A 115,305-nucleotide genomic window follows, 5' to 3' on the forward strand; every position below is an offset into this window, starting at 1 on the left:
CAGCCCAAAACCGATCATCCATCTCTTGACCATTTGTGTGAAAAAGATTTGCTTGCAACCCTAAAACTAACTATTCTAGATCTATATCATCCTAAAACAAGGCACCTAGGACTAGGCATCTATGTACGGACTGGATAACTCTATACCGAGTTCCTATATTATTCTACCCCGGGTATTTAAACAATCGGTTAAACTAATTAAACGAATATTTATACACAATCTAATCACAACAATATCCGACTAAATCATTCCATCATGCATGGAGTTCAAACAATGAAAGCAAATTTATTTATTCTACTCATAAAATAAGAAATTTAAGGCAACTATGGGCTAGATGACGGGCTAGCCCAAATCCCATCCTACATGCCTCCATCCCATTGGATTCCAACATGCAACATGTTTCATCTCGAGCCGCTAGATGGGCATTCTCCTTCTCACACGCTCTAAATCTATGATTGGTCTTTGGGCCAATGCTTTGACGCCCACAACCCAAATGAATCCTAAACAAGGTCTCAAGTGATCCGAATTGGGGTGGGGGACCAACATGAGAACTATGCTGAAATACCAAAATTTAAAATCCCAATACAAGTCATAGGCTCATTGGTTTTTAAAGCATGATGACAAAATCACGAGAAAACCCTTCATTCTACCCAAAACAATTTTGAAAATCATTTGGAAACCCATAACCTTGATTTGAAATTGAATGAATTGGGGAAGAAGACTTATTTAACCCTAAATTGTAAACTAATGCACTAATAGGCCCAAAAGAATGGGCCCTAACTCTCCTCTCAATCCGATCCTGGTCGAGGGGTCAATGCCCAATTCAAAACAAAAGTCAAGTGGGCCAAAGATCAAATGGGCCAGACACCAAATAAAATCCGCATTCTAACAATCGTCCCGAATAAAACCGAATGGGTAAAGAGAACCCGAACTCCAACCATGTCTCAAATACCTGAATACCCGAAACCCACCTAGAAATTTCTCCAATCCACAGATCCAGGAGTTGCAATGACCCAAACTCGGCTCAAAAGAAATCCAAACGAATATTAGATGGGCAAAGAGTTGAGCCATTGCAACCCCAGAACCCAAATCTTGAAATGGATCACGTCAAAATCCTATACTCTGATTTCATTCCATTTCAATTAAATGATTTAGCAATCATGAAAGCCCAACCCATATTAGAAAACGCATCAACACATTAATGCTGATAAGCAAAACAGAACAAACACACTAGCCTAGGCCCAAAGACCGAGCCAGGCCAATAATCAGATCCAAAATGATCCAACCGTATCAACTCCAATAAAACCCACAAATAAACCACAAGATCAAATTACTTGAGATTAGAAAAAAAGAAAAGACACTGATTCCCCACACATCGGCCTACACAACGAACTACACCTAAGCACAAGAAAAATAATCAATAAACAAGCAAAATAAACAGATGCAAGAGCTGCTGGAAGCGCAGACAACAAAAGGGGATTGGGGTCATGTGAACAAGACAAAAAAAAACACTCTAGGAATCAGAAAAGATAAGGGAAATAAAATAAGAACGAAGGATATACCTGTGGGTCTTCGTGAAGCTCCACGATGCTATCGGCTATGTGCTCGAAGGGGGTAGGGAAGTTATTACAGATTGGGAAGTAAAATGGGGAAGGGGTTATTACAAATGTAACTGAGCAAATAAAAACCAAACAGAAATGGACGATGAAACTCCAAGTGGTGCTAGCAGAGCCGTTTGAATAACAGCAACCCTTCATGACCGCTCGGTACATCTAACTGCATCAAAGAACCTTTCTTCCTGCCAATGGGAAATTGATATCATTGCTCTAATTATTTAATCATAAGATCCATTTCACCAGCTAAAATAAACTCAGCACACAAGAAAGAAACTGAAATTCAACATGTATTTGCAGATATACAAGCACAGATATGCATAAATTCATCCAATAGAGAGTTCCCTTTTGAGTGATAACAAATAGTAGTTTCCATCTTCTCTCAATGTGTCGTGGTCCAAATGGTTAATAGCCAAATGAAGGTGGAACTTACATTCTGCAGTTGCTGCCGCATGAAACCATTCTCATACATCAAGTGGGAGACCTGCTTCAGAAGTCGGTAATTCTCCTCCATCAAAAGCTTGTTCATAGCAGTCAGCTTGCTGTTCACCGTCAGTAGACAGGATGCATCCTTTCTTTGCATTTCACGGCATCTGCCGAACGAATTACAGCAGAAAATTTAGGGGAAGGAATACAACCTCGTTTTTTCCAGAAACTTTAACTACAAAATCTCAATATTCCAGTAAGCATGCACAAAATATGGGATATTTAAATAAGAAAAACAAGAATAAAAATTCCACTTCACTTAACTTCCCATTCTCCAAGTCAAACAACTATAGACCAACTTCACTAAATGAAACCACATTCAAACAAAATAGGAGTCAAAATTTGCCTCTTGGGATATTTAAAATTAGGGTTTTTTCCAAATGGCCCCCCTAAAAATGGCCAAACTAACAGTTGCCCCCCTGAACTTTCACTAATTCCACGTGCACCCCTGCTTTCCAACTTATGCATCACTCTAGTCCTCCCCATTAGTCTGGAACGTTATGTTCTAACGTCTGATATTTTTTAACATGATTAGACCATTCTGCCCTTGATTAGGTCAAATGACAAAAATGCTCTTATCTGGAAAAACAAATCTGCAACTCATCTTTTCCAAATCGTTTAGGGTTTAGGGTTTCAAAGGGGGAAAAATTGCAGGTTTTTACACAATAAACATCTAAATGGTAATTCTATTAAGACTTTTTAGCAATAATGAAAAAAATCAACACCAAATTGAAAGGAAAACATAGTAGAAATGGAGCAAGTACGCAAGAACAAATTAGGAAAACTAAGAAACTCAACTCATATGCAGATTCATATCAGACCCGATTGGCGCAAACTCCCATCAAGTTTGGGTCTCTAAAGATTGAACAAACCCTAGAAATCGCAGGTCAAGGTGAAGGCTAGATGCAGAGATATCAAATGGTAATGAAAACAGAACTCAGGCAAATTCTTGTTCATATCTCAGAATGATTTCTGCTTTAGAGGCCTCTCTGTTGGACATTTTCTAGGAGGCAGTTTGGGTTGAAGGGGTTATATCAAATACTGAGTTCTTTATGTGAATAGTAATGAGGCCATTTGCTTCCCTATGTATCCTTCATGTCTACAGGAATGGAGACCATAATTCACTTCTCATCTTTTTACTTGCTGGTGTTTTGCTTTTGAATTTTGGGAATCTGTTTTAACTTATCTCTTGGTGAGGTTGGTTAGGCAAGCTATTTTCTAGGAAATGCCAGAGTTGATTGTTAAGAAATGTGTCATCAAAGTTCCAAGAGGACTTTGCCTGTATTTCCTTTAGCTATGTCTTCGTCTATTTAGCGGAAAAGGAATTGTAGAGTTTTTGAAAGCCACATGGAATGGTGCACTACTAGGTGTACAAGACGACCATAGGTCTGATTGGAGATTTCTGAGATCCCAACCAGCAGGCCTCAGATTAGGCCCAACTTGCAATCAAGCGATGATCTCTGGTAAGGGAATAGATCCCTAGAATTTCAACTCTGTTAGTTCTCAGGTTGCAGAGATATGTGAACTCAACTCAGCACGGAAACAGGGAGGAAAACCGAGCCACAAGTGACTAAGATCTTGTCTAATCAGTAGCTATGATCAACAGCAGTTTGGGGCTTCGATAAAGGATGAAGGAGAGACTCAATCGACTGAACTCCTTCTACAGACCTTTGTTTGGCCTGAAATTGCAGGTGAAGGGTTGCAGCTCAGAGCTCTATCAACTCCAATCCATCACAGTTTCCATTATCAACTAAATAAGAAGTATTTAATTTCTGAAATCAAACCAGACGAACTTCCAGTTGCCGGTTTCGTCAAAGACTCCAATCTCACTTCGCCGCAGGGGAAGCATTTGGGTATGAGTCTCTAAGGTATGAATCGCCCTAGAGTGATGATTCAATGCCCTATCTAAGAAAGGAAACTCTGCAATTTTTCCCCCTTTTCAAACCCTAAACCCTAAAAGATTTGGAAAAGTTGAGTTAGCAGATTTTTTTTAAAGGTAAGGGCATTTTTGTCATTTGACTTTATCGAGGGCAGAATGGTCTAATCATGTTAAAAAAATGTCAAACTTTAGAACATAACGTCCCAGACTAACAGGGAGGACTAGAGTGATGCATAGATTGGAAAGCAAGGGTGCACGTGGAATTAGTGAAAGTTCAAGGGGACAACTGTAAGTTTGGTCATTTTCAGGGGGGCATTTGGAAAAAACCCTTAAAATTATGGGATATGCAAAATAAGAATATTAAGAAAAAAAATTCCACTTCTCCCTTTTCTTCCCATTCTGAATGATTAAAACCTAACAAATTTCAGAGTTCTTCCTAGTCATGACTTACAAAGCATTAGCAACAAAAAAGGGAAAATTCTTCTCAAATCACACATTTTCAAAAAAAAAACTCCACAAATAAACAATTTAACAAACACAACCCCCCCCCTCCACCCAGTAAAACTATATAAAATATAAACACCAACCTAGAAAATTTTAAATATATTTGCGACAACCATGATCTATATACTTTTTTTTATAAAAAAACAAAAAAGTCACCGAAAATGAAATTATCATTAGGAAAGAAAAAGGGACCAATTAATTAAGATGCGTCTAAATAAGGCTCTTCTTTTAGGTTTCAGCAGAGCAAGACAGCCTACTGCTAAAGCAAGTTGAAAGATTCCCATCCCCTTTCATTTATTCCCATGAAAACCCAAAAGTAGTCTAAAATTTCTTCAAATATACATAAGAAGAAAGTAACCGAATATCATCATTTCCTTCACAAGAAAAATAACGATACATAAACAAGTTCTGACCAAATCTCTTTCTTATCACAGAATCCATCAAATGAATGAGTAAAACAGAAGTAAATCCACACGAAAACATAACTTCAACAAAGTGAAGTTCAGACTCAAATATCCTAACCTTTGAACCAAAAGAACCTGAATGACAGTAAAATCAAAACAAATGATTTTTTTTACTTTTCAGAGTCACCAACATTAAAGAGAACATAAGAGAACCTACAATCCATAAAAGACAAAGGAAGGAAAAAACTTTTTAAAAAAACGTACCACCAAGAACATTTAGATCAAAACAACTTCTTTTTCATCTCTCAAACCCATTCTCCTTTTTCTTTTTCTGAAATCACTCAGAATAATGGACAACAATTCTTATCAAGATTTCTTCTATTAAATAAACCAAAAGTAGCATCCCAATACTTTATAAAATAATAAAAACAAACCCACTCTGCGTTCAAGAGAAATAAAAGACCATAACAAAGCCAGGTAACAACACATTCCAACAAAAACCAAATATTTTCTCGTTCTGTTCCACTCCAACTTCAGAACAAACACTTGTAAATGAATGAAAAAATAAGCCAAGTAGCCCAAACCCACCAGAAGAGCACACATTTTGACACCAAGGAGGAAAAAAAATGAGAAGCACAAAACCCAACTCCTCATTTCACATTTTCTTTCCATCCAAACCAAAAAACATTAAAACAAGATTCAATGAAACGAAGTCAGAGAACAAGTATAACTGCATCTGTCAGACTGTCACTACATTTCTGCGTCTTACCTCCGATTCTAGAACCAAACTTTGATCTGTTAAAGGCTCAATGTTGGAGAGTATAGAACACTCTCTAATCAGTTGTTGCCTTCTCATGGAGCTTGGGTTGGGGCATTCAGAGCAAACCCTCTCCAAAGCCTCAACCTGCTCAGGCATATATCTGACACCTGCTAGAATCCTTCTGTTTAGACTCCTTAATCGAGAGCCCCATATATATATCCAACCCAGAAAAAAACCCAAAAACCAAAGATAAAAGATTTCAAAAAAAAAAAAAGTCCAAACAAACAAAGCAGAGCAATGGAAGATTGAAAGAACTACAAGGGGCAATAACAACTAGAGCCTTGGGCACTCTTTATGACCAGTGAAACGATGCTTACAAATCCTCTCAGGCAGGCTCTCTCCTCCAAGAGAGCCTCCCCTCTCCCACATCCGAAACTCTCCCTAACCCAGAAAAGCTCAGTTGAGAACAAGAAGAATCAGATAGGTAGCGGTCTTATCTTGGACACCCATCTCGAGATAATACCTGACCAGGTGTGAAGTGGAGAGGATAAGTGGAAAAACAGAGATGACCCAAATAAACCAACCCACAAAGACAGAAGAAAAAGAGAGTGGGGAAGAGAGAACAGAGATGGCAAATAAAGACCCAGGTGTGACTAGTGAGTGTTTAGCTTTTTCAAAGTTTTTTCCTCAAAAACCTCTCTCTCTCTCTCTTCCCAGCCATGACTCAAACAATTGTCTCTTAGTACCACCCAGGCTTTCTCAAAGCGTACATGAAGTAACACAAAACAGCACGAAGCATCATTGGCAAAATAGATCCGCACCCCCCCCCCCCACCAAAAAATATATGTAGTGGGGGTATCCTAGAATTGGAAGAATATCATGCTGCACGTTGGCCCATTACCTGGAAGGTTTTGGATTTTGGCATCTAAAGATTCAAAACAAACCACCAAATCCATTACATATCTAATGTAGTCCTAGAATAGGAATTAATCCCACTAGGAACCAAGTAGAACCAAGCTTAGGGTAAGCCTGCTGTTTAGGGCTGATTAGGGGCTGTTTTAGGGCAAAATTAGGGTTTAGGATGGGAATTTGGGAATGGGGTTTATAGGGTTTTAATCTGCAGGTTTAGAGGGTGATTATGATATAAAAATATCTGGATTTGGTTAGGTTTCAAAATTCTGCAGATTTAGGGTTAGGGTTTCGGGTTTTGTAATGAGGAAAAACAACTAAAATTATGGTTTAAAGTAGGATTTAGGGGCAGGGGTTAAGGTCGACTGTTAGAGGGGCTAGGGGGAAGATTCGGTTGCAATATGGAAGGTTTCTGATGGCTGAATGTGTCCCAGCAGAAAATTAGGGTTTTTAGGGTCAATGGAGAAGAGGGATCTTAGGGTTTGGATGGACAGAATGAGCAGCAGCTAGGGTCAAGTGGAGATGGTGATGCGGGGAAGTTATGGTCCAAATCTGATTAGATTCCAATGGAGGAGCAGATCTGAATCAGAGTTTAGAGTCTTCTAGGGTTTATGAAAATAGGACAGAAGAGAAAAGGAATTGATTGGGGAAGGGAAGAAAGGATAAACAGAAAATAATAAATTCAAACTCACTCTCGAATCCTCTAACAGCAGTTTGAATGGTTGAAGGATGAAGCCACCTTCGAAGAAAGATCCTCCCAGCCGTCCCGGCGTAAAGAGTCGCAGGATTCCACCCACCCTTCCACCTTGATAGAACCACAAGGATGCATAAACTCTTGAGAGCAAGGAGCAGCAGCAGTAACCAGCCACGAAATCAGTGTTTTTAATTCAAATCTATTGTGGGGGAGCCTCCCACGATATTCTTATTTATAATAAAAGCCTAAGGCCAAATCCTATTACAACTTAAAGGCCTCTCCTTCACAAAATCGTGGAAGGGAGAGGTTTAAATCTAATTGGACTAATTTAAAACTTAAAATGTCCTAACTACCCCTACTTAACTTAAATTAAAAGACTCTAACTTAAAACAATTAATTTAAAAGAAGATTCCCCATTAGCCAATAGGATATAAGAACCTATTAGCCAATAGGAGCTCTTCACTTAAATTAAACCCATTGGACCCATTGAACCAATTGGATGCAACCAATTTCAACCCGGTTCAATCTAAAAAACATAAAAATAAACTAAGTATGAAAATATAACTCCTAGGCTACGGCTCCCTATTCAAACCCTAAGTTCAGGGTTTCTTCTTCTTCTTCTTCCTTCTTGGAGCTGCATCAATATCTCACCAAATATGCTCTCTAGCCACACTTACTAGAAATGGAGGGCTGACGCCTCCAAGACCACCATCAATATTAGAAATGCAGCAGTAAAGATTGTTATTTTGTGAAGAAACATCCAACCCATTCTGGAGGTCAGTTCACCACACAAGGCTCTTTTTTTTTATAATTTCAAGGCAAGATGGATTTACACAAGGATTTTGTGCACAAATCAAGAAATGGTTTGAATATGAAAAGCTAGCACACTAAGTTAACTCTATGATGTATATCAAAAAGTCTAAAGGAGTTAGATGTGCGCTAAGGAATGGAACAGGATTAGCACACCCATATCTGGGAACAATAATTATTATGAGGTTTTTATCTCATTTTCATAATTAGCAAATACATTGTACAGGGTGGGCAAAACTTATTAGAACAGTATGATATGTGTCATTGCTTCTTCTTCTTTTTGGGGGGGTACAAAATATTTCCCACTATTCATTGTAGGGAATGTTAATATGCCTATTCACATACTTAAAAGTCAAAACACAGAATGTACAAAACTAAATATTCATGACAACTGAAAAAATGGCGGAAACCATAAAATTTCTCCCCTTTAAAAAATATTTTTGCTTGCCCTATACTTCAATTTCTCCAATCCCACCTCCCACGCTCCAGCAAAGCAAGGATACCATGTTTACAAATTAATATAATACCTAGAAAGATGAACCGATATAGAAGGATACAGCCCATATGAAGTAATAGCTGCCTAAGCATCAAGACTTGTCACATTACAAGAGCCTCAAAGGCTACTTTTTTTTTCCCACTAATAAAACAGAAACTACGTCTTTTGCAATGTTTGCAGACGGGTTCTCTGTTAGCAGTCACCATATTCCAAGTAGAAATGATTCAGCATCAAAACTCCAGCCACAAATAGAGAGGTCGTGCAGATAATAAACTAGAACAAATCTTGGTTTTGAATCAAGATCAGGAAGGCAAAGGAGAAACCCTCACCAATCCTGCTCCAACAATCAAAGAAATTTTTCAAGGTGCTCTATTTGTGACCAAACCCTAAAGTCCAATGAAATGTCAAAAAGCATACTTTCAAGGTAATAAATATGCTAGTTAGGTTATCATTTATCAACGATTATGAACGAAACATGATAAAGATAGGGCCTTATTTAGATATTCTCAATGCAACAGAGAAAAATGTGTGTGTGTGTCCAAAGAAAAATCATGTATAATGAGTCCATGTGACTGGACAAGTATAACCTGGATATTATTCATGGCCTACCTACTAATTCCAAACTTAATAGTGTCTTTTTCAATAAGTTCATAATAACGTTGAGGTTCAACGCGATTATCCTGCACCAAGAAAAAACACATGTTAAGGAGAAATTACAATCAAGATGACCTAATTATCCATCTATATCACACAAAGTAATATAAAGGAGACAATGAAATCAACTTACATTAATAAAGGTTCCATAGTGCTTGCAAGGTCCATTAAGTAAGGCCTGGCAATCAGATGCAGATAAGCAATTAGCATCAGGGAATTAAATATCAAAGAAAATGGCAGGTATAAAGTAATAGATTACAGAACTTGCTCACAGAGAATACAAACTCGCTCGTTCTTACCTTACTTGCTTTGTTAATGTTCCATCAGTTTGTTCTTTCTCCACTTGCCTGAAAAAAAGAAAAAGTAAATAAAGTACAGAATAATTCCAGAAACAAGACATAAAATAAGATAGAATAATTCATACCGGAACTGGATGACAGCATGTTGCTTTCTGCAGGAAGGGTGATCTGTTGGGATATCTGCCACTCTCCTTTCTCTACCAAAAAGATAACAGCTTTGGCGGTGCACATATAGGGGTTCTGCCCATTAAAATGTCTTCTTAGTCAAAAACTATGAGGTCACACAGATTAAGGGCAGCACTACAATACGAAGGTACACAACAGAAACAAGATTAAATGTTAGAATTGAGCAGAAATAAATTATCCCAGAATTAAATGAGTCCTCATGGTACAAACTTTGCAATGGAAGACTTGGCCCAAGTTGTGGCAAATAAGCCAACTGAGTTTGATCAAAACACTAAAAATCTTCTTCTCCCCCCCCCCCCAAAGAAAAAAAAATCAACTTCAATGATAAGTTTTATGACTTTCAGCAAAAAAGTTGGACAAGGAAATGAAGAGGTCAAAGCAGAATTAAATGTCATTGAAGAATAGATGGTGATTTCTTGGTTTTCCACTACCCCTTTCAAAGTTAACAGGCAAAATTAGAGGCTTGGAAAGTTTTTGGTGCTTTGGCTAGTGGAAACTTGTACTACCCCCACAATCAGAAATTTTCTTAACTACAATAATATTCAATCATAGTTGTCATGGTGTCGCCATGGGATCATATCGCTGGAGATATCATTGCTCTAATTATATAATCATAAGTTCCATTTCACCAGCTGAAATAAACTCAGGATACAAGAAAGAAACTGACATTCAACATGTATTTGCAGATATACATGCACAGATATGCATAAATTCATTCAATAGATAGCTCCCTTTTGAATGATAACAAATAGTAGTTTCGATCTTATCTCTCAATGTGTCGTGGTCCAAATGCTTCATAGCCAAATGAAGGTGGAACTTACATTCTGCAGTTGCTGCCGCATGAAACCATTCTCATACATCAAGTGGGAGACCTGCTTCTGAAGTCTGTCATTCTCCTCCATCAAAAGCTTGTTCATTGCAGTCAGCTTCCTGTTCGCCGTCTGTACACAGGATGCATCCTTTCTTTGCTTTTCACGGCATCTGCCAAACCAATTACGGCAGAAATATTAGGGGAAGGAATACAACCCCGTTTTTACAGAAACTTTAACCACAAAATCTCAATATTGCAGTAAGCATGCATAAAATATGGGATATTTAAATAAGAAAAATAAGAATAAAAATTCCACTTCTCACTTATCTTCCCATTCTCCAAGTCAAACAACTATAGACCAACTTCACTTATAGAAACCACATTCAAACAAAATAGGAGTCAAAATTTTCCTCTTGGGATATTTAAAATTATGGGATACCCAAAATAAGAATATTAAGAAAAAAAATTCCACTTCTCCCTTTTCTTCCCATTCTGAATGATTAAGACCTAACAAATTTCAGAGTTCTTCCTAGTCATGACTTACAAAGCATTAGCAACAAAAACAAAAAGGAAAATTCTTCTCAAATCACACATTTTCAAAAAAAAAATCTCAACAAATAAACAATTTAACAAACCCCCTCCACCCAGTAAAACTATATAAAATGTAAACACCAACCTAGAAAAAATTTAAATATATTCGCGACAACCATGATCTATATACTTTTTTTCATAAAAATTTTTCATAAAAAAAAAGTGACCGAAAATGAAATTATCATTAGGAAAGAAAAAGGGACCAATTAATTAAGATGCGTCTAAATAAGGCTCTTCTTTTAGGTTTCAGCAGAGCAAGACAGCTTACTGCTAAAGCAAGTTGAAAGATTCCCATTCCCTTTCATTTATTCCCATGAGAACCCAAAAGTAGTCTAAAATTTCTTAAAATATACATAAGAAAGTATAACCGAATATCATCATTTCCTTCACAAGAAAAATAACGATACATAAACAAGTTCTGGCCAAATCTCTTTCTTATCATAGAATCCAACAAATGAATGAGTCAAACAGAAGTAAATCTGCACGAAAACATAACTTCAACAAAGTGAAGTTCAGACTCAAATATCCTAACCTTTGAACCAAAAGAACCTGAATGACAGTAAAATCAAAACAAATGATTTTTTTTTTTTAATGATGATCAGAGAAACAAAAAGATATAATAAAACAAATGATTTTTTTATTATTCAGAGTCACCAACATTAAAGAGAACCTACAATCCATAAAAGGCAAAGGAAGGAAAAAAACTTTTTAAAAAAATGTACCAACAAGAACATTTAGATCAAAACAACTTCTTTTCCATCTCCCCAACCCATTATCCTTTTTCTTTTTCTGAAATCACTCAGAATAAGGGACAACAATTCTTATCAAGATTTCTTCTCTTAAATAAACCAAAAATAGCATCCCAATACTTTATAAAATAATGAAAACAAACCCACTCTACGTTCAAGAGAAATAAAAGACCATAACAAAGCCAGGTAACAACACATTCCAACAAAAACCAAATATTTTCTCGTTCTGTTCCACTCCAACTTCAGAACAAACACCTGTAAAATGAATGAAAAAATAAGCCAAGTAGCCCAAACCCACCAGAAGAGCACACATTTTGACACCAAGGAGGAAAAAAAATGACAAGCACAAAACCCAACTCCCCAGATCGCATTTTCTTTCCATCCAAACAAAAAAAAATAAAAACAAGATTCAATGAAACGAAGGAAGAGAACAAGTTTAACTGCTTTTATCAGACTATCACTGCATTTCTGCATCTTACCTCCGATTCCAGAACCAAACTTTGATCTGTTAAGGCTCAATGTTGGAGAGTATAGGACACTCTCTAATCAGTTGTTGCCTTCTCATGGAGCTTGGGTTGGGGCGTTCAGAGCAAACCCTCTCCAAAGCCTCAACCTGCTCAGGCGTATATCTGACACACTTGCTAGAATCCATCTGTTTAGACTCCTTAATCGAGAGCGCCATATATATATCCAACCCAGAAAAAAACCAAAAAACCAAAGATAAAAGATTTCCAAAAAAAAAAACAAACAAAGCAGAGCAACGGAAGATTGAAAGAACTACAAGGGGCAATAACAACTAGAGCCTTGGGCACTCTCTATGAGCACTGAAACGATGCTTCCAGATCCTCTCAGGCAGGCTCTCTCCTCCAAGAGAGCCTCCTCTCTCCCACATCCGAAACTCTCCCTAACCCAGAAAAGCTCAGTTGAGAACAAGAACAATCAGTTTATCTTGGACACCCATCTCGAGATAATACGTGACCAGGTGTGACTAGTGAGTGTTTAGCTTTTACTGAGTTTTTTCCTGAAAAACCTCTTTCCTCTCTCTTTCTCTCTCCCAAAAAGCAAAAAAGCAGAGTTTCTCTCTCTCTCTCCAGATTTGTTGATGCAAGCTTATGGTGTCATACATGCATGCATGCATGCATGATGTATGAGTGGATTGGCTTATGCACATGCGACACTGGGAAGGTATGTAGATGTAGCCTGTAGGAGCCATGAGGCGGCAATTACTGCTCTGTCCTATGAAAAGCATATTAATTAAACAATAAAAATGCTTTTTTTTTTTCTTTTTAGCGTTTTCGAAGACTGCCACGTGGAATGATAACTTGAATCGATTCGGGCCGTTACCTGATCTCGAAGCTTTTAGGTACTCCCTGCTCTCCTCCCCCTTTCTCTCAAAATACTCAAGTTCTATTTCACTTTTTTCTTTCCTTCTTTTCTTTTTACCTTTTACGGGTTTGATAAATCCAAACAAAGCGATTGAATCAGAATCATCCATAGAAATTAGAATGATGATAGGAATGGAAATCGAATCAAAATGTAAAAACCCAATCCCCTATTCCATTGCAGGTTTGTGCTGTTTGCAAATGCAATTGTCGCATTGTATTCGTTTGCCGTGATGGGAGCTTTGATTTGGGAGATTCTCAAAGGCACCACTTTCTTCCCGGTCACCGTACAGCTCTGGTTTGATTTTGGTCATGACCAGGTTGGTATCCATTATCCAACTGATCATCTCATCCTCCTCACTCCTCTGCAGTCTTATTATATACTCTTCTCCTCCAATTTCAAAATTGAACCTCACTTCTCTTCTTCTTTATTATTTTTAAATTAAATTTATTTTAGTCTATTTAATATGATATTATTATTGATGAGAATGGAGTGGGATTTATTATTGTCTTCTAATGGATTGCAGGTTCTAATGGGGTGGGATTTAGTAAGAGTAAGGTTAGTAGGACCACCAATTTGCTGGCCCTGTTTTATACTTAACTAGGGACAGTTGATTTTTTGAGAAGAAAAATGATAACCCCCACAATATGAACTTCCCCAACCACCAAAAACTGCCTGCTTTCTTCAATTAATGATGTTTTCTAGGTCAACAGCTAATCATCTTTTTGTATGGGTATTTGATCTACATTTTTTCTTTTCAAATATCCCTAAGTGACAAAATTATGTGATTTATGTGATCTGGGACCTAATGACAGTGTTCAATGGACCCTTGAGGGCTCTTACATACCATTAGGAACATATCTGTAAACACCTGATTTTTGTCACCCCCCCTGGCGATGACAATACATGGAGTACCGACAAGCTCTGTCTCAGATACCAAAAAATAATAATAATAAACTAGACAGCCTAGGTCCCGGCCCATGAAACTCTACTGGATCAAGCCCACTGAGGGTTTAATCTGACAAGGGCAAAATGGGCAACAAAAAGAGAGCAATTTTCAAAATCAAAAAAGGGAGGGTTAAAATGGGAAAACTACAAAATAAATATATCTAAACCTAAAAGTGGGGGTAAGATGGTAAAACACCTAAACCCTAAAGTGGAAGGGGGGAGGTTTAAAAGAGAAGAATTTTTTAAATGGGGGGAGCCGTCATCCAGGACAGAGGGAGAGGATTAAAAAAGGCAAAAAACAGAAAAGCAGAAAAAGAGGTGAAAGCCGTCATCCAGGAGTGAGACAGAAAGGATTTGAAAAAAAAAAATAAAAGAAAAGTGAGAGGGGTCTTCGTCATGCTGAGGAGTAAAACCAGAGAGAGTGAGAAATAAAAATAAAAAAAAAGCCGAGAGAGTTAAGGGGGGGGGGGGGAGGAGAGAAAACACAAAGGAAAAAGTAAGAGAGGAAAACGAAAAGGAGGGGAAAGGAAAGGAAGAAAGTGAAAAAAAGAAAGAGAGTGAAAACAGAGAGGGAAGAAGAGTGAAAAACGCAGAGAGGAAAAGAGAGAGAAGACAGAGTGAGAGATTAGAGTGAGGATTGAAGAAAACGAAAATGGAGTCTGGAACTGAGATGGCTTAGCCGAGACCTCCTCTGAGCCGGGGAAGAATGCCCCACTTGTGGCAGCACTGTCTACAATGTTGAGAATGGAGTACAAGTTTGAATGATCATCGGAGATTCCAGCCATAGCTTCTGCCCCACTTTGACGGTGTGATTCTCATCGCCAGCGCTGCTACACGGCCAACGAAGCTCCTATTTTCTGTTTTGATTTTTATTTTGTATTCGTTTCAAATGGTCTGTAATAATCCTTTCCCCACCTTATTTTCCAATTTGTAATAAGTTTTATCTTGATCTCAAGTGCATTGCTGATTGCGTCAGGGAGCTCCAAGAAGACCCTCAGGTATATTTTTCTTCCTCTTTTATTTACCCTATTTTACTCTGATTTTCATATATAATCTGTCCCCATTTCAGTGCTTCGGTTCCTTTGTTTTGTTTGGTCCTGAATCTTGGAAATATCATTATTTGCTGTGTATTACCATGCCCCAATCCCTCTGATTTTGACGCTTTCTGTTAATCTATTTTGAATATTTTCAGATCAATGAAACCATGACTTTAACCCCGTTAGATTGTTTATTTTTTGATGTCTTGCTCACATGACCCCAATCCCCTTTTGTTATCTGCGTTTCCAGCAGCTCTTGCATCCATTTATTTTGTTTGTGTTTGTCAGTTACTTCTCTTGTGCTGAGATATAGTTCATTGTCTAGGCCGATGTGATCTGTGCCTTTTCTTCTTATCTAACCCCTAATAATATGATCCTGTGGTTCAATTTCGGATTTTATTGGAGTTGATATGATTGGATCAGTTTGGATCTGATTATGGGCTTATCTTGGTATTTGGGCTTAGGCTAAGGTGTTTGTTCTGTTTTGCTTGTCAGCATTCATGTGTTGATGGTTTTTCTAATTTGGGTTGGGCTTTCATGATTGCTGAACCATTTAATTAAATGGGATTAAATCAGAGTGTATAGGATTTGGACGTGATCCATTTCAAGATTTGGGTTCAGGGGTTGCAATGACTCAACCCTTTGCCCATCCAATATTCGTTTGGATTTCTTTTGAGCCGAGTTTGGGTCATTGCAACTCCTAGATCTGTGGATTGGAGAAATTTCTAGGTGGGTTTCGGCCCTTTAGGTGCTTGGGTCGCGGTTGGAGTTTGAGTTCCCTTTGCTCATTTGATTTTATTCGGGCATCGGTTATCGGACACAGATTTTATTTGGTGAGTGGCCCATATGGATTTGGGCCCATTTGATTTTTATTTCGGATTGGGCATTGACCCCTCGACTAGGACCGGATTGAGTGGGGAGTTAGGGCCCATTCTTTTGGGGCCATGAGCGCATTTTTAGTTTACAATTTAGGATTAAATAAATATACTCCTCCAAATTCATTCAATTTTGAATCGTGGTTATGGGATTCCAAACAAATTTCAAAAAGGGATTTTGGGTAGAATATAGGGTCTTATGTGATCTCGACATTATGCCGTGAAAACCAATGAGCCTATGACTTGTATCAGGATTTTCAATTCCGGTCTTTCGGCATAGTCCTCATGTTGGTCCCCCACCCCATTTCGGATTACTTGAGACCCTGTTTAGGGATCGTTTGAGTCGTGGGCGTCCAAGTACTGGTCCAATGACCAATCATGGATTTAGAGCGTGAGAAAGAGAGAGAGAGAGAGTCCATCCGGTGGCCATGAAGCACCAAGCATATTGGATCCCTTGGGACATAGTTACATACCCCTTAGGACTGGAGTTGGGCTAGCCCGTTATCTAGCCCATGAATGTTCATGATTCTTTTTCTTCATATGCTTAGTTATTTTGATGCATGTTAATTAATTTGCTTTTCGACAATCCTTCATGTTCCATGCTTCATGTGTAGTGTGATCTTGCATGTTTAGTATAAATCTCTCCATGCCATGCTTAATTAGATTGATCTTTTTAGTATTTTATGGTCAACACTTTAGCCTAGAATAATTTAGATGTAAATCTTTGTACATAGATACCTAGTCTTAGGTGCCCAATTTTAGGATGACTTAGATCTAGAATAACTAGCTTTAGGGATTGCAAGCAAGCTTAGGCGCAACAATGGTCTAGAGAAGGACGATTGGTTCAGACCGGGCGGACTGGGTGCCTAACACCTTCCCAATCCGTAACCTAACACTTGCCCAATGATCTGGGTAGACCACGACCTTTATCCATCGAGTCATTAGTCTTTCCCCAGTGGGAACACTTATGGGTCCTAGACCCTTTCTAGGTGGCGGCTTCCTATTGACCCGTTTACCCTCTTAGAAAGGATCATGGTCCTTGCGTTAGGGTTCACCGGCGAGATCCGGTTCGCATCGAGGAGAACCCAACCCCTGTCGGGGAATTTGGATTTTTCGGAATCCACGGTTCTTACAATATCTTGGTGAAGTTCAGGTAAGTTTCTGTCATTCAAGATTAAAGCGTCCAAATTATACACAACTTCTACACATATTCTTTCTTCAGCTCTTGTTTTGGAATCAGCATTCTCAACAGCCAATCTTAAAACTTACAGAGCACACTGCTGCTGTCAAGGCCATTGATTGGTCACCACACCAGAGCAGCCTTCTTGCATCTGGAGGTGGAACTGTTGATCAGTGTATTCGCTTTTGGAACACCACAAATGGGAAACAGCTGAACAGTGTGTACACAGGCAGCCAGGTTTTATCTGATTTATATATGCAATCATCAATATGTTCTTCCACAACGATTGGATAGACTATTTACTAATTTATTGACTATCACTTGCATGTCTGCAATCTAGCATAGAGTAAGAATGTGAATAAGCTTTTCAGTTGAATCACCTGAGGGAGTTTGGATGTAGCGAATACTGGAGTGCAAGATCCGGCTGGGATGAAGTTGAGTTGGTGATTCAGCGAAGTTAACATGGGTTTGCAATCCGAAGGTGTTGTCGTCTATCATGATTTTAGTGACTTTCGTTCTTCTGTAATCCCATTTGACTGGAAATAGAAGTTCGGGAAGCCCAAATCTACATCAACGACTAGGAGGACGATGGTTTGTTCAGACTTTGATTTTGGTGTCAGGGGCTGCAACAGAGAGTGAGGTTTGGTGCAGGAGGGAGGGAGATGCGGTGACCAGGGAGGAGGATGGGGAGGGTGACGCGGCACCCAGGAACGGAGGGAAGGAGAGGGGCAGACAAAGCCGGCAAGGGAGGGTGGGGTAGGGGCCAAGCTCTGACTGAGATGGTTAATTTACCAGTCTATTTTACCTCCATCCTGGTTGTTGCTCACGACGTTCTGCCTGCAAGTATCGTCCCTGTTAAGGCTGCGAGATCTATTCAATTTCAGTAGATTATTGTAATATCTATTAAAAAAAAAAGTAACTCAGAGAATTCCATTGAATGTCTTTCAGATTACCTAAGCGAAGTAAGCCAAGCTCCAACCAACGGAGTTTTCACCGGAAATGGTTTCACCCGCGAGTCTCAATGATGATCGGAACAGATTCTTAGGTGGTTGGAAATTGGAATAGATGGAGTTGGGAGCTAGAGGGCAAAGCCGTCGTGCTCAGGACGTGGGAGCGCGTGTCTTGGGGAAGGATTAGAATTTTAGGGAATTTACATATATAGACACTCTAAGAGACTGACACCTTCCTTCTACAAGGACAAAATAGTCTGGTTACAAAATCTGTTTGTAACCTTCTTGGTTACAAACAGATGCACCCTCTAGTTATTGTTATACTTTTATTTGAATTAAAGTTTCAGCTTATTGCTTTGCTATTCAATTCAGGGCATGCAGGACAGGGGTTTACACCACATTTCATTACAGTAGCTGCTGGAGAAGTATGTACTCTGTCATTTCCTTAATCTAATAAACTTGGAAATTACGCAGTCAACTAGAAATCATGAGATTTAATCAAGGTTTTATGATCTAGGTTCTAGGCAGAAAAGGTTATGTAGAAAATGTTAACTACTCGTAATTTGTGAAAATACAACAAAATTTAGGATAGGGGTTGTTGGAATAAGTCATGCATTCTGCTGGTAGCAAGAACAGGAATCAAGTTGAATGAGTATGAAAGTTCAGATGCAATATTTTGAGAAGATTGTGAAGTTAGTTTTCATCTTGGGCTATCCATAGCATCTCTAAATTTGTTTTTTGCTTCATAAATTTCTGGAGTAGATATATACAACATGCATGTGTCTCTCATGGTATTAATCCTGTTTGGCATAGGGGATCCACTAAATTCATAACTGAGTTTCTTGGTAGTGTTACTATTCTAACCTCATGAAGTAGAACTGTCTGAAAGGGGTGTTAGATGGACCTCATCCTTTCTTTTTCCTTTTTAGTTCTTTGAGCTGCAGCGACAATTCATTAAAGCATAAACAACGATCACAAGCAATGGGTAATACAACGGTGGTGTTTTCACCTTTTGTTAAACACATTTTCTACATACTAGATGCTTACTACTACTTGGCTCTGCAAATGTTTTGTTTTTTAGTCGGTGATGTTTGTGCCTTGGTACTGGCTGAGGTTAATTGTGTTGTTTCCTCCTTTTCTATTTATAAAATGCTGATTATTCATCATAAAAGAAAAAAAAATATTGATATATTGATTGAAAATACAATATATAAACTAACCTGAGGTGCATTGACATTACTTCTACCTCTCCATGAAATAAGCTTGTGCTCAAGTAACCAGGGTTATATGCAACTCTGTGCGGGACATGCTCTGATCTACTTATACAGCTTTTTAGATTGCCCTCCCCCAAAGCAAGAAATACAACAGAAACATCAAGAAGATAAGATAGATGGAGTTTCTAGATTCATTTTTAGATTCTAAAATAATATGTTCTGCCTATACAAGGTGAACAACTGAGTTTATCAAATGCTATATTAGTCAATGGATGGATTTGAAAGTGTTTCAGTTTTCCTCCCCCGCCTCACCTTTTAGTTTGGTGCCAGGGTGGGTGGTGGGGTTCTACATTTCATTTTTTTATTGTTTGAAGAACCTGATCTTCCCACAGTCCCAACCCCCCCCCCCCCCAATTAAAAAAAGGGTGTTGAAAGAAAAGGAAAAAATGATATAGATTAAGGTAACGGAGTCTGGTTTTTCTTTCCTTTCTTTTCAGAAGTTATAGACTAAAATTCTTGAACTCTATTCAATAGGTGTAGCGGCATGGATACCAGCAAAATAAACAAGTAGGGGTTTTTGTTGGCAAATTAATCTTGCGGGTTAATAGCATTCTTCTTTTCCTGGTTTCACCTTTAGCTCAATTGGCAGACTACATGGGGTGCGGAAATGACTCCATACTTCAAGAGGATGGTGGTTTGAATCCACCAAGTCCATTATTTGTATTTTCATTTTAACCACAATTGTAGTGTCATGGGAATTGGTATTTCATGATGTAGATAACCCACTAGCTTATATAATGGTGGTTTAATTTTGACTGTAGGTTCTTTGTTATTTTATAGTTCTTAGTGCATATTTTTTTTAGGACGACTTTGATATATTTTGGTTGTGATATCCCTATAAACTCTTTTTAATGATCTTTATAAATTATTAATTCGTATTGTACCCTTAGGTCTCTCTCTCTCTCATCATTCATGCCAATCATAAGTACAGAAGACTTGGTTCCTAATTGGGTCAAACATTATTGGACAATATTTGGCTCAAATGTTGTGAAATTGTGGATTGTTAAAATATCTAGAAATAATTAGAGAATCATGTCGTAGTATTAGAACAATAAATATCCCAATCCATAACAGTTCAAAAAGGAAATGGTGAAAGTTTTGATTTTACATTATTGCATAACATTTATGAAAGTCTTAAAATATAAATCTTTTTCTTTCAACCCTTTGCTTCCATTTTTTTTTAAAATATAATTTAGCTAATTTCTCTTCTTGGTTGAATTATCTCGACCCATTTTAAGTATGCAGTTTTCAATGGATACAAAATCTTGATGATCTTTTAAACGCTTTAGTCTCGTGTCAACTCAATTGTCATTTCTGTCTCGCGAAGTCTGCACAATCACTTGCTACAAACTACGAAGCTATCTACCACTGCAACTTCAGTGTGTATTTATTAATATTTATTTCTACCATATTGTTTCTTATTTTTCTGTAGGGTAAATTACTTATCACCCCCTGGTTTTCAATCGAAACTCGGATCACCCCTGGTTTTTGAAAAAACTCGAATCACCCCCTGGTTTAGACCCCAAAATGCCAAATTAGTCCCTGACGTTAGTTTTTTGCTGTTAAGTGATGATGTCACCCAGTTAAATAAATTTAAATCCCTAAACTACCCTTTAGCAGTGTTAATGTACAATTTTACCCTTGCAACCATAAACCCCAAATCCCATCTATCGTCTTCCTCACAGTAGTCGATCCCTCACACCTGCAACTCATTTCAAGCTGAACTTCCCTTCTTCTTCTTCAACATGGAGATGCTTGTCGAAATACACACGGAACCCTTCTGACATTTTACATCTTAAACAAATTCCCTTCATCTTCAGCATTCTTCTTCAACCTTTGTGTACAAATTCCGACAGAGAATCATTTCGGCCAGAAAGGGTGAAGCATCTTCCCTAGCAACTTGTCGATCTCAAGGCTGGAAATATGAAGACCACTAGTAGGGAATACAAACCCCACGAACACTCAATGATACAGAGAGAACTGATATAAACTGCAGCCCAAAAACTGCAAATCTGAAGTAAATAAACCCAGAATTTGGTGATTTTGTAATAAAATAAGATCTGGGGTTCAGATGGACGCCAAACTAGGATCGAGTGGCCTTCAAGAAAGGGGTAATAATCCCTTAAAAACTAAGATAGATCTTCTGGTCAGATCATAAATGATAGAGGATATCAATCTGGGAAAAAAAACCCTTGAAAACAGAGTATTGCAAACCTTGTTTGGAGATTTCTAATAGTACATAATCAGGTGCTCAGACCAGCTTCAAATCTTGATCGAGTAGCCTTACCAAGTAGATGAATAAGTCCTTGAAAGATAGAAAGAGATCTGGCTGGATTGAAATTAATTTAAAAAATCGATGATGCTAGAATACAGTTTCAGAACTTGATAACACTAGGCATAAAACTTAATTCCTGTAGATAAATCTCCATAGAAGGCACAATAGATGTAAGAGCATAGGGTGTAGATGGAAGTTAGGCAACGGTGCTACAACACTCGAGCAAGAACTTCTTAGACTATCAAAATCAGTGTTCATCAAAGCAGCAAGAGCTGCAAAAGGGCCAAACCAAAGAACAAATCAAAACCCATCAAGGTTGTGTACATCTCAAACCCTATAAAGGTAAAGACCACTGCCTCCGAGTTCAGGGCTAAAGTGTAAGAGCTCACCGGCAGAGATTCTTGTAGGCGGCGGTGGCAGCGGGGCAATTCTAGAAGGGTCTTGGTCGACGTTGGCCTTCAAAGGGTTTGGGTACCTAAAATGTATTTTCTACAAACATTGGGTACCTCAATTGTCATTGTTTATCTTATTTTGACTAAGGTTAAAATTGTCTTTTCAGTTTTTGGATTGTTTTAAGTTAACACCGTCAAAAACCGGGGGGTGATCTGAGTTTCGATTGAAAATCAGGGGGTGATCCAGGGTGATCTGTAATTTACCCTTTTCTGTATCATAATGTTTTATGATATCTTACCAAAAAAAAACAAAAGGTTTTATGACATGCATCAATATGTATTGAAAAGAGTAAGTACTTGATACTATTTTGCACATTGAGAAAGTGTCATTATCTTATAACACCAAAAAAATTAGCTCTCCACCACTTAACAAATTTGCACGTGCATATTTACTAGTATATATATATATATGATCATGTGAAAATGCCTTATCTAACCATAGAATAATCTAAGACTTATGTATCAAACTTATAGATATTAGGAGGGATTTTCACTTACTCTTACTCTAGACTAAAAATAAAAGTCTTCTACCCTTGAGATAAAAGGTCTTGAACCCTTCGATACAGGGTCTTCAACAGTCCAAACCGGAACTTGAAGGTTGAGGAGGGAGAGGTAGTCTTCTTCCCTTCTTCCTTTTCTCCTTCTCTTTCTTTCTCTTTTCTTTTCTTCCTTCCTCAAACTCACACCTCTCTTCTCACTATTCAAAATTCGTGGGGAAGTCGCGTGACGCTGCCAATGTTGTCGGTGCATGTCTACAAAAACAAATGCTAAATGTTCAACAAAACCTGAACTTCATTCCAACAGTCAAGTAAACTGCGCGAGAACAACAAACCTGCATGTATATAAGCTCTAAAGTCCCTCCATTTCCAGCAGGGATTGTAGACAAGACATCAAGGCAACGGCAATCATGGAACCAAGATGGACGCGATCTTTGAAGATCTCAGCGACCTGTAGATAGTTGAAACAAATATTTTACAACATATCGATACAACAATACGGTTTGAAAAAATTTGAAGAAAATTACCTTTGTGGGCTCTAAACTCACAAGACCGCAAGCTCGTGCTGCAACTCCACTACAATTGTGGGAAACAATGATTCCTATAGAATCCGGACCAGGCTGCACAAAAAAAAAAAAAAATCAAAACTAAGGGCAAAAAATAAAGATTTTGAACCTTAGGAACAAGGCTAAAACTTAATTAACATTTGAGTTCTGGACCAGACTGTATAAAGTCACTTTTCTTACCTTCATCCCAAGCATCTGGACCAGTCGACAGCAGTTCCAGTAGCCTTGAAAGGAACTCTGCCAGGGTCTCCTCTGCTATAGCGAGAAGACTGGGACGAAAAACAGTCTGTAAGTACCAGTAAATACAAGCGGTCAGGGAACGAGTAGATGAGCAATCGGTTTGGCCGACAAGCGCCGTTTCCACGGCTCTCTCCCAAAACTCATCCATTAAAGAGCAAAACCCTGGATTTCAACAATAACAGAAACCGAGATCGAACAAGGAAATGGAAACAGCACAGAGATCACATAAACCCTATGGTTTCACGTATCCTGTAGCACAGAGAATCGACCTCAATATCTCCAAATCAAAATGAATGAAAGGAACCCTAACCCTACACTCGTTAATATAAGTTATCAATTACTGAAGTAGAAACCATAACCCTAGTTCGCAGGTAGATAACCTTTCTTTTTCTTCTTCTTCTTCTTCTTCTTCTTCTTCTTCACCTCTCGTCTCTGCTGCTCTACTGCGAGAGGAGAAATCGAAACCTAAACGACCGACCTTTGCTTCTTTCTCTCTCCTCTCTCTTCCTTTTCTATTGACGCGAGTTTAACCGTAACCAGCGGGGACTCCAGAGCCACGGTTAGGGTTCGGGGTTCTGAGGGTTAAGCCACTTTCCGTACAGTTCGAGCGAGCATTCGAGAGAGCATAAATATTTTATTCTACACCGTTGGATGTTTTTGACGCGGATTGATGACGTGGTTGGTATTGAACAGCTGAGATTTTAGTTGGTTGTGTTTGTTTCTACAGAGCGGTAAAGGACATGGAGGACAAGAGAGTCATTTCCGATATTCCTATAAATAACAGGATGGTAATGAAAAAAGCTTTTTTTTTTATTTTAGCGTTTTCCGTAGATTGCCACGTGGAATGATAACTTGAGTCGATTCGGGCCGTTACCTGATTTCGAACTCTAATCCATTGACCCATCAACCCATCAACCCATCAACCCATAACCCCAAACCCCAAAACCCTTAACCCATAAACCCATAACACATAACCCCTAACTCCAAAACCCCAAAACCCATAAACCCATTAACTCATTAACCCATAAACCCATAAACCCAGAATTTCCTTTTTTTCTTTGGATCTTTCATTGTTTTTTATTTCTATTTCTGTATCGATTATTTTAGATAAAATAAAGGAAATATTTCACCGACAAATTTGAGATTTCACTAGCGCAAAAAGGTAGGGTTTCGCTGGCAAAACTCAATTTCGCACTGAAAATCATGATTCACTACCGAAAATAAATGTGTTTCACCGACTTCTTATTTTTTGGCCTTTTTTTTTTGTTTTTTTTTTCATGTATAAGAGAATCTAACTTAAGAAAAATTAGTGCTAAGGCTCCGGCCCCCCTACACTCCCGGTAGGGGCTGCCTACCCCATGGCCCGCTCAGCAGCGAGTGGGACCATTGTTTTAGGGCAATAGTGAATAGTACTTCATGAGTTAAACCAAAGTAAGGCTTTCCTAAACAACAATGTCCGAAAAGTACTTTAGAGTGGCAAAATTCAATGTATATATTAAGACATAAAAATCCCATTCGTGTATATGCCTCTACGCACACTCTCATCGGGCTCCACATTAGTGCAAGGGCTACGCAAGTAGACAATTATCTTTTGCCTTATTGTTTGACACAACAGTATTTTTTTTTCTAGGGTTGACCCCAACAAAGTTAATTAAAGCAGTAATTGCAAAAAAAAACTTTGTAAGGGACGGCATATTAAACGATTAAGAAATTAAACAAGAAGTAAAAAATGCTGTCAATATTATGAGAACGGCAAAAAAATAAAAAGAAGATGATACACATTTTATAAAAACACATAACAAAAAAGGGCATACACTCAAAGATTGAAAAATTATTACCTAAATGCTTGCATCCAAAGTTCAAAGCAACTATGACATTTAAGAAAAATACATATTAATATCCAAATTCAAGAACCTATTCCAAACTCCAAAATCCAAGCACCACATATAAAAACATATGTCAACTTTAGTGACACGTTTCAAGTATAGGGATATTCAAAACAGGATACAAGTTCAAACACCAAAAAGAAAAAGATCCCAAACTCCATAAAATCTTCCAACATCACATAATAGCCATAAAAACACATGTCCCAAATTCAAACAGAAAAAAAAAATAAAAAAATCCAAATGTAATAGAAGAATGGGCAGAAGAGTCAAGATTTTATTTCATAACATCTTGATGAATCAAGTCTCCATAAGGGCAAACAACCGCTAGCTCGGTTGGTTGGAGGCATTGCAGATTGAGTGCATGCCCCCCAGGAGGCCAAGGGATCGACTCTCCTGGATTGCATATGGTGCCAAAAAGGCACCTTTCTCTCCCCTCCTCCCTGCCCGCCCCCTTAGTTGTAGATTGTGGGCTTGTCTTAGCCTTCCCCCTTAGCTTGTAGTTGGCCTGTGGGCCCTTAAGTAGGATAGACTAAAAAAAAAAATTGTAGTGAGTTGAGCATAGGGGAAAGTTCCCAGTAACACGAGAGAAGCCCATAATGGACCAGACGACCCGCAGAGACGAGAGAAGTAGCTGACAACGCCTCAAAAATAATCTTCCCTAAGGTGATAGCTGTTTTTTTTTTTTTTGGAAAATTTACGAAACACCCCTTAAAAATGGACCGATACTCCAATCACCCCCTCTTATTTGAAAATGCTCAGATCAGCCCCTCTACAGTAACGGTGTTAGTCTGCTGTTAATTATTGTTGTAAAATGATTATTTTAGCCTTGTACTAAAACTTTAGAATTAAATTTACAATACTACCTTTTCCTTCATCTTCAACCTAAACTACTCCACCGCCTCTGCTTCGCCCTGCATCACCGTCGTCGCCGCCTCTGCTTCGCCCTAACCCTGTGGTCCATTCGTATCACGCCCATGCTCTCCGACAAAGCAACCTCCACACAGGAGATGGAGAGGGAACAATGGCAGGAGCTAGAGGCGGAGAAGCAGCAGGAGTAGGGGTTGAAGGAACGATATTGGACGAAGAAGCCGCTTTAGCTTTAGCTTCTGCGATTTCTTCTTCGATTTCAGCAAGCAACCCAATCAGGGCACCCACAGGCGCCAATTCTCCTTCGCCAACAACAATTGCAGCGAGAATTCCATTGTAGAATGTCTCGGCATCCATGTCGACTTTATCGGATTCAACGACTACGATGCTTTCAAATTTGGAGAGAACATGGTTGTTGACTGAATCGATCCCCCTTGAAATTTTAGGGTTTTATTGGCCTCCTCAGGTATGTACACTTGATACCCTCTTTGAGACTAATCAGAGCATCCCATCGATTGAAGTAAATCACCCATATTGACAGCGGTACCTTGTTTTGGGTTTTTTTTTTTTTCAGATTTGATTTCTGGAATTAATCTGAATTTGAGCATCAAATTCAGTTGGTTTCTTAAGACTTATTCCACCCCTTTGGAAGGTATTTCCTTCGGTCATGGTGAAGCTCAGAGCAGGCATGAAGATCTTTTCGATCTTGGCTTGCACAAATGGGTTCCTTTGATCTGATATGGAATATGATGGAAGACGAGCGTCGTAAAGGCCATAGATGAAGAGTTGAGACAGAGGATGAGGAGACATTGGGGGTTTTAGATTTAAGGGTAAAATAGTAACTCTACACTAGTCAAGGGTAGTTTAGGGATTTAAATATATTTAACAGTGTAAAACTAACAGTAGGGACTAATGTGAGTATAGGGCTCTAATGCAGGGGGTGATCTGAGTATTTTCAAATAAGAGGGAGTGATCTGAATATCAGTCCATTTTCAAGGGGTGTTTCATAAATTTCCCCTTTTTTTTTTGGTAAAGTATTGATTTATTGAAGGGTAGATCGGTTACAATCCAAGGCCTCATGCTGACACATTTGAGAGAGCCAAGGAGTGGAATTAGACCAAGAAGTCCTACACCGAATGGACTGGCCTTTCCTAGCTAGGGTGTCGGCAATGCCGTTCAATTCCCTAGAAATGTGAACAAAGTTGCACTAAACAAGTGGAAGAGACCACCTGGGGAAGGTCTGGAGTATGCAGCCCTACTTGGGGCCCCATTTCTTTCCACCAGAAGGTCTCAATAAGTGAGAGACCACCCTTCTATTTCATGACTCTGGCATAGTTAGACCATCCTTTTTTCTTTCATAGTTCCTATCAAGCCAACAATTTCTTAATTTGGATTCTAAATTAAAATCCTATAAATATTGAATATAATATAAATAGAAAAAATTATAGATTACTATACTATTTATTAAAGCATACGACTCTTCATGGCTTCGTATTGAATCAATTCCATGTCGGTTCCAAATTAGAGGAATGTTATGGTAAAACTTCGTTTGAAACGATGTGGTAGAGCCGTAGAAATCAACGTGTGACTTGAAGGACATGATCAATTGTGGATTCTTATATCCACCATTTTCTAAAGGGAAAATTATGTGTACCCCTTGTACTATGAAAAGAAAACAAATTAATAAACCCGAGGTTTCCAATAACCACCTTGTACACCCCTTCGTTAAAAAAAAAAAAAAAAAAACATAAAAATAACAGCAACTCAACGTTAAGTGCTGATGTGGGATATACTTTGGACATGAAATGACTCTTATACCCTTTCATAACAGCTTCAACAAGCCAATGACCATCGTCTTCCCCAAACCTCACCCATCATCCCTGTTAGGCAAACCAACCCTGTTCCTCCCCCTGGCGAAGAGGCGACCAGCCCTGTTCCTCATCCGGCAGCCAAAACTCTTTTGTAGAGCTTTACATGCAAATGTTTTTACTGCTCATCATGGACAGTCGATCGAGATCGGACGTCCCAACGTTTCAATTCAAAGTACTAAAATTAGGAAACTCTTAGAGGTTTTGGAGAATCTAGATGGAAGTCGTTTAGAAATCGAGTGTTTGTTGTTGCTTGGGCAATCATTTTGAAGGTTTATACGAAGAAGAATGCAAATAGAATAAGGGTTGTTAGATTGATTGTAATGTGGCTCTCTCTATTGGTCATATTATTGTATGCAAGAAAAATAACTTATGGGCTCGGAGATAGGTCCCTACCATTCAAATCAATCCCAAACCATTGCCGAAAATGGCTAATCTTCTCCACCTCCACCTTTTTCCCCACTGTCAACCCCAAGAATTCATAAAGGTCCCAAATATCGCAACCTTTGCCATTCCTTAAGCTTAGCTTTAAAATCCTTGCTCAATCTAATCCCTGGTGGAAACCCATGTTTAAAAGCAAATTTTATTTCTGATGGATCAACCCTGGCATCCTCCTTACAAGATTCAAAAATTTTCCTATTCTCAATTGCGGCTAAAAAAAGAGCTAGTATTTAGGTTTCCAAGCACCAATTTCAAGATATGAGTTTTAGGTTCGTGGGCATAATATAGAGAGAAAATAGTAGGGTTGTGGGAGATTATTGAATCCTCAAAATCATCGGCCTAGCCAAGTTCCCTCCAGACTTTGAAAATTGCTCGGAGTGGTAGAGATTTTTAGATAGACATTGAGAGAAGTCGAACTAATCGGTCAATTACAATGCGCTTTGGAGTATCAATTGCAGTTGCTTCCTGTCAAGAAATCTCAATTGCAGCTGCTTCTTGTCGAGAAATCTCAATTGCAACTTCAGTTAATTTGAAGAATGATTTTGAGTTGAGGGTATCATAGAAGAGTGTGAAATTGTGGTAATATTTACGGATGAATTGAAGTGCTCCACAATTAAGGTGGAATTTTTGAGAAAGCATGTTGAGGAAATCAAGGGGAAGTGTTGGGTTTTTAGGGTGCGCAAGGATGAGATCTTGGACTGAGACTACCTTAAGAAAATTTTTGTAGTTGCCCATGAATTTTTCAAAGGTGGGGGGTCTCTGGCCTGGACGCCACATACTGAGATGAAGTTGTTTTGGAGCGAATGGCTATGAAAGGGCATTTTGGAGGCTTCAAAGCGAGTTTAACCCTTAGTAGGATCTGAGTCGCCATTGATAGACTGAATGGCCAAGAAAAATCCGGTCTTCTCTCTTCTGGAGGAAGAACATGACTGATTTGCTTGACAAGAATGGTGGGTGAGGTTTGAGGAAGACGATGGTCATTGATTTGTTAAGGGTGTCATGAAAAGGTATAACAGTCATTTCACGTCCAAAATATATTCCACGTTATCACTTAATGTTGAGTTGCTAACGGACTCTTATTAATTTTTATGTAACAAAAAAAAAAAGGAGTGAGTGTATGAAGTGGTTATTAGAAACCTCAGGTTTATTAAAATGTTTTAGGCAAAATACAGGGGGTGTACACGTAATTTTCCCTAAGAGATATCCAAACACAAAATAACCACATTTAAGAGCCATTCGATATCTGCGATGCGCATTGAGGTGGCCCACTGATGTTCTAATATCTGCAGGTATTTGACAATTCTGTGGGTTCTGAAGTACTTAGGATCGAGGAGAGTGTTTGTCCGTAGATACAGGGTTGGCGGGGGCGTTCTGCTTAATCGGGGACCGGCGTGATTGTTGAGGGGCTCACTTAGGGTTTCTACCGTCAGGTAATGAAAAATTACATTTGTGATCTTCGGTTTGCAGGGTTTTGAGCATAAGGAGCTTGGATAACTCTGCATGTAACTAATGTGTTTATCAAGGGTTTACACTTATAAGGTTCAAGTTTTTCATTTAATTATTTTTTCTTGCTGATGCAGCTGCTTATCATGTCATCAAATTTGCAGAAGGATCCTCCAACCTCTCCCAGCGATGGTACACAGAATCACTGGATGGATTTTTGGATTCCATTTCCATATTCTTTTCTTGCTCTCGCCTTTTGCACATCATTGTTTTGATTATGAAAATTGATATGTTGAGCAATCAGGTTTATTTTATGGTGGTCTTGTAGTGAAGTGAGTTGGCGGTTTTAGGTAGCGAATCTGGCTTGGCATTTTACATGTTAGAAATTGTCCATCGTTTCATACCCCTCAAAACAGAGTTTGTCGATGGAAGTTCTAATGGTTTATGGCTGACTCATAAGTAGTTCTAATGATTACGTGGCTAACTCATAAGTAGTTCTAATGATTATGTGTTTTGCGTCACTCATTTAGTCGTACTACTATAGTTATCCACTCTGAACTGTTTCTTAGAACAACATATGTAGTTTAAAAATCTCCCACGCCCCATTCTTCTTTTTCTTATAAGTTGTGAAAAATTGATGTTGGGCTATGTTTCTTACCAAAGTTTCCTTTGAGTACTGTTTCTATTGTCTCTTATATCGTTACCGGCTGCTAATTGGACTTGATTGGTAAGCCTATGACTGCATTAATTATAATCATTGCTATCGGAATGGGATATAAATTTTTCTAGTGATTAGTTTAAAACCATTTTAAGATCAATGGTTGATACGAAGTTCTGTAGATTTATCTATTCATGTCTCCTGATGTGTAGTTACTAGCTAGTTAAGAATTTTCTTCAATCACAACTGCAGAAGCAGGTTTTGGCCCTCCGCTGATTCAGTGTGTGCAAGTCCCAGGGAGTAGTGAAACTTTGAGGCCTGTAGCCGATCCCGCGTCCTTTCTTTATAGGGCTGCTGGCCCGCAGCGAAGAACCGCACACCTTTTCTTCGCTATTAGAGCTACAGGCCGCCGGCCTCCGACCCCCAACCACTTCTTCTAATAAAAGACTATAGAATAAACATGCTGGAATAACTCTGACCTTATCCTCAGGACCTGCTTTGCGATGTATGCCGCGAACCCCTGGCAAACGAGGCCCTTATTTTGAAAGGAACCTGTCTAAACACCTGTAAGCAGAGCGGTACACGAGATCAGCAGTTAGTGTCTCGACGGAGAAATGTTCTCTAGCAAGTAGGGAGTCGAGCCTCCCGGGTGTACGAGCTGATCTATGAGCACCCTTGCGTCTCTCTCATATTATAGCTTGGTTACGAAGCAACTCTGAAGCGAGATTCATCTTTTCTTTTTGGGTAAATTACACGTCACCCCCTGGCTTTTGAAAATACCCCCTGGCTTTTGAAAATACTCAAATCATCCCCTGTATTAGACCCCAATATGACAAATTAGTCCCTACCGTTAGTTTTTTGCTGTTAAGTGATGATGTCAGCCAGTTAAATAAATTTAAATCCCTAAACTACCCTTGGCATTCAAACATAGATTTTGAAGGGTAGTTTTGTAAATTTAATTCTAATGTTTTAGTACAAGGGTAAAATAGTCCTTTCACACCAATAACTAACAACAGACTAACACCATTACTATAGAGGGGGACGAATGTGTATTTTCAAAAACCAGGGGGTGATTTGAGTTTCGTTTGAAAACCAGGGGTGACGTGTAATTTACCCGTTCTTTTTTGTGAAGTGCTTTATTACTTTCTGTTTTTGCAATTCCTTGTTAAATACCTCCAATTACAGGTTGATATTGAAAAATAGTTTGTCCATGGTTTATAAGGGAAGTTGGTTCCAGATATACTCCATTTGCTTTAGTTCATATTCTGACGGCATTAGCTACACGTGAAACTAAGGAACGCCCTTTGTGTACTCTCTTGGGGTCTTGACCTTCATAATTTTGGTCTGGTTTTCTAATATAAGTGCTTATGGAGGAGAGAATTTTTGGCAACTTAAAATGAGTCACCAATTGGGTGTGATTTGGTTCCCAAAAGCTCGGTAAGCCAAAAAGAAGAAATGGCCATTTCAAAGTTTCTGGTTTATAGGTTCAACCCAAAAATGGTCTTCTAGGGTTGGATTTGTGTTTCTACATAGGGTTGTTCAGTGAGTGAAAGTAGTTGTCACGAGTTGGGTGGCTTATTAGATACGGTCAATCCAAGTTTGATTTGTTTTTCTTGGGGGGGGGGGGGGGTTGGCCTCTAAATCTGCTGAAGCAGGGATAATTTGAGGATTCTTAATTTTTGAGGGGGACTTGATAGTGATTAGAGTCTTTATGAGGCCTTTCAATGGTGGGTGACTGGCATAGGAATGTTATATCCTAGATGGTTTGGTCTCAATTAGTAGTGCATTTTGGAGTTCTTTAGTGGTTAGAAAGAACTAATACTATTAGGACTTGTTTCACCCAAGGCATGCTGTACTTGTACATTCTTTGTTATAAGAGAGTGATTCTTCTTCATGTCGACTCTATTCTTAAGCGTTATACTGTTCTTCCTGCACCCCATAACAAACACATCTGTCCCAGCACCTCATTGTTGAAACTCTGCCATGCAAGTACCCAAACCTGCTCTTATCAATCCTTGCTCAGTTAGCTAGCCTATCCATGGGGTGACTTGAATCAGCTTGCTATTTCTTCCCACTTCTGACAGAATCAATTCCAGTCCTTCTTCTAATCACTATCCACCATTTTCTAAATCCTAACCCCAATTTTGCCCCGAAAATCCTAATTTTCAGTGCTCCTTGCACTATCCACCATTTTCTAAACCCTATCCAATTGCTTTTCTGGGTTGTTGCTTCATTGATTTCCTCTGTGTGCTATAAGTTGTTGTGAAACCCTAATTTTATATTAACTTAAACTAGTAAGCCTTATCTGAAGTCTGAACTAAATGGGGTTGGCTACATGGATCCTATTTTTCTATTCAACTGTATTCAAATCCATCTATTCCAGAAGACACCACTTCTCCCAAAGTCATTTTAGACCTGCTCCCTACTCTTTTAGCTCCTCCATCCTGGTGCATTCAGAGATCTTCATCGAGGGTTGGTTTGAAGATAACAAGGTGGATTATTAAAGTGGTGAATGCAAGCCCTCTAACATTGTTCAGCTCAAATGACATGTGTCATTTAGCAGGTCTGCTGCAGTTTAGTCATGTTTGCAAATGGTGGTTTCTCTAGATGTGTTATGAGAATCTGTAGACATGAATGCCAACATTACTTATTAGGAGCTTTAATTTTGACGAGTTAAATATTAAAAGTGGAGATCTATGTTGAGTGGGAAAGATTTGGTGAAAGGGTGATGTAGTTCGAGGAAGGTTGAAGAGAAGAAAGCCAGCACCAGCCAGCCTAGGCCTTTGGGCCCAGTTATTGGTCTACTTTTGTGGGCCAGATTGAGGCCCACTACCATGTGTTAGACTGTCCATGTGTGGGGGACTCTTAGTAGCTTTATTTAGTATCTATTTTGATATAGGCATATAGCTTTATTTGATTCCTATTTTGATATAGATTTCTTCTATGTAGTAGTATTTTCTAATATAGGGATTGTTTGTATTTTGTTAAAGGGCTGCAAGTTAGATTCTCTTTTGTATTTAGTTTCTAATATGAGGATTTCAATTTTGTAAGGAGATCTCCTTTCCCACTCAAAGAGGGATCCTTGTTGCTGTTTATCAATTAAAAAGGGGCTTCCTACACACACCCACGATTTGAGTTGAAGAAATTGGCTTGCTGCCTTTGTGTGCTGTGAGAGACCGACCAAGGCCACAGGTGAGAGGCCTTGGTCATATCCCTTCTTCTTCTTCTTGGTTTGTTCTGCAGTGCTCTATATCCAGGTCTGACTTCTTGCCCACGTATGGTATTGTTTAGTTGTTTCTTTTCCTAAATCCTTTCCAGTATTTACTACAATCGGTTGGTAAGAGGTTGTAGCTGTTGGAGAAGTCTTCTTATCAGCTTAAGAGACCTTTTGGTTCTTATTTTCTGACTTGTATGATTATCTGTTGAAGATTGTTATCAATTAAGGAGTCTAAGAGGTTGCAACTTCCTATTTTCGTGGACCACAATTACTGATTCTTCTTGGATCAATCTCTCTATCGAGATTCGAGATAAGTGTCTTGCCTTCCTAATCTCCTACTTTCCTGGACAGAACCAAATAACCAATTACTCTGTTAGATGTCAGACAATGACACTCGGCTGTCTGAATTTATTCATCAAATAATTCCAAGTTAAGCTTCCTATGGATAACCTGGATTCCATTGAATTTTTGGCTTTTGTTTATCTTATCAAAGGGACTACTCAACCAGAAAATTATCATAATCAAAGTTGTGGATTTCACCCAAAATTTTTTTCTCTTTAATCTGGTCTGTCTTTGTGACCTATGATCCTGCCTGTTTGACAGCATCTGAAACCTATAATTATGTTAACTAGATTGCATTTAAGGGTTTATATAGTTTGGGTGTATTTGCTAGGGTTGATGATAACTATTATGTAGTATAATGTATTGACTTTTATTCAGCTAGATGTGCACCGCTTTTGCACATGGGTTCATTCAACCGATGTTCGACCAGCTCTTGATCAAGACCCATAATTTATGAAGCTGATTTGTTCTTGAAGTGTAATATGACTATTTCAATGTGGTGGTCCTTCTCACATTTATAATTTATTTGCACTGATGTGGGTTTCACACATGCAACTAAAAGTGACTTTCAATGGCCGTCAATTCATTTAGAGCTGAGTTTTTTGCTAGACGGGGTTATAACTCCCACAATATTTGAAGGTGTTGAAAGATTTTCTTCTTCTTCTTCTCTGTTGAAACTTATAGTAAACATGTTGTTTTGCGCACTTATTAGTGATAAACATCTTTTGCTTTTTTGCCTATGAAAAAAAGCAAACATATCCATAGAATGAGCATCAGGGATTTAGTAATCGGTATTGGTAGCGATCTTGGCCGATACCGGATCGGCCCGTATCGGTCTGTATTGGACGAATTTACTCCTATTTCTTTCTTTAAAAATCAGTGTTTAAAAAAAAAAAAGTTTTTAACCTTAGTCCATACCGATCCACCGATATAGGATTGTCAAGGAATTGATATCGGTCTCTGTCAATACCGATATGAATTGGCTGATCTGACCGATATGATATCGGTTCCTCAAACCATGATAAGCATAATCCTGATGGAGGGTGTTTGAAATGGGTGAGTTGAACGACAATGAAGGATAAAGCCGTTCAGGAGTGAACTGGAGGGTTGGTGTTCCACATATGTGATATATTAGGGAGCTTATTGAGATGCAACTGTAATAAAGACAACTAACACTGACACCATTGGTGAGAAAGGAGGGTGGTGCAATCCGGGTTGGAAGAACCCTTATTGGATCGCTTATGGGCCCACCCAAATAACACAGTTCAACAATTGAAAGTTGTTGATATAGATCGAAGCATGAAGAAGACAGACAGAATTCCCCCCAAAAAAGTTACCGTTCATATGGATAGTACCACGAGTTACTGTTCACGGGGAAGATATGGACTGCTGGTGTGAAGATTAGGTGCTGGATGCTGGTGGAATATTCTATTAAAAGCTGCTATTAAGTCAGTTTCTATTTTGGCATAGACCTAATTTCTATTTTATTAGTTATTTGTTTCTAAATTAAAGTTTCTATTTTAGTTGCGTAGCTTTTATTTAGAAGTTTCTATTTTAGTTTCATTTCTTGTAATCCAAGTCTCAGCCTTATAAGAGACTTGTTATTTTATTGTTCCTATTTTTATAGTTTCCAATTTTAGGACTTGTCTTAAAACTTTCTAATTTTTGTAACTTGAGGAGCAAGTCATTGCTATGTATTTATTTGTAAGGCTCTTAGAAGCCTAGGAGACGATTTAATGAAGTTGATTATTGTTGCTTTGAGCTAGTTTTCTCTTGTCCATGTGTGTGACATGAAGGGCTTCGGAGGCCTGGCTGAGAGAGCCAAAATCCTAGGCCTGAGAGAGCCGAATCTCCATATCCCTTTTCCCTTCTTCTCTTATTCAATTCCCTACTGTTCCTGCTGTTTTGTGATTGCAATCAAGTGCTGCTAGCTGCTACTACATCTGTGAAGACCTAGAGAGCATCCTAAACAACAACTGAATCTGCTGTTGCTGTCCAGAGGCAAAGAAGACCACTTTCCACACTTGCGGCTGCATCAGTTCCTTGTTCACTGCTGCTGATTTGAAGGTCTTGATCTCAGCAGTCTTCCTCCCAATCAGAGTGATACTTGGAGGACTGCTTCGGGCCCCTAAGAAGCTCACTGGACCTCAGTCTTGAACCTGCTTCTGTTCCTTTGATTGTATCAATCCTGCTGCAATCGATCTCCCGCTGGTTTCCTTGGTTGGAGGTCAACTTTTGCATTAGTTGTGGCAAAATTGTAAATATTCAGATTATGTGAGGGTTATTAAGGAAGGCTAAAAGAATGGACAAAATGGGTAATAAGGTTTAAAGGGTAGGGATCAACTTGTAACAAACAAAATTAAAGGACAAAACAGAGGTAAGAGTAAAAGAGAGGGGTAATTGGAAAGGGAGGGGTTATGGTGACATTTAACAACCTGTCACCGTGGTCTTCTTCTTCCTTTTGTACAGAACAGAAACCATCAGTAACACACTAACACCTCTTGGTTTCGATTGAAGAAACTCAATCAATTGGAACCCAATCAAGCTGGAATTTTCAGGCTCGGTTTGTGACTGAAGACCTGACTGGTTGCAAGCAACATTACAACCAATAATCAATTGCAAAATTAGAGTAAGTTTTCTGAAAGTAATTCCAGCGGAGAGTAGAGAACCAGCTTTGAACTCGACTCTGCAACTCACAACCACGACCGGATTAGGGGCTCAAATTCGGCAGATTCGGCAGGGTGGGTCGCTCTAAGGTAAGTAGATGATTTCAATATTCTGAGAACAAAAGGAACAGGGATTAAGGAGATCAATGGTAACACTTTGGGGAGAGGTGGTGCAACTCATGTTAGAACAGAATAGGGGTTGCAGAAGGAGGAGAAGAATGGAAGAAGAGGGGACTCACAGGGGAGGGAAGAAAGAGAAAATGGGATGCGAGAGAGGTCGAATAATAGAAGAAGGGGGGGGAGAAGATCGTGCACGCGTACAACCGGCCTCGCAGGTTTCAACCAAAGCTCAACTTTTCATTTTTTCAAGTCTGAAATTTCATCTTAATACAAGCTATTTAAAAGAAGAAAACCCAACTAGCAATGGGAACCTATTTAACTAGGAAACAAATTCTAACAAGGAAACTCTGAACAATTGGGAAACTAAATATCCTATGTATCCAAACTTATAAAATTAAAAGATTACATATTTTTTAAAGAAAATAAATTTCTAATTATCCTACTAGATTTAAAACCCAGATTTGGATCCGGTTCTTGGTCTGCATTCCCAAACGGGTTCGGGCTGATCCATGGAAGCGCTCTTGCATCGGAGGAACCTTTGTTTTTTTTTGGGGGTTGGGGTGGGGGTGGGGTTTGGTACAGAATCTGTTGGTTTAAGTTTTAACTGTAATATGGGAGGAAGTCTTTGACTGCCACTTTCATTAACTAGAATTGATTCTTGGAGATGCCCTTTTCATGTTAATGGAAAATTGGAAACCAATATGGTGTTGATTTTGTGTTTTCTATCGCATTATTCATGAATTCTTGGTTTTAACCAGCATTTTCTAGAGATTTTTACTACATAAGTTTTAAGTGCTATTCTTTACACTTCCATTTTTTCTTTTCCAGAAGAAAATTTTGGTTCATCAGAGGGCAAATCTGAAACATCTTCTGTCGAGCCACAGTCAGGACAAAGCAGGGCGGCTTCTGGGCCAGCAGCCGGATTTCCTTCCAATCCTTTTGATTTTTCTGCGATGACTGGCCTCCTTAATGTAATTTCTCCTCGTTGCCTGCTTAGTATTACTTCTTAGACTCGAATGAGTTGGGCAATCTGAATTGTTTTGTATTGGTTACAATAGAGTCATTTTTTATTTCACATTCTTGCATTCTCCTTTTTTTGTTATTGCATCAGTAATATGCTATAGAATAAAAAGCATTGGATATTTACCACCAGCATTAAAGAAATGAATTGATTCAGATAAGCATGCAGAAGAGAAGCTTGCATGGCCCCTTTTCTGTAATACTTGGTCCTTCATATGTGGCTGGCATTTATATGTATAACTTGTTAATTCACCACTTTGGTGACAACAAATATATATTTGTTGTCACCAAAGTGGTGAATTAACAAGTTATTCTTACTTTTTTTTGTCCCTTGTCTTATTCCCAAAAGTAATTTAATGTAGGGGTAAAAAAGGGTTTTCAAAAAATTGAAAGTCATTTCATGCAGCTCCTATTTGAAAACTCTTTTTTACCCCTGCATTAAATAACTTTTTGGAATAAGACAGGGCAAAAACAGTAAGGTTACAATCTTGTTGTAACCAACCTTGGTTATATATATTTTAATCTCTTTCTAGTTTTACAAGTTATATCAGTAGCTGTTACTTCGGTTACTTCTTTAGTGACAGGAAGCTGCTCAGAGAGCAGTCAAACAATAATACATATAGTAGATCTGCATCTTCTTCTAGTATTAGCATGTATGCCGTTGTTGAAAAATTATGTTTTTTCGAAGTTGCACCAGATTTTTTGGGGAGTGGTGGGTGATCACATGGGGTGATCTTAATGCTGTAAAGGGTGATTTTAGCAATCTCCACTGATCATGTAGAAATTAGATGGAAGCAGAAATAGAATTACATTGATTAAGCCTGGGGAATCAAAGAACTGAATCCAATGGTAGAAGGAAAGCAAATCGCATTAGTAGAATTGAAGTACGGGAAGAGTTAATGTTTGATGAGGAGGATGTCATATGTGGAAGATCTTGAGAACAAAACTTTATGTACTTCCGATGGGGTTTACAATTGTAACCTCAACCTACTTGGAGGTACTGAATGCAGTTAAAGAAATGGAAAGTTGTGAACTTTTTTAGTCCCAGTGGTTTATTTTGATTTTCGACAGAGGGCAGTGGGCTAGGGTAATAAACAATACTTGTTTTTTTTTGTCTCTCACCCCATGGAAGGAGGAAGGAGAACAGTCAAGAGACAACTGTAGTCTAACTAGTGTTCTACAATTTCAGGTAATATTGAGACAAGTATCGACACACTGGCTATTGCAGTTGCTGAAAGAATGTATTGATCTGCACCAAGGATCATGATACAGGCAAGACTGCCCGATTGGGCCTGGACGGGACTAACTTTGGGTTATGGATGGGTTCTATGGGCCTTGGACTAGTTTATGGGTTAAAATTGTAACAGGCCCAAAATATGAACCCAGTAATCGGTAGGTTAGGGTCAACAATATTTCAGTAATTCAGTTAATTGTATTTCTTGTTTTCCTAGTGTTTTTTCAGAGTTTAAAGTCAGTTTTAGGTTTTATTATTTGCTTTTGAGTTAAACTCTTAGTACTAGTCTAAATTAGTTACCTAGTGTCATGAGGAATTATAAATCGTGTCTAGAAAAAGAATTCCTTTACTATTCTGATTTATTTTTGAGTCATTGTCTAAATAGGATTTTAGGGGTTAGTCTAGTCTATAAATAAAGTGTCAGTCCTCTTCTGTCACACATTTTTTGATTGAGATTAATAATATTCTGGTTATGGCCTGAGGGAATGTTTGCAAGAAATAATAACCGCAAGTGTACGGATCAATCGTAGCTAGGGTCGAACTCAAGGAGATGTACGCCACTCTATCTTACTACTTAAAAGCAATGCAAAGTGAACCAAATTAATTAAATTGTTGAATTAAACTTACGGATCCTAACTCAAAAGCATTTACGTCCTACCACACATCCATCTAACCTATATTGCATCTAACGCGGATTGACGAAATTGGAGGAAGTAAATGGCCACAACCATACAATCAAAAACTAAAAATCAAAGAAATAGAACTAATTAATTGAAGCTTGAACCGGATTGAAGTTGATGTCACACTTGAAATGGCGCTACCAAATTAATTGAAGCTTGAACCTGATTGAAGTTGATGTCAAACTTGAAATGGTGCTACCAAATCTGAAATTTAAACAAAAGTAATTAAATTAGAAGCTTAGCATAATGCATGATGATGATGATAAACAATAAAATAAAAGCATGGAAGAATTTAGAGCGGTAGAGAATGAGAATAAAATAAAAATAATGGAGAATTAGAGTCCTACTAGAATGGAGAGAATAGAGGTGGTGAGAGTGTGATTAAAATAAAATTAATGGAGGAATTAGAAGGTTAAGAAGAAGAAGAAACTAAAAATAAAAATAAGAGATTAAGAAGAAGAAGAAACTAAAAATAGAATTAAGAACTAATACTCCCTTCTACCAAAGTTGAAAGTACATGAATTAATTAGGCCTTGCATGAATGAAATTGAAGAAGCTTGAACACTTGAATAATCCTTGCATGGCTTCCTCTTCTAAATCTCCAAGTCTTACCACAAACTTAGGAACTTAGACTAGAAAAAGGATTACAACCATATTGAAGACATAAATTAAAGCTTGAATTAAAATCATTACAACCATGGAATTAAATTCATGAAATCAAAACTAAGACTAGAAAGCCAAAAATTAGAAGGAGAATAAGAGAAATTTCACTACCTTTTTTTTTTTGTAAATGAATATATTACTGAACCCCAAGAGGGGGAAAGGAAAGGGGAACAAATGTACAAGAAAGAAAAGAATAGAAGCAGGGGGGCGACCAGCCAGCCTACGCAGGGGAGGGAGGCCGCAAAAGGGCAATATCAAGGCCCCAAAAAGTCAAAATATGCCTGTTTCTAAAGTTGTCCTTGCTATGTCTCTGACGGATACAGCTAAGCTTGGAAGAAACATTGGAGGAGATGGCTTTCCAAATCGTATCGAAGGATCTAGATTTGGAAGTCCATCTCCTAATATTTCTTTCCATCCAGATATGGTGAACTGCAACACTAAAAACAAGCTTCTCAATAGTGTCACATATTGAGTTCCTTGGAAAAGTCTTGAGCAACCATAGCCATTCACGGTCAAAGCTCCTGGCCCTTCTAGTCCGCGGCCAAATAGATGACAAGGCCTTGTTCCAGATGGTGGAGGTGAAGGGGCAATCAAAGAAGAGGTGATTGGTGTCTTCTCGGCCAATCCAGCAAAGGTTGCAAGAGGGGGAGGCTGGGATGGTGCGGTGGATGAGGAAGGCTTGAGTGGGCAGGCAATGTCTGAGGGTTCTCCAAACAGTGAGGCTATGGCGGGGAATGTGGCCAGTAAACCAGACTAGGTTGTGCCAGGGAATAGGAGGGCTAGGGTCCCTACAGAGGTTCCAAGCAGAAGAAGAGGTGAAGGTACCTTTGGAGGAGGGAAGCCAGGTAACCCGGTCCGCTTGATGGGGAGTGTTGGGCTGAATGGGGGGGAGAGTTGGCCAGATCCGAGAGATGATGGTTGGATTAAGGTTAGGAGGGGGAGACCAACGGCCAGCGGAAATGAGAGCGGAGACTTTGGCACCCTTAGGGAGGCCAGAGGAATAGATTGCTCTTGGACCAAACAGGTTGTAGAGGATACCAAGAGGGTGCCAAGGGTCAAGCCAGAGGGAAGTGGAGGTGCCACCCGCAATGGAGATAGAGATACCCTGGAGAGCAAGAGGGCGAAGGGAGAGAATCTTACGCCAGATCCAAGAGGAGTCCGTCGGGGTTTTGACCGTCCAAATGGAGTCGGACTTAAGGAGGTAGGACTGGACCCAGGTGACCCAGATTGAGTGTTGGTGGGAAGAGATTTTCCTCAGAAGTTTAAGAATGCCCGCCTTGTTAGAGTCACGAATGCGGAGGCCCAGACCGCCCTCCGATTTAGGGAGGCATTTGGACTTCCAGCTGGCCGAGTGGAGAAATCTGGTGGTGTCTTTTCCTTTCCAAAGGAAGGCACGGAATATGCGTTCAATGGCCCTAATGGTGGTGTTAAGATTATCGTGTTTAGGTGCTTGGGGTTATTTATGTCTTTTGTGGTTCTTTTTAGTTAGTTCTAATTAGTTTTATGTCTCAAGGGTATTTTGGGGTTTTCTATTGTAATTCATTAATGTTTTATTATAAATAAACATCTCTCTCACGATTTAGTTATTAAACTAAATCGTGAGAAGTCTTTTCTCTCTCGGTTTTACTCTCTCTTCTTTTCTCAGGTCTTCTTCTTCTTCTTTGCTTTCTTCTTCTAGTTGTCTTGCTACAGGTTCGGTTTTAGATTCAGTTCTGCTACAGGTGGAATTAGGGATGTTGAATATACCGGTCCAATAGAGGTAAGAGGCTTGAAGGACTGAGCAAATACATTCGAGTCTTCCAGCATAGGAGAGGAACTTGCCTTTCCAGAGCTGGAGCCGCTTGCGAATGTTATCGAGCATAGGAGTACAGTGGTGGCTGGAAAGCCTGGTAGTAATCAAGGGAAGACCTAGGTAGGTGACTGGAAGGGAGCCAATAGTGAAGCCAGTGAGCTGACGAAGAGTCTCTTTGGTAGAATCCGGGATACCAGAGAGGAAGATTTTGGACTTGAGGAGGTTGACACGAAGGCCGGAGAGAGATTCAAAGAGGTGAAGAGAGTCCATGATGGCGGAGATAGAGGAGTGGGAGGCCTTGGAAAAGATCATCAGGTTGTCTGCAAAGGCTAGATGTGAGAGATTGATGTGCTTGCACTTGGGGAGGGGAGATATGAGATGAAGGTCAGTCTTAGCTTAGAGGCTTCTAGAAAGGACTTCCAAGGCAAGGGAAAAGAGGAAAGGAGAGAGGGGGCAGCCTTGGTGAATGCCTACCTTGGAGCGGAAGAAACCTGCAGGGGTGCCATTGACAAGCACAGAGAAGGAGGGGGAAGAGATGCAGGTATAGATCCAACGGACAAAAACAGGGGGGAAACCCATGAGGGAGAGAACATCACAAATGAAGTCCCAACGGATCAAGTCAAAGGCTTTGTGAAGATCGATTTTCAGGAGGGCCGCGGGGGAGTGAGATTTGTGGTCAAATCCTCTAACAATCTCAGAGCAGAGAATAATATTGTCCGCAATGCTTCGGCTGGAGATGAAGGCCGATTGGTTGGGGCTGACAAGGGAGGGAATGACAGCCTTGATTCGGTTGGCAAGAATCTTAGCAATGAACTTGTAGATGAGGTTGCAAAGAGAGATGGGCCGAAAATCAGACAGAGAAGAAGCCCCATCTTTTTTTGGGATAAGGCAAATAAAGGTCTGGTTGATCTGAGGAAGTTGACCCGGCTTGAAGAAGAAATTGCGGATAGCTTTGAACACCTCACCTTTGATAGAGTCCCAGCGGCTGAGAAAAAACCCCATACTGAAGCCATCTGGGCCAGTGGCTTTATTGGCCTTGTGGGAGAGGATAGCCAAAGAGATTTCCTCATCGGAGGGAATGGCAATGAGGGAGGCAGAGAGGGAAGAGGGGATGAATTTATCAATGAGCCCCGGTGGGATAGGGGTAGGGGAGAGGGAGGGGTTGAAGAGAGAGGAGAAGGAGGAGACGGCCTCTTTAATATCAGTGGGGGAAGTGAGGGAGGTACCATCAGCGGATGTAAGATGGGAGATGGAGTTTGAATTTTGCCTGGCTTTAAGGGAGCGATGGAAATAGGCGGAATTCGAATCTCCAAGTTCTAGCCACTTGGATCGGGATTTCTGGTGCAGGAAGCTCTCCTCGAGCAGGGAGAGGGAGGAGAGCTCTTCGGAGAGTCTCTTCTCATCAGAGGCAAAGCCCGGGTTGAGAGGGTCAGACTGGAGCTTAAATTGGACCATTGAAAGATCAGACCGACAAGAAGAGAGCCTGGAGAGAATATTGCCGAAGGTGGAGAAATTCCATCGGCGGAGGGCCACTTTGGTGTTGCGAAGCTTTCTAGCTAGGGCAATCAGGGGCTGCGAAGGGGCCGAGACCGGGATTCACCAAGCTTTCACGATAGTGTCGTGATAAAGGGGGTGAGAAGTCCACATGTCAAAGAATTTGAAAGGCTTGGGACCAAACGAGGAGTAAGGCTAGATGTGGATGAGACAGGGGCAGTGGTCTAAGAGACCTTGGAGAAGAAAAGATGCGTGGGAGTGGGGAAAGGAGGATAGCCAGGCTTCATTGGCAAGGAAACGATCAAGCTTGTAGGCGATGCGGTCCGGGCCGACACGACGGTTGTGCCAAGTGAGAAGGGATCCAGACCAATGAAGGTCGTCCAAACCAAGATCCTCAATGCAATCATTGAAAGGATCCACCGCCGAGAGATCAATGGGTCTGCCACCTACTTTCTCAAGTTGGGAACGAACCACATTGAAATCACCGTCGATTCCCCAGGGGAGAGAGTCCATGCCGGTCTTGAGGAGGGAGAGATCGGTCCAGAGGGGAAGACGGTCGGTGGCCTGATTGCAAGCGTAGACCACATAAATAAAGAATGGAGAGGGAGAACTGTGAAAGGAAAGACGGAGATGGACATATTGAGAAGAAGAGTAGGAAAGGGAGATACTGCGCTTGGAGGGATCCCAGAGAATCCAGATCCTGCCAGAAGGAGAGTGGTTATAGTTGGACAGGAAGGACCATGAAGGAGCAATGGAGGCAGCGATGCGGGACGCGTTGTCCTGAAGGACACGTGTCTCAAGGAGGGCACAAAAGGAAGAGTTGGAGGATTTGATGAAGGATTGAATCTCGAGGTGCTTAGCCAAGGAATTAAGGCCTCGGAAGTTCCAAAGAAATCCAAAAAACATGGAGACTATTGGGATTGGGTGGGCACCGAAATCCTAGGAGGAGTGCTTCTGTGACGTCTGCGGGTGTAGGCAACAACTGGGCTAGCGACAAGGGGCCTATGAGAAGGGAGAGGTAAAGCCACCCCAGGAAGAAAGGGGGTGGAACCAAGTAGATCGGGTCAATTGAGTAGGGGAAGGGGGCGGTGGAGACAAAGGGGGTTCCAAGGAGGGGATGAGGGGCACAGAGGTGGATCGAGAGAGGGTTTGAGGGGCACAGAGTTGGTCAAAGGGAGTGGTACTGACGGTGAATGGGGGGGGTGGGCTCAGAGATGGGCTTTGGATTGGGGTAGGATAATTGATATAAGTGGGCTGGGGGTTGGAAAATAGGAAGGTTATAGTTGAAAAAGGATTTGGACTGGGTAATGAGTTTCGGGTGGGCCAAGTTAATGGACCGAGAGAAAGAGGGGGAGGGAGGTGGGGAATTGGGCCGAGAAGATGGGCCAATCAGGGGATTGGGTTGAAGCGCAAGAGGTCTAGAGTTGTGTAGAGGGGGGGGTGATGAGTGGGGGGCAAAGTGGGGGTGGGTAAAATAGGGGGTAAATTAGTAAATAGACCAAGGGGAATAAAACAAGACGAAGAGGGGGGTCAAACCTTGGCTGAACAGTCGAGAGGCTTTCACGCGAATGGCTATTGCCGCTTACCAGGTAACTCTCAGAGACACAATCAGACCTGCAGAAGACCATTTCCGGTAAGGAGGAGATAACGTTGTCAGGCGTATCTTCCAGTTGAGGTTGGTGAGCCGTCAGCAGCGACTGGTCGAGGGTTACTGCAACTTTCTCAGACAACACACAGTGATTCCCAGTGACAGAGACAGCGGCGATGTCGGGGGCAGAAATCGAGGGCTCCATCAAAGGTGGCGTCTTGTCACTGCGACGACGATTCTGGTTGTTCCGGCTGCAGCGACGAGATGAAGATCTTCCACGGGGATGCAGGTCGATCGAAGCATTGGGCTGGTTCATGAAACCTTCGAGGCCTGTTGATTCCATTGAAAGAGGTGTTGTGGTCGACGATGGAACCAGGGGAGTATCCAGAGAGGGCAAGGGGCCTGCTATTTCCATCGATTGGGTTTCTGGAGTCGACGATGGAACCGAAATGGAAGGAGGTGAGATTGAAGGGCTTCCTGGTTCCATCGGAATGGTTGCTGGGGTCGACGATGGAACCGAGAGAGAAGTCTGAGAAGTTGAAGTTTCAGGCACGCCTTCAGGTGCTGTGGTTGAAGTTGAAGTCTAGGATTGTGGCCCCAAAGGGATAGTGGGGACAGGGGGTAAAGTGGAGCCAGGCGAGGAGGGAGAGTTGATGGTGGTTGAGGGAAGGTGGAGGTGGAGGGGGTGGTGGTATCGGGGGGGGGGGGGTAGTGAGTGGTGGTGGCGGTTGAAGAGGGGTTGGTGGTGGAGGTTGGGGAGGTGGAAGCCGGAGGAGGGGGGAGGGAGAGGGGTTGGAGCTCATGACATCACTCATGGGGAATTAGGGTTTAGATTTTTGGATGAGGCTGAGATGAAAAACGAGTGAAATTTCACTACTTAATTGAACAACTTTATAAGAGATGGCTATGGGTATTTATAGGGAAGGAGAGGAGAGGGGAGAAGAGGGAGAGGGGCTCCAAGGTTTTGAGAGCTCCTCTCCTTCTAAAACCGTGGAGGGGAGAGAGTGTGAGAGAGAGGATCCCAAAAATACGAGAATATTCTCTTCTCCTTCCTCCTTTACAATGCTTGAATCCTAAGAAAAAAAGGACAAAAATAGAAAGAGGGAGAAATACAAAGCTTGGCTCCCTAAACCTGCTATGTTCTAAAAAGTGACTTTCTAATTCTATTCTACTGCTTCATTTTCTTTGCAGGAGTCTTCTCCAAGTAAAGTGATCAAGGCATCTTTAATGTTTGACTTTTCAACCTTCCAAGGATGAGAGAATCTTCTCCAAAAGCAATCTATCCATATTCAAATCCCAAAAATACCCTTGGAAAGTTGGAGGAGAGAGAGTGATGATGATGATTCGAATTCCACTCAATGAATTAATTCAAATACCCAAGCTGTCCTCTAGAAAAAACATGGAGGGTGCACCCTTTAAAAACCGTGGAACCCTGGTGCACCCCAAAAAATTGTGGAAGCTTGACGGTATGGGTCCCCCCATGTGGGTAGCAGCTCTTCTCTCTCTTCAAGATTGGAAAATTGCCGAAATGGTCCTGTACTTGCAGTAGATCTCAACCATTGATTAGAAGTACCTTCTTTGATGCCAAAAACACCCTTGAGAAGTGGCAAAATGGCTATGGGCTTGCATTCCAGCTCCTTTCTGACCCATGATTCTTTCCTGGCCTAAAAAGAATAATCAATTGCATGGAGGTCTAAACGAATGCGAAATTGCGTTCCGTCACGTCCATCTTGCTTGAAATTTAGTCCTCTTTACAACCATGGAAAGAAAAATGGTGACTTTACGTGTAGATTCGGTCATGCAGCTCCCGATAGTCCATAATAGCATAAAATAGCCCAAAAACCTGAAAAGCACAAGAAAGCACCGAGTAACTCTGTCCAATGTGGTAAAATGCATGCTTTATGCCCTAAGATTTCACACATAAATGTGCTCATCAGGGAATATTAATCGGGCTTGTGCATGGCTTTATTGTGGGTTCCTACCAGGTTTGGATGGTCGATTGATGATTTGAATGTTTCTTGGGTGCTGTTTTGCTTTAATTAAAGTCGGATCAAGTTTTCAGAAGATAGAAGAAGCCTGGGAAGTTTTAAGCTTTTTGAGGTTAACAGTCTGATGCAGACCTTAGTCTCCTCAAATTGAAGAAGCCACCCTAAGCCTAGGGTTTTAGTAGGAGCCTTAGTTTAGTTATTTCAGCTCTATACTTAGTTTTTATTTTATGTTTTTAATTGAACCGGTCTAAATTGGTTGCATCCAATTGGTTCAATTGGTCTAATTTAAGTGAAATGCTCCTATTGGCTAGTAGGGAATCTTCTTTTATTTAAGTTGTTTTAAGTTGTCTTAAGTCATTAGGGGTAGATGAGTCTTTTCCTTTTAAGTTTAAGTTGTTTTAATCTAACTACTCTCATCCACGATTGAGGAAGGAGAGTTTGAATTGTTTTAATCTAACTACTCCCATCCACGATTGAGGAAGGAGAGTTAGAGTTGTATTATGTTTTGGCCTATGGCCTTATTATTAATAAAAAATCATGGGAAGGCTCCCCCACCAATTATGTTAAAAAAAAAAAAATCGAATTTTGCTGCTCGCTCTGGCTGCTGCTGGTTCTCTCTTCTGAGAATTGTCTTGTGAGTCATATCAAGACCCCTTGTGAGTCATATCAAGGGTGAGGGCTGGTGGATTCCGGTGACTTCTTGCATCTTGTAGATCGGGAGTCCTTCTTCTTCTTCAATCAAGTTTCTCCAAGCTACTGTTGTTGCAGATCTGCTAATTCAGTAAGTGTTTACGGTTTCTGCAAGTTATCCTTCTCTTCTTCTTCCCCCCATCTAACCTAATCGATTCCCCAAAACCCTAGCTTTTCTAAATACATTCCAGCATTCATCCTTCACCTATATTCACCCAAAATCAGAACATAACCTCTCCATACCAGTACCTCCACTCGACCTGAACTGTAAGCCTCCATTGTCATTTAAAACCCTAAAACCCTAAAACCCCATCAAAGATCACCTACTTCCCACCATCAAAACTGCACCAAATTAAGATCGAGTCATCTCCTCACTGCCCTAGCCACTCGATCCAAACCCCTTCCCCAAATTCTCACTTTAAACCTAGTTTCAGCCTAGAATCTAAAACCTAAAACCCAAACCCAAAACCCTAAAGTTCAATTATGCCCAATATTGCAGAATTTTAGAACCCTTCCAAACCCTAATATTTATATGCCATTAAAGCCTCCTAGACCTGCTTATTAAAACCCTATAAACCCCATTACCATTACTCAACCCTAACCCTAATTTCTGCCCTAATTAGCCTAAGCTGTCCCAATCGGCCAGCCTTGTTAGGTGATCCTATTCTCTTGGCTCCTAGTGGGACTTCTCCTACCTAGGACTACATCACAGTCAATTTGCAAAAATGCTTCTTAATCAGGACTTTTTTGTTGGTGAGTTCTCTAACTTTTCTCATGGTTTGAGAACTCGGTTTTGGACTTGGTTTCGGTCAGGCCAAAAACCGAGTTGGACCAAGATCGCGGCGAGTTGGTGCACTTTTTTTTCCTGAACTCGTTCGATGGTTTCGGTAGGTTTTTGACCTCGTTTGGTCATGAAACTTGGTATACAACCTATTTTGGGCCATTTCAACACAATGACACTATCAGATTTTGAAAAATCAAAGTCCAAATAGGAGTTTGACTTGGTGGGAAACCAGGACATACAGTTACTTATGCCAGAAACTAGGATAGAGCACTTATTTATGCCCAATATCATTTAAGTAAGGGCAAATTTCACGGACACCCCCTGTAAGTATTCAATATGTCATCGACTTACCAAACTTGGTCAAAATGTCAGAGACACCCCGTACTTTATGACTTTATTTCAACTTAATCAACTCTGTTAGGTCTCCGCAGTTAAGTGGCTGTTAACTCTTTTTAAACGGCAAAATTACCCTCACCATAATGTGAACTATCCGTAATGCCCTTAACTTTTTATCTGCCTCATGGTCTCTCTGAACATTCGTGGATGATGGGTTGGGGAATGCGAGGGAGGAAATTTTCATCTTTGATTCATTGAAAGAAGAGTATCAATAATTTGGGAATTTTTTCTTCATTTTTGAGGGGGGGGGGTTGAGAAGATTATCGATCGGGCAATAAAACCTAAATTCAGGTAATCGCCGAACGATTGAGATAAAACCCTAATTATCAAGAAAAGCAACAGAGAACCAGAGCAACTAAGAATGCCCTAGCAGAGTTCAGGTCCGTTGCGATTGCAGTTCCATCCAATGGTAAGATGAAATTAATTTTCATTTGTTTTATTTGTTTAAATCTAATATGAGATACCCACTAAGAATTAGTCGCTGGAAAGTTAGTGACAGTGAGCTTGATGATGACTGGACGATGACGATGATGATTCCAGAATCCCTCCTCATGAGTTCTTAGGGAAACAATTTGCAAGGACTCGGGTTGCTTCCTTTAGTGTTCATGAACGGATTGGAAAAACACTCAAAGGTAGGGACTTAAGTAAGGTCAGAAACGCTATTTGGGAGAAAATTGGTTTTCAGGATTAACGAGAAACGAGCAACAGAAAACAGAGACAGAGCAAAGAGAATATTTTTTCCTTTTTGTTTTCATTTGATTTTTCCCCTTATTGGTTCCCCTGCTTAGTGATTAACCTCTTCCTCCACTTTTGGGTTTTTGATGTTTGCTTGGGCGGTTCATTCACAGATGTGACTCAACTCATATAACTCAACTCTGACTAGTATTGATTGAGATTGTAACTAGAGAAGAAAACTTGAATATTTTTTTTTTGGGGTTTCTCTCTGACTGATTCCATTTCCGAGGGCAGGGCAGCAGCAGCAGCTGCTTTGTTCTTTCTCTAACTTTAACCCTAAGTACTGGAAACGAAAGAAGAAAACGAAAAAAACTACAAGCCCAAAGCCCACCCTTTGGCCTCTGTAAAGAAATTCCGGAAATGTAAGCTGACTGTAATGCGGCGACATCAACCCGAATTGTGATGGTTTAGTCCCGGGATCCCATCGGAGCAGAATCTTTTCTAGAGGAGCGATTTTTTCCAGTAGGATTTCGATTGGATCAGACAAATACACGTTCTCTCCGAGTTTCCTCCTTCGTTCCTTCTTCAATCGCCTGACATGGAAGAAACAATCTTCTTTTTTAAGAATTCGATCGATGTCTGTCTTGTCGGTGATTGGTAGCCTCCGTCGCTTATCCAATGATGATCTTGAAACCTTACGGCGGATTAGTGATATAGAGATATGATATGGAGAGATTCTGATATTTTGACTAATCACTAATTGCAGTTTCTTGAAAGCAACCATCTACTGAATGATGCACCCAACGGTAATGCTCCGGCCGATGCGCTGGGAGCTAGTGATGCTCCAGCAAAGTCTCCACCTACACCGGTTGTCGGCTCACCGAATGCTGATTCGCCTTTCGAGTCATGGAGATGAGAGGAGCAGTGAGGGGCTGCCGACAGTGAGAGAGGGAGGCTTGAGATTGAAAATGCCAATCGAGTTAGGGTTTGGGGGAGGGGGTAGATTGTTTGAATAGGGAAGAAGAGGGAAGAAGGGGGAAAGTTGATATTTTAGGGTTAAAATGGACATTTCAACTTTGGGGTTAAAATGGATATTTTATCTTGTTTTTTTAAATAACTAAGGGGTAAAATGGATATTTCACCTTTGGGTACTAACTGTGTTTAACGTCAGGGGGAAGGTTGCCATTTTGACCATGTTTGGTAAGTCTGTGACATATTGAATACTTAGAGGGGGTGTCCGTGAAATTTGTCCTTTAAGTAAATGTTTTACTTAAGATATTATTCATAAATAAGCAAATACCCCCTATTTGAATCCAATAAAATAAATAAATAAATAAATTCCAAAAGGATAAAAAGTCAACCCCCCCTTTTAAGGAATGGACATTTTGCTGCACTTCTGGTGTGCGTGAAAGCTGTCAAAATTGCTCTGAATGAAAATATTTTTTTAGACATCAAAACCAATGAATAGTTTATCGTACTTTTGGTTTTTAGCAATGCTTTATCATATTAAGATTTGTGGAATTTATAGATTTGAGAAACCCCCAACATTTAAATGTTGAAAATTGCACCTACTGCCGAAATTCCAGTTTTTGTTCTTGAACTAGGGGGTTGACTTTTTATCATTTTGGAATTTGATGTTTTAACTATTTTTATTGGATTCAAATAGGGGATATTTGTTTCTTTATGAATAATATCTTAAGTAAAACATTTACTTAAATGATGTTAGGCATAAGTAAGTTTCTATGTGCCAAGTTTTCCCAGCGAGATGACTGAGACCACCGAGATCTCGGTCGAGACAATGCATTCCTTCTATTTCACCTAACATTGCGTCTCGGTTTTGCAAAAAGCCGAGATATTACCCAGATCTCGGTGAGTTCTTGTTCCAAGCTTTTTCTTATTTGGGAGTTACTATTGGAATAGGTTCTCATGAAGTCCTGTGATCTATTCCATAGGTGCCCGTCTTTTGCTAAACAGATGGAGAACCATTTTAGGGTTTTCCTTTTGAAACGGTGTCAGGTTGGTGGGAATGGAGGAAAGGGGAAGAGTTGTGAATAGGAAATGGAAGTGGTTTGTTGACCCAAGAGGGATAAATAGAAAAGCTGTCCAAGTACTGGACTATTCTGGAAATTAAAGAAGAGTGGGAATAAATAGAATTGAAGTTCAGAAACAGGGGCTTTATAGCAATCAAGGAACTAAAACTCGGAACTCGACCAGGTCTCGACCTTGGAAAAAACCGAGTTGACTCGAGATCACGGGCGATCTCAGTCGAGTTGGTGTAATTTTTTTTTTCAACTTGAAGGCTGGTTTCGGTGGGTTTTAGACCTAGTTTGGGTCTGAAACTTGGTACTTAGCCTATTTTAGGCCATTTAAACACAATGGCACTATCAGATTTTGCAAAAACAAAGTCCAAATAGGAGTTTCACTTAGTGGGAAACCAAGACAGACACTTATATAGTTATACCAGAATTTAGGACAAACACTTATTTATGCCTAATATCATTTAAGTAAATGTTTTTTTGTTTTTTTTTGTTTTGAAAGCTTTCCAACAAGTCCAAGATTTCTTTAATTTGATTTATATTGAAGGAGTTATGTATCGGTCAAACTTAATTTAGTGTGCACGAATGCTATCAAAAGCGCTTTGAATGAAAATATTTTTTGGACATCAAAACAAATGAATATTTTACCGCACTTTTGGTATTTAGCAATGTTTTACCATATTAAGATATATGGAATTTTTAGATTTGAGAAAAACCCCAACACCAGAAAGTTGAAAATTGCACCTATTGCCGAAAATCCAGTTTTTGTTCTTGAACTGTGGGGTTGACTTTTTTTCCCTTTTGGAATTTGATTTTTTAACTATTTTTATTCGATTCAAATAGGGGGTATTTGCTTATTTATGAATAATATAAACAAGTGTTTGTTTGTGTCTGTATACCAAGGTTTGCATAGATAGGTGTCTGTATACCAACATGACAGTCTCAGTCATGGAACAGCCTCTCAGACAAGATAGCTTGAGACAGAGTCTAGATCTCGACTCTCTCACGAGATCTGGAAGTAATATAAGGTGAGTTGGGTCGACATCTGGGTTGACCTGAGATCTCGAGATCTCGGGTCGAGATCTCGACGAGATATTGCACCTTTTTTTATGTTGTATCGCATCTCGTCTCGACCCTGGGAAAAACCGAGATCTTGCGAGTTTTAGTTTCATAATAGTAATATCAATGAACTGGGTTTAATTGTAAATATAATAAATCTCATATTCTTCTACCTCTCGTTAACCCAAACCAGTGGAGGGTTCCAACTAGCGACTAAGCTGGACTGTTCAAAACAGAATAGATTGGGCTGAAACTGTAAAGATGGAGTCGCTCTGCCCTGTGATCAGTCTTCAACCATAAATTACTAGGAAAATAGAATCTAGGAGCTCCAATGGAAAAAAAATGTTGCAGAAATTCGGAAAACAGAGCAGGTTTATGAAAAGCTTATAAACAGGTGAAGAAACTGATATGTAATTACAGAATAAAATAGATAACGATGCAAAAAACTTAAATTCCAAATTCCAGGGCTAGTTAACAACTCATAATGAAGTTATGAACAAAAAATAGAGGTCTAAAATTAGTTTTAAAATAAGGTACCGCCTAGGACAGGGGAAGAGGATATGAGAGGTGAAAAGAAGAAGGATATGGGAGGAATAAAAGTAAGAGGGTATTATAAGATCAGACCTGTGAAAGAGGAGATTTTAGAACCGAGAAAAGGGAAGAAGAAGAGCTAGTCGCACAGCCACATCACACAACAGCGTAAGAATCTCAAATCAAGACTTCATTCAACTATCAATATCGTGGGCAAGGCCCTTACAAACATTGTTTTTTAAGAAAACTAAAACACATTCCTAATCTGACTATAACTCTTCCCACGCATGGAAGTTTGTCTCAAACATGACTCCCTAAAATAAGATAAAAATAGCTACAAACTACTATCCTATGTTGGAAATCTAACATAACCAATTAAGTTGTCACATGACCACTTAAACTGACCCAAACTACTTAACCAAACCACAGATTGAACTAAAAATAAGAGAAAAATAAAACTAGTAAGTAGTAACTCTTAGCCATCATTCCTGCATCGACTCTTCTGGTTTTAAAAGAACTTGACTCCGTCGAGTTAGGTCGTACTCCTAAGATACCCTTGTAATTATTTCAATGCCGAGGTGGCACGTATCTTGAGGTAAACGATTGAACTGCAACTCCATGAGTGGGGAGGAGAGAGTGATCCAATATTGAAGGAGGGGAACTCTGTTGTCGCAGCAACGTATTCTTCAATCCATGAGGGAACATTAGAAACATACGCCCTCCTTGCTTTACTTTGGTGGTGTTCCATGCCCCATCGTAGTGAATACCAGCATGTCGTTACTAAGATCGCCCTAGAAGAATGTTGCAGTGCACCAACGAAGTAACTGGGCAAGGCCCATGGTACTATAATGGTCCAAATTGCAAGTGTACTCGCACTATTGTAGTGACCTCTTCTCGAGCTATAGGTCCAAAACTTTGCTCATGAATTTTCTTGAAAAGATGCTTCTATGGAAGGTTGTGTGCTTGAACAAATTTTACAAAGACGAAATTAGCTTCTGCCCAGGTATCAACAACTGTATGAACATCTGTTGAATCAACACCGTGAAGAATACCCTTTGTCTGAAGAGGGGTGCTTTATAAACTTGTCTATTTAAGAATGATGCATGACTAGCGGAGTGAGCTTCTACTTCATCATCATCATCAAGATCATCATCCTATAAAGGATAAGGGTATAAATTTACATCATCATCGTCATCCTACTCTATTGGTTGCTTCCCTGCTACATTTATGGGACGAGACTTATTGGGACATTTACCGCCATAGTGACTCTTCCTGCCACAGTTATGGCTCACAATGTTCTTAAACTGTTCATTGTCTCTGTTAACTTTTGGCTTCTTTTCTTCCACTTTGCAGGGTTCAAGATTCTTTTCTTCAATCCGTGGTGGAGGCCTAGAAACTGAAGGACTCTTGAGCATATTCTTCAGATAAATGTACTTTTCTTCAGTTGTCTTGGCAAAAACTACTGCCACATCAACTGACCTGAAATAAGTGTTAGCTAACTCTAATCGATTCTCAGTACTTAGCCCGTTGATATATCTCATAACCCGTCATTGGTCTGTTTCTTGAAGTCAGCATCTCGAAGATAATTTATGGAGCTCTAGCGTGTAGGTATCCACATCCTTGTTGCCTTGATGAAAATTGAGCAATTTGTGAAACAGTACCTTCTCGTAATTAGGAGGAACGAATTTCTCGTTCAGAATCTGCTTCATGACCTCCCAATTAGTAACGGGTCCAAGTCGCCTGATAAGCCTTGACTGTAGTACACATCCCACCATGAACATGCATACCCAATAAACTTGGTGAGGATGAATTCACACTTTTTCTTGTCTGAAAAGGATTTATAAGTGAAAATCCTTTCAATCTTGGTAAGCCAATCAAGAAATTCCTCTGGCCCCCTTTTAACCAGTAAACCTTGGAACCTCAAATTTGATGCCATAGTCCCTATCAGAAAATTGCCGATTGATGTCCTGGGTTATAACTGGATCAGGTTGATGCCTTCGAGGTGTATCTTCGATCCGTAAGGTATGAAACTGAGGAGCTGATGTAGATGTTAGTGCTTCAACTTGTTTGTCGGTTCTCTTCATAAAGCAAGAATCTCTTTCATAACTTTGTCAAGTTTATCCTCATTCCTCTCAAGCCTGGCCTCAAGCTTGGCCTCACTCTTTTGTTGATTCTCAGCCAATTCCCGATGTAGCTTGTGCAACTCGGTGTAGATGATGTGACCTATCATGGTTAGTAACTGCCAGAAATTTGGCTTTGATACCAATTTGATGCAATCCCGGATTCAATACCTTGATTACGGGTTCGCTATGGGCCCACAAGAATGGTAGGTATTTCAAAATAAAGGTTCAGTGGCAAATCTGTAAATTTTCGAAGCAAACAAGTCATTAAAAGTAAGTAAATAGCTGGGATATACCTGGAGTTAAAATTTCAAAAGAATGGACTATTCCGGAAATTAAAGAAGAGTGGGAATAAATAAAATTGAAGTTCAGAAACAGGGGCTTTATTGTAATATAAATGAACAGGGTTTAATAGTAAGTATAATAAAATCTCATCTTTCTTCTACCTCTCGTTAACGCAAATCAGCCAAGGGTTCCAACTAGCGACAAAGCTGGACTGCTCAAAACAGACCAGATTGGGCTGAAACTGTATGGATGGAATCGGTCTGCCCTGCAATCAGACTTCAACTAGAAATTATTAAGAAAATAGAGTTTAGGAGCTCCAATGGAAAAAAAAAGTTGCTGAAAATCGGAAAACAGAGCAGGTTGTATGAAAAGCTTATAAATAGGCGAAGAACTGTAAGTAATTACAGAATGTAATAAATAAGGGAAATTTATGACTACCACCCCTGGGATTTAAAAATTACGTCCGTACCCCTGAGTAGTAACTCTGTTAGTTTTATTTCTAAATGAATTTTGCCCCTTTTCTTTTTTCTACCATTTTCAATTCAAGCAACAGGTGTTACCCTTTTTTATTTTTTTCCTTCTTCTTCTTCCTCCTCCTGTAATCCCTTTCCTGCAACTCCACCCCCACCCTGCTGCCGATGAAACCCGCCGACCACCTCCCCCACCCGTGTTCTGTGAGATTCCAGTCCAGTTCCAAGTGAAGCTTGGTCCGTATGCTATCTACCTTCTATTCTTCTTCTTCTTCTCCTATTCTTTCTCATCATCTTCTTCTTCTCCCTTCTATTCTTTCTCCCCTCCTTCCTCTCTTTCCTCTTCTTCCTCCTCCACAGAACCAGTGAATAGTTCATTGCAACCCCCTAAATCCTGCAACCATTGTCATCAGTGCCCTCGCCCAGAACCTCTTGAATCTACAACCCCAACATTGCCAGCACCGTGGTCGAGCCCCTGTAATCCCAGGATTCCCAGCAGCAACCATCCCCTGTTCTCCCTTCTTCCCTTTGCATCCTCACCATACAATCCTTTACTCCACTATAAGGGCTGTCCACAACTGCAATCTCTGCTTCACAACGTCCATAGGGGCAGGATACTGTCCCTCGATAAAGGGTATTTGTAATTTTCAGAACTTGCCCTTTTTCAACCTCACGGTAGTTTCTTCAAAAGAGGGAAAACCCAGATTGAGTTTGATGAGAAGAAGTCAGTCATAAGACCACGATTTCGTTGGAGATTTCAAGATGAGAATCCCTACTGTTAGTCTCTTTGAAAGCAAGTAAATAACCAACCCAAACAGTAGGTGAAAGAAGAATTTGAAGTCTGAAATCTACCCAGGCAGTAGCGTAGATGTCAGACATGGTTGCTGAAATCAATCTCATCAGGGGAAGGAATTGGATAATTAGTTCCTAAGGTTTGGGTCACCAATGGAAGGAGAACCCTCCACCGAAATTTCAATCAAATTAGATTAAAAATGTGGGAGATGATTAATCTGAATAGGCCTGCAACTACCGCTCAGGACAGGGATAAATAATAATCGTATAACAAAAAGAAAGTGTAAACACAGAGAAGAACAAGAGATTCCTTGTCGTAGTAGGTGCTTTTGCCTCTGGCAATCAATTCCCTTTCGTTAGTTTCGTTTTAATGAAAGGTTCTTGCTCGCAGGTCGTCGGGGAGGCAAGGTGCTGAACATTCCATTTCCCCATGATTTCAAAGAGCAGCCGAACCCGTAGAGGAGGTGGGGCGGTAGGAAGAATAGAGGACGGTGGGATTAGGGAAAGGGAGAGTGAAAATGGGAGAGGGAAGTCGTGTTTCAAGGGGCTGTGATTCCGGGAGGTCTTGTGGGTTTGCAGGGATGGGAGCAAGCAGGAGGTGGGGCGAGGTTGCAGAGGGTGGTGCGTGTATGACTGTTCCGCATGGGGGTGATGAGAGTTCGTGCAGAGGGTGGGGGTTGCAAAGGGGGTTGGGGAGAAAGAACAAAGGAGGATGGGGTTGTGGCAATGGTGTTCTGTGACGAAGACAAAGAAGAACAGGAAAGAGGAGGACGAGGTGGTGGTGGTGGGGTTCGTGGGTCCATTTTTTACAAATGGGGGTAAATATGGAAAATTACCTTCATTAAGGGTATTACGGGCCTTTAGTTAATATTTGGGCTGCCATCATCACTTAACAGTTCTCATCTAACGGTAGGGGTACTTTTGTAAGAATCTTTCAAAATACAAGGGAGGTTTATGAAATAGATGAAATTCTAGGGGTGGTAGACGCAATTGTTTGAAAACACAGGGGTGGTAGACGTAAATTTCCCAATAAATAATGATGCAAAAAACTTAAATTCCAAATTCCAGGGCTAGTTACCAACTAATAATGAAGTTATGAACAAAAAATAGAGGTCTAAAATCAATTTGAAAACAGGGTACTGTCTAGGGCAGGGAAAGAGGATATAAGAGGTGAAAAGAAGAAGAATATGGGAGCAATAAAAGGAAGAGAGTATTATAAGATCAGAAACCTGTGAAAGAGGAGATTTTAGAGCCGAGAAAAGGGAAGAAGAAGACCTAGTTGCATAGCCACAGCCATAGCCACAGCCACAGTACACAGCAGCGTAAGAATCTCAAACCAAAACTTTATTCAACTATGAATATCATGGGCAAGGCCCTTACAAACATTGTTTTAAAAAAAAACTATAACACATTCCTAATCTAACTATAACTCTTCCCACACATGAAAGTTTATCTCTAACACGATTCCCTAAAATAAGGTAAAAAATAACAGCAAACTACTATCCTACGTTATAAATCTAACATAACCACTTAAGTTGTCACATGACCACTTAAACTGACCCAAACTACTGAACCAAACCATAGAAGTAAAACTAGTAACTCCTAGCCATCATTCCTGCATCAAAGAGAGGAGAAGAGAAGAAATCAGGTTTGGGATTCCAATCCCATATGCACTGCTCAACACCACCAAAACTTTTATCATTTTCTATACTTAAAATCATCTCTAATTGATGGGGGTGTATTATATATATATATATATATTTATAGAGGTCTCATGCACTGGGTATGCCCTTTATATATATAAGACCTAAAATTCCTAAATTGACTCCAAGTCACACTCACACACTCAATAAAGTAAATAATCTCGAAATAGAACTCTATCTAGCTATTAAGTATTCTAATCTAACTAAAACACTTAACTGTTAATCCCTTGTATTAACTTTATCCCCACTTTATGGGCTTATAAGTTAGGCCCATTACATTCAAACCTAAAAAATAAAATGCCCAACCTACGATATAATTAACCAAAGGTCAATGCCTCCAACACCTTATAAGACTTTGAAGCTTGGATATAAGCCTCTATACGGGATTAATGCCTAATGCTATTGCATCATGTAGTTTGTGGATGAATATCTAACGTAGGAGGCTCCAACATGCAGAGGCCTAGCTAGATGTGTTTGTGTTTTGCTGGGGTGGAAATTGTCACCTCCAACTTATCCAGAATGTCGCGATAGGTCAAGGCAACTACCCTATCCCCGATTACGACATCATCACTGAGAATAGGGTTCAGTATATATTTGCATTATATTGTCTTTGATTTGTATAAACTCAGACTGTTATTATGTGCCCGTCCTCTAGGTATTCTTGTGACTAACATGTGAATCATTTAGGAATGAGGGTTAATTCTGCTGCATTGATACAACCCTATGGTGGATGCTTAGGTATACTATCTTTACAGCCTTTTTGTCATTCTATTCTTACAGATCAGGAGAGGAACTGTTCTTCAGTTCTGTGAGACCATAAGAACCCTACTTTATTTGCATTCCAGTTTCAACCCGCATTTTCTATTTCTATCTTGTTGCTATTGTTTGCTTGTGGAAAATATTTCTGCAGTTGTGCTTTTGCACATGAGAGGCAACAATAGACAACTATAAAGAGTTTGGGCCATTGCTGTGTCAATATCTCAAGCAATTTATGCAATTTAGTCCATTGGGTAGAGTTCAGGTTTGAAAGTGTTGATGATATTTTAGGAAGACAAGTCCCCCTGAAGGGGGCTTTCTCCAAGGTCTATGGCCGAGTCTTTGCAATCCGGCTTTTTGCAAGGAAGTTAATGTTGATAGATGTTTCTTAGTTAAGACTAAAGAATGGTTGGTGCGATCCTGGGGTTTGAAAGCCCAATTTGGGTTCGCTATGAGCCCATCCAATTCTACAATAGCCAAAAGTAGGAAGAAAATGACAATTCTGTGAATTAACTGGGGATTTCGAAGGGGGTGGCAATTTGATAAATTAAACAAAATCTTATAGGGTACTTTGGAAGGCATATAGGAGTTGGGATACAAAAGAGATTCTTATTTAAAGAACAGGGATAGACTTGGAATGAAAGGATAACTTTGGATAAAGGAAGAAGGTGAGGGTATTTTTGGAAAACAAAAAAAATGAAAATATGCATATTGAAGAGGGGAGGGTAAACCATAGTTGGCATGGCGATCCAAGTTGGTGGAGGGGTGTTTGATCGATATATCGACACGTCACCCGCCATGACGCCATGGCGATCATGTCGACCATGGCAGAATTGTAATTAAATCCAAAGTTGAATGGCAAACTAGTAGATAAATCAAGATTTATAAGAGCAATGGCAGAATTGAGAATTGTAATTAATCTGAAGTTGTAAAGGAGTGGCAGAGCTGTAATTTAATGGAGTTAAAGAGAAAACTGAATGGGCTAAACAGAATAGCAATAGAGAATATAGGGGGTTTTATGTAAATAATATAAGTTGTCCTTGCAATTTTAAAGACTTAATGTCTTCTTCAACCTTGCAATAACACGATAGAAAGAGAGGCGGTGAACTGGAGTAGTTCTAGCAGAGGAAACTCCTTATGAAGACGATTCTCCCTGCAATTTCTGGAACAAAATCGCAGTGCCAAGGTCTGCCGATCCCAACGAGAAATAGCCCCAAAATTCTGCTGCCAACCGAATGGTGAGATCTGAAACCAGATCTGGCAGATGTCTTAGTTGTAGGTTACTTCGAAAATTTGAATCTCACAGAAAGAGAGACTTCTGGATATGAAACTTCCAGGTATGGATCGCCCAAGACGAAAGAACTTATGGATCAAATCTCAGAATCAGTCGTTGTGTGTGTAAGGATCCTATGATGGCTTTCCAGAATCAGGTAGTACCGCCTAGAAGAAAAAACTCAGAAACCAAGGCTAAAATAGGAGATTTAGGGAAACAGGGACGCCATGGCGTTGGTCGATATGCACATTTCTCCAGCGCCAAGAAGCCATGGCGGCGCCATGACAATTATGGTTTGGATCCATGTGGCCGACCCCATTAAGTTGGGATAAGGCTGAGTTTGTTGTTAATTAGTTTCTTACTTAGATTAGGATTGGGTTGCTTTGTAATTGGGTTGTTTTATTATAAATACATGTATGTGGCTGAACAGAATAGAGACAGAGATTGAAGAGAAAAAAGCTATTGATGAAGCTGTGGGATGCGTCAACGGTGAGATACCGTGGGTGAGAGGATGATGGGCTGAGATAGCTGACCTATTCCCCTCCTTCTATATCCCTTTCTTCTTATCCTTTTATGTTCTCCTTCGTATGTAAACAAAAAAATAGCAACAAGTTTTAGTTATTTAATTTTGTTCCTTATTGTATTGATCCTGCTGCAATCGATCTCCTGCTGGTTTCCCTGGTTCGAGTTCGACTTTGCATTATTTGTGCTTCAAAAACCTTTCAAATAGACCATATAATCCTACTTTGTGGAAGTAAATCCAAATGAAAATATGGGTTCCAAGTGTCAACACCATTGATGCAGGAGCAGTTCCTTTGACCAGGCCGAACCTGTTTGAGAGCCCCAACCAAGAACCAGGCCTGAATTGGGATTTTGGTCTAGTAGAATAAATTAGATATTTATTTTCTTTATTAGGATAATATGCAATATTTTATTTATTTTATTTGATTTTCTTTGGTAGGAGAATGGTACGTAGGGAGACAGTAGTTTCCTAGTTGATTTCAGTTTCCGATTTGAAGAAGGTCACCGGCCTCACACCACACTCATAACCCGTGAGAAAACTCAAACTCAATTTTATTCCATTATCAAATCAGAAAATTCTTCTTCTTATGCTTTCCTCTTTTCTCTCTCTTTTTCTGTTTTCTCTCCTTTTCTCTTACTTTCTGTTATTCCTTTCCTTTCTATTTAGTTCTTCAGAAATAACTCACCGTGTTTTGTTTCTGGTGGTATCAACAATCCAAATAAGTTTGTTTGATCCCTACCAAATCCCTTTGTTTCATTCTTAAATTGTGTATACATTCCTTACCTAAGGGCTATCCAACCTGGGCGATTTGGCACCATCATCCCACGCAGGTAGTGTAATCTGACACGTTAAAGGAACCTGCAACAGTGAAGACCGCCTGATCTGACTTCAGAGGTTCAATACTCAACAATTTCTTGACAATTTGAACCACTGTTGTTCATTCATGAGAGATCTAAGAGTTGAGAACTCCCTCCTGAAATTTCACTTCGATTGGAGCCCAAACAGGTGAGATTGATCACCTGAAACCAACCTGGTTTCTCTGCCTCCTCCTTCTCTTATCAGAGGTTGAGGACAACCTCTTGTTTACCTCATTGGATTACATTGTCAATGTTTTGAACAATATGGGATTCCCTCCAGTGTTTGTTAATTGGATCTACCATTGTATCTCCTCTCCTCAATTATCGGTGCTTGTCAATGGCAGTCCTGCAGGCTTCTTCTCCTCTTCAGTGGGAATCAGACAAGGCTGCCCCTTTCTGCCCTTTTATTTACCCTTGCCTTGGAAGTTCTATCAAGAGAGGTTCAAAGTAAGACCGATCAACATTTCATTTCTCGTATGCCCAAGTGTAAGAAGCTCAAGATCACTTGCTTAGCGTTTGCAGATGACCTCATGATCTTCTCCAAAGCAAATATTTTTTCTGTTGAGACTATTATGGATTGCCTAAACAAGTTTGAAGAATATTCTGGCCTCAAAATCAAATCCCCAAAAATCCCAACTTTTTTTGGTGGGTCTCTGAGATGCCGAAAAAAGTCTCTTTCAAGCATAGACTTCTTTCCAACTGGGTCATTAGCCAGTCAAATACCTAGGGCTGCCCCTTATTCCAGCTAGACTGACAGCTCATCATTGTACTCCAATTCTTGACCTCATGCGAAAGAGGCTTCAGTTATAGATAGGTAAACTCCTCTCAGATACTGGTTGCTTAGAACTTATCAGATCGGTTCTTCAATCTTCATACATATATTGGTCTGGTATCTTTGGGCTTCCTCAAGCCATCATTAAGGATATTGAAGCTCTTATGTGTTCCTTCCTTTGGAAAGGCAAAGATACCTCCCAGTTCCTCCATCCAATAAGCTGGGCATTTGTTTGCCTTCCCAAATCAAAGGGAGTTCTTGGATTGCGTAGAATTAAAGAGGTCAATTCAGCAGGCATTTTAAAATTGATTTGGAAGCTTGTTGACAAGAAGAATAATATCTGGGTTGATTGGATCTATTTTGGGTAGCTTAAGAATGACTCCATTTGGACGGCCCTCCCTTGCTCGGATGCTTCCTGGGTGTGGAAAAAAATTATTAAACACAGGCCCTTAGCCCCGCAGGCTGTTATTTTCAAGATTGATGATGGTGCCTCTACTAAACTTTGGTTAGATCACTGACATCCATTGGGAGTCCTGCTCCCCCTTGTTAGCTCCAGAGAAATTTACAGATTGGGTCTCCACAGACACTCTCATGTTGCGGATATCATTTATCATGATGATTGAATCCCCCTCCCATTCCCCCTCCTTGCAGAAAAATGGTTCGGCCTATCCTCCATCAGTAGAAGACCTGGTTCTGGTGATAGAGTTTGCTAGTCTCCTACTACTTTAGGCATGTTCACCACAAAGTCTTCATGCGACCTTATCAGAACAAGAGGTCCAACCTCTCCTTGGCAAAAAATTGTTTGGTTCAAATGTCACATTCCCTGTCACAACTTCTGTGTATGGCATGCTCTCTTCAACCTCCCCAAGGAACAAGCATATTGTTGTCTCCTGGGGCCTTCACTCGGATCTCCTCTCCCCCCCCCCCATTGAGGGTCCTCCTTGTATGTAGCATTGTTTCTCTTTCTTTTCCTTTTGGTAATGAATATATTATTCGCCCCAAAAAAATTTCTCAAATCAACCTTAGAAGAGTAATAATATTAAGAGTTGGCCATGGTTTGGATAAATGTTTTTGTGATATTAGTTGAAAGTCAGTATCTGCTTTTCTATTAACAGCCAATCTTTTCCTGTGATGGCAACTTGCAAACTTTGCATGCTCTACAACCCTAGTATCTAAGCCATGCTTAACATTATTTTATTTGTAGAATATCCTTTGACTTTTGCAAGCTAAGGTTCATATTTGTTGTTTATTACATGTGGGTGCCTCTGCCTCATGCTTTGATATGTGAGTTGTGTTCTGTGGCTAAGTTTCACAATTGCTTGCACATATCTGTTTTTATGTTGATAGAAAGCGCAGCGTTTGTTTCATTGTTCTTTGGACCATGCTCAAGTGTGCTGCTTCTGTAAGCAATAAATTTTTGGTTGATATCAATCTCTTTACTTAAGAGGGCGGACCTCGGTGCAACGGTAAGGTTGCTTTATTGCAACCTAGTGATCGCGGTTTTGAGTTGCTCAAAACGGGAGTGAGGCTGCATACATTATGATCCTCTCTAGACCCCGCAGTTGTGGGAGCCTCGTGCACTGGGTATGCCTTTTTTTTTTTAATCAATCTCTTTGCTTCTAATTCATGTCTGATGTGGTATATTTATAGGATCCAAGCATAAAGGAATTAGCTGAACAGATAGCAAAAGATCCTGCTTTCAACCAGATGGCTGAGCATCTCCAAAAGAGTGTTCATGGTGCTGGGGAAGATGGTGTACCTGAATTGGATACACAACAGTATTACTCTACCATGCAACAGGTTATGCACAATCCTCAATTCATGACTATGGCTGAGAGACTTGGTAATGCTTTGATGCAGGTAAATATAGTCTGTTTTGTTCAGTTGGTAATCTCCATGACATCCATATGGTGTAAGATGGAACATACATGTTTGCAGGATCCATCAATGTCTAACATGCTGGAGAATTTGGTAAATCCATCACATACGAACCTTGAAGAACGAATGGCACGCATCAAGGAAGATCCATCATTGAAACCTATTTTGGATGAGATCGAGAGTGGTGGTCCAGCTGCAATGATGAGGTTAAAAAAAATGTAGATAGAATTTGGTGTGAATTTTGAACCATAGAAATGAATTTTGCCATTGGCCACTCTCATTGGCTGATTTTGGAATTTTTCCAAGGAAACAGCCTCTCTGCAATAAGTGTGGGTTAACGCTGCGTACATGTGCCCTTCCCTAGAACCTGCAGTAGCGGGGGCCTCGTGCACTGGGTATGCCTTTATCTGGCACGTGAGATACCTGGCTTGGCAACTACTATCATCATGTGTGCAGCTAATGGAAATTGATGATAGGAATGTTTGTTTCTATGGTTCCCAGACTCATTCTACACTTGGATATCATGTCATTGTTTTACATTTGTGGAAGTCTTACCTGCCATCAGATTGTGGTGTCACTTGTATGATCTTTTGCCACATTGTTTTTAATTTGTTTTGTGTTGTAGGTATTGGAATGATCCTGATGTATTACAGAAATTAGGCCAAGCTATGGGTCTTGCAGTTCCAGGTGACACTGCTTCTTCAGCTGAACTTTCTGGACCAGATGAAGCAGAAGAAGAAACTGGGATTGAAGATGAGTCAAGTGTTCATCACACTGCCAGTGTTGGAGATGTTGAGGTAGTTATGTTTTTATTTGTTGGTTGAATTATTTAAAACAAAGTGTGCTAGTGATTAAAATATGGTTCTTTATTAAAAAAACGAAAAGGAAAATCGTGATTTTAACTATACAGCTATTAGTGAGTAAATCGTAAATGTATATTCATATTGGTGCTATCTATTAGTTTATTTATTTTTTTATTTGAATCATTTTTTTAACTTGTCCCTTCCATTTTGTTACAATTATTCTTTTTTTGGGGGGGGGGATTGAGAGATAAGTAAACCATAAATCCATGAATCTTGGAACTAAGATACAAAAGTTTGAAATGGACTTTTTTGGTAAGCCGTGGGTTGAAAAAAATAAATATCATGCTGAATATACATAATATTCAATTAACGACACTGATGATGAAGGTTTTTGCATGTGTTTTCCAAAATAAAAGAAGTTTGGGAATTGGATTTTAAATGAATGAGTTGTGGTGGTTTCAAGATTAGATATACCCAAGTAACCATTTAATAATTAACCTTAGGTTACTGCATTCATTCAATGTGGTACTAGCCATACTTGTTACCTAGCTTTACAGTTGCATTGTCTTCTTGTGGTTGCACTTCACATCATTAAAAATGATGGGGAAATTCTCATTCCAATTTTTTGACTGTTAGATTGATTCGTTGGATTCCAATGATATTGTGGGTGAGATCGGAGTGGATTCTTCTCCACCCTTGTATTGAGACTATCATGGAGACCTTTTGGTTGGTTCCTCTAGGATTATGAAGATGTTTGGTTTGGTGTCTTGCAAAATATTTTGTCAAGCCGTTATGCAGGCAAGGTGTATATTACTTACTCCCGCATGAAAAAGAAGGCCCAGCTCGAGAAGAACTAGGCTCAGCTCGTTGGCTTAATGATTGCCTTTTAAGTAGTTTATTTAATTCTGAACTCTCTCACACCTATGCGTGAGAGGATTTCTTATTTCAATTATGTTTGCTAATAGCTATTAGGAATTTTCGTTCATAGTAAGATTGGGACTGTTTTTAAGTCTTCTATAAATAGCTTGTAAAAGCCATTGGCTCCTCACGATTTTGATGATTAAGAATTTGAGCTCTGGCTTCAATGGTTCTGTGCGATTCAGTAGAGGGTGGGAAACCCTAGGGAACAGTGGGATTCTGGTCCAGGTTTGGTGGGAAGCCATTAGTTATCTTATTCTTCACTTACCCTCTGTTTTTCCTGCAATTAAGCTATTTTCTAAATTGACTGTCATTGCTGATCTATGTTTTGGTTCTCTGATTTGTGTTAATCAATCTTCAATAGTTTATCAATAATTCTAATATTCTGTTGGTATTGAATTTTATCTGAGAAAGCAATGTTTATACCTTGCGGCGGCTCTGTTTTAGATAGGGATGTAAACGGATCGGATTCGGCTCGGATAGTGCTATATCTACATCCGCATCCGATTAGCTTTCGGACGGATTCGGATAGTGCTAAACGAATACAGAAACGGATACGGATTGGATATTTTATCCGTTTACATGTAAATATAGCTTTTCGGATAACTATAGCCTATCCGTATTCGCATCCGTTTAGCTTTCGGATGGATACGAATAGTGCTAAACGGATACGGACACAGATACAGAAACAGATTTCGGCTATTCATTTACACCCCTAGTTTTAGAGCTTATTTATGAGTTCTCACCTTGCAAGATCTGATCATCAGATCTGGCCCTTCTTTTGGGGTATTGAAGGCCTTACCCAAAGAGGCCTTCAACCAGGGTATCTTGCTGATCAGAGCTTCTGATCTGATTTTATAAGGAATCTCCTAATTCTGTCCTGTTTTATTTCAGAACTGAAGTTTCTCTAATTACTTCTAATCTTAGGCATCTCAGATTGATACTCGACCAACATTACAGGGTGATCGATTTTCTGATTTTGAGTAATTAAATTTCTCCTATTCCTGAATTTTTAGTTTTGGATTTGACCATTCTTTAATTAGTCCTAATCTGACCCTTAGATAACTGCTGTATTCTGGGGATCGTCTATTCTAACTGTGTGAGTGATTGTTAAAGTTTGACCTTCATCTAAGAAGGTTGACTTTAGTTGACTTTTCTGATTTGGGTTACTTGGAGATCTTGTAAGAGGACTATTTAGCCTGAACCTAGTGTTCATCCTACCTACCCCCCCCCCCCCCACCAAGCCGTTTGTTATGAGTGCTTTATTTGACTCATTTTGGCAAAGATATAAGATGGAATCAAATCAAAGGATTGTGATCCATGGCGTGGATTATAGAAATGGTCCCCGACTTGTGACTGTGAAATAAGTTGAGGGTTATGTCCGAAGCAATCCTAGAATATGATCGATTGCTAATGGCTCGTTTGATATGTTTATCAAAGTGGCCCACTCAGTACTAATGCAGGTACACTCCCATGGATCAACCCGAATCCGTTTGAGAACCCAAACCAAGATAAACCGGGTCCCAACCTTGTTTTGGTTCAGTAGGATATTTAGGATTTATTTTATTTGGGAAAGATATGTAATCTTTTATTTTGGGTAGCTATTAGCGAAATTTGAGTTTCTATTTTTATTAAGGGTGTCAATCGGGCCGGTTTTTTTTTTTTTTTTTTTTTTTTTTTCCGGTTTCGGTGTGAGTTTCTGGGAAACAGAAAGCGAAATGAACCAATAAGGACTTTTCGGTTTTGGCTCGGTTTCGGTTCAGGTTGGACTTGGGTTCGGTTCGGTTTGAAACACGGGTATAGGCTGGTTTTGGGTAGGGATTAGCTAGTGTTTTTAGGGTTTGGGGGGCTGGTTTTAGTGTTCGATTCAGTTCGGGTTTGTTCATATCGAGTAGGCCAATCGGTGGCCCGTCGGCTTAGCCTGAATTGAGCCGAAACCGAATTGCGCCCTAACCCGGAAATCGGAGGCAAACCGATAAGGCATCGGTTCAGTTTGGATCGGCCTCGATCGGGTTGGGCTGGGCTGGTTTTACCGGTTCGGTTTAGGTTTTGACACTCTTAATTTTTATTAGTCTAAGTTTTAGGAAATTAATTAGAACCTGGGTTTTAATAATATATGTGTAACCCAACGATGGAAGTAGATTTTATAATGAAAAGATGAATTAAGTTATTTGGGTTGAAGCCTGCGTGGCTGATTGTGTGAACTTACCCCCCCCCTTTCGATGTCTCTGTCTTACCTTCTTCTTCTATTTCCTTAACAGCGTGACCCTTCTTCTTTTCCTCCTTTCCCTTTCCCCTGTAATTTACTTTATCTCGTTTATTCCCTGTTCTGTTCTGGCGGTGACAGCAACCTGCAAGGACTGTACTGATCTCTCTTATTCTTTCTCTTTTCCTTCTCAGATCTGGTGTGTTTGTTTCTCATCCTAGAGAGAATCAAACCCTAGAAAATCAGACACTAGATTTTCTCCAACCGTGAGAATCATACCTGCAACCGGTCAAGGGTTGCAGAATATTTGAACTCCAGTTGGCTATTTGTTGGGATTGATGTTGCTTGCTTCTATGAGAGACAGGTTGTGATTCTTCACTCCCAGTTCCAGGTTGATTGGGTTCCCCATGAAGTAGTTATTGGGCCTGCAACTAGTTCCTCTTCCACTGGGTTCTGTTGAGTTCAAAAGAAGAAGATATTCATCCCCTCTTCCATGATTCTTCTTTCTTTTACTTTATTAACCCCACTTTCCAATTTTGCCCTTTTATATTGTCATTAACCTCTTCTATCCTTTAATTTATTTTCTTCCAAGATAGTCCTAAATCTATAAATCAAATACCATTTGTGCCCTCCCTTTGTCCTACCCAATAGCCCTTTAAATTCTGTTTAATTACATCCCTGCCATTCCCCCATGTTAACTTGTTTATTACAGAATTGCCATCGCTTCTTTGTAACTTGGGTATTGGTATTTGGGTAGCCCAACAAGCAACCCAATAAGGGTTATTCCAACCTGGGTTTGCACCAATTACGCCTCATGGAATGCCACATGTCAAATTTCAAAGCATAATTCAATCAAATACCCTCCCATGTATAAGCATGCATCCCCATGTATGTCCATGCGTGGCTATGATACTCCAACCACTTTTGTGCACTACTGCATTATCCTTTTGTGCTGAACTTTTCAAAGGGCTATCTTGCCACTTGGCAAACTCTCTATTTGAGATGAAATTATACATGTGACTATGTGAGCAAGGGATAGTGTAGGGCTATGTCTTGGATAGACATCTAGTAACCTTACCTACAATAGGATCTCCCACACTCACAACAGTACACAATGTCTCCAGTTTCCAGCAACAATAAACAACAGTAACACCTAAACAGCAGGTGTCGGCAGGGTGTTTCAACCCTTAAAACTATTAATAAGGTTCAACAGATTCTCACCATAGAGGAAATAAACCACTACCAATACTAGTGATGTAGTCCGATATAGGCAAGGCCTAATAGGAACCAGGTAACATCAGAATTCTGGAACTGTTTATAGATGTGGGCTGTTTAGGGTAAAATTAGGGTTAGGACTAGGAGTTTGAGCTAGGGTTTTATTTAGTAATGAAGTGCAGGTTTTTAGGAAGCTAATGATATAGGTTAATTAGGTTTAAACAAGAAATTAAAATTCTGAAATTCTAGGGTTAGGGTTTCAGGTTTTAGGAATGAAGGGGATGATGGGATTTAGGGTTTGTAAGGGGAATTAGGTCAAGGGGTTCTGGCCGAGTGTCACTGGTATGGAGAGGGTGGTTCGGTTGAGGTTTGGTGTGGTTTGGATGGTAGATTAGGTCTGGGCAGGTTTTAGAGGCTTTAGGTGTTAATGGGGAAGAGGGGGATTAGGGTTTAGCTGTATTAATGGGGCAGAATGGGGGACCGAGTGAAGGAGATGGCCTGCAGGAACTGTGGTGTAAAATGGGGACAGATATGATGGTGGGAAGGGGCTGGACAGGATAACTAGGGTTTAAAATAATTAAGGTTTAAGGGGGGAATCGAGTAGGGTTAGGTTGGAAGGTTAGGAGGAGGGGAAATACTAAAACAGTAAAATAACTTACTGAATTGCAGGTTCTTGAATGGCAGCTTGGAGAAACTTGATTGAAGAAGAAGAAGGACCTCCCGATCTACAAGATGCAAGGAGTCGCCGGAGTCCACCAGCCCTAACCCTTGATATGACTCATAAGGGGTCTTGATATGACTCACAAGACATGTCTCTGAAGAGAGAAGCAGCAGCAGCAATGGCTAACAGCAGGAGATCGATTTTTTTAAAACATAAAAGGTGGTGGAGCCTCTTCCCACGATTCTTATTAAATAAGAGGCCAAAGGCCTTATTCCTACATCTATTACAATTCAAATCTCCCACTTAAATCGTGGAGAGGTGGACCAATTTAAAAACAACTTAAAAATTTAAAAGAAAAGACTCATCTACCCTTAATGACTTAAAAACAACTTAAACTACTTAAAATAAAGAAGATTCCCTACTAGCCAATGGGATATAAGAACCTCTTAGCCAATAGGATCACTTCACTTAAATTAGACCAATTGAACCAATTGGATGCAACCAATTTAAACCGGTTCAATTAAAAACACAAAATAAAAACTAAGTATAGAGCTGAAATAACTAAACTAGGGCTCCTACTAAAACCCTAGGTTTAGGGTGGCTTCTTCAATTCAAGGAGGCTAAGATCTGCATCAACTAGACTATCGACTGGGCAGAGGATGGGTCAACAACCCGAGAAATTCACAAATTCCAGAATTAGTAACTATCTCAGATTTAGCAGCTAACAACTCTGATGGACCTATCATTCCAGTCGAAGGTAGTCCCTGTTGAGGGGAATAATTCCCGAGTATCAGCCTAATTTGAGGGCTGAATGCAAAAACTATGAAGGGGACTCAGAATTAGAAAGTTTGAAATCAAAATAGCAACTCACTGATAACAATTAAGCCTGCCAATTGGTCAGCTTCAAACTACCATCGAAGGGAGGATGCTAGGTGGATATGCCACTGTCAAAACCTGGGCTGGAATGGATGGCTTGATCAGGAGTTACAGGTCCACGAAATCCTCTGCAGAAATCTCCAATATCAGGTAGCCACAAGGATGGGAAATTGCTTTTCGAGTTTTATCTTCATTAGAACTTGATGTAGTAGCCTTCAAAGCTTCAACCAGTAGCTTCAGCAGTACAGCACTGTGCTGTGGCTCTTCTCAGAAACTTGACTGTTGCAGAACAAAAAAAATAGTAACAAAAGGATTGAAGGGGAAGTAGGAGGGGGTGCACCCCCACCCCGATCCAATTTTTCCCATCACCAATTGTCTTGTTCTCTTTTCACCTTTCTAACTCCTCCTGCCAAAGGTGCGATGGGTTCAGGTGGCCTAACGAGATTAGTATAGCTGGTCTTTTTCATATGAACTGGAAAGAATAGGCTGGGCAACAAGAAGATGGGGATAGATGGTTGAGCCTCCCACTTGAACCTAGGCCTCTCACAGCCATGGTTGCAAAACCAATTCTTTTTCATTAATCAAATCGTTTGGGGAGACACTAAAGTTATCAATACGTATAGGCTGGCTATGACCATGACTAGACAGGAAATAAGTCCAATAACAGAAAGAGAAAGTCCCTTACAGGTAAGAGTTGGGACTTGTAGCAAGCAAACTGCAGCTGTCCAGGCTGGGCCCCACTCCTAATCCTTGTGTAAACCATATATTCTTCAAACTAATCAGTCACATGGGCCCACAAAATCTGTCTAGAATCTCCCATTCCAGCTGCTTGTCGATGGCTCTATGGGAACAAAGTAGGGGTTGGGATATGGGCTTAAGCATAAGCCATATATGGGCCCAAGTGTGGGCCTGTCTAGGATTGAAAATTTAAATCGATGGCCACATACTGGGACCTTAGGGTCTATCCATCCACAAAATTTGGCCCCCATCGAATCTGCCATGTGGCACATATTTAGTTGTATTCTGATGGGTGGGTAATGCTATGCTGGTTGTGGGTGGTTTAGAAGAGAAGAAGAGGATGGTTAGGATTTAATTCAGGTTTAAACTTACTTGTTTAATGAAAAAACATCTTGAACAGAATTTTGTTGATGTAGAATGATGCTTGAAACCATACTTGAAAGTAGAACAGTGAATGAAGAAGTTGAAACTTGAAAGTAATCACGAACCACTCGGGCTTCCCACAGCAAGGTGTCAATCAGATCAAACACCGATTCCTTCAAACGATCCACCCGGGCTTCCCACCGCAAGGTATCAATCAGATCAAACACCGATTCCTTCAGCCTTGATCAAACACAAGACAAAAATCTTCAATGGAGAAGGAGAGCAGCAAAAAACTTTTCATTAATCAAAATTCGTGTCCAATGCTTTCCCCCCCTTACAACCTTATATAAAAGACTAGAAAATAGACTCCTACACTAAAAAGGAAAGGCCTAACCCAATCTTTAACCTATTAAGTAACCTAAACTGACTAGGAAACTAAAATATTGAAGGAAATTGTCTCAAAACATGGCTGGACTTATAGAGTCCTAATCCAGCCCAACTTACATTGCTTAAAAGAACAAAAGAAAACTACTAAATAAAACTATGGAAACTAAACTAACTAATCCTGTATGCAACCTTATTACCCATAGTTTGGGCCCGTAAAAGTGGTCTATTACATTGAAAACCCATAGGATCAAAGGCCCAACATGTATATAACCCAACCCTAGACTTATTCCTAAGCAAAGAAGCCCAGTTTGGTGATAAATCTGCTTCATTTTCTACCGCTAGTTGAGCATGTTAGGTATATGGATTTTTTGCTGTATTTTCTCACTAAATGTTGGTCTATTGTCTCTCCTTGTTTAGGGTTATTGATATTCTCTTGAGCTTTAATGGTATTCTATGTCATAAGGTCCCTCCCATTGCTCTTCTTCTTTCTCATGTGCCTTAAGTGCTGTTGAAGTGACAGTTCTCAAACATTATGCATTGTATCAATGATTGTAGTGTGTTGCTCCATGGTGATATGATTGGTGGTATATTTTGGATTTCTAGATCTAGTTCAAGGTAGTTTTGTTACGTAATATGTGACAATATCATGGTTATTTGTGGAACAAAGAGTTGAGGTATCCCTTTTTCCCCTCGAGAGGTAAAATTTGACAATATTTGGTGTCACAAACAAAATAATGGGTTCAGAAAATTGGTTTAACCAACCTTTTTTTATTACCCTTGCATCATTTAGAAATTTAGTCTCGTCTCTTTTTTAAAAAATTATTCTGTTTTTTTTTTTCCTTCTGTGGGGAGAAGAAGAATAGGAGAATTATATGATCAGATTTCCCACCTGATCTTGACCAGAATCCCTCTAGTCAATCTCAGTGTCCTACTGAGGGGGCTGCTGTCTCTCATAGTAGCAGAACCTGTTTGTCACAGCTCCATATGGCAAAACCTACAAACTTTATTCATAAAAATCATAAAGCTTTGTGGTTGAAACAAAAATAAATAGAGTTGAGTTAGTATGTCTCGTACTCTAAGAAGGAAAGTGAAAACATTATAGGAAACTAAAGCAGAGTTTTAAAACTATTGCAACTCCTCCTATCGTGGACTACTTCAAGTGCATTTAATAACAAAAAATGTATTTTTTATGGGCCTCACCTTAAGGGCCTACCTAGCCCACTACTTACAGTAAAACAGAAATAAAGGGTTATAGACTAACTAAAGCCAATCTACGATCTGGTTTATTGCTGGATCTGAAACCTGGAACAAAACCAGCTAAACTGGTTGAAAGAATGAACTGCAAGCTGAGTCAAGGACTGAGTTAACTCATTTACAGCACTGAGTTAACAACTGAGTTACTGTTCAAGAGTGTTTCAAGTTGTTCTTCCTCTGGTACTTTTTAAGGTACCGATCCTTCTGCTGATCTGCATCATTGATCTATCCAGAACTGATGGAAATAATTAAATCCAGTATATACATTTGACACAGACCAAATTAAACACCCATTCCAAGGTCTTAGGGTTAACTCGTTTTATGAAGTACTGTAGGGACCATCATATAGTGCTATTGTAAAAAGCTCAGGCTGCCAGCATGAAGACATGGTTTTGAGTCTGAGAGCAGCAACTTTGTACAAAAATGCCAAAGGGTGGGATCGTGTCTATTCCACCCCTCCCTGGCCCTGAAAAATTGAGACTTGCACCACTTTATGCCCCCTTTTATTATGCAAAGTAGTGTGTTACGTTCTCAGAGCACAAAAATGGTGGATACCTGGTGTTCTCACCGAAGTGTTAGGTCATGATTAAAAGTATACTTCTCTTAGTATTTACTAAAGAGAAGACCTTCTCCAACAGCCCAATCCATCTTAAGGTCGATTAGGAAGTCTACGCACAAGGATATTTTTTAGTCAATGATTGTATAGTAGATATACCAATTACCAAGTTATTGTTGCAAACTACGAGATATTGTTACGACGAGTGATGAACAAAAATCGAGAGCTCTGATTCAAAATTATCTTGATTCACCCTCCCATCATGAAAGAATACTTTTCTTATCAGTAATATCAACCTTTCAATCTCCCTTTTGAATTTCCATTGTGTTTGCAGCTGCTCTACTCGATAATTTCAATTTACTGTTAGGCATCTTTTTGTTCCATTTCTGCTCAGTAATTTGTGAATGTCACCTGGAAGTCTTGGCTCTGCAATCTTTTGTGATGTACATTCACTTGAGTTATAGTGCTATTATTTTCTTTTATTGCTCTATTAGGGCTTGAAGAAAGCACTTTCCTCTGGTGCTGACAAAGATGAAGAAGATTCTGAAGGGAGGACAGCTTTGCATTTTGCATGTGGGTATGGTGAGGTAGGTTGCTTCTGGAAAACTAATTTATTTTTCTTCTATCATAACATGTTGAGTGAGTATTATGGGACCTAAAATACCAACAATTCCGAAGAAAACTATGTTTGTCCATCCCGCCACTGAGTGCAAGGTTTTGGAGGGAGCTTCCATGCACTTTCATCCGATCATCAGGCCATTTATAATACCAATCTAAGAATTATTTTATCTGGTTGGGTGAAGGGTAATTCCAGAAACTAGGCATAACATGCAGGTGCAATCTCCTACAAACAGATTTTTTAGACCATTCATTGGTGTGAGGAGCTGTTTCATTTTCACTGTTTGTGTCAAACACGTGGTACCTCATGCTCTATTGCGTTGCTAATCTCTGATTGACATAGAAATTACACAGATTGAATATGTTTGGTCTCAGGAGCATAATTTCTGCCGTCAGGTTAAACATGTCCAATGGTGAATACTTATTGGCTCACAAGTGCAAATGTGGAGTTGTCATTGGGAAGATTGCTTCCTTTTCTCTACATTCCTAGTATGTTTTTTTGAAAGGGCGAAGGTTTTCTGAATGGCCCGTTCGGATAAGCTTATCCAAATGGCCCCAGAATTTGCCACATTGCAGATTGGATGGGCCCTAATTTTGCGGACAGGTAGACTCCAAGGTCCTCTTTCAAGTTGCAGTCCAAACGGATATTACCAAAATCTAAGGACTATGGGTGAGTGCATGAACATACTTGGATGGCAGATAAATACAAGGATGCTCATGCCAATTCATGGTGGGCATTTGATTAAATTAGGTCTTGGAATTTGACACTTAGCTAATCCAAACCTGGACCTATCTACCTAGCGGTCAGAATTCCTACATCTCCTGTAGCAATGCTCAAATAGTGGAGCATTCAGATAAGCTTATCTCAATGGAGCCATATAGATGAAATTATCCCTTTTTCAGAATACGAAAAAGATAAAGAGATCCAGCGATTTTTTTGTTGTAAGATGGAGAAAACTAATGTTGCTAGAAAACCATTGAACTAGGTTCTCAGAGGAGTTGAATTTACCATAAAAACCCTACCTGGTTTTGAGAAGGACTGGGGTCAGTGCCTTTTATCACTTCTGCTTGAAATGCAATGTATGATTAATCCTCTAGCTGGACGTCTTGTTTGCTGTTGGTGTCCAGGTGAAGTGTGCTCAGGTCCTTCTTGAGGCTGGAGCCAAAGTGGATGCGGTGGATAAGAATAAAAACACAGCCCTACATTATGCTGCAGGTTATGGTCGGAAGGAGTGTGTTGCACTTCTACTGGAGAATGGGGCTGCTGTGTAAGTTAACAGCCACAGTTAAAATTCATTCTGATTAACCCTGCTTGCTAAAACTTGTCTGCTTATGTGTTTCTCTTACTGCAGCACTCTTCAGAACTTGGATGGGAAGACACCCATTGATGTTGCAAAACTGAACAATCAGCAGGAGGTACTAAAGCTGCTTGAGAAGGATGCGTTTCTGTAACTTGAAAAGGCATGGATGCAAGAACAACCAAACCTTTCCTATAAAATATGACGGGGTTATTGTGATGGGCAATCGGCTTTGGATCAACAGGTGGGTGTCAATCTTCACTGCTGAATGGGTTTCCTTGCTGTTTTATCATCTATTTGTTAGTCTCTTCTGTTCTACAATTCTGGGCTTTATGGGTGTAGTTGCATTGAATTTATTTCTGTGTAGCAACGTTTTCGCAAGTATTAAATGGTCTATTGTGTGTCATACAACATGCCTTTTACATGTTACCTTATTTAAATAATCATCCTATGCTAATGGCCGAGGGTGACGTTACTTTTTCTTGTGAAAACTAGTTCCCGTAAAAGTGTTGTATATTGGGGAACGGATGTCCTTGCTGTTCCCTGTCCATAGATCATGTCTCTCTGGGCGTGGGTGGGTCACTGGTGGTTTCTACCATATCCCAAGTCCTAAATGCAATCTTCTGCCATTCTCCTCTTTTCTGAGGTTATTACGACTGACAAAGCCGTAAAGGCCTTTTTCACAGGCTTATGTTGATTTTTTAGTATTTTTCTGATGATAGAAAAAATATATTAAATCAGAAAAGGAGAAATATCTACATTTGCCCCTGGTACCAAATTGCACCTTTATTTCAAGTCATAATAGGCCACATTTTGAGCAAGGGGAATTACATCTGAGTCTTCGAGACAAATAGGAATTCCGTTTAGATTGTCACAGATCTTTAAAAAATGTGTTGAGAGGCCATGGCCATGCTGCTTAAGTTGGAGCAGGGAGGAAGCTTGGGATTTCCTTGGTACTGCACCAAACATCTTTCACTCTGCAACCCAATTGAGAAGTATGGTATCGACCCCTAGATATACTGAAAACCTCAGGATCCAAAAAATGACCTGTGATAAAAAAAACATATAGTTATCAAAATGTAATACCCTTCCAATAACATGCAATATGTCAAATAAAAAGGGAAAAATTATTTGGACACCTCCTGTATTATGGCCATTTTGCTTAGACTCTGCAACGTTTGAAACAATTACTTGAACACCCCCTGCACTTTACCATGTCTTTCAAGTAGTCCTGTCCGTTAGTCAGTCACCGTTGGCTTGGGTTAAATATTTTGTAAATACCTAAACTACCCTTTAGGTGTAGTAAAGTGACATATTTACCCCCTCTTCTTTTTTCTTTTTCTTCTTTTGTCCTTCTGCAACCAAAAAGAAAAACCAGTAGCCATGACTGCTGTTTCAAAAACCATTAGGACATCTTCGAAGATTAAGCCCAAAAGGTCGAATCGAAATCAAAGAGAACAAGAGCATAATCCTAAACGACAACAGATCAATCTATCTAGGGTTTATGGGTTTATGAACTGTAATGGCCTTAATCCATTAAATGGTGCTCCAACTTAAATCCAACCTATAAGTCGTAAGGAGAGAGAGAGAGAGAGAAATGTCGCAGGTTCTTGGTTCCACCGCTAATATGGCGTTGCCCAGTCCATGTCTCAAATTGAGGTACCCTCTCAGCCTGCGAACAACCAATTTTTTGGAACAACGGCCATTTTTCCGTCTTCACCGGCTCTCCTCCTCGCGATGTCTCCGATGTCTTCCTCCTATTACGAATGTTATTCCGCCGGCATTTGATTTCCAGGTGGCAAAGGGTACTTACTATAGCGATTCCTTGGGATCTGAATCTCTTCTTTTGATTCTTGTGCGAATAGAAGTTTCAAATTTGATTGTTTTCGTTTTCACCCAAAAAAATCGATCATTTTTTGTTTCTTTGTTTGATGTGGAAGATGTCTTCTCAACTTTATTTGATGACAATTAATAAATTCAATTGAGGGTTGAACGGAAAAGTTTGTGATAAGAAGTTTCAAATTCGATTTTATTGAAGAAACCCTTATCGCATAAGAAACCCTCAATTTCTTGAAGAAACCCTCAATTGAATTTCTGTGATAAGGGTTTCTTCATGAAATTGAGGGTTTCAATTTTTAGTGTTCCTAATTCTCAAAACCCAGATTTTATACCCTTTTGTTCATTTGGGTTTTTTCCAGAGCGTAAGAGCTGCAATGAAGAACAGAGTTGTACCGGTAGTACTGGGGTGTCTTCTCATTTGAGCTTCTACGGATTGTTTTTCTTCTATTTTTTCGTCTAGGTTGAGGACTGAATCCCAATTTGAAGTACCCTTTCCCTCATTTCTCAAAATCTTACATTTGGGGCGAATCCATGTTGTTTTGGTGAGAGGATTGGTATAGGAAGTTGGATTTTTGGCAAAACTCGTTGGGTTCTTCACTGCCTGGAGAAGAAGTGATCAACCTCTCATAGGTGGTTTCCTCTGAGTGAACTGGAGTAGTTGCAAAATTTTGTTAGACCTCAGAGCACTGGAAAATAGAGTTATCTTCTAGGTATGGCAAAATCTGTAAACCAAATCTCTTACAGTCCAATTAAAGGCTTCGTTTTTCTCCGCCATTTCCAAATCCCCATAGCAGTAGCAAATGGTTCAACGATGAAAGGGGTGGGTTGCAGTAGGAGGTGGGGTTGCAGTAGGAAGAAGAAGAAGAAGAAGGGTAAATAGGTAATTTTAATTTCATTGTTTTCTATTGAATAGGTTATAAGGGTAAAATAGACATTTCCATTCAAACTCTAACAGCAGACTAACACCGTCAGGTTTCGGGGGTGTCAAGTAATTGTTTCAAACGTTGGTAATCGTAAGCAAAATGGCTATAGTACAGGGGGTGTCCAAGTAATTTTCCCAATAAAAAATGTTAGAATTGGTGTGTGGTTTGTGTGATTACATTTTGTTTCATCAAAAATAAAAAATAAATGTTAGGATTGGGTTAGAAACTTTTGCGCAACTTAAAACTGGGAAATTAAACATAGCATAATGTTGCATAGCGACTAAAGAAAACATCTCATTAGAGTTTATATTAGGTACGTAACAAGGGGGAGAAAGCGTTGGGGAGTTAATATTCAAATCATACAACCACCGATAAATATTCCTTAGAACCAACAAAGGGATGGGAGAGAAATTATGTTCTCAGCAGTCCCAAGGGACTAGCAGCCCAGATATGTTTAGACCAGTTATATGCAAGGAAAAGGTGCCAGAATCATTCAGCACAAGAGGCACAAAAAACACAATGGGAGGAGATAACCCGAGAAGAATTATGGGGCTCCACCAGTATCCAATTTGATAGATTCACTTTGACTAGAATTTCAGCACGTAAGACACGCAAAAAAAAAGAAATTAAATTTAGGATGTAAAATTTAGGGTTTCAGGTTTTAGGGTTTTGGTTTTTTTTTTGGTAAATAGGGTTTCCCGATTTGCGAAAAAAACTCTTTTTGTGCTTCAAATCCTATTTTTTAATTTTGTTGGACGGGATTTTCGATAAATATTCTTCCATTACTCATTGAATATCCATACACTGCGACGATAACATATGGTTAAGAAACCTACAACCCAACTATTTCAATAAGAAACATCAGAATTGAGGAAATCAAATTTTCTAACAAACAAAAACTTTATGATAAGTAATTTAGTTAATTCCTGGTATATTATTATTAAATCTTTGTTGTGATGGTCAAACCTTTTGTTTTCAATTGTGATGTCAACAGGTCAAGTCTCCCATCAATCAACTTTTATTCCATTTTGTGAACGATGTAATACCTAACCTACAATATGTTATAATTTTTTTTTTGGTAAAGAGTAAATCCATTAAAGATAAAACGGATTACAGCAACTCAGCAAGTTTTCAGTTCCAGCAGGAACATCGCAGCAAGGGTCGGAATTAGACCAAACAATTCGATCCGAACAAGATTGGGCCCTCCTAGCAAGGGTGTCTGCCAATGAATTGACAGTCCTTGGAACAAAGTGAAACTCACAAGAAACCAAATAAGAACAGATATGCCTAATGTCTTCAATAATAGAGCAGACGGACATAGCCGGTTCCTTCGTTCTTACTTAGTATACATATTAGAACTTCAACGTGCGATTTTGAAATTCCATTTTTTTGGCATTTTACAATAACAAACCTTATTTAGTATATATTGGAAAATGATGATGAGTTGGCATTACTAAGATCTAGTATAGTAGGAATAAACCCAATTTATTTAGTTGGGCAAACAATAATTCACAAGTTGATGCAAGTTTGCAACCATTTTTTTTTACTTTTTTGCCCTTGCCAATATTTCTCTCTATTCCTGCGTTCTCCTTCACGACTTGTGGACTAAACACAAGGATAGAGGATTCTTCCCACCCATATATCTCAGCTCCGAAGTTCACTCCCTGACCACCACCTCTACCCACCAGCTGCCTGCTCATATAGAGTACTGATTTCCACGCCATTGCTCGGGCTTGGGATCACATTTATGAGAATAGAGATGAGGTATCCTAGGATAATTTAACTTCTTCTTTAGGCGGATGGATGGATGGATGGCACTATTGCTATATTAATATCATGAAACATTATTTACAGAGCAGTACGAAGCACAGAGGATTCTATTGGAGTTGAAGTACCAGATGATAAGGGACATCTTTTGCCGTTCCCATTTGCTATTAATGTCATTGCCCGTCCACTCTATTCAATTTTTTTTTCTGACCATCTTACTCTAAAATAAGATGACCGGTTTCAAAGACTGCTTGTAACCTCATTGGAAGCACAGACGATTCTATTATAGTTGGAGTAGCACATGTAGATATTTCTCCTTCTCTGATTTTATATATTTTTTCTATCGTCAAACAAATGCTAAATAAATTAACATAAGCCTGTGAAAAAGGCCTTTATGGCTTTGTCAGCCGTAATAACCTCAGAAAGGAGGAGTCGCAGAAGATTGCATTTAGGACTTGGGATATCGTAGAAACCACTAGTGACCCACCCACGCCCACAGAGAGACATGATCTGTGGACAGGGAACAGCAAGGACATCCGTTCCCCAATATACAACACTTTTACGGGAACTAGTTTTCACAACAAAAAATAACGTCACCCTCGGCCATTACCATAGGGTGATTATTTAAATAAGGTAACATGTAAAAGGCATGTTGTATGACATACAACAGACCGTTTAATACTTGAGAAAACGTTGCTACACCAGAAAGAAATTCAATGCAACTACAGCCATAAAGCCCAGAATTGTAGAACAGAACAGACTAACAAATAGATGATAAAACAGCAAGGAAACCCATTCAGCTGTGAAGATTGACACCCTCCTATTGATCCAATGCCGATTGCCCATCACAATCACCCCGTTATATTTAATAGGAAAGGTTTGGTTGTTCTTGCATCCATGCCTTTTCAAGTTACAGAAACGCATCCTTCTCAAGCAGCTTTAGTACCTCCTGCTGATTGTTCAGTTTTGCGACGTCAATGGGTGTCTTCCCATCCAAGTTCTGAAGAGTGCTGCAGTAAGAGAAACACATAAGCAAACAAGTTTTAGAAAACAGGGGTAATCAGAATGAATTTTAACTGTGGCTGTTAACTTACACAGCAGCCCCATTCTCCAGTAGAAGTGCAACACACTCCTTCCGACCATAACCTGCAGCATAATGTAGGGCTGCGTTTTTATTCTTATCCAACGCATCCACTTTGGCTCCAGCCTCAAGAAGGACCTGAGCACACTTCACCTGGACACCAACAGCAAACAAGACGTCCAGCTAGAGGATTAATCATACATTGCATTTCAAGCAGAAGTGATAAAAGGCACTGACCCCAGTCCTTCACAAAACCAGGTAGGGTTTTTATGGTAAATTCAACCCCTCTGAGAACCTAGTTCAATGGTTTTCTAGCAACATTAGTTTTCTCCATCTTGCAACAAAAAAATCGCTGGATCTCTTTATCTTTTTCGTATTCTAAAAAAGGGATAATTTCATCTATATGGCTCCATGGAGATAAGCTTATCTGAATGCTTCACTATTTGAGCTTTGCTGCAGAAGATGTAGGAATTCTGACCATTAGGTAGATAGGTCCAGGTTTGGATTAGCCAAGTGTCAAATTCCAAGACCTAATTTAATCAAATGCCCACCGTGAATTGGCATGCGCATACTTGTATTTATCTGCCATCCAAGTATGTCCATGCACTCACCCATAGTCCTTAGATTTTGGTAATATCCGTTTGGACTGCAACTTGGAAGAGGACCTTGGAGTCTATCTGTCCACAAAATTAGGGCCCATCCAATCTGCAATGTGGCAGATTCTGGGGCCGTTTAGATAAGCTTATCCGAACGGGCCATTCAGAAAACCTTCGCCCTTTCAAAAAAACATACTAGGAATGTAGAGAAAAGGAAGCAATCTTCCCAATGACAACTCCACATTTGCACTTGTGAGCCAATAAGTATTCACCATTGGACATGTTTAACCTGACGGCAGAAATTATGCTCCTGAGACCAAACATATTCAATCTGTGTAATTTCTATGTCAATCAGAGATTAGCAACGCAATAGAGCATGAGGTACCACATGTTTGACACAAACAGTGAAAATGAAACAGCTCCTCACACCAATGAATGGTCTAAAAAATCTGTTTGTAGGAGATTGCACCTGCATGTTATGCCTAGTTTCTGGAATTACCCTTCACCCAACCAGATAAAATAATTCTTAGATTGGTATTATAAATGGCCTGATGATCGGATGAAAGTGCATGGAAGCTCCCTCCAAAACCTTGCACTCAGTGGCGGGATGGACAAACATAGTTTTCTTCGGAATTGTTGGTATTTTAGGTCCCATAATACTCACTCAACATGTTATGATAGAAGAAAAATAAATTAGTTTTCCAGAAGCAACCTACCTCACCATACCCACATGCAAAATGCAAAGCTGTCCTCCCTTCAGAATCTTCTTCATCTTTGTCAGCACCAGAGGAAAGTGCTTTCTTCAAGCCCTAATAGAGCAATAAAAGAAAATAATAGCACTATAACTCAAGTGAATGTACATCACAAAAGATTGCAGAGCCAAGACTTCCAGGTGGCATTCACAAATTACTGAGCAGAAATGGAACAAAAAGATGCCTAACAGTAAATTGAAATTATCGAGTAGAGCAGCTGCAAACACAATGGAAATTCAAAAGGGAGATTGAAAGGTTGATATTACTGATAAGAAAAGTATTCTTTCATGATGGGAGGGTGAATCAAGATAATTTTGAATCAGAGCTCTCGATTTTTGTTCATCACTCGTCGTAACAATATCTCGTAGTTTGCAACAATAACTTGGTAATTGGTATATCTACTATACAATCATTGACTAAAAAATATCCTTGTGCGTAGACTTCCTAATCGACCTTAAGATGGATTGGGCTGTTGGAGAAGGTCTTCTCTTTAGTAAATACTAAGAGAAGTATACTTTTAATCATGACCTAACACTTCGGTGAGAACACCAGGTATCCACCATTTTTGTGCTCTGAGAACGTAACACACTACTTTGCATAATAAAAGGGGGCATAAAGTGGTGCAAGTCTCAATTTTTCAGGGCCAGGGAGGGGTGGAATAGACACGATCCCACCCTTTGGCATTTTTGTACAAAGTTGCTGCTCTCAGACTCAAAACCATGTCTTCATGCTGGCAGCCTGAGCTTTTTACAATAGCACTATATGATGGTCCCTACAGTACTTCATAAAACGAGTTAACCCTAAGACCTTGGAATGGGTGTTTAATTTGGTCTGTGTCAAATGTATATACTGGATTTAATTATTTCCATCAGTTCTGGATAGATCAATGATGCAGATCAGCAGAAGGATCGGTACCTTAAAAAGTACCAGAGGAAGAACAACTTGAAACACTCTTGAACAGTAACTCAGTTGTTAACTCAGTGCTGTAAATGAGTTAACTCAGTCCTTGACTCAGCTTGCAGTTCATTCTTTCAACCAGTTTAGCTGGTTTTGTTCCAGGTTTCAGATCCAGCAATAAACCAGATCGTAGATTGGCTTTAGTTAGTCTATAACCCTTTATTTCTGTTTTACTGTAAGTAGTGGGCTAGGTAGGCCCTTAAGGTGAGGCCCATAAAAAATACATTTTTTGTTATTAAATGCACTTGAAGTAGTCCACGATAGGAGGAGTTGCAATAGTTTTAAAACTCTGCTTTAGTTTCCTATAATGTTTTCACTTTCCTTCTTAGAGTACGAGACATACTAACTCAACTCTATTTATTTTTGTTTCAACCACAAAGCTTTATGATTTTTATGAATAAAGTTTGTAGGTTTTGCCATATGGAGCTGTGACAAACAGGTTCTGCTACTATGAGAGACAGCAGCCCCCTCAGTAGGACACTGAGATTGACTAGAGGGATTCTGGTCAAGATCAGGTGGGAAATCTGATCATATAATTCTCCTATTCTTCTTCTCCCCACAGAAGGAAAAAAAAAAACAGAATAATTTTTTTAAAAAAGAGACGAGACTAAATTTCTAAATGATGCAAGGGTAATAAAAAAAGGTTGGTTAAACCAATTTTCTGAACCCATTATTTTGTTTGTGACACCAAATATTGTCAAATTTTACCTCTCGAGGGGAAAAAGGGATACCTCAACTCTTTGTTCCACAAATAACCATGATATTGTCACATATTACGTAACAAAACTACCTTGAACTAGATCTAGAAATCCAAAATATACCACCAATCATATCACCATGGAGCAACACACTACAATCATTGATACAATGCATAATGTTTGAGAACTGTCACTTCAACAGCACTTAAGGCACATGAGAAAGAAGAAGAGCAATGGGAGGGACCTTATGACATAGAATACCATTAAAGCTCAAGAGAATATCAATAACCCTAAACAAGGAGAGACAATAGACCAACATTTAGTGAGAAAATACAGCAAAAAATCCATATACCTAACATGCTCAACTAGCGGTAGAAAATGAAGCAGATTTATCACCAAACTGGGCTTCTTTGCTTAGGAATAAGTCTAGGGTTGGGTTATATACATGTTGGGCCTTTGATCCTATGGGTTTTCAATGTAATAGACCACTTTTACGGGCCCAAACTATGGGTAATAAGGTTGCATACAGGATTAGTTAGTTTAGTTTCCATAGTTTTATTTAGTAGTTTTCTTTTGTTCTTTTAAGCAATGTAAGTTGGGCTGGATTAGGACTCTATAAGTCCAGCCATGTTTTGAGACAATTTCCTTCAATATTTTAGTTTCCTAGTCAGTTTAGGTTACTTAATAGGTTAAAGATTGGGTTAGGCCTTTCCTTTTTAGTGTAGGAGTCTATTTTCTAGTCTTTTATATAAGGTTGTAAGGGGGGAAAGCATTGGACACGAATTTTGATTAATGAAAAGTTTTTTGCTGCTCTCCTTCTCCATTGAAGATTTTTGTCTTGTGTTTGATCAAGGCTGAAGGAATCGGTGTTTGATCTGATTGATACCTTGCGGTGGGAAGCCCGGGTGGATTGTTTGAAGGAATCGGTGTTTGATCTGATTGACACCTTGCTGTGGGAAGCCCGAGTGGTTCGTGATTACTTTCAAGTTTCAACTTCTTCATTCACTGTTCTACTTTCAAGTATGGTTTCAAGCATCATTCTACATCAACAAAATTCTGTTCAAGATGTTTTTTCATTAAACAAGTAAGTTTAAACCTGAATTAAATCCTAACCATCCTCTTCTTCTCTTCTAAACCACCCACAACCAGCATAGCATTACCCACCCATCAGAATACAACTAAATATGTGCCACATGGCAGATTCGATGGGGGCCAAATTTTGTGGATGGATAGACCCTAAGGTCCCAGTATGTGGCCATCGATTTAAATTTTCAATCCTAGACAGGCCCACACTTGGGCCCATATATGGCTTATGCTTAAGCCCATATCCCAACCCCTACTTTGTTCCCATAGAGCCATCGACAAGCAGCTGGAATGGGAGATTCTAGACAGATTTTGTGGGCCCATGTGACTGATTAGTTTGAAGAATATATGGTTTACACAAGGATTAGGAGTGGGGCCCAGCCTAGACAGCTGCAGTTTGCTTGCTACAAGTCCCAACTCTTACCTGTAAGGGACTTTCTCTTTCTGTTATTGGACTTATTTCCTGTCTAGTCATGGTCATAGCCAGCCTATACGTATTGATAACTTTAGTGTCTCCCCAAACGATTTGATTAATGAAAAAGAATTGGTTTTGCAACCATGGCTGTGAGAGGCCTAGGTTCAAGTGGGAGGCTCAACCATCTATCCCCATCTTCTTGTTGCCCAGCCTATTCTTTCCAGTTCATATGAAAAAGACCAGCTATACTAATCTCGTTAGGCCACCTGAACCCATCGCACCTTTGGCAGGAGGAGTTAGAAAGGTGAAAAGAGAACAAGACAATTGGTGATGGGAAAAATTGGATCGGGGTGGGGGTGCACCCCCTCCTACTTCCCCTTCAATCCTTTTGTTACTATTTTTTTTGTTCTGCAACAGTCAAGTTTCTGAGAAGAGCCACAGCACAGTGCTGTACTGCTGAAGCTACTGGTTGAAGCTTTGAAGGCTACTACATCAAGTTCTAATGAAGATAAAACTCGAAAAGCAATTTCCCATCCTTGTGGCTACCTGATATTGGAGATTTCTGCAGAGGATTTCGTGGACCTGTAACTCCTGATCAAGCCATCCATTCCAGCCCAGGTTTTGACAGTGGCATATCCACCTAGCATCCTCCCTTCGATGGTAGTTTGAAGCTGACCAATTGGCAGGCTTAATTGTTATCAGTGAGTTGCTATTTTGATTTCAAACTTTCTAATTCTGAGTCCCCTTCATAGTTTTTGCATTCAGCCCTCAAATTAGGCTGATACTCGGGAATTATTCCCCTCAACAGGGACTACCTTCGACTGGAATGATAGGTCCATCAGAGTTGTTAGCTGCTAAATCTGAGATAGTTACTAATTCTGGAATTTGTGAATTTCTCGGGTTGTTGACCCATCCTCTGCCCAGTCGATAGTCTAGTATTGGTAGTGTTTTATTTCCTCTATGATGAGAATGATCCTATGGTACTGTTGAACCTTATTAATAGTTTTAAGGGTTGAAACACCCTACCGACACCTACTGTTTAGGTGTTACTGTTGCTTATTGTTGCTGGAAACTGGAGACATTGTGTACTGTTGAGTGTGGGAGATCCTATTGTAGGAAAGGTTACTAGATGTCTATCCAAGACATAGCCCTACACTATCCCCTGCTCCCATAGTCACATGTATAATTTCATCTCAAATAGAGAGTTTGCCAAGTGGCAAGATAGACCTTTGAAAAGTTCAGCACAAAAGGATAATGCAGTAGTGCACAAAAGTGGTTGGAGTATCATAGCCACGCATGGACATACATGGGGATGCATGCCTATAGATGGGAGGGTATTTGATTGAATTATGCTTTGAAATTTGACATGGGGCTAATCTAGACCATAAACTATCTATAGAATGGTCAGAATTGTAACACTATCATTCCATGAGGCGTAATTGGTGCAAACCCAGGTTGGAATAACTCTTATTGGGTTGCTTTTGGACCCACCCAAATACCAATACCCAAGTTACAAAGAAGCGATGGCAATTCTGTAATAAACAAATTAACAAGGGGGAGTGGCAGGGATGTAATTAAACAGAATTTAAAAGGCTATTGGGTAGGACAAAGGGAGGGTACAAATGGTATTTGATTTATAGATTTAGGACTAACTTGGAAGAAAATAAATTAAAGGATAGAAGGGGTTAATGACAATATAAAAGGTAAAATTGGAAAGTGGGGTTAATAAAGTAAAAGAAAGAAGAATCATGCAAGAGGGGATGAATATCTACTTCCTTCGAACTCAACAGAACCCAGTGGAAGAGGAACTGGTTGCAGGCCCAATAACTACTTCATGGGGAACCCAATCAACCTGGAACTAGGGGTGAAGAATCACAACCTGTCTCTCATAGAAGCAAGCAATATTAAACCCAACAAATAGCCAACGGGAGTTCAAATATTCTGCAACCCTTGACCGGTTGCAGGTATGATTCTCAAGGTTGGAGGAAATCTAGTGTCTGATTTTCTAGGGTTTGATTCTCTCTAGGATGAGGAACAAACACACCAGATCCGAGAAGGAAAAGGGAAAGAATAAGAAAGATCAGTACAATCCTTGCAGATTGCTGTCACCGCCAGAACAGAACAGGGAATAAACGAGATAAAGTAAATTACAGGTGAAAGGGAGAGGAGGACAAGAAGAAGGGTCACGCTGTGAAGGAAATAGAAGAAGGTGGTAAGAGAGAGACATCGAAAAGGGGGGGGGTAAGTTCACACAATCAGCCACGCAGGCTCCAACCCAAATAACTTAATTCATATTTTCATTATCAAATCTACTTCCATCGTTGGGTTACACATATATTATTAAAACCCAGTTCCTAATTAATTTCCTAAAACTTTGACTAATAAAAATTAAGGGTGTCAAAACCTAAACCAGCCCGGCCCAACCCGATCGAGGCCGATCCAAACCGAACCGATGCCTTATCGGTTCGCCTCCGGTTTCCGGATTAAGGAGCAATTCGGTTTCAGCTCAATTAAGGCTAAGCTGACGGGCCACCGATTGGCCTACCCGATATGACCAAACCTGAACCGAATCGAACACTAAAACCAACCCCCCAAACCCTAAAAACACTAGCTAATCCCTACCCAAAGCCAGCCTATACCCATGTTTCAAACTGAACCGAACCCAAGTCCAACCTGAACCGAAACCGAGCCAGAACCAAAAAGTCCTTAGTGGTTCATTTTGCTTTCCGTTTCCCTGAAACTCACACCGAAACCGGGGGGAAAAAAAAAAAAACCGCACGATTGACACCCTTAATAAAAATAGAAACTCAAATTTCCCTAATAGCTACCCAAAATAAAAGATTACATATCTTTCCCAAATCAAATAAATCCTAAATATCCTATTGAACCAAAACAAGGTTGGGACCCGGTTTATCTTGGTTTGGGTTCTCAAACGGATTCGGGTTGATCCATGGGAGTGCACCTGCATCAGTAATGAGTGGGCCACTTTGATAAACATATCAAACGAGCCATGAGAATGAGAGTGTATATATAATATATACACACATACACACACACACACACACACTTTGCATAAAATCGGATGGAGACGGATTCAAGAATATAAGCCATGAGAGTGAAGGGAATCATGAACAGCATGCATTTAGTTTTGGCAAAAGATGAATGTTAAATGATTTGCACATTTATGCTACTAAAATAAAGAAACACAGATCTAGAACAAAGAAAATCGAGCAAACATAGATTAAAAGAAATGTTCACGTTCCCAACATATGCATTAGCATAAGAAAAAAGAGTTTAAAACATCCGAGAAAATAGGCATATAAGATCTTATGCTTGCTGTCCCATTAAGCAGAACCAGGTGGAACCATATGTATCTGAAGTAGGGAAAGCATGCAAGAAATGATAAAACATCAAGAGAACGCCTTCAACAAAGAGATCATATCTCTTTCAGATTTTTCGTCATGCCACTCTCATCAAGGTATGGCTACACTTCAACAAGTGAACCAATGCTTCACAAGTCTAATTCATCATATTCTAGGATTGCTTCGGACATAACCCTCAACTTATTTTACAGTCACAAGTCGGGGACTATTTCTATAATCCACGCCATGGATCACAATCCTTCGATTTGATTCCATCTTATATCTTTGCCGAAATGAGTCAAATAAAGCACTCATAACAAATGGCTTGGTGGGGAGGGGGGGTAGGTAGGTACTGTAGTTCTAGATAGGGTAAAGCCCTACTAGAAGCCAATTAAACCAGGACCAATAACAAGGAACTAAGGGGCTGTCGGTTCTGCAGTTTCAGGTGAAATCTAGGGCTTAGGTTAGGATAATGGAAGGGGGCTTAGGGTGGCTAGGCAGGTTTATAGGACTCTAATAATGTAGGTATTATAGAGTTTTAAGTGTTTTGAAAATTCTGTAAAACTGGGCAGTAAGTCAGGATCGACTATGGGTTTTGGGAAAATTAATGAAGGATGAGGGGATTAGGGTTTTGATGGACAAATATGGCTGAGCAGCAAGATCTAGAGTTTAATGGAATTAGGGTTTAATGGAATTCAAGCAAAAATAAAGGGGGATCAATTGGGGAAGGGAGTAGAGGATTAGAAGAAGAAATTAATGAACAAGTTGCAGCAGAAATCCACTAGCAGCAGTAAGGTAAGACCGACCGAAACCGACCAAAAAAATCCGGACCGAACCGAACCGATCCTTGTTGGATTGGTTTTGGACTGGGGTATGACGAGACCGGCTGAAAACCGGACCGCACCAGACCAACCAATAGCAAACCGAAACCCGAACCGAATGAAACCGATACAAAAATTCATTGAGTATAATGTTATGAATAGGTGAATTGATAAAGAAAAATCATTGAGTTAGTAAACAAATTTCTGGTTGTAAGGGGAATTGTTACAAATCAATGAGCATGAGGTTATGAAAAAAAGAAATTTCATTTCAGCAATGCTTCTTCCATTAATCTCCTTGTTTACTATACAAAATTAGTTGGTTGTCAAATAAATGATTTGAAAGTAGGGTTCATTCTGTGATTTCAATATTAATTATCTTCTCAGTGACTATTCTTTGATTTCAATTTCAATTATCTTCCCCTTACAATTAATGATAAATAATTATATGATTTGTAACAATAATTATCCATTGATTTGAATATATCTTCCATTCTTCCCCATATAATTTATTCTTCTTCGTTTGAATTACAACATGAACATATTAAATCAATTTTCTTGTTTATGGTTTTTGACTTGGGGAAGGTGAATTAAGGTGTTTTTATCGAATCTTTCCTCACTATAAATTATGAATTTAAGATTTCATTGTGCCTCATACCCGAAAACAAACCGATCTAAACCGAGAATAACCCAATATTGAAAACCGAAATAAACCGAAACCGCACCGGACCGAAACCGAAACAGACCGAAAACCGAAGTTTCTTAACGGTGTGGTTTTGGTCTCACCATTCCAAGACCGCAACCGATTCAGCCCGACCAAAACCGAGCCGAACCGACCATTTGACACCCCTACTACGAGCTTGGACAGAAGTGAAGGATAGTACCACCTTCGAATTGGGATCCTCCCGGCCGTCACGGCGCAAGGAGTCAATCGGATTCCCCCAATCCCTTTCCACCTTGATAGAACCACAAGGATGCACACTCACAAGGAGCACAGGAGCAGCAACAATGGCAGCCAACAAGCAAAAGCTTTTTTTTTTTTTAATCAAATTCGTATTCAAGGCTTTGCCCCCTTACAACCTTATATAAAAGACTCAAAAATAGACTTCTACTCTGAAAAGGAAATGCCTAACCCAATCCTTAACCTATTAGGTAACTTAAACTGACTAGGAAACTAAAATACTAAAAGAAATAGACTCAAAACCTGGCTGGGCTTATAGAATCCTAATCCACCCCAACTTACATCACATGACCACTTAAGTTGTCACATGATCACTTAAGTGATCATTGGACCACTAATTACATAAAAATCAAAACTAAGGAATTAAAATAGCTAATCCCGTATGCAACCTAATTACCCATATTTTAGGCCCATAAAAGCGGGCTATTACATAGAAAACCCAAGGGATCAAAGGCCCAACATACATATAACCCAACCCTAGACTTATTTCTAAAGAAATAAGCCCATTTCGGTGATGAATCTGCATCAGTAGGTAGGATGAACACTAGGTTACAAGATCCCAGTAACCCAAATCAGAAAAGTAAACGAAAGTCAACCTTCTAAGATGAAGGTCAAACTTTAACAATCACTCACACACAGTTAGACCCAGAATACAGCAGTGATCTAAGGGTCAGATTAGGGCTAATTAAAGAATAGTCAAATCTGAAACTAAAAATTCAGGAATAGGAGAAATTTAATTACTCAAAATCAGAAAATCAATCACCCTGTAATGCTGGTCGAGTATCAATCTGAGATGCCTAATTCAATCCCCAAAATCTGAATCCAATCTAATGGTTAGATTAAAAGTAATTAGAGAAACTTCAGTTCTGAAATAAAACAAGACAGAATTAGGAGATTCCTTATAAAATCAGATCAGAAGCTCTGATAAGCAAGATACCCTGGTTGAAGGCCTCTTTGGGTAAGGCCTTCAATACCCCAAAAGAAGGGCCAGATCCGATGGTCAGATCTTGCAAGGTGAGAACTCAGAAATTAGCTCTAAAACAGAGCCGCCGCAAGGTATAAACATTGCTTTCTCAGATATAATTCAATACCAACAGAATATTAGAATTATTTTTAGACTATTGAAGATTGATTAACACAAATCAGAGAACCAAAACATAGATCAGCAATGACCGTCGATTTAGAAAATAGCTTAATTGCAGGAAAAACAGAGGGTAAGTGAAGAATAAGATAACTAATGGCTTCCCACCAAACCTGGACCAGAATCCCACTGTTCCCTAGGGTTTCCCACCCTCTACTGAATCGCACAGAACCATTGAAGCCAGAGCTCAAATTCCTTAATCATCAAAATCGTGAGGAGCCAATGGCTTTTACAAGCTATTTATAGAAGACTTAAAAACAGTCCCAATCTTACTACGAACGAAAATTCCTAATAGCTATTAGCAAACATAACTGAAATAAGAAACATAATCCTCTCATGCATGGTTGAGAAAGTTCAGAATAAAATAAACAACTTAAAAGGCAATCATTAAGCCCACGAGCTGAGCCTAGTTCTTCTCAAGCTGGGCCTTCTTTTTCATGCAGGAGTAAGTAATATCCACCTTGCCTGCATAACGGCTTGACAAAATATTTTGCAAGACACCAAACCAAACATCTTCATAATCCTAGAGGAACCAACCAAAAGGTATCCATGATGGTCTCAATACAAGGGTGGAGAAGAATCCACTCCAATCTCACCCACAATATCATTGGAATCCAACGAATCAATCTAACAGTCAAAAAATCGGAATGAGAATTTCCCCATCATTTTTAATGATGTGAAGTGCAACCACAAGAAGACAATGCAACTGTAAAGCTAGGTAACAAGTATGGCTAGTACCACATTGAATGAATGCAGTAACCTAAGGTTCATTATTAAATGGTTACTTGGGTATATCTAACCTTGAAACCACCAGAACTCATTCATTTAAAATCCAATTCCCAAACTTCTTTTATTGCTGGAAAACACATGCAAAAACCTTCATCATCAGTGTCGTTAATTGAATATCATGTATATTCAGCATGATATTTATTTTTTTCAACCCACGGCTTACAAAAAAAGTCCATTTCAAACTATTGCATCTTAGTTCCGAGAGTCATGCATTTATGGTTTACTTATCTCTCAATCCCCCCCCCTCCCAAAAAAAAAAAAGAATAATTGTAACAAAATAAAAGGGACAAGTTAAAAAAAATGATTCAAATAAAAAATATAAATAAACTAATAGATAGCACCAGTATGAATATACATTTTTTATTTACTCACTAATAGCTGCATAGTTAAAATCACGATTTTCCTTTTCGTTTTTTTAATAAAGAACCATATTTTAATCACTAGCACACTTTGTTTTAAATAATTCAACCAAAAAATAAAAACATAACTACCTCAACATCTCCAACACTGGCAGTGTGATGAACACTGGACTCATCTTCATTCCCAGTTTCTTCTTCTGCGTCATCTGGTCCAGAAAGTTCAGCTGAAGAAGCAGCGTCACCTGGAACTGCAAGACCCATAGCTTGGCCTAATTTCTGTAATACATCAGGATCATTCCAATACCTACAACACAAAACAAATTAAAAACAATGTGGCAAAAGATCAGATAAGTGACACCACAATCTGATGGCAGGTAAGACTTCCACAAATGTAAAACAATGACATGATATTCAAGTGTAGAATAAGTCTGGGAACCATAGAAACAAACATTCCTATCGTCAATTTCCATTAGCTGCACACATGATGATAGTAGTTGCCAAGCCAGGTATCTCACGTGCCAGATAAAGGCATACCCAGTGCACGAGGCTCCCGCTACTGCAGGTTCTAGGGAAGGGCATATGTACGCAGCCTTAACCCACACTTATTGCAGAGAGGCTGTTTCCTTGGAAAAATTCCAAAATCAGCCATTGAGAGTGGCTAATGGCAAAATTCATTTCTATGGTTCAAAATTCACACCAAATTCTATCTACATTGTTTTTAACCTCATCATTGCAGCTGGACCACCACTCTCGATCTCATCCAAAATAGGTTTCAATGATGGATCTTCCTTGATGCGTGCCATTCGTTCTTCAAGGTTTGTATGTGATGGATTTACCAAATTCTCCAGCATGGTAGACATTGATGGATCCTGCAAACATGTATGTTCCATCTTACACCATATCGATGTCATGAAGATTACCAACTGAACAAAACAGACTATTATTACCTGCATCAAAGCATTACCAAGTCTCTCAGCCATAGTCATGAATTGAGGATTGTGCATAACCTGTTGCATGGTAGAGTAATACTGTTGTGTATCCAATTCAGGTACACCATCTTCCCCAGCACCATGAACACTCTTTTGGAGATGCTCAGCCATCTGGTTGAAAGCAGGATCTTTTGCTATCTGTTCAGCTAATTCCTTTATGCTTGGATCCTATAAATATACCACATCAGACATGAATTAGAAGCAAAGAGATTGATAAAAAAAAAAAAAAGGCATACCCAGTGCACGAGGCTCCCGCCACTGCGGGGTTTGGAGAGGATCATAATGTATGCAGCCTCAACCGCGTTTTGCGCAGAGGCCGCTTCCCGACTCAAACCCGCGATCACTAGGTTGCAATAAAGCAACCTTACCATTGCACCGAGGCCGCCCTCTTAAGTAAAGAGATTGATATCAACCACAAATCTATTGCTTATAGAAGCAGCACAATTGAGCATGGTCCAAAGAACAATGAAAGAATAAAACAAACGCTGTGCTTTCTATCAACATAAAAACAGATATATGCAAGCAATTGTGAAACTTAGCCACAGAACACAACTCACATATCAAAGCATGAGGCAGAGGCACCCACATGTGATAAACAACAAATATGAACCTTAGCTTGCAAAGGTCAAAGGATATTCTACAAATAAAATAATGTTAAGCATGGCTTAGATACTAGGGTTGTAGAGCATGCAAAGTTTGCAAGTTGCCATCACAGGAAAAGATTGGCTGTTAATAGAAAAACAGATACTGACTTTCAACTAATATCACAAAAAAAATTATCCAAACCAAAACTCAACAATGGCCAACTCTTAGTATTATTACTCTTCCTAGGTTGATTTGAGAGTATTTTTGGGGGCGAATAATATATTCATTACCAAAAGGAAAAGAAAGAAAAACAATGCTACATACAAGGAGGAGGACCTCAATGGGGGGGGGGGGGGAGAGGAGATCCGAGAGAAGGCCCCGGGAGACAACAATATGCCTGTTCCTTGGGGAGGTAATACAAGAGGGGGGGGACCTAGGAATTTTGCTTATGAAATCAAAGAAGATAGAATCCCAAATCTGACGGAGAGATCTCGAGTTGGAGGACAATCTTCTAGAGTTGCGCTCCATCCAAATGAAAGAGATGGTCGCACCAAAAGCAAGCTTCCCAATCATATCACACAGAGTTTCCGGAGAATGTCATATTTACCCAGTCCCACTCTCTATAGAAAGGAAGGATTCTTCGTCTTCTAACCAGCAGTGTTCCAAAACTCCTGCCAAAATTGAGGAGAGGAGGCAATCAAAAATGAGATGGTCAATATCTTCAGTGGCAGTCCAGCAGAGGCAGCAGTTAGGGGGCATAGGGATATGCCGGTGGAGAAGCTTTTCATATAACCTGCTGTGTTTTCTGAATTTCTGCAACTTTTTTTTTCCATTGGAGCTCCTAGGCTCTATTTTCTTAGTAATTTCTGGTTGAAAACTGATCACAGGGCAGAGCGACTCCATCTTTACAGTTTCAGCCCAATCTGTTCTGTTTTGAACAGTCCAGCTTTGTCGCTAGTTGGAACCCTCCACTAGTTTGGGTTAACGAAAGGTAGAAGAATATGAGATTTATTATATTTACAATGAAACCCTGTTCATTGATATTACTATCATGGAACTAAAACTCGCGAGATCTCGGTTTTTCACAAGGTCGAGATGAGATGCCATACGAGATAAAAAAAAGGTGCAATATCTCACTCACCTTATATTACTTCCAGATCTCGTGAGAGAGTCGAGATCTAGACTCTGTCTCAAGCTATCTTATCCGAGAGGCTGTTCCATGACTGAGACTGTCATTTTGGTATACAGACACCTATCTATGCAAACCTTGATATACAGACACAAGACAGACACTTGTTTATATTATTCATAAATAAGCAAATACCCCTTATTTGAATCCAATAAAAATAGTTAAAAAATCAAATTCCAAAAGGAAAAAAAAGTCAACCCCACAGTTCAAGCACAAAAACAGGATTTTCGGCAATAGGTGCAATTTTCAACTTTCTAGTGTTGGGGTTTTCTCAAATCTAAAAATTCCATATATCTTAATATGGTAAAACATTGTTAAAAACCAAAGTGCGGTAAAATATTCATTTGTTTTGATGTCCAAAAATATATTTTTATTCAGAGCGATTTTGACAGCATTCGCGCACACCAAATTAAGTTTGACCGGTACATAACTCCTTCATAATAAATCAGATTAAAGAAATCTTGGACTTGTTGGAAAGCTTTCAAAACAAAAAAAAACAATTACTTAAATGATATTAGGCATAAATAAGTGTTTGTCCTAGATTCTGGTATAACTGTATAAGTGTTTGTCTTAGTTTCCCAGTAAGTGAAACTTCTATTTGGACTTTGTTTTTGCAAAATCTGATAGTGCTATTGTGTTTAAATGGCCTAAAATAGGCTGAGTACCAAGTTTTAGACCCAAACTAGGTCTAAAACCCACCGAAACCAGCCTTCGAGTTGAAAAAAAAAATTACACCAACTCGACCGAGATCTCGCGTGATCTCGAGTCAACTTGGTTTTTTCCAAGGTCAAAACCTGGTCGAGTTTCGAGTTTTAGTTCTTTGATTACTATAAAGCCCCTGTTTCTGAACTTCAATTCTATTTATTCCCACTCTTCTTTAATTTCCAAAATAGTCCAGTACTTGGACAGCTTTTCTATTTATCCCTCTGGGGTCAACAACCACTTCCATTTCCTATTCACAACTTTTCCCCTTTCCTCCACTCCCACCAACCTGACACCGTTTCAAAAGGAAAACCCTAAAATGGTTCTCCATCTGTTTTGCAAAAGATGGGCACCTATGGAATAGATCACAGGACTTCATGAGAACCTATTCCAATAGTAACTCCCAAATATGAAAAAGCTTGGAACAAGAACTCACCGAGATCTGGGTAATATCTCGGTTTTTTGCAAAACCGAGACGCAATGTTAGGCGAAATAAAAGGAATGCATTGTCTCGACCGAGACCTCGGTGGTCTCGGTCATCTCGGTGGGAAACCTTGGCATACAGAAACTTATTTATGCCTAACATCATTTAAGTAAATGTTTTACTTATGATATTATTCATAAATAAACAAATATCCCCTATTTGAATCCAATAAAAATAATTAAAAAATAAAATTCCAAAAGGATAAAAAGGCAACCCCTAAGTTCAAGAACAAAAACTGGAATTTTGGCGGTAGGTGCAATTTTCAACATTTAAATGTTGGGGGGTTTCTCAAATCTATAAATTCCACAAATCTTAATACGATAAAACATTGCTAAAAACCAAAAGTACGGTAAAATATTCATTAGTTTTGATGTCTAAAAAAATATTTTCATTCAGAACGATTTTGACAGCATTCACGCACACCAGAAGTGCGGTAAAATATCCATTTCTTGAAAGGGGGGTTGACTTTTTATCCTGTTGTAATTTATTTTTTTTTATTATTTTTATTTGATTCAAATAGGGGGTATTTGCTTATTGATGAATAATATCTTAAGTAAAAATTCACTTAAATAATATTAAGCATAAATAAGTGTTCTATCCTGGTTTCTGGCATAAGTGTCTGTCCTGGTTTCCCACCAAGTCAAACTCCTATTTGGACTTTGATTTTTCAAAATCAGATAGTCTCATTGTGTTTAAATGGCCCAAAATAGGCTGTATACCAAGTTTCATGACCAAACTAGGTCAAAAACCCACCGAAACAATCGAACGAGTTCAAGAAAAAAAAGTGCACCAACTCACCGCAATCTCGGTCCAACTCGGTTTTTGGCCTGACCGAAACCAGGTCCAAAACCGAGTTCTCAAACCATGAGAAAAAGTAGAGAACTCACCAGCAAAAAAGTCCTGATTAAGAAGCATTTTTGCAAATTGACACTGAACCTCAAAAAGCTTAAAACTTCCCAGGCTTCTACTCTCTGCTGAAAACTTGATCCGACTTGAATTAAATAAAACAGAACCCAAGAAACATTCAAATCATCAATCAACCATCCAAACCTGGTAGGAACCCACAACAAAGCCATGCACAAGCCCGATTGATATTCCCTCAGGCCATAACCAGAATATTATTAATCTCAATCAAAAAATGTGTGACAGAAGAGGACTGACCCTTTATTTATAGACTAGACTGACCCCTTTAATCCTATTTAGACAATGAATCAAAACTAAATAAGAATAGTAAAGGAATTCTTTTTCTAGACACGATTTATAATTCCTCATGACACTAGGTAACTAATTTAGACTAGTATTAAGAGTTTAACTCAAAAGAAAATAATAAAACCTAAAACTGACTTTAAACTCTGAAAAAAATCTAGGAAAACAAGAAATACAATTAATTGCATTACTGAAATATTGTGGACCCTAACCTACCGATTACTGGGTTCATATTTTAGGCCAGTTACAATTTTAACCCATAAACTAGTCCAAGGGGTTAGAACCCATCCATAACCCAAAGTTAGTCCCGTCCAGGCCCAATTGGGCAGTCTTGCCAGTATCATGATCGTTGGTGCAGATCAATACATTCTTTCAGCAGCAGCAATAGCCAGTGTGTTGATACTTTAGTCTCAATATTACCTGGAATTGTAGAACACTAGTTAGACTACAGTTGTCTCATGACTGTTCTCCTTCCTCCTTCCATGGGGTCAGAGAAAAAAAAAAACAAGTATTGTTTATTACCCTAGCCCACTGCCCTCTGTCGAAAGTCAAAATAAACCATTGGGACTAAAAAAGTTCACAACTTTCCATTTCTTTAACTGCATTCAGTACCTCCAAGTAGGTTGAGGTTACAATTGTAAACACCATTGGAAGTACATAAAGTTTTGTTCTCAAGATCTTCCACATATGACATATCCTCCTCATCAAACATTAACTCTTCCCCTACTTCAATTCTATTAATCGATTTGCTTTCCTTCTACCATTGGATTAAGTTCTTTGATTCCCCAGTCTTAATCAATGTAATTCTATTTCTGCTTCCATCTAATTTCTACATGATCAGTGGTGATTGCTAAAATCACCCCTTACACCATTAAGATCACCCCATGTGATCACCCACCACTCCCCCAAAAAATCAGGTGCAACTTCGAAAAAACATAATTTTTCAACATCGTCATACATGCTAATACTAGAGGAAGATGCAGATCTACTATATGTATTATTGTTTGACTGCTCTCTGAGCAGCTTCCTGTCACTAAAGAAGTAACCAAAGTAACAGCTACTGATTTAACTTGTAAAACTAGAAAGAGATTTCAATATATATATATAACCAAGGTTGGTTACGTTACTGTTTTTGCCCCGTCTTATTCCAAAAAGTTATTTAATGCAGGGGTAAAAAGGAGTGTTCAAATAGGACTTGCATGAAATGACTTTCAATTTTTTTAAAACCCCTTTTTACCCCTACATTAAATAACTTTTGGGAATAAGACAAGGGACAAAAAAAAGTAAGACTACCACTTTGGTGACAATAAATATGTATTTGTTGTCACCAAAGTGGTGAATTAACAAGTTATATATATACAAATGCCAGCCACATATGAAGGACCAAGTATTACAGAAAAGGGGCCATGTAAGCTTCTCTTCTGCATGCATATCTGAATCAATTCATTTCTTTAAGGCTGGTGGTAAATATCCAATGCTTTTTATTCTATAGCATATTACTGATGCAATAACAAAAAAAAAGGAGAATGCAAGAATGTGAAATAAAAAATGACTCTATTGTAGCCAATACAAAACAATTCAGATTGCCCAACTCATTCGTGTCTAAGAAGTAATACTAAGCAGGCAACGAGAAGAAATTACATTAAGGAGGCCAGTCATCGCAGAAAAATCAAAAGGATTGGAAGGAAATCCGGCTGCTGGCCCAGAAGCCGCCCTGCTTTGTCCTGACTGTGGCTCGACAGAAGATGTTTCAGATTTGCCCTCTGATGAACCAAATTTTTCTTCTGAAAAAGAAAAAATGGAAGTGTAAGGAATAGCACTTAAAACTTATGTAGTAAAAATCTCTAGAAAATGCTTGTTAAACCCAAGAATTCATGAATAATGCGATAGAAAACACAAAATCCACACCATATTGGTTTCCAATTTTCCATTAACATGAAAAGGGCATCTCCAAGAATCAATTCTAGTTAATGAAAGTGGCAGTCAAAGACTTCCTCCCATATTACTGTTAAAACTTAAACCAACAGATTCTGTACCAAACCTCACCCCCCACCCCGAAAAAAAAACAAAGGTTCCTCCAATGCAAGAGCGCTTCCATGGATCTGCCCGAACCCGTTTGGGAACCCAGACCAAGAACCGGATCCAAATCTGGGTTTTAAATCTAGTAGGATAATTAGAAATTTATTTTCTTTAAAAATATGTAATCTTTTAATTTTATAAGTTTGGCTACATAGGATATCTAGTTTCCCAATTGTTCAGAGTTTCCTTGTTAGAATTTGTTTCCTAGTTAAATAGGTTCCCCTTGCTAGTTGGGTTTTCTTCTTTTAAATAGCTTGTATTAAGATGAAATTTCAGATTTGAAAAAAAGAAAAGTAGAGTTTTGGTTGAAACCGGCGAGGCTGGTTGTGTGCACGATCTTCTCCTCTCCCCCCTTCTTCTATTATTCGACCTCTCTCGCATCCCATTTTCTCTTTCTTCCCTCCCCTATGAGTCCCCTCTTCTTCCATTCTTCTCCTCCTTCTGTAACCCCTGTTCGGTTCCAACGTAAGTTGCACCCCCTCTCCTCAAAGTGTTACCATTGATCTCCTTAATCCCTGTTCCTTTTGTTCTCAGAATATGGAAATCATCTACTTACCTTAGAGCGACCCATCCTGCCGAATCTGCTGAATTTGAGCCCCTAATCCGGTCGTGGTTGTGAGTTGCAGAGTCGAGTTCAAAGCTGGTCCTCTACTCTCCGCTGGAATTAGTTTCAGAAAACTTACTCTAATTTTGCAATTGATTATTGGTTGTAATGTTGCTTGCAACCAGTCGGGTCTTTAGTCACAAACCGAGCCTCAAAATTCCAGCTTGATTGGGTTCCAATTGATTGAGTTTCTTCAATCATAACCAAGAGATGTTAGTGTGTTACCGATGGTTTCTGTTCTGTAGAAAAGGAAGAAACATGGTTTGAGAACTCTCGGCCGAGTTTCTCGGTTTTTCAAAATCTCGAGTCGAGATCACATACGCATTCTAAAAGTGCAGTTTCTCGGCGAGATCTCGAGATCTCGGTATTGTCTCGGCCCAGCCAAATAGGTCCAATTTCCTGATTTTTTTCCTGATTTTTGTAGTCATAAAAATGCAATTTCTCGCCGAGATCTCGAGATCTCAGCAAGATCTCGGTATGGGTTAGGGATATGGGTTTTGGCCCCTTATTTGTGCCCAGTTGACCCATCTAACAAAACAACTTAAACTAAGCTATGGACAGAACTCGAAAATCTTGCCAAGTTCTGTCCACAGCTCTAAAGAGGGAAAACAGCCCTCTCCCCCAATTTTCTTCCTATTTCCTTCAAATCTTGGGTGGATTGCATGGTTTCAAGTGAGATTCAAGTGCTAAATTGAAGATTCAACTCCAACAGTCCAAGAATCATCACCTATTTATAGGATTTCAAAGGTATTTTCTAGTTTTCCCCAAATCTATTTTTTTCAAAAAAATTTGTGTAATCCTTGATAGATTCATGTGGTTTTGATATATGTTAAACATCTTTGGCCGATCTATCACTTGATGGAGTCGGATTTATTTTTCAGTTATTAAATTTTTTATTATACTTTTTGGAAAAATAAATGATTTATTTGAAAAAAATATGATGAATAGTGATTGTTTGAAAATGATTTTCATATATGTTAAACAACTTGGGATGCTCTACAGCCCCATGGCTCAATTTTTTATTTTCACCCATTAAAAAAATTATTTTATTTTTCAGATTTAATAAATATATTATAAAAATTAAAAATATATATATAATATTAAGGAAAAATACTTGTTGTTTATGGAAAATTATGTACAACATATGTACATAATGTTCAACTTCAAATGGTGTCAAATACATCATTACATTCTATTTTTCTTATACTTTAAGGTATAAATATATTTTTTTTAAATTCAAAATATTATTTTTAATTAAGAAATAAATACTAAGGTTAGGGGATAAATAAGAGATAGTTATTTCATAGTTGTAGTAGCTTGACATTACATTTAACAGTTATGAATAGCATATTTTAAGTCTTGAATACCTTACTTTAAGTGATCCATGGTTATTAATACATACTTTTTTAGGTAACAGTGTAAAATATAAGACATTTTATACAAAATGTCTGATATAGCATAGCAACATGGAGTCCCGATGTCTGCAGACAAAAAGAAATCCAAATGCAATTATTGTGGGAAGTTGCTATCTAGAAGAGCCACCAGGTTAAAGCAACATTTGTCTGGTACAGGCAAGGATGTTGCCTCATGCCCAAATGTACCTACCCAAGTCAAAGTGGCAATGGCACTACACTTGAAATGAGGAAGAATAAAGAAAGCTGAGAGGGAAAGAATGCAACAACAGTTTGATGAGGCAGTATTAGAGAGGCCTGGTGTAGAGCTCCGTGGCGGAGATGATACTGACTTTAGGCCTCCACCTGGTGAGTTTCAATCAGAGGCTGAATGGAGAATTTACCAGCAGACTTTGGCTGAGAGTAGACAAGGTTTTCATTTTGAGAACATAAGAGCATATGAGCAAGCAAGAGGAGCTGGTGGATCTGGCTCAGCTGCACCAGTGCAAGAAGATGAGAGGAGGAAAAGCACTGGGACAAGAAATATACCACGACCCCCAACCCGACTATGAGTACAATCTCCCGATCCCATTTTTTAGCAGGATCCCACAATTTTTAGGCAACAAGATGCCTACCAGCCAACCATCCCGCAAATGTTTGGTGGTAAACAAGAGGAAGCACGAAAAGCCTTCAGCAAGTTCATGCTTTACTATGGCATTCCAGCCAATGTAGCACAAGGAACATATTATAATGCATTCCTTGATGCTGCAAGGAGGGCTGGCCCAGGATGGAAGAGGCCTTCACCACATGAATTATACAATGTATGTTTGCCTCAAGAGGTACAGGAGCTGAAAGATTACATTGATGGTTTGAAGCCAATGTGGGAGACATATGGGATTACTCTTATGGTTGATGGTTGGACTGGACCTACTAGACTGTCCATCATAAATTTCATGGTCAGTTGCAATGGGAAGACTGTATTCTTGAAGTCTATCGATACATCAAAGCATGTAAAGGATGCATCATACTTGTATAAGGAGTTGAAGCAAGTGATGGAGGAGGTAGGAACAAAGAACGTTATCCAAATTGTGACAGATAACGGTTCCAACTTTAAAAAGGCTGAAGAGAAATTGATGAATAAGAAGAGTAAGAGGATCCGGCTCTTTTGGACTCCATGTGCAGCCCATTCTATTGATTTAATGCTGAAGGACATGGGGAAAAAGACTTTGGTGGCGGGTGTGGTAAATAGGGCAAGACAAGTGACAACTTTTGTGTATAACCATGGTTATGCTTTAGCCTTGTTGAGGGAGAAATGCAATGGAGATTTAGCGAGGCCTGGTGTCACTTGATTTGCCACCAATTACATTGCATTGAAGAGCTTTCAGACTAAGGTGATAGGTCTGAGGTCTATGTTTGCAAGTGAACAATGCTTTGATTGGCAAGGCTCTAAGTCAAAAGAAGGGAAGGCAGCACAACGGACCATTGCAAGTGATGGATTTTGGAAGGACTTGCACAAAGTGGTTGCCATATTAAAGCCAACGGTTGCAGTACTGAGGATGGTTGATACAGAGAAAAAGCCTACCTTGGCCCACATTTATGTTGCCATTCAAAAAATGAAGGAAATGGTTAGAGCGGTTATACTTCGAAGTGCAAAGTCCTACATTAACATCATTGATGAGCGGTGGGAGAAGCACTTGAGTCATCCATTGCATAAAGCTGGTGAGTTCAACATACTTTACACTTTAAATTTTAAAACTTTTTTACATTTACATATTCAAAACCCAAAGGCATTAAGTCGCTAACAAATCATATTTGTGGTGTCTACTTTACCAACATACTATTTGAATCCAAAGTATCAGTACTCCCATGATCTTGGGCTAGACACAGATTTGTTAGAGGCAGTTTAAGCTGTCATTGAGAAGTTGGAGCCCAATTCAAAGATACAAGTTGCCTGCAATGATGAGGTGAGAGTATGGGACTTTGTTACTTTGGTAGTTAGTTTATGAATGTAATTACTAAATAGGAAATACTAATGCCTCAAATTGAAAATAGATCAAATACTTCAGAGAGGCCTCAGCAAGTTTCGGTCGACAAGCTGCAGTGGAGGGTAGACAAAAGTCAGACCCTGGTAGGTGGCATGATATTACATTTATGCATTATAATTTTATCCCTTTAGAACGTACATATTCTTAATATTCTATATTTGTAATGCAGCCGACTGGCTCTATGGTACAAATTCACCCAACCTGAGGAAGGTAGTAGTGAGAGTGTTCTCACAAACTTGTTCATCCTCCGGATCTGAGCGCAACTGGAGTACATTCTCATTGATACATTCAAAGAGGCGGAACAGGTTGGGTAGCGAACGACTGGGGCAGCTTGTGTATGTACACTACAATATGATGTTAAGGATGAGGCACATACGTGAAGGAATTTAGGCCAATGATAAAGAACCCATTGAACTGTCCAACATTTTCCAGCAGGACTCTGATGACGATAAGGATCCTCTATTCCAGTGGGTGAGGGATCGTGGTACACCAGATATAGATCAGCCTAGGGGTAGGCCCGACCCCACCATTGCGTCTGTAACCGATACTGATGCTGATGAATATATGTCGTCGCAAGAGGGGCGTGCACATGCAGAGTCACCGAAACCTTTTGAGCCTGTTGTAGGAAGTCCTGCTGCTGATGATGATGACAGTGGTGATGGTGGTGATGGTGATGGTGATGGTGATGGTGGTGATTGTGATGGTGATGGTGGTGGTGGTGGTGGTGGTGGTGGTGGTAGCATGCAGAGTAGCAGTTATTATGATGATTGTCATGAGGGGATGCGCAAGCAGTACCAGTATGAAGTGGGAACGCAGGAGGACCCTGTGCGTTTCACAGGTAAGTCTCAGTTTACGAATGCCACTCAAGATCAAGACCATGGTGGCCACTCTAAAACATACAACAAAAAGAAGGGTCGCAAACACTCACATCAGTCACATGCTCAGGATGATGACAGCAGTATGAACACCATGCTTGCAAGTTTCAGAAGCATGAAGTATAGATAGTACTAGTGATCATCAGTCATGGCATTCATCTCAGCATCATCACGGCTATGACTATGGCCAGGAGAGCACCAGTTCTGAATATAGTGGCTATGGTCAATATGGGCAGTTAGCAGATGAGTATGACAGTCAAAGCTCTGGGTCAGGTTTTGGGTACATATTCCCAGTCCCAAACCAGCCATACATGCCTCAAACTCAATATGACAGTAGCAGTGGATCTTACACCTCATACCAACAGCCTCCCATTACCCTAAGATAGGGAGATTGGCATATGTTAATGATAACGCTTATATGGAGGCTGTATCATACTATGCGCAACACTTCAGCAATTTTATGACATGGGAATTCTTTGTGGAGCAATATGGGGATGAATTTATTGCTCGATCACATTTTATGTAACAAATTCAGAGAACATTGATGTAATGTACTTTTTATTTGAATGTTTTGATTGATATGTACTAATTAGAATGTTTTGATTGCTAATTTGCTATGTTTTACTAAACTATGTGTGGAGTAGGTTGTTTTAATAAGACTCGTCGCCTACCAACCTATGGTCCAAAGTGAAACTCATATTTGGACTTGTTTTTTGGAAAATCTGGGCATGCCATTGTGTTTGAATGGCCTGAAATAGGCTGAATACCAAGTTTCAAACCCAAAATATGTGTAAAACCCACCGAGTTGGGGGTCCAAGTAAAAAAAAAAAAACTTGCAGCAACTCACCGAGATCTCGACTCGTCTCGGTTTCTGGCTGGGCCGAGATGCCACCAAGACCTGAGTTTTAGAACCTTGGGAAGAAGACGACCACGGTGACAGGTTGTTAAACGTCACCATAACCCCTCCCTTTCCAATTACCCGTCTCTTTTACTCTTACCTCTGTTTTGTCCTTTATTTTTGTTTGTTACAAGTTGATCCCTACCCTTTAAACCTTATTACCCATTTTGTTCATTCTTTTAGCCTTCCTTAATAACCCTCACCTAATCTGAATATTTACAATTTTGCCACAACTAATGCAAAAGTTGACCTCAACCCAAGGAAACCAGCGGGAGATCGATTGCAGCAGGATTGATACAAATGAAAGGAACAGCAGCAGGTTCAAGACTGAGGTCTAGTGAGCTTCTAAGGGACCCGAAGCAGTCCTCCAAGTATCACTCTGATTGGGAGGAAGAGTGGTGAGATCAAGACCTTCAAATCAGCAGCAGTGAACAAGGAACTGATGCAGCCGCAAGTGTGGAAAGTGATCTTCTTTGCCTCTGGACAGCAATAGCAGATTCAGTTGTTGTTTAGGATGCTCCCTAGGTCTTCACAGATAGCAGCACATGATTGCAGTCACAAAACAGCAGGAACAGTAGGGAATTGAATAAGAGAAGAAGGGAAAAGGGATAAGGAGATTCGGCACTCTCAGCTCTAGGAATTTGGCTCTCTCAGCCAGGCTTCCCAAGCCCTTCATGTCACACACATGGAGACAAGAGAAAACTAGCTCAAAGCAACAATAATCAACTTCATTACATCGGCTCCTTGGCTTCTAAAAGCCTAACATATAAATAAGTGGCAATGACTTGCTCCTCAAGTTACAAAAATTAGAAAGTTTTAAGACAAGTCCTAAAATTGGAAACTATAAAAATAGAAACAATAAAATAACAAGTCTCTTATAAGGCTGAGACTTGGATTACAAGAAATGAAACTAAAATAGAAACTTCTAAATAAAAGCTAAGCAACTAAAATAGAAACTTTAATTTAGAAACAAATAGCTAATAAAATAGAAATTAGGTCTATGCCAAAATAGAAACTGACTTAATAGCAGCTTTTAATAGAATATTCCACCAGCATCCAGCACCTAATCTTCACACCAGCAGTCCATATCATCCCCAAATCACTGTTTACATGAACAGTAACTCGTGGTACTGTTCATATGAACAGTAACTCTCTTTTTTTGGGGGGGGGGCGGGGAGGGAATTCTGTCTGTCTTCTTCATGCTTCGATCTATATCAACAACTTTCAATTGTTGAGCTGTGTTATTTGGGTGGGCCCATAAGCGATCCAATAAGGGTTCTTCCAGCCCGGATTGCACCATCCTCCTTTCTCACCAATGGTGTCGTGTTAGTGGTCTTTATTACAGTTGCATCTCAATACGCTCCCTAATATATCACATGTGGAACACCAACCCTCCAGTTCACTCCTAAACGGCTTTATCCTTCATTGTCGTTCAACACACCCATTCCAAACACCCTCCATCAGGATTATGCTTATCATGGTTTGAGGAACCGATATCAGATCGGTCAGATCGGCCAATTCATATCGGTATTGATAGAGGCCGATATCAATTCCTTGACAATCCTATATCGGTAGATCGGTACGGACTTAAGGGTAAAAACTTTTTTTTTTTTTTTTTAAAACACTGATTTTTAATGAAAAAAATAGGGGTAAATTCGTCCGAAACAGACCGATACGAGCCGATCCAGTATCGGCCAAGACCGCTACCAATACCGATTACTAAATCCTTGATGCTCATTCTATGGATATGTTTGCTTTTTTTTATAGGCAAAAAAGCAGAAGATGTATATCACTAATAAGTGCACAGAACAACATGTTTACTATAAGTTTCAACAGAGAAGAAGAAGAAGAAAATCTTTCAACACCTTCAAATATTGTGGGAGTTATAACCCCGTCTAGCAAAAAATTCAGCTCTAAATGAATTGATGGCCATCGAAAATCACTTTTAGTTGCATGTGTGAAACCCACAACAGTGCAAATAAATTATAAATGTGAGAAGGACCACCACATTGAAATAGTCATATTACACTTCAAGACCAAATCAGCTTCAGAAATTATGGGTCTTGATCGAGAGCTGGTCGAACATCGGTTAAATGAACCCATGTGCACAAGCGGTGCACATCTAGCTGACTAAAAGTCAATACATTATACTACATAATAGTTATCATCAACCCTAGCAAATACACCCAAACTATATAATCCCTTAAATGCACTCTGGTTAACATAATTATAGGTTTCAGATGCTGTCTAACAGGCAGGATCACAGTTCACAAAGACAGACCAGATTAAAGAGAAAATTAATATCACAAAATCCACAACTTTGATTATGATAATTTTCTGGTTGAGTAATCCCTTTGATAAGATAAACAAAGGCCAAAAATTCAATGGAATCCAGGGTATCCGTAGGAAGCTTAACTCGGAATTATTTGATGAATAAATTCAGACAGCCAAGTGTCATTGTCTGACATCTAACAGAGTAATTGGTTATTTGGTTCTGTCCAGAAAAGTAGGAGATTATAAAGGCAAGACACTTATCTCGAATCTCGATAGAGAGATTGATCCAAGAAGAATCAGTAATTGTGGTCCACGAAAATAGGAAGTTGTAACCTCTTAGACTCCTTAATTGATAACAATCTTCAACAGATAATCATACAAGTCAGAAAATAAGAACCAAAAGGTCTCTTAGGTTGATAAGAAGACTTCTCCAACAGCTACAACCTCTTAACAACCGATTGTAGTAAATACTGGAAAAGATTTAGGGAAAAAAACAACTAAACAATAGCATACGTGGGCAAGAAGTCAGACCTGGATATAGAGCACTGCAGAACAAAATAAGGAGAAGAAAAAGGGATATGACCAAGGCCTCTCACCTGTGGCCTTGGTCGGTCTCTCACAGCACACAAAGGCAGCAAGCCAATTTCTTCAACTCAAATCGTGGGTGTGTGTAGGAAGCCCCTTTTTAGTTGATAAACAGCAACAAGGATCCCTCTTTGAGTGGGAAAGGAGATCTCCTTACAAAATTGAAATCCTCATATTAGAAACTAAATACAAAAGAGAATCTAACTTGCAACCCTTTAACAAAATACAAACAATCCCTAAATTAGAAAATACTACTACATAGAAGAAATCTATATCAAAATAGAAACTAAATAAAGCTACTAAGAGTCCCCCACACATGGACAGTCTAACACATAGTAGTGGGCCTCAATCTGGCCCACAAAAGTGGACCAATAGCTGGGCCCAAAGGCCTAGGCTGGCTGGTGCTGGCTTTCTTCTCTTCAACCTTCCTCAAACTACATCATCCTTTCTCCAAATCTTTCCCACTCAACATAGATCTCCACTTTTAATATTTAACTCGTCAGAATTAAAGCTCCTAATAAGTAATGTTGGCATACATGTCTACAGATCCTCATAAAACATCTAGAGAAACCACCATTTGCAAACATGACTAAACTGCAGCAGACCTGCTAAAAGACACATGTCATTTGAGCTGAACAATGTTAGAGGGCTTGCTTTCACCACTTTGAAAATTCAAAGGGCTTTAATAATCCACCTTGTTATCTTCAAACCAACCCTCGATGAAGATCTCTGAATGCACCAGGATGGAAGAGCTAAAAGAGTAAGGAGCAGGCCTAAAATGACTTTGGGAGAAGTGGTGTCTTCTTGAATAGATTGTTTTGAATACAGTTGAATAGCAAAATAGGATCCATGTAGCCAACCCCATTTAGTTCAGACTTCAGATAAGGCTTACTAGTTTAAGTTAATGTAAAATTAGGGTTTCACAACAACTTATAGCATACAGAGGAAATCAATGAAGCAACAACCCAGAAAAGCAATTGGCTAGGTAAAAATGAAAAGATGTAGCAGCTGTTCGGGGAAAAATATGAATCCTTCTAGTGCAAGGAGCACTGAAAATTAGGATTTTCAGGGCAAAGTTGGGGTTGGGGTTAAGAAGATGGTGGATAGTGATTAGAAGAAGGACTGGAATTGATTCTGTCAGAAGTGGGAAGAAATAGCAAGCTGATTCAAGTCACCCCATGGATAGGCTAGCTAACTGAGTAAGGATTGATAAGAGCAGGCTTGGGTACTTGCATGGCAGAGTTTCAACAATGAGGGGCTGGGACAGATGGTGTTTGTTATGGGGTGCAGGAAGAACAGTATAACGCTTAAGAATAGAGTCGACGTGAAGAAGAATCACTCTCTTATAACGAGGAATGTACAAGTACAGCATGCCTTGGGTGAAACAAGTCCTAATAGTATTAGTTCTTTCTAAGCACTAAGAACTCCAAAATGCACTACTAATTGAGACCAAACCATCTAGGATATAACATTCCTATGCCAGTCATCCAGCATTGAAAGGCCTCATAAAGACTCTAATCACTATCAAGTCCCCCTAAAAAATTAAGAATCCTCAAATTATCCCTGCTTCAGCAGATTTAGAGGCCACCCCCCCCCCCAAGAAAAATAAATCAAACTTGGACTGACCGTATCTAATAAGCCACCCAACTTGTGACAACTACTTTCACTCACTGAACAACCCTATGTAGAAACACAAATCCAACCTTAGAAGACCATTTTTGGGTCGAACCCATAAACCAGAAACTTTGAAATGGCCATTTCTTCTTTTTGGCTTACCGAGCTTTTGGGAACCAAATCACACCTAATTGGTGACTCATTTCAAGTTGCCAAAAATTCTCACCTCCATAAGCACTCATATTAGAAAACCTGACCAAACTTCTGAAGGTTAAGACCCCAAGAGAGTACACAAAGGGTGTTCCTTAGTTTCACGTGTAGCTAATGCTGTCAGAATATGAACTAAAGCAAATGGAGTGTATCTGGAAGCAACTTCCCTTATAAACCATGGACAAACTATTTTTCAATATCAACCTGTAATTGGAGGTATTTAACAAGGAATTGCATAAACAGAAAGTAAGAAAGCACTTCACAAAAAAGAAAGGGTAAATTACACGTCACCCCCTGGTTTTCAAACGAAACTCAAATCACCCCCTGATTTTTGAAAATACTCATCCATCCCCCTCTATAGTAACGGTGTTAGTCTGCTGTTAGTTATTAGTGTGAAAGGACTATTTTACCCTTGTACTAAAACATTAGAATTAAATTTACAATACTACCCTTCAAAATCTATGTTTGGATGTCAAGGATAGTTTAGGGATTTAAATTTATTTAACTGGTTGACATAATCACCTAACAACATAAAACAAATGGTAGGGACTAATTTGTCATATTGGGGTCTAATACAGGGGATGGTTTGAGTATTTTTCAAAAACCAAGGGGTGACGTGTAATTTAACCAAAAAGAAAAGATGAATCTGGCTTCAAAGTCGGTTCGTAACCAAGCTATAATATGAGAGAGACGCAAGGGTGCTCGTAGATCAGCTCGAACACCCGCGAGGCGAGGCTCCCTACTTGCCAGTTGCCAGAGAGCATTTCTCCATCGAGACGCTAACTCCTGATCTCGTGTTCCGCTCCGCTTACGGGGTCTTTAGACAAGTTCCTTTCAGAAAAAGGGCCTCGTTTGCCAGGGGTTCGCGGCATAAATCGCAAAGCAGGTCCTGAGGATAAGGTCAGAGTTATTCCAGCATGTTTGTTCTATAGTCTTTTATTAGAAGAAGTGGTTGGGGGTCGGAGGCCGGTGGCCGGCGGCCTGTAGCTCTAATAGCGAAGAAAAAGTGTGCGGTTCTTCGCTGTGGGCCAGCAGCGCTATAAAGAAAGGATGCAGGTTCGGCTACAGGCCTCCAAGTTTCACTACTCCCTGGGACTTGCAGACACTGAATCAGCGGAGGGCCAAAACCTGCTTCTGCAGTTGTGATTGAAGAAAATTCTTAACTAGCTAGTAACTACACATCAGGAGACATGAATAGATAAATCTACAGAGCTTAGTATCAACCATTGATCTTAAAATGGTTTTAAACTAATCACTAGAAAAATTTATATCCCATTCCGATAGCAATGATTATAATTAATGCAGTCATAGGCTTACCAATCAAGTCCAATTAGCAGCCGGTACAGATGTAAGAGACAATAGAAACGGTACTCAAAGGAAACTTTGGTAAGAAACATTGCCCAACATCAATTTTTCACAACTTATAAGAAAAAGAAGAATGGGGCGTGGGAGATTTTTAAACTATATATGTTGTTCTGAGAAACAGTTCAGAGTGGATAACTACAGTAGTACGACTAAATGAGTGACGCAAAACACATAATCATTAGAACTACTTATGAGTTAGCCACGTAGTCATTAGAACTACTTATGAGTCAGCCATAAACCATTAGAACTTCCATCGACAAACTCTGTTTTGAGGGGTATGAAACGATGGACAATTTCTAACATGTAAAATGCCAAGCCAGATTCGCTACCTATAGCCGCAACTCACTTCACTACAAGACCACTGTAAAATAAATCTGATTGCGCAACATATCAATTTTCATAATCAAAACAATGATGTGCAAAAGGCAAGAGCAAGAAAAGAATATGGAAATGGAATCCAAAAATCCATCCAGTGATTCTGTGTACCATCGCTGCAAGAGGTTGGAGGATCCTTCTGCAAATTTGATGACATGATAAGCAGCTGCATCAGCAAGAAAAAATAATTAAATGAAAAACTTGAACCTTATAAGTGTAAACCCTTGATAAACACATTAGTTACATGCAGGGTTATCCAAGCTCCTTATTCTCTAAACCCTGCAAACCGAAGATCACAAATATAATTTTTCATACCTGACGGTAGAAACCCTAAGTGAGCCCCTTAACAATCACGCCGGTCCCCGATTACGCAGAAGGCCCCCGCCAATCCTGTATCTACGGACAACAGGTTGAACACTCTCCTCGATCCTAAATACCTCAGAACCCACAGAATTGTCAAATACCTGCAGATATTGAACACCAGTGGGCCACCTCAATCCGCATCGCAGATATCGAATGGCTCTTAAATGTGGTAATTTTATGGTTGGATATCTCTTAGGGGAAATTACGTGTACACCCCTTGTATTTGGCCTAAAACATTAATAAATCTGAGGTTTCAATAACCACTTTATTTATTCACTCTTTTTTTGTTTTGAGAAAATTTCACGAACACCCCCTAAAAGTATCTAATATCTCATAAATTTACCATATTTCGTCAAAATAGCAAACTTCCCCTTGAAGTTAAGGAGGGTGACCCCAAGATAAAATGTTGATTTTACCCTCTTAGTTATTTAAAATGAAATATTCGTTTTAACCCCAAAGTTGAAATATCCATTTTAACCCTAAAATATCAACCTTCCCCCTTCTTCCCTCTTCTTCCCTATTCCAACAATCTACCTCCTCCCCCAAAAACCCTAACTCGATTAAGGATCCTAAAAGTTATTCTTATTTCTTGTACCGAGCTACCTCATTGTACATCAAGATCGATGGCATCTCCACTCTCCGCCCGTCTTTTCCTCTCCAAAATCATAAATTCTTCGGCTCAAAAGCTTCCCCTTCTGATCTACATCCATGGCGGTGGCTTCTACATCGAAACCCCCTTCTCCCCTCTTTATACCCCTTATGTATCATCTCAGTCGCGGAGGCTAACGTGGTTGCTGTATCTGTGCATTATAGGAGATCAGTTATGATGATTCATGAGTAGAGCTTCAATGAGACGCTTCACATTGCAATGGGAACGGCCCCGAAGAATGGTTGAACGAGCAAGGTGATCTGAACAGAGTGAGTGTGATGGGAGATAGCGCAGGTGCTA

At 39.5% G+C, this 115,305-nt stretch overlaps 3 protein-coding genes, 1 long non-coding RNA gene and 1 pseudogene across 6 annotated transcripts; 1 reads left to right on the top strand and 4 right to left on the bottom strand.

The window, feature by feature from the left end:
- Window positions 1–10,305: 10,305 nt before the first annotated feature.
- On the bottom strand, window positions 10,306–12,527 carry LOC122653783 (homeobox-leucine zipper protein HOX32-like). The gene is made up of 3 exons (XM_043847718.1): window positions 12,403–12,527; window positions 10,516–10,675; window positions 10,306–10,326 (listed from the first exon to the last, which is right to left on the bottom strand). Exons 1-3 carry the CDS (start codon window positions 12,525–12,527, stop codon window positions 10,306–10,308), a joined length of 306 nt encoding a protein of 101 aa, XP_043703653.1.
- Window positions 12,528–22,974: 10,447 nt separating this feature from the next.
- LOC122655293 lies at window positions 22,975–23,552 on the bottom strand. Its single transcript, XR_006331972.1, has 3 exons — window positions 23,463–23,552; window positions 23,244–23,336; window positions 22,975–23,167 (listed from the first exon to the last, which is right to left on the bottom strand). It is a non-coding gene; the product is annotated as an uncharacterized LOC122655293 (long non-coding RNA).
- A 4,961-nt stretch (window positions 23,553–28,513) lies between these two features.
- LOC122653793 lies at window positions 28,514–29,455 on the bottom strand (annotated as a pseudogene).
- A 481-nt stretch (window positions 29,456–29,936) lies between these two features.
- Window positions 29,937–77,343, top strand: LOC122655292 (ankyrin repeat domain-containing protein 2A-like). Of its 2 annotated transcripts, none has more exons than XM_043849495.1 (9): window positions 29,937–30,014; window positions 30,165–30,219; window positions 37,859–38,001; window positions 64,862–65,071; window positions 65,129–65,295; window positions 65,715–65,886; window positions 75,561–75,653; window positions 76,813–76,952; window positions 77,037–77,343. In XM_043849495.1, exons 2-9 carry the CDS (start codon window positions 30,174–30,176, stop codon window positions 77,134–77,136), a joined length of 1,071 nt encoding a protein of 356 aa, XP_043705430.1. In that variant the 5' UTR covers window positions 29,937–30,014; window positions 30,165–30,173; the 3' UTR covers window positions 77,137–77,343. The 2 variants fall into 2 exon arrangements, with proteins under 2 accessions (XP_043705430.1, XP_043705431.1); XM_043849496.1 differs by having other exon boundaries at window positions 29,943–30,014; window positions 30,164–30,219; window positions 65,150–65,295.
- A 4,871-nt stretch (window positions 77,344–82,214) lies between these two features.
- Window positions 82,215–114,447, bottom strand: LOC122655570 (ankyrin repeat domain-containing protein 2A-like). Of its 2 annotated transcripts, none has more exons than XM_043849780.1 (9): window positions 114,309–114,447; window positions 114,105–114,160; window positions 101,320–101,462; window positions 95,471–95,680; window positions 95,247–95,413; window positions 94,656–94,827; window positions 83,905–83,997; window positions 82,606–82,745; window positions 82,215–82,521 (listed from the first exon to the last, which is right to left on the bottom strand). In XM_043849780.1, the coding sequence occupies exons 2-9, from the start codon at window positions 114,148–114,150 to the stop codon at window positions 82,422–82,424; spliced, it is 1,071 nt and encodes a 356-aa protein (XP_043705715.1). In that variant the 5' UTR covers window positions 114,151–114,160; window positions 114,309–114,447; the 3' UTR covers window positions 82,215–82,421. The 2 variants fall into 2 exon arrangements, with proteins under 2 accessions (XP_043705715.1, XP_043705716.1); XM_043849781.1 differs by having other exon boundaries at window positions 95,247–95,392; window positions 114,309–114,443.
- Between the last annotated feature and the right edge of the window lie 858 nt (window positions 114,448–115,305).

This window comes from Telopea speciosissima, chromosome 3 (genome assembly GCF_018873765.1).
Source record: "Telopea speciosissima isolate NSW1024214 ecotype Mountain lineage chromosome 3, Tspe_v1, whole genome shotgun sequence".
NCBI lineage: Eukaryota > Viridiplantae > Streptophyta > Magnoliopsida > Proteales > Proteaceae > Telopea > Telopea speciosissima.

What these genes read in the sequence shown, in the direction of transcription:
- LOC122653783 (XM_043847718.1), bottom strand. Translation starts at nt 12,527, where the DNA reads ATGGCGCTCTCGATTAAGGAGTCTAAACAGATGGATTCTAGCAAGTGT. An exon ending in AACCCAAGCTCCATGAGAAG is followed by an intron (nt 10,676 to 12,402) that starts GCAACAACTGAT and finishes TTGGTTTGGCAG; the next exon opens with ATGCCGTGAAAAGCAAAGAA. An exon ending in TGCGGCAGCAACTGCAGAAT is followed by an intron (nt 10,327 to 10,515) that starts GTAAGTTCCACC and finishes AGTTTATTTCAG; the next exon opens with CTGGTGAAATGGAACTTATG.
- LOC122655292 (XM_043849495.1), top strand. Translation starts at nt 30,174, where the DNA reads ATGTCATCAAATTTGCAGAAGGATCCTCCAACCTCTCCCAGCGATG. An exon ending in TTGGTAATGCTTTGATGCAG is followed by an intron (nt 65,072 to 65,128) that starts GTAAATATAGTC and finishes ATATGGTGTAAG; the next exon opens with ATGGAACATACATGTTTGCA. An exon ending in CCAGTGTTGGAGATGTTGAG is followed by an intron (nt 65,887 to 75,560) that starts GTAGTTATGTTT and finishes TTGCTCTATTAG; the next exon opens with GGCTTGAAGAAAGCACTTTC.
- LOC122655570 (XM_043849780.1), bottom strand. Translation starts at nt 114,150, where the DNA reads ATGTCATCAAATTTGCAGAAGGATCCTCCAACCTCTTGCAGCGATG. An exon ending in TCCAACCTCTTGCAGCGATG is followed by an intron (nt 101,463 to 114,104) that starts GTACACAGAATC and finishes TTTCTTTTTCAG; the next exon opens with AAGAAAAATTTGGTTCATCA. An exon ending in CGATGACTGGCCTCCTTAAT is followed by an intron (nt 95,681 to 101,319) that starts GTAATTTCTTCT and finishes GTATATTTATAG; the next exon opens with GATCCAAGCATAAAGGAATT.